General features: G+C 38.3%; 1 protein-coding gene across 1 annotated transcript; it reads right to left on the bottom strand.

The window, feature by feature from the left end:
• Positions 1-22,850: 22,850 nt before the first annotated feature.
• LOC101004555 (peroxiredoxin-like 2C) lies at positions 22,851-89,258 on the bottom strand. Its single transcript, XM_031660607.1, is given in 2 exon segments — positions 22,851-24,106; positions 89,106-89,258. Coding segments are annotated over 2 exon segments (894 nt in total). The 3' UTR covers positions 22,851-23,365.
• Between the last annotated feature and the right edge of the window lie 54,921 nt (positions 89,259-144,179).

Consider the following 144,179-nt stretch of genomic DNA (forward strand, 5'->3'; position numbering starts at 1 on the left):
CGCAGGCAAGGTGAACCTGTTGGGCAGTTACAAGCAGAGGAAGCTCTGCTTGATGTTGGACCTCTGTCTTCTTCAACCCTCAGTCATCGGAGTCCCTGCTTCTCAGGCATTGCAGACTCCAGGGTTTACAGCAGTGTCCCTCTATGTCCTCAGGCCTTTGGACTCAGACTGAATGACACCACTGGCTTTCCTGGATGTCCACCTTGCAAAGGGCAGATTAAGAAAATGTGCTGATTCCATGTTCCTAAGCTTAAGCAATCCTCCTGCCTTGGCCTCCCAAAATGCTGGGATAACAGGCGTGAGCCACCATGCCAGGTCAGCCACATGGCTTTTATCTCAACCAGTCAACTGCTGTTGTAGTGAGAATGCAGCCAAAGAAAGTGCATTAAAAAAGACTGTGGTTATGCATCAATAAAACTTTATTATCACAAACAATTGGCCAGCCCACAGCCCATAGTTTGACAGCTATAGTTCTAGATATCCACAGCCATTGTTATAGCATGTGCATGATACATCTTTGTAAGGAGAAAACTGAATGTTGGTGCTTAGAAGTTATGAGGTGGAAATTAAAGAAACAAAAATAAAATTAAAAAGAAAAAAAATGATTTCCTGTATTAGGCTGACTTATCCCAGAGGCAGCAACAGGCACAGCCCAGACCCAGGAAGAGCCTCAATAAACACTATCTGAGAAGCTAGGACACAAAGGAATGTGCTCTGGAGACTCTCCCAGTACTCCCTCAACATAGGGAGGAGAAAAACAAATTTTCCTTTCTCTTATGGTACGAGTTTATAGATTCCTGTTCTCTGTGACTAGTAATTTCAAGTATTCTGTTTTATCTCAGCTGTACAGTGAAGGTCATGAGCTATCTGAGCAGGCCTGAACTACAGCCACTTGGGTGCCATAGTGGAAGTTATGAGATAAGCCCATGCAAGGCAAGAGAGCAAGCCTAGATAACAGCCATCTGGGCCACATAGCAAGATGTCATATGTAATCCTGAGTTATGCACCTGTCACAATTTGACTAACTGCCTTTGTTTTGCCTCTGTATCCTTGCTTTTGCTTCACACCACCATAGGCTTGTTTCAGGCTAGCCAACTCCCTTTTTGAAGTGTGTAAAAACGTCAAGTGCTGTCTTTGTTCTGGGCCCAGTCTCTGAATGATAATCCACTGGTTCTGAGTGCACTGAATAAAATCCTTCTGCTTTACCCTGTGGCGTCTCTGATCCTCCTGATTCTCGCAACACTTAATTGTCAGGATTCTATCAACCAGACATTACTGTTTGCTCCAGGCAATGTTTACAAAGCATGAGAAGCTTGTAAACCAATGAGTAACTTCATGGCTAGATTTAGGAACTTCCTGAAAAAAATCTATGTATTATATATAACATCAGATGATTTAACTGGATAACCAGCCCATTTCTGAGGATAATTGATACTTTAGAGCAGCAAACACTCTTGTTTATTACATGAATTCTTCATTCTTCAAGACTCATTTCAAGACTGCCTTCCTGTGCTAATGTCTCACTTGTGCAGGTGGGGAAATTGTTTAGTATACTTTTTGTTTTTCTAATTTTTTCAGGTGCTCTCATTCTGGTAAACTTTTCATATCCATGAGAACTAAGCTCTGACTTTTTTATCTTGCCCAAATTCCTATCTAAGAGGTCCGGAGAGTCATGCCCTACAATCCATAAATTCTCATCAGATGAATTTCATTTAACCCTGTATATTGTGACTTACTTTCCAGTCTGACTCTGGCATAACAATACAAGACAAGGAAAAAATTAAAATATTTTACCCCAAAACATGTTTCTTTGCCATACCTTGAATTGGCTCTGCAAAGCTGTCTTTTTGTGGGAGAAAATTTGCATCTCTAAAGAATCTCTATTAACATAGCTACATCTTTTTCTTCCAGACCCTCCCAATCCTAAAAAGATTAACTAAGAGTCTAGTGTCTTTTAAAGATCTGAATAGGAAACATTTGTCATCTATTGTCTCTAAGGGCAGCCACTGTAAGACTTCAAAAGAACCTTGATCTCCCTAAAATGTATAAAACCAAGCTGCACCCAGACCACCTTGGGCACATGTTCTCAGGACATCCTGAGGGCTGGGTCACAATCCATGGTCACTCATATTTGGCTCAGAATAAATCTCTTCAAATATTTTACCGTTTGACTCTTTTCATCAGCATCCAGAAGGCGAATTCTGGATATTTAATTGGGAGTGTTAGGTTAGGTTGAAATTTCATTCAACTTCAAGATTAAGTGTGGGACGTGAATGGAGTTGGGATTTATTTGCTTAAATGTTCTGATTCCCCTTTTTCATTTTCTTTCCATATGAGGTTTTACATGATGGCTATTTTGGTCTAGGCACTTTGTACACAGGGTGGATGACAAAGAATTTGACCAAAACATTTTCTGTCACTGCAGAAAAGTGAAATTTCTTCAATGAGCAGCATCATATGTGTGTGTGGGTGGGGGGAAAAATGTATTTGGGAGTAGCCGTGTATCCTTGATTTTTTTCTTCCATGAAAGGTCCTGAATGTCGCTTCCTTTCCATATCTTTTCACCACACATCTCCAAAGACAGCATTTCATTCTTTTTTACAGCTGACTCCCCTAAATTTGTCAAGTTGTTTCTGGAAAGGGGTGCTGATACAGAACCTAAGAGAGGGTTCTTGGATCTTGCACAAGAAAGAATTTGAGGTGAGTCCATAAAGTGAAAGCAAGTTTATCAAGAAAGTAAAGGAATAGGCCAGGCTTGGTGGCTCACGCCTGTAATCCCAGCACTTTGGGAGGCCAAGGTGGGCAGAGCACAAGGTCAGGAGTTCGAGACCAATCTGGCCAACATAGTGAATACAAAATTCTACTAAAAATACAAAAAAATTTAGCCAGGTGTGGTGGTGTGTACCTGTAGTCCCAGCTACTCGGGAGGCTGAGGCAGGAGAATCAAGTGAACCTGGGAGGTGGAGCTTTCAGTGAGCCGAGATCGTGCCATTGCACTCCAGCCCAGGTGACAGTGCGAAATTCTCTCAAAAAAAAAAAAAAAAAAAAGAAAAGAAAAGAAAAGAAAGAAAGTAGAGGAGCTTTCAGTGAGCCGAGATCGTGCCATTGCACTCCAGCCCAGGTGACAGTGCGAAATTCTCTCAAAAGAAAGAAAGTAGAGGAATAAAAGAATGGTTACTCCATAAGCAGAGCAGACCTGAGGCCTGCTGGTTGCCCATTTTTATGGTTATGTCTTGATTGTATGCTAAAGAAGGGGTGGATTATTCATGCCTCCCCCTTTTAGATCATATAGGGTAGCTTCTTGAGGTTGTCATGGCGTTTGTAAACTGTCACAGTGCTGGTAGGAGTGTAGCAGCAAGGACAACCAGCAGTGACTTTTGTGGCCATCTTGGTTTTGGTAGGTTTTGGCTTCTTCACTGCAACCTGTTTTATCAGCAAGTTCTTTGTGACCTGTATCTTGTACTAACCTCCTATTTCATCCTGTGACTTAGAATGCCTAACCTCCTGGGAATGCAGCCCAGCAAGTCTCAGCCTTATTTTACCCAGCCCCTACTTAAGATGGAGTTGTTCTGGTTTGAACATCTCTGACAAAGTGAGCAGCACCCTGAAACCTTCCAGTTTCATCTTAGTAGTCAATGATCTGATATTCAACATACCTTTATGACTATTTTTGCAGTTCATGTAGATTTTCTATTTTTAGGAGTATATTGAGTCAAGCTTTAGACTGTTTTTCCCATCCTTGCCTTACTTTTTGCTTTGTTTTTGAGACAGGGTCTCTTTCTGTTGCCCAGGCTGTAGTGCAGTAGTGAAATCATAGCTCACTGCAGGTCAAACTCTTGGATTCAAGCAGTCCTCCAGCCTCAGCCTCCTGAGTGGCTGGAAGTACAGGCATGCGCCACAACATTAGGCTAATTATTGTTTTGGATGAGGGGAGAGATGTGGTTTCACTATGTTACCCAGGCTGGTCTCAAAATCCAGGGCTCAAATCCTCCCACCTTGGCTTCCCAAAGCACTAGGATTATAGGTGTGAGCCACCACATCTGGCCTTCATCCTCTTTGAATATTGTATAGAAACCCCTAGTCCTCTGCCAAAGATTTTTGCAGATACTATGTGCAAACTTAAGAGATGGCTCCTCCAGAATTTTTTTAAAAAATTTTTCTTCATTCAAATTATTTGAAGTTCATAGTGTTATTTATTTTCTTAAACATTATACTGAAGGAATAGGGTTTCCCTGGTTTTATTTTATTTATTGACCTGTAAAATTTGTTTTGAAGGTTATGTTAAAAGATATGGGTTTAGGTGGCAATCATTACATTGGCCTCCTGCAATTATATTTTAAAACCTAGTTCGATTTGAAGTCCTGTAAACCACAAATAACTTGGTGTTGCTTTGAGAATATATAGCTACCTCTAGTATTCCTTTTAGATCTTCAATGTTCTCAGAAATTATTCACTTATAATAAACTTACTTCTGAGAAATATGCATCCTTTAGATGTCATAATTTCTTTACCCTTCTAACAGCAAAAAATGGATCTTAACAAACAAAATAGTATGCACACGCTTTTCTTATAACGGAATGACTAAGTATCACTATGTAAATTTAATAGTCCTGAAACATAGACATATAAAGTGGTCATTTTCTTACCTTCTGTTTATTGACTAACATGTTACTGATGCAATTTTCTCTCTATCTTCTTTGAATCCTTACCACCAAGCAGAGTTTTTAATGCACATTGATCATGAATGTAGAGTGATTTCTGGGGTTGTCTTCAGCATCCACATATGTATGTTCTTTAAATATACTTTCTATTTCAGAAAGTAACACGCCAAATATGACACTGTAACACCTTGAAAACTCCAGCTCCCAGTTGGGTACGGTGGCTCATGCCTGTAAACCCAGCACTTTCGGAGGCCAAGGCAAGAGGATCACTCGAGGTCAGGAGTTGGAGACCAGCCTGGGCAACATGGTAAGACCCTGTCTCTACCAAAAATACAAAAAAAATTAGCCGAATATGGTAATGCATGCCTGTACTCCCAGCTACTCGAGAGGCTGAGGTGGGAGGATCGCTTGAGACTGGGAGGCACAGGCTGCGGTGATCCGAGATCACACCACTGCATTCCAGCCTAGGTGACAAAATGAGACCCTGTCTCAAGTTAAAACAAAACAGAAAAAAAACTCCAGCTCTCTGACAATGAGCTAGCATGTATGCCCTGCCAACATCCTTCATTGTTAAAGACGTTTAAATGGTTGTGAAAACTGAACGTATTGAAGAGGCAAATTCTGCATGCAATTTTAAAAAAACGTATTACATTGCTTGCATTCAGCTGTAAGGAGAGAGTTGCTGAGGTTGTGAAAAAGTTTACACTTTCAAGGCTCTTTTCATACAGTGTCAGTAATTTGCATGATTAAATGTAATGGGTTTCTGGTAATATTCCTATGGAGCAAATATGAATACAACTTTGCATTGCTAGTTAGGTTAACCTCTTCTGGATATCCCCCGTAGAGAGCCAGAGGCAAGTGTGTTAAAAGCTCTTTCTATGTAAGGAGGCAATCTGAATTCTGTGCATCTCCTAATGATCTTCCAAATGAAATTGTATTCTTAGCCTTTAAATGGGTTCTGTGTTTTTGTCAGTCCCGTGTATCATAGAGGTAAATTTGGCTCATGCTCTAAAAAAAATCAGTCATGGGATTTGAAAAAGAGACATGCTTTAATGCTCTTTGATATCCTAGTTTTAAAAATAGTATCTTATTCAGGAAAATAATCTGTTCTAGATAATTAACTTATACATGCTATTAACACTTGTTGACCCTAGTTTCTCAAAAAAAGGCATTAATCCTACACAATTGGAGATTCATTCTACTTGTTTGCATATTACTTTTTTTGAAGATGATCTTTCTGTTTCTGATTTATAATTTCCAATTTGTCCATGCATCAAGTTGAGCATTCAAATCTAGACAGTTTCCCACACCATTGATCTACCAAACATCCAAGAATTAATCATGCATGCAAATGTTATCTAGACTTCACTACTCTCTTTTCTTTCTCTGATGACTTTGTATGAGATATATAGGGGGAAATTCTTAGAAAAAAAAAGAAACCCAGAATTACACATATCAAATGACCAAAGAAGCTGCTTCTACAAGTGTGCATTTATTTTTTAATAACCAGAAATGGTATTTTAAAAATTCTTTTATGATTATTTTTCTAAAATGTTATGTTTCTATGGAAGACATTATGAAATACATATTGCAATATTAATTTTTCAACATGTACACATGTGAATAATACACAAATATAGGCATGTGTATATATATACTTGTATATGGACATATATACTATATATGCATGTGTGTTTGTATACATATATACTTATTGTGTGTGTCACAAACAAGGCATATTTGTGAAACAACAAAGCACACTCATAAACTTTGGAGAATGCTGCCAACAATTTCCCTTCTTTCCTCTTCTGAAATCTTCACTACCACCTCATCTAGGTCCAAGAAGAAGGCTGCCCTGTTTCTTTCTCTGACTTTTCCTCTACCATGTGAAGAGAATGGTTTTCTGTGTCTTAGTCACTTGCTCAGGTCAACAATCAAGAGACCCTATTCTGCCTTTACAGGGTGGCTCTCTCAGCATTGGAATCATGGAGGAGCAGGTGTTTAAGGTACCCATACAAGAGAAGGATGAGAAAAGAAGTCCTTGGAGTGAGATATTCCTGAGAAGAGGCTAGAAAAGCACCTCAAGAGTCAGAACAACACACTAATCACATGGCAACATAGTTTGAATCCAAGCAAAGGGCTCAAGGGGTGGGCTATTCTGCCCTATTAATGGCTAGAGAAAGGTAGGGTAAATGTTTGCATGCAGCATTGCAATCTTATGAATGAAAAATCCACATAATCTCATTATTGTCACGTTTGTATTAAAGCAGAGTCTCTCAAATGAGACCAATCTCCAGTATGACGTGTTCCTTCCGTACACCAGTATATTAGGATTTCTCTACCTTGTTACTGATAAGGACAGGAGACAGGGAAATACTGAGTAGAAGAAGGCACTTCCCCAGCAAAGGCCCCACCCTCAAGCCTAGATACCTGCAGCCCTAAATGAGAACAGGTATTCCTGTTTTTGTGCCCCAAAAGTTGCTTTTGACCTGCCATGCCCCCTATCCTGTACCCATATAAACCCTGAACCTCAGGATCCAGAGGCAGACGAGATGAGGCGACAAGCAGATGAATAGCAGAACGGCATGGCAGAGAAAGAGAAGGAAAGGAATGTCTGAGTGCTGAGGGGAGTTCAGCCGGGGCTGGTTAAAGATGAGTTCGGCAGCCAAACTCCAGGGGAAGATCATCTTCCCACTCCATCCCCCTTCCAGCTCCCCATCCATCCCACTGAGAGCCACTTCCACCATTCAATAAAACCCCTTCATTCATCCTTCAAGTTTGTGTGTGACCCAATTCTTCGGGGATGCTGGACAAGAGCTCAGGATACAAAAAGCTGTCACACTGGCCCTCCGCCATTGCAGAAAGGCAGAGGGGACATTGAGCTGGTTAACACTTAAGCCATCTGCAGACAGCAGATCTAAAAGATCATTGTAACACTGGGGCCACAAGCATCCACCTGTAGACACTACCATGGGGCCAGAGCCCAAAGCACTTGCCCCAGCTCCTGCACCTGCCTGTCTGTGTGCTCGCCCTCCCGTAGGTGTTTGAGCTCATAGCAGTCAAAGAGAGAGCTGCACCCCTGTTGCATGACCTGCAAGGAGGGCCAGTGAACTCTCCTGTCTCATTACTATTGACATTTGGGGCCAGATGATTATTTGATATGGTGTACTGTCCCGTGCAATGTAGGATGTTGAGCAGCATCCCTGGTCACCACCCACTAGATCCGAGGAGCAACTACCACCCACAGATTAGGACAACCCTAAAAGTCACCAGATATTGTCAAATGCCTGGGAGACAGGCAGAAATTGCCCCCATTTGAGAATGACTCACAAAGAGACAGACAGATACACAAACACACACACACACACACACACACACTCTTACCTTTTGTTATACACAACTAACATAAAAAAAGATAAAATTGTATAATGAACTCATTTTACCCTTCAGTTATCAATGCACGTTTTTCTACACATGTATCCACTAACACCCATCCATATTATTTATGTATTTACATATTTATTTATTTGGTCAGGGCTGGGGACACAGCGTCTCTCACTCTGTTGCCCAGGCTGGAGTGCAGTGGTGCAATCATGGCTCACTGCAGCCTCAACCTCTCTGGCTCAAGTCATCCTCCTGCCTCAGCCTCCTGAGTAGCTGGGAACACAGGTGCATACCATAACACCTGGCTAATTTTAAAATTTTTTGTAGAGATAGAGTCTTACTCTGTTACCCAGGCTGGTCTGAAAGACCCAAGGCTCAAATGATCCTCCCTCTTCATCCTTCTAAATCACTGGAATTACAGGTGTGAACCACTTCACTGGGCCCTACCCTATTTACTGAAGCAATTTCTACCTACCACATGATTTCACCTGTAAATATTTTGATATTAATCTCAAAAAAATGAGAACTCTTTTAATATATAACCACACTATCATTCTAAATATTAACAACGTGTAAATATTAATTATTAAAAATAATTCAATATTTCCATAATCTAGCAAGTATTTTGATTGCCCAGATAGTATCAAATATATGTATACTATTAATCTGTTTCAGTTGGAATCCAATTAAAGTCTACATATTACATTATTTGATATAGCTTTTAAGGTCTCTTCAAATATTTAGAATCTCTTTTTATTTTCCTTTCTGGCAATGTAGTTGTTTTTTAAAAGACCATTTATCCTGCAGATTTTATCCAGTATGAAATTTGTTCATTACATATGCAGGGAAATCTTACCTTTTTCTTTTGTTTTTAAATATTTTCTGTAGTTAGCAGTAGAGCCTTGAACATGTACAGGGTTTTTTTTTTTAATCAAAAACACTTTATAGGTATATACTATCACCGAGATTGCCTCTCTTTTTGTTGAACAACCATCAATGATCATTACTTAGAAATCCGTTATTATATTCTTTATTTGGGTTTCAAGGTGGTGAAAGTCCAGTTCTTTTCAGTCTATTAGCTGGATTATTTATATAAAGAGAAACAGATGGTATAGCTGGCTTATTCTTTACCTTTATATAGCAATCTTCAAAGATGATCAGTGTAATAGGTTATAAATGTAACAGGTCCATTTATGCACCAGTTCATGGCTGACAAAATATGTTGGTATTAGAAGGGTAGAACTGCCAGAACAAAATACCATGAACTGGGGGGCTTATGCAACAGACATGTACTTTCTCACAGTTCTGGAGCAGGTAAGTCCACGAGCAGGGTGTTTGCCCATTTGGTTCCCCATTGAGTGCTCCTTTCTTGGCTTGCAGATGGCTGCCTTATTGTCACAGAGAAAGCTCTGATGTCTCTTCCTCTTTTTATAAGGACACTAATTACATCATGGGGGCAAGAGCTTCATAATCTCATCTAAACATGATTATCTCTGAAAGGCCCTATCTCCAAAGGCCATTCCATTGGGAATGAGGGTGTATTAGTCTGTTCTCATGCTACTAATAAAGACATACTCAGAACTAGGTAATTTATAAAGAAAAAAATAGGTTTAATGAACTCACAGTTCCACATGGCTGGGGAGGCATCACAATAATGGTTGAAGGTGAATGAAGAGCAAAGTCATGTCTTACATGGCAGCAGGCAAGAGAGCATGTGCAGGGGAACTCTCATTTATAAAACCATCAGATCTCATGAGACTTATTCACTAGCATGAGAACAGCACAGCAAAGATCCACCCCCATTATTCAATTACTTGCCCCGGGTCCTCCCACAACACGTGGGAACTATGGTAGCCACATTTCAAGATGAGATGTGGATGGGGACACAGCCAAACCATATCAGAGGACTTCACTGTATGCATTTTAGGAGGGACACAAACATTGAGCCCATAGCAATGCTGTATAATAAGCCATCTCGACATCCAATGACTTCTAAAAAGATACTGATTCCCACTCATTTCCTGTGTTTCTACCAGAATTAGGCTGTGGAATTAGCTGTCCTAGACTTGGGCTTGATTTCAAGCAACAGATTACTTCCAGGGTGAACCCACCTGGTTCAAGTAGTAGCTCCTACCTACTTGAAACAGTGGACTATGTCTTCTTATTACAGCAATGGCAGAATTACAGGAGGGCAGGTTTTACTGTGAAAGTTCACTTCAAGCAACTTTATTTGTGTCACATTTAGTAATATCCTGTCTATGTTAAACAAGGTATAGAAAATATGATTAGGAATAGAGTTTATTAGAGCCCAAATCTCGGAATAGCCACCTAGCAAACAGACTCCAGAGAAACAGGGCCAGTGCTCTGAAGTTAAAAGTTAAGAGCTTGGGCTGGGAGCAGTGGCTCACACCTGTCATTCCAGCACTTTGGGAGGCTGAGGCGAGCAGATCATGAGGTCAGTTCAAAACCAGCCTGGCCAATATGGTGAAACCCTGTCTCTACTAGAAAAAATACAAAAATTAGCCAGGTGTAGTGGTGCACACCTGTAGTCCCAGCTAAACGGGAGGCTGAGGCAGGAAAATCACTTGAACCCAGGAGTCAGATGTTGCAGTGAGCTGAGATCATCACACCACTGCACTTCAGCCTGGGTGACAGTGAGTCTTCATCTTAAAAAAAAAAAAAAAAAAAAGTTAGGATCTTGTTTATATAGGCATGAAAACAAAATAAATTTAGTAGGATTATACCATATTCTAGACAAAGCTTGTTTATGAGTTACAATAATTTAACTAGTGACAGTTTGTTTTTTTCTCTGTACAGCTTATTTTCTTTTCTTTACAGCTTGTTTTCATTTCCTTTCCAAATTAAAAGAATATATTTAATTTTCCAGCTCACACAATGTGATAACCATGAAGCCTCTGTGTGAAGAATGTAAGAAGAAAGTTAATCTATAATGAAGATCTACAGTGAACAGGGAAGGAGGGTTCCCTGGAGCCCTTTAAATGTACAATAGCTTACAAAACATTTCAGTTAAGAAGATGCCTTAATCCATAATCAGAGATGCAAAAGTCACAGTTGCCTAAGTTACCCTGCCTGTCACATGATTTAGTTCCTCTACTCACATGCCTTTAAGTCTAAAAATAAAATAAAATTTCAGGCTGGGTGCAGCAGCTCATGCCTGTAATCTCAGCACTTTGGGAGGGCGAGGCAGGCAGATCACTTGAGGCCAGGAGTGCCAGACCAGTCTGGCCAATATAGTGAAACCCTGTGTCTACTAAAAATGCAAAAAATTTGCCAGGCGTTGGGGTGAGTGCCTATAATCCCAGCTACTCAGGAGGCTGAGGCAGGAGAATCGCTTGAACCCTCAAGGCAGAGGTTGCAGTGAGCCAAGATCATGTCACTGCACTCCAGCCTGTGCAATAGAGCAAGACTATCTCAAAATAATAAAAATTAAAAAAAATAAAATTCCAATGGTTTAGATCTTTGAATTACATATTTTCCAATTCCATTGGACAAAGCAAGTTTCATGGGCAAACTGACATCAGTGTAGATTTCGAAGAGAGAAGTTAGTATCTGCTTACATAACATTTCTAAACTCTAATAATTCCTAGAACCCAATAAAAGTGAAGTTTAAATTTTTTTTATATTTTTCTCTGGGGTTGGGGGAGGATAGGTATATCATTATTAACCCTTTTAAATCTGTTTTGATCCACTGCAGTCATTATCCTTGTTTTGAATTGTCTGGCTCTTGGTCATCTTTGCTGATGTTGAGAGTAACCTCGAAACTTGTTTTTCCCTGTAGGATGTAAGTGGACATGATGAAAATAAACTTGCTTGAAGTGTGGGTTCCTTCCTGTTTGAGAAGTCCTTTAGACTGACCCCAGTCACGTTTAAGAGCCTTCTTTCTTTGCGCTGTGATCCAAGGCTATAGGTTTCTCCTGCAGATTTCTTCATGCTATAACAATGGTTAACTGGAGTTTCTGCTTTCTTCAGCCAAGAAGAGAAAGAGAAAGCAGCAACGGGCACAGGTGGGTGGATCAACTGAAGAAATGAGTTTGAGACCAGCCTGGCCAGTATGACAAAATGCCATCTCTACCAAAACAATATTAAAAATTAGCTGAGCGTGGTGGTGCATGCCTGTAATCTCAGCTACTCAGGAGGCTGAGGCAGGAGAGTCCCTTGAACCCAGGAGGCAGAGGTCGCGGTGGGCTAAGATCCTGTGACTGCACTCCAGCCTGGGCAACAGAGCAAGACTCCATCTCAAAAATAAATAAATAAATATTAAAAAAAAAACAAAATAAAAAAGAGGAGAATGAGATAAGAGAATTAGAATAACATAGGATTATACAAGACAGGTAAAATCATGGCGGTGTTTGGTGCCTTCCTGGATGTTTTGTGTATGTTTGGAAATCTAGCTCTACTTGCAATTCTCAAAGAAATACTCCTTGCAAAAAAATTAAATAAGAACCACCACCAAATATTTTCAAGTGCCTTGAGTATGAATCCCCTTCGTAAATAATGCCTAAACAGAAATTTAGCAATTTCAGCAAAGAAAAACTGATTTAAACAATAAATGTAGTAGATTCATTTTAATATGGTTACACATTATTTTGCTTTAAAAAATGCTTGCTTCAAACAATACAAAAGCTTCCCTAGCATTTATATCACTCTCTGCTGCAGTTTGTATGTTTCTCCTCGCAAACCTCATATTGAAATGTGATTGCAATGTTGAAGATGGAGCATAATGAGAGGTATTCAGGTCATAAAGGTGGGTCCCTCATGAACAGATTAATGTCTTTCCTGGAGGACAGGGGAGTGAATTCTTCTCTATTCATTCCCACTAGAGCTGGTGGTTAAAAAGAGCCTGGCATTTCCCCCTCTTTCTCTCATTTCCACTGTTTTCCTGTGATCTCTGCACACATCAGCTCCCCTTTCCCTTCCACCACTACCTAAGGCCTCCCCCAAAGCAGATGCTGGTGAAATGACAGAAGTTCCCTCATCCCCCTAACAGGGCATGTGATGGTGTGCGGCTGGCTTCGGTGCCTGCAGCTCAAATCCCTAGGGGCAGCATGCAGATGAGCAGGTCGGCATGGACTCTGACCCCACAGCAGCCTGTACGGTTGAGTGTTTACAGCTGCAGAAGCCCCAGGGCCATGTGTTACAGTGTGCTCTTTCACTCTAGCTATCTGGCCTCAGCCTGGGCACACTGGCTCATGCCAGTAATCCCAGCACTTTGGGAGGCTAAGGTGGGCAGATCATCTGAGGTCAGGAGTTTGAGACCAGCCTGGCCAACATGGTGAAACCCCATCTCTACTGAAAATATAAAAAAGAGTCGGATGTGGTGGCACGCACCTTAGTCCCAGCTACTGGGGAGGCTGAGACAGGAGAATCACTAGAACCCGGGAGGTGGAGGTTGTAGTGTGCCGAGATGGTGCCACTCACTCCAGCCTGGGCGACAGAGAGATACTCCATCTGAAAAAAAGAAAAATCCTCCTCAATCTTTGACAAGATTCACATGATTCCCATTGGCCAACTGTATTAGTTTGTTCTCACGCTGCTAATAAAGACATACTTGAGACTGGATAATTTATAAAGGAAAGAGGTTTAATTGGCTCACAGTTCAGCATGGCCAGGGGCTTCAGGAAACTTACAATCGTGGTGGAAGGGGAAGCAAAGGAGAGCTGCTGAGCAAAAGGGGAAAAGCCCCTTATAAAACCAATGGATCGAGTAAGAACTCACTATTTTGAGAATGGCAGCATGGGGGAACCCCCCCATGATTCAATCACCTCCCCCAGGTCCCTCCCACGACACATGGGGATTATGGGAGCTACAATTCAAGATGAGATTTGGGTGGGGACACAGACAAAGCCTATCACCAACCAAGTTGCTATTTAACTTCCTATGGCTGTAATCCAAAATGTCTTCATGATCAGATCTCCATCTCATGAAACCATCTATCCAGATGGTCACGGGGCTTGCTCTCAGCTCTTTATTATACAGGATGGAAATTAATCAATGAAACCATACGAAGGCAGAGCACACCAGCAACAGGAACTGATTTCGCCATACAGCTCTCTCCAGCCATTGTCTTTGCTAAGATGTAAGCAAGTGCAGTTTTGTTGTGGTGTATATTGGACATGAGCTTTTATTCCACTTCTGTTTATCCTTCTTGAGATAATAGATATGTTAAGCCTAAGTATGGCTTACTATTAATAAAAATATGTGTTCCTGACCATCATTAAGAATAAGAATATATTTTTAGGATTTAGAACTTCAAAATACATTTTGGTTTTTTTAATTGCCAGTTAATACTTTATCAACAAATACACAAATCAAAGATACAAATCTAGTGAAGAGTTTAAGTAAAATTTAAAAAGCATATACAAAATTTCAGAGGAATTTAAGTATATTAAAAATCATTTAATTGTGAATATATAAGAAAGACATATATATTGAAGGGGTGGCCTGCCCCTCAACACCTGTGGGCGTTTCTCGTTAGGTGGAACGAGAGACTTGAGAAAAGAAATGAGACACAGAGACAAAGTATAGAGAAAGAAAAAGTGGGCCCAGGGGACCGGCGCTCAGCATGCAGAGGACCCACGCCCACACCAGTCTCTGAGTTCCCTCAGTATTTATTGATCATTATCTTTACCATCTTAGAAAAAGGGAAGTGGCAGGATAATAGGGTCATCGTAAGGTCAGCAGTGAGACATATGAATAAAGATCTCTGTGACACAAGTTTAAGGAAAAGTGCTGTGCCTTGATATGCATATGCAAACATCTTCATAAACCTTTTTAGTGCATAAAGAGCAGCATTGGGCTAGCAAGTTCCACCTTTCGCCCTAAGGCGGTTTTCTCCTTTCTCAGTAAACAGAACATACAATCCGGTTTTACACCGAGATGTTCCATTGCCCAGGGACGGGCAGGAGACAGATGCTTTTCTCTATCTCAACTGCCAAGAGGCCTTCTTTCCTCTTATACTAGTCCTCCTCAGCACAGACCCTTCACGGGTGTCAGGCTGGGGGACGAGCAGATCTTTCCCTTCCCACGAGGCCATATTTCAGACTATCACATGGGGAGAAACCTTGGACAATACCTAGCTTTCCTAGGCAGAGGTCCCTGCGACCTTTGGCAGTGTACCTGTCCCTGGGTACTTGAGATTAAGAGAATGGTGATGACTTTTCACAAGCATACTGCCTTCAGGTACTTGTTTAACAAAGCACACCCTGCACAGCCCAAAATCCGTTAAACCTTGAGTCACCAGAGCACATGTCTCTTGCAAGGACAAGGTTAGGGGTAGGGTCACAGATTAACAGCATCACAAATACAGAATAAAATGGAGTCTCTTATGTCTGCTTCTTTCTATATATACACAGTAACAGTCTGATCTCTCTTTTCCCTACATATATCTAAATCTAATTTCAAGTCAACAGGTTTTCCAGAAAAAAAAAGCCATTGAGAAAACATAATTTAGTGTACGTAGTCTCTGAATTCTGAATACTTTAATGTTGCCTCAAGGATTTTTCACCAATATCTAAAGTGATTATGTGTTCTCATTTTCACAGCAATTAATCTACATTTTTATTTAAATAATTTCAAAGAAATATGCCTCTCTTGAGAATCTTAAACTAATAATCGCCTGAATTGTTTTTGTTGGTTCTGATAACAGCAAGGTAAGAACAAGACTTTATAAGAAGTGGTCAAATTTTTGACTGAGGCTGGGTGCTGTGGCTCATGCCTATAATCCCAGCACTTTGGGAGACTGAGGCAGGTGGATCACCTGAGGTCAGGGGTTCAAGACCAGCCTGGCCAATATGGTGAAATCTCGTCTCTACTAAAAATACAAAAATTAGCCAGGTGCAGTGGTGTATGCCTGTAGTCCCAGCTACTCCGGAGGCTGAGGCATGAGAATCACTTGAACCTGGGAAGTGGAGGTTGCAGTGAGCCAAGATCGCACCACTGCACTCCAGCCTGAGAGACGGAGTGAGATTCCATCTTAAAAAAAAAAAAAAAAAAAAAATTATTGAGTGAATATGACAGAACTGTTATTTAGAAGGCTTCCCCTTCCCATTTACCACTTAAAAAAATTAACACAGAGAGTACAAGTTAAGAAGAAACAGGAGGAGGAGGAGGAAAAGTAAGACATGGAAAAGGAGGCCAATGATTTTCTTATTGAAAGTATTTTGAAATCTATTTACATTAGTTCATCCACTTTGCATCCATTGTTAGTCATAGGAAGCTGCAAATGCAGAGAATGTTTAAAACTGCCAGTTGAGCATGAAAAGCAGAAATAAATGAAACACATTGAGTTGTTTCACATGAAGTTTAAGCCCCATGTGCTTTTCATTATGTACCCCAACAGGAACACAAAGGAACCCCATCCAGGGGAGCTTCACTCTTCCTCTGAGGTGTTGCAACTTGGCAACCATTTCAGTGAATGCATGTATCCATTTGAAAATGCAAAGTAACACTGTTTTGTTACAAGCGCCTGCAAATGTGCTTTTTCTATCAAGAGAGTGGAAAACTTAATGGGCCTCCCAGAAGAGCAGTTTCCCCTTAAAGTGGAAAACATTCGTCTTTCACAAGCATTCAATCAATAATAATTTACTGAGTAAGTGATGCGCAATTCGGGCAGAGCCGTGGACTCTGCAGCTCTCACAAACACAAACACAAACTCTCTTCTCTAAAGCAGCTTCTACCCTCATAGGACAAACAGACATTGACAAATAAATTAACAAACAAATAATTAGGAAATTCAAACAGCTCTGCAGGGCTGCCATGGAGTTCTAGTTCGATAAAGTGCAAATAGCAAACCTGTGAATGGTGATAAACCGGAGACCTGAAGAACTGAAAGGATTTGATCTTTCAAACAGCAGCTGGAAAAGAATACTGGGTATACAAACAGCACATGAGGGCAGCTGAGAGTACCTACTTACATACACATGTAGTATATACATTTTATATACTACGTAAAACAATTATATATCTGAATTGTAACAGCTAATTATAGTGGGCTCCTTTTTAGTAAGGAATGTTTTTTTAAATGTGCAGATGAAGTCCATAATTCCACCATACAACTATACCATCTTACGTATTTTAAAATATGAGTGGAACTCTCTGAAATGTTAATGCCTTGTCTTGCATCCTGGCCATGAGAGCAAAAGAGAACCCTGTCTGGTCTTCAAATGGAATTCAAATATAGGACATAACACAAGGAAATTCTTATGAAGAGTTTCACACACCATTTCAGTTGCTCTTAAGTTAAAAAAATGGAATGAATATATTCACTAAGTTACTTTTTTTTCCCGACATTATGGCAGATTCTGATCTTGCTGTTTAACATAGTTTTTGTATATATTTGTATTGGTTCAGGTTACAGTTTTTAAAATTATATCCAGCCTCATTAAGTCTAATTATATTTACTTCCAACACACTGATTACTTTAACCTTATTACCTTTATTTATTTATTTATTTAAAAAATTTTTTTTTTAAGTCAGGGGAGGTGGGCGGGAGACAGAGTCTGACTCTGTTGCTCAGACTGGAATGCAGTGGTGTGATCTCAGCTCACTGCAAGCACCACTTCCTGAGTTTAAGCAATTTTTGTGCCTCAACCTCCCAAGTAGCTGGAACTACAGATGCACGCCACCACATCCAGGTAATTTTTGTATATTAGTAGTGATTGTGTTTCACCACGTTGCCCAGGCTGGTCTCGAACTCCTGAGTTCAGGCAATCTGCCTGCCTCAGCCTCCCAAAGTGCTAGGATTGTATCTCTGAGCCACCATGCCTGGCTTTAAAAATTTTTTTTAATGTTTTTTGCCCAGGCTGGAGTGTAGTGGCATAATCATAGCTCACTGCAGCCTTGGACTGCTGGCCTCAGGCAATCCTCCACCACAGCCTCCTGAGTAACTGGGACTATAGGCGCCTGCCACTGCATCCAGCTGATTTCTAATTTTTTTTTTTTTTTTTTTTGGAAAGATAAGGTTTCATTATGTTGCCCAGGCTGGTCTTAAACTCCTAGCCTCAAACAATCCTTTCGCCTCAGCCTCCCAAAGGATTATGGGCATGCACCACCACACCTGGCTAATTTTAATTTTTTTTTTTTTTTTTAGAGACAGGGTCTCGCTATGTTGCCCAGGCTGTTCTTACTACCTTTTGCAAATCTCACATCTCATTCCCCAGAAGGTCTCTTTTACTGATCCTTCAACAGCAAATACATTTTATCTCTTCTATTGATCTGGCTTTTAAATCACATGTCATGTGCAAGATATTGTTCTGTGTAAACGAAATTGTCTCACTTAGTTTCTTTACCTGCCCTGGATAACAGGTACCACGCTTTTCTCTGTTTTACAAACTGGGGTAGTACAGCCCTACAAGGCTATGTAATTTTCCCGGTTTCATAGGTTGTTAATGAACAGGACAGGTATTTGAACCCAGTAATTCCAATTCAATAGATCATCTGAAGTCACACTGTCTGGAATTGAAGCATGCCTCTACAACCTAAGGAAATACATCACCAGGAAAAGTAATTGTGCACAAATGAATAGGCAGATTTTAAGTAACCTTTTGGAGTTTTGTTTTGAGCAAATACAGTATAGCAAAGGCGTTTTTATTTGACATAATATTATACATATGTTAAAAGAAAAACCTTAGACAAATTAAATTTGAAGTGTTTAATTGAGCAAAGAAGAATTCATGGATGGGGCAGTTCTCAAACCAGAACAGATTCAGAGAGACTGAGCCTGCTAGAGGTCAAAGGTATGGACAAAAAAGGAAAGTGACACAGAAAATAAAAGCGAGGTAGACAAACACCTGGACTGATGAAAACTCAGCATTTTGCTTTATTTGAACATGGTTTGAAAGGTGGCAGCCTTTGACTGGCCAAAAGTCAGTGACTGGCACAAGAGTGAGTTCCAGTCTGTTTACAGACCTAGCCAGGCTGCACTTCACTGCGTACAGAGACACCTTCAGGATGAGCTTAAAATATATACAGAGGCACCTTTAGGTTATATTTAGTTTAACACTTAGAAGAATAAAATATTGATCTGTATGCATGAGATATTCACATAAAGTAGTTTAGTTCTTAAAACTGAATAATTTCTAAATAACATAATTTCACAATTCAAATAAAGATATGTCCCTAAATTTGGGAAATTGTTTTACAAGCATTGTAAGAATTGTATTTTAAGTAAATTCAGTGACAGTTTCAACAACTCTGTGAACAAAATAGTCCATTTTAGGGGTTTGCAAAAAACTACTGGGCTAAAGAAACTAAGGAGAAGGCATAACTATCTTTTCATATTCTGAATGTTTATAACTTCATTTTCCTCCTGAATTATTTTCTATTTTTTGAACATTTTTCCTCTAATACTTGGATTTTTTTTTTTCTGTTGCTTTTAGTCTTTTACATCAACGAATAAGTCCCTCTCCAGCTAAAGATTCTTGCATTATCTGCAGGGCTTAGTGGTGTCCTAAGTCTTGTCATAGGAATCTCAGGTATTTTCATATTCTGCTCCACAGATCTCTGCCCCCAAACCACAGGTTCAAGTAAATGATATTCTTTGACCTACTCATTATTCTGGTCAGGCATCAAAAGAAAATTGCAAATTTTCCGTAGGTTCCATGTTCACGTGCATATGAAATAAACATGACTCTAAAATTTATTGTGAGACTGTTCTCCCGCATTCATAAAATATGTATGCGACCCATCTCTCGAAGGGTATCAGTGCAATGTTGACATGCCATTTTCTGTGCTGAAAGTCTCCTGCGAGAGCCTTTGTTTCAGCGCTTTCTAAGAAGAGTTTCAATCTAAAGTTGTGCTGCTGATGTATCCATTAAGACACTGCACTTGTTTGATGTTGCATGGATTCTGCAGAAAATTCGACGCAAAATAAATAAGTTTAAGTAAATGGATACAGCGATACTTGCAGAAGAAAGAAAATAATTCTGAAATTGTGCGATAGCTCTTGGAAACATGCTTAGACCTGCACTGGGATTTCTCTATGTGATTGTAGCAAACAGAACCCAACTTCTGCTCACATTCCTTGTGAAGATTTCCCCTTTAGAGAAGACAAATAAGCATACTTTAGATTTATTTGTTTATCAATAGATATGTTTGTAGAAGTGCAATACACTTCTTTTCTAAAGTTTACAGAAATCTACAAATATGAAAAATGGATTTGGCTGCATCACCCACACCTACAGTCACTTATCTGTGCGCACAAAACTCCCCTCTGTTGGCTATTTAGTGTTGTCTGTGTCCATTCGTGGACATCAGGATGGAGGAACTGATGACAAAGACACTTCTTTTTGTCTCCTGAAGGAGACACCGCTACGGAGGAGGAAAACATGAATAGTCACCAGAAAACTGTTCTTCCCGCTTCCAGAAAGCTTGGCATGTTCCTTGTATGAAACACATGGAAAAAATGTTCTTGTATATTTGAAAGGAAAATAAAAAATAAAATCTCAGGGCCCCAAAGTCACCATGCCACAAGGAAAAGTTCAGCTTAGAAACTGAGTCATGCAAAACAAATGCCTCCCATTATTATTTTTTTTATTTTTACTTTATTTTTTATTTTTTTGAGACAGAGTCTGGCTCTGTCACCCAGGCTGGAGTGCAGTGGTGTGATCTTGGCTCACTGCCACCTCTGCCTCCCAGGTTCAAATGATTCTCCTGCCTCAGCCTCCTGAGTATCCAGGACTACAGGCATGTGCCACCCTGCCCAGGTTATTTCTGTAGTTTTATAGAGACGGGGTTGTGCCATGTTGGCCAGACTGGTCTGAAACTCCTGAACTCAGGTGATCCGCCCGCCTCTGCCTCTCAAAGTGTTGGGATTACAGGCGTGAGCCACTGCTCCCAGCCACATTTTGCTTTTAAACCCATCTTCAAAGGTAGAAGGTTGTATTCCTCTCCAGGGGGCCTTCCACACAATTTGCTCCATAAAAAATTCTTTGTGGGCCCCAAGAATTTGACCCAAAAGCAGATTTCTTTTGAATTTCACCCCAATAATGTAAATTAAGAGCTTATCTTCACAGATGTGGAACAAAGACAGGACTAGAAATCATCCCTCCACTCACTCCCAGACAAATGCATATTTGACTTCTTCTTTACTCTATGTTTATTTTTATCTTATGTAAAATGCAGATTTGCTGAGCATGAGATGAATGCATGATTGACTACTCCTGTATCACCTCAAAATGCAACATGTGGATTCAGTGAGCGCTAACCAAAGCCTCAAGAATGTGACCACTCATCTCAATGCCTCCCCTCCCTCTTTTTTCTCTTTCTTCCTTCTTCTCCTGCCTGCTTTTTTTCCTTTTAATACTGAAGCCCTTAAAACCTCTTTTGGCAGAAGTGCAGGACACACATCTTACTGTGGCTTCTGTCTCTTTTTTCTTGGGTGCATCCTCAAAGTTGGCAAAATAAACCTCTAAATCAATTGAGACCCAGCTCAGACCCTTCTTTGGTTTACATGGTAGCAAAATCCAGCTCAGTTGGCAGGTCATCCTACATCAAATCAACTCTGCCAGCCACACTCAGGGCAACAAAAGCCACGACATACTGTTGCTTCAGTATCCAACATTCTGGAGGCGAAGGGAAATGCAATAGTGAAAATTAAAAGTCCCACTGAAAAATCAAAGGGAGTAATATCATGTTGTATGAATAGACTACATACTGTTTCTCTACTTATCTGTTGAGGAACTTTTTTTTTTTTCAGACATAGTCTCACTCTGTTGCCCAGGCCGGAGGGCAGTGGTGCGATCTCGGCTCACTGCATGCAATGTCTACTTACTAGATTCAAGCGATTCTCCTGCCTCAGCCTCTCAGGAAGCTGAGATTACAGGCACCCACCATGCACAGCTAATATTCCTATTTTTAGTAGAGATGGGGTTTCACCATGTTGGCCAGTATGGGGTCCAGCCCCACCGGGCTTAGCGGGTGTTCTCCCCATGTGCGGAGATGAGAGACTGTGATAAAGACACAAGAGAAAGAGAAAACAGCCCAGGAGACCACTACCATCAAGACGCGGAGACCAGTAGTGGCCCCGAACGGCTGGGCTGGGCGCGCTGATACTTATTGCATACAAGATATGGGGGCAGGGTAAGGAGGGTGAATCGTCTAAGTGATTGACAAGGTGAAGCAAGTCACGTGATCACAGGAAGGGGGCCCTTCCCTTTTAAGTAGCTGAAGCAGAGAGAGAGAAGACAGCATGTGTCAGCGTTTTCTTCTATGCACTTACAAGAAAGATCAAAGACTTTAAGACTTTCACTATTCCTTCTACCTCTATCTTCTAAGAACTTCAAAGAGGAACCAGGAGTACGGGAGGAACATGAAAGGGGACAAGGAGCGTGACCGTTGAAGCAGAGCACCACAGGGAGGGGTTTAGGCCTCTGATGACTGTGGGCAGGCCTGGATCATATCCAGCCTTCCACAAGAAGCTGGTGGAGCAGAGTGTTCCCTGAGTCCTCCAAGGAAAGCAGACGACTCCCTTTCATGGTCTGCTAAGTAACGGTGCCTTCCCAGACACTGACGTTACTGCTTGACCAAGGAGCCCTCAAGCGGCCCTTATGTGAGCGTGACCGAAGGCTCACCTCTTGCCTTCCAGGTCACTTCTCACAATGTCCTTTCAGCACCTGACCCTAAACCCGCCGGTTATTCCTTGGTTATATGAGTAATGCAACAAAGAGTAATATTAAAAGCTAATGATTAGTAACGTTTATGCTAGTGATTGATAATGTCCAAGATCATCTCTATATCTAATTTGTATGATGACTATTCTTATTTTCTTTTTTCCTTTTTTGTTTTTTAACTGGTAACATTTTGGTGTTTATTGTCTTTTTCCTAAGCATACAAAAATACAAATCTACACATATAAAAATGGAGTTACATTGTTGACAGAATTGGATATTTTGCCTTTTTCACTGAATACAATGGTCTTCTGTTGCTCTCCTGTCCCTTTATATATTCTTCATCAGAATTTATATTGCCAAAAAAATCTTTCATTGACTGAATATACCATAATGTAAAATAATTTAAATAGTATTTATGATTTTATAGCTTTTAAAGGTATATTCTGTATATTCATTTTTGTTATTTTGTATAAAATGTTAAAAGCTATAAAATGGAAGTATAATATATCACATTTTTGACAACTGATGCCTCCCAGCATGCAATTCAACTGGTTCAAGCCCCCTTTATGCTTCCCTAACTCCTCAAAGGCTGCGAAGGGACAGCAGATTAGACACTGCACGAGGATATTACACCCTGGCACTGAAGGTCACATTCCAGAAGGTCCAGCTAAAAGTGACTGATTGCATTTTAAGTCACACATGGATAACTGAAGTTCTGTTTGTAAAGTTCACATGCTGAACTCCTACAAGCTGTAAAACAGAGCTGATAGGTTTGTGATCCAACCTATTCCTATCGCAGTGTATAAAACGGATGTTAACTGGACCTAAAATGAGGATCCCACCTTGCTGAGCTGGGTCTCCTTGAAAATCAAACTGAGAGCCAGTCACTGCCCGTCACAGGCTCTGAAGGCTTCCTGAGAGCAGATTTGATTTTACGTAGGGGCTGTGTCGTGAGGCGGCAATTTCTTCACCTCTTTTCATTCGCAATCTTTTATACATTTCTCTCTCAGGATCGACATAGATTTCATGAGAATATCCAGTCGGCTTGCAAAAAGGCTCAATATGATGGTAGGATGACTGTCCAATCACTATAAGGGTGACATTTGCTTCTTGTAAGAAACTCTCGGGGATTTTGGCCAGATCCTCTACGTATTCCTTGCAGATGTAACACAGGAAATGCCGCACGAACACCACCACGGCGCGGCGCTCCCGGAACAGCCCGCCGAACGGTACCCGCTGCCTGCGGGCGTCCAGCACCGGCAGCTCGGCCAAGGCGGTTGCCAGAGGCTGCCCGCGGTTTGGGCCACTCGGGGCCGGGACCGGAGCGGCGCCGCCGCTAACCTGCCGTGTGACCCGGGCAGGCGCGGCCCTGACGTGGGGCCGCCAAGGGCCTGGGTCCGCTCTGCCAGCGCGGGGCAGGGCGGGGCACACCGACTATTCTTATTCTATTTTCTTTAATATGCTGAAACAGTCTGTGGCTTCCGTCTCTTGCCTCGGCACCTAGGTACTCTTCGCCCACAGGCCAGGCTGGTCTCAAACTCCCCGCCTCAAATGGTCCACTACCTCGACCTCCCAAAGTGCTGAGATGACAGGTATGAGCTACTGTGCTGGCCTGAAGCCTTGTTTTCAATTATTTAAAATATATACCTAAGAGGAGAATTGCTGGGTCCTAAAGTAATTGTATATTTAAGTTTTGGAGGAACCGCCAAATTGTTTTCTACAACACGGTAGCCACAGAAAGGAGTGGAACACTGACACATACAACATCCACTGTCCCCAAACTTTTTGGCACCAGTGACAGGTGTTGTAGAAGACAATTTTTCCATGGATGGCAGTTGGGGTGGGGCGTGTTGATTCAAGCACATTACATTGATTGTGCACTTTATTTCTATTATTATTACATTGTACTGCAGAATGAAATGATTCTACAACTCACCATCATGTAATTGCTCACCTCCTGCTGTGCAGCCCAGTTCCTAACAGGCCACAGACTGGTATGGGGCTTGGGGACCCCTGTACTATAACAGAGGTGAATCTTACAAACATGATCAGTGAATGAAGCTACACACAAAAGTTACACACACAAGGATTGTACAATTCCACTGATACGAAATGTCAAGACTGGGCAAATCCATAGAAACAGGAAAAAAGTGAGTGGTTGCCCAGGGGTGTGGGGATAGATGGAATATACAATAATTGCTACTGGGCACAGGATGTCCTTTTGGGGTGATAAAAGTATTCTGGAGATCGATGGAGGTGATGGTTGTCCAATATTGTGAATGTACTACAGGCCGCTAATGATAAATTTTATGTTATGTGTATTTTATCACACTAAAATAATAATAGTGAAAATAAATAGGGCAATAAGAGTATGGAAAATAGCCAGATGCTACAAATGAATATTTTATCTTATCTCGAGCCAACTGTAAATAAGATACAACTGGTGGCAAACTTGCAAAACACCAATAAATATAAATTTCCTCTCAAGGGGAAGGTATCATTGGGAGAACTTTTCTTCTATTAGCATCTATTAAAGGCTGAGCACTGTGACTTAACATCTATTAAAGGCTGGGCATGGTGGCTCACACCTGTAATTCTAGTGCTTTGGGAAGCTGAGGCAGGAAGCTGGTTTGAGACTAGCCTGGACAACATAGCAAGACCCAATTTCTAAAGAGATAGAAAACTTAGCTGGGTTTGGTGGTGTGCACCTGTAGTCCCAGCTACTTGGGACGCTGAGGTGAGAGGATCACTGGACACCAGGATTTCAAGGCTGCAATGAGCCGTGATTGCACCACTGCAGTCCAGCCTGAGTGATAGAGTGAGGACCTGTCCCTAAAAATAAAAAATAATAATAAAAAAAAAAACACAGAAAACCATCCACTAACATCTGACATGCAGTTTCTCTGCACCAATGTCCTTATTTTGAGGTTATCAAAGAGACATATGTAGCATGGAAGTTGAGCAGTTATTAGAGAGAAGGCTAAACTTTCCAGAATAAATCAAGCTAAGGCATATATTTAACATCCTGAGAGATGGTGAAATAGAAAAGAAACAGACTATATTTCTGCCACAATCAACTTTATATTGCTGCGGTGGCCATGGCCATACTTCAAATAAATAAAATATATAATATATAGTGCAGATTTAAGTGCTAAGGAGAAAAATAAAGCAAAGGAGTAGAGGGCATGTTTTCAAGATAAACGTGTTTTTCAAAATTAAAATGTCTTTGAGGATGACATGCCCCCAAGTCACCCCATGATACACAAAGAACAATGTCCTAATATGTGTCCCTTTAAAACTGAGAGAATAAAAGCATATCATTAAATGTGTGTGTCTCCCAATTACCAAACTGATAGTTCTTCAAACAAACTACGTAATGCAGTGGACTCTGAAAATAATTGAGTGAGGGAAGCCAGAATCCGATACAATCACATAGCCTTTCAACTTACTTAGAATCCTCTGAGCAGAATGGCTGAAAGGTTTCTCAGTTTACAATTATAAATCAGGTCAGAATACCCCGAAAACACATCACCCAGATGCCTTTTTAACTCCTTCTCTCTGTCTGCCTCCCTCCTTCTTTCTGACACTTGATTTTAAAAATGTATTTATTTTCCCTTATGTCAAATGAAGTGGCATTTGGAAATTTCCTCTCTAAGACTGAAATACCCAGAATACAAGACAGCACAGTTCTGCAAGGCCAGAGTTTAATTGTGGAAAAAACATGATGCTTCCATCAATATTTTGACAAAGTATATAAAAATGATAATCTGGAAGAAGAAACATTAACTTACAGAGTGTTCTCTTTAATAACTGAATATTGATAAACATTTATTGAACAGAGCACACTGAACCAAAACGAAGTCTACCCATCTCTATCTATCTTTACCTGTGTATGCACGTATGTATATATGTATGTTAGTATGTGTGTATCTATCCATCTGTCTGTCCGTCTATCCATCCATCCATCCATTCATCTTCCATTTATTCATCCATCCATCCATTGATCCATCCATCCATCCATTCAACCTTCTACCCAATCTATCTATCCATCCATCTATTCATACATCTATCGATCTATCTATTCATCCATCCATCCATTAGCTATTCATCCATCCATCCACTCATCTATCTATCCATTGATCCATCCATCAGTCTATCCATCTATCAATCCATTTACTCAACCATCCATTTATCTGTCTATCCATTCATCCATTTATCCATCTATCCACTTATTCATCTAGCTATCCGTTATTCCATCCATCCATCCATTGATCTATATATCTATTTATCCATCCATCCATCCATTGATCTATATATCTATTTATCCATCCATCCATCCATTCAACCATCTATCCATCTATCTACCTGTCTGTCCATCCATCCATCCATCCATCTACCCATCTATCTACCCATCCACTCATCCCTCTACTCATCTATCCATCCATCCATCTACCCATCTATCTCTCTATCCATCCATTCACCCGTCTATCACTCCATCGATTCATCTATCCATCTATCCATCCATCTGTCATCTATCCATTCATCCATCTATCCATCGATCCATCTATTCATCTATATATCTATATATCTACCTATCTATCCATCCATCTACCCACCAATCTGTCATGTATCTATCTACCAGTCCATCTATCCATGTACTTACCTGTCTATACCATGTCTGTCTATCATCTATTTCATTTATCTATTACCTATCTATGTATCTATCTTCTGATATGTACATATGTATGTATTTGTATGCATGTGTGCATAATTGACTTTACAAAATCTTGGCACATAATTATTAAATGTAATTTTGTGATAAACACCTTTTATTTTAATAAAGCATTGATTTTCTTTGTACATTAGTGTTTACTGTAAATTAAATCATAAAACCTCACTCCATATGTAGTGATAATCATTCTAATTTTATGAAAGACTATTCTGAAGCCCAATGTGCTTAACTTGCTGAGGTTCACACAGATTTAGCAAATAGTGGCACCAGTATCTGTCTGGTGGCAAAGTCCAAGCCAATAACCTATAAACTCTTGAAGTGAACTTATTTATTTGTCATGGATATTTATTATGATATTTCTCACCTCATGTCTTTGATCCAAAATGATGGAGAAAGGATATTTTCTAATTTTACATATAGGAGTATTATTTCAATGCAGTGATGTAATATTTATTAACTACATTTAAAGTTAAAATATGATTAAAATATAAATTAAATATCAAAATATTTAAAATTACATTTTAAAATATTATTACATATTTACAGTAATTCCAAGCATGCAGAACCTGTGCAAATTTAGTGTGTACCTCTAGCCAAATCTCAAAGGCCAATATAGTTTATAAAAAGGTAATTATCAAATAATCTTTTAGTTATGCACTAAGAGTTTAATGAAGGGTTCGTAATGATTCTGTCTTCATGCTGCTTACCTTTGTCTTTATTCTATATAATCAATAAATAATCCTGCTTATGCAGCTTACTTCACCAGATAAAGTTGGGTTCAATTAATTACTGAGAACTAGACATCCAGTCCCTAAGGTTTACATGTGATCTAAATTGAATTAACCAATTGACTCTCCTGTCACTAATCTTTGGAAGGAGTCATTTGTGAGATCCTACTAACTTTACCATTGTATTTCTTTTATCTGAGTGGCTTTTCCAGTAAACATTCATTGCATATTGAAACACAGTTTCTTATGGGGAAATGAGCATGGATTAAAATAAATACATTTTAAAATAGTATTTCTGAAGAAAAAATAAATATATAAAAACAAAGAATGCATTCAAGTAATGTGAAGCGAATAATTTTTCATCTGTTACCTACTTATTTTAAGGAGCTAAGTTGGGTATTATGGCTTTGATGTATGCTGTTTTATTGTTTCAAAAATGAGTAAAATTTTTAAAAAATTCTATCTCGAGAATGTCAAAATCAGATTTTGGCTTCTCTATTAATAAGAATGTTTTTGACAGTGAAATAATAAATGAAGTTACATGATGTATTTATAAGAGAAGACTTGAATAAAGCATGGCATTCTAAATAGTTGACCGTAATAAAGAAATGGATAGTTAGGTTCTGTGTTATGCATTATCTATTGTTCATGTTTCTTTGGGACTCTAAAATTGCAAAAGATATAAACATGGGTTGTCACTGTGACATATTTGCCTTAAAATTTTATAAAACATTGATACCTGTGATAGTCTGCCTTCTTAACTGTCCTAAAATAATTACTTCAGGAATTTTATATAGTAAAGTCAGTACACATAAAAATACATTCAACTTTTAAAAACACTGATACGCAGCTATAGAAATGAGTAACTTTTTTTATTCATCAGTTGCTGACCCTCAGACAGAAGAGACGAGTCAAAGATGGAGCTGGTTTTGGAGAAGGATTCTTTTTTTCCTTTCCATTATGAGTATCTTTCTGTGAAAGATATGTGCTTGACCATGGAATGTTTAAAAAGTGAGAGAAATAGAATATGATCTGCTTCTGTCACACAATATATTAAAGGATGACCATAATTACCCATATTGCTAAAGACTGCTATTACTACATATGTGACTGGTAGTGTAAGTTTTGATTTCAGTAAACTCAGTGATTGCATGTGCGCGCGCGCACACACACACACACACACACACGAAGACAGACAGAAGAGAATTAGAAAAGGGGAGAAAGGATCTGAAAGCTAGAAAAAGAATATGAGAGTCTTGCTTTAATCAAGACAGGAAGCATTTCTGGAAGGCAGTTGGCAGTAAGCAAGTCCATATCCTGCATGAATTTGGTGATTGCTATTCATAACGAACATCACCAAGCTTCACCTGTGTATTCACTTGAAATCTACAGCCTTGTGAAAAGTTAGGAAGTGTCCAGGAAGATTTCCAGTTAAGAAGCTGATGAGGTTTGGAAAAAAAGGAGTAAAAATGCTTAAAAACCTGTTAATTGGTAAGCATGTATTCTGTATCAATGAATTTATGATATGAGCTATTTATCAAGCACATGCAATGAGCAGATATACATGTATAAAAATATATATGCTCATATTCAGAGATGTACATATAATTATAGCATCAGGAATCAGCAGAAGTAATTCTCCTTGCAGTCAGTAAAATAATGTTCTGGTTACAGGTTACTATTTTATTCTTTCTGTGAGAAATACAAATGAATAAGCAAATGGTCTTGTGAGAGTCATGGATACAATAAAATGAATATGAACCTGCTTAGAAAACATAATCATTTAAATATGGCAGACCATGGGATTCAACAGCATGGGACAGCATTTATAGCAAAACGGTTGTACTCAAGGTAGTTTACTAACCTCTAAAGATAAAATTAGACGTGTTACATCAAGGCACTCAGTGTAGTTGGGGGAAAAATATTATGTAACAGCACTCTTAATGTAATGTTGCCATTTGTTTAATGGGCATGTGTGGGATACTATGGATAGATACTATATGTAAGATACTATGGGGTAGAACAGAAAGGAGGTAGAAACATATACAAGCAAAGTCACCAAACAGTGAAGTCTGAGTTGAGAATTCAAAGATGGATAGGACCCCATCAGGCAGGGAAAACAAAACTGGAAAGAGGAACCTCAAGAGTACAAAAGTGGTTGGGTGCCATGGCCCATGTCTGTAGTCTCAACACGTTGGGAAGTAGAGGCAAGAAGATTGCTTGAGCCAAGGAATTTGAGACCAGCTTGGGTAACAGAGGAAGACCCTACTCTACAAAAAAATATTTAACAATGAGCCAGACATGATGGAATGCACCTGTAGTCCCAGTTACTCGGGAGGCTGAAGTGGGAGGATCGCTCCAGCCCAGGAATTCTGGCCTACAATGAAGATTGCATCACTGCCCTCCAGCCTGGGCAACACACCAAGACTCTGTCTCAAAAAAGAAAAGTAAAGAAAAAAAAGATGACGACTAAAGTTTAAAAAAATTTTAAAATAACACATTCTTAGTTAACAAAAAATATTAAATAAAAAATTTATTTTTGTGTGTTCTTAAGCAATTTCAAGCAATTTAGAAATTGTTAGCCAAGGACAAATTTCTAGAAATCACAGCAACAAAAAAACTAGCAATCATTGTAGAAATCTGAAGTAAGACTATTTCTTTTTTAAATATAGAGAAATTAAGAAATAGGACAAGTTGTACTTCTTTAATATAAAGGACATTTAGCAATATATTAATCAAAAATAGGTAAGTTATAGAAAATGTGAGGAAAATGATTAAAAAAGAAAAGGAAAGTAGGTCTAGGAAGTTAAATAACCATCTTACCAGAAAAAAAGTAGAAATAATAATGGAAATTAGGAAAACAAAGCAAAACAAAACAACAGCAGCAGCAGCATCTGCAGCAAAACAAGCTTTCTGGCCAGGCATGGTGGCTCCTGCCTGTAATCCCGGCATTTTGGGAAGCTGAGGTGGACAGATTGCTTGAGCTCGGGAGTTAGAGACCAGCCTGGGCAACATGGGGAGACCCCATCTCTACCAAAAATACCAAAAATCTAGCCAGGCATGGTGGCACTCACCTATAATCCCAGCTACTCAGGAGGCTGAGGTGGGAGGATTGCTTAAGCCCAGGAGATGGAGGTTGTACTCCAGCCTGGTTAAGAGTGAGATCCTGTCTCAAAAAAAAAAAAGAAAAGAAAAGAAAAAAGAAAAAAAACTTTCTATTTCCTAAAGAAATATTGAAAATTTTAGGTTGAATTTTTAGAGAGAGGAGAGAGATAAATGGGTGGAGAGAGCGAGCGAGCAAGCGAGAGAGAGAAAGAGAACAAGAAGGAGGTAGACAGGGAGAAAACCTTTACAAATACTAACAAATATTAATTATGCAGAGAACTTCCAAAACTGAAAGAACATGTAAAGATCTACAGACAAGTGTGAAACAAAGAGTAACTTCCCAAGAAAACGATTGATATATTTAGAGTAGGCAAGACGATAGACATGCAATACCTTCACAATTTCAGAATATATGTTTTAGCTTAGAATTTTATATACAGTCACTGAACTGAAGGACAGGTCAAACTAAAGACACAAGTCTAAAAGTTGACTGCCCACATCTGTTAAGGACACAATTTTTCTCAATTGTGTAACTATCGAAATTGTATTTTCTTCCTCGGAGTTCTAACCTATCAAGTGTTTATAGATCCATAAATCTAACCATAACATAGATGCATTTGACTTTGATTTTTAGAATTAACTTACAAAATGTAAAAGAGACTTACACACATATATACATAACTACATATAAAGGACAAAAATCTAAGAATCTTTGTAATAATGTATTTATTCCCACAAGAGATTTAAAAACCTAGATTCCTAATGTTCAGTTTTTTATGTTATGAAGAGCCAATGAATGAGGTTTAAAATGGTTGAATTAACAATTTGATTTTTAAATATATTACTTAACATTAGAAAGGTCTTCATAAGGAAAACTGAAATTAATAACTAGTGTTAGACTTTTAAGTATTTATTCATCTATTTATCATTATTATTATTATTATTTTTTGAGATGGAGTCTGGCTCTGTCACCCAGACTGGAGTGCAATGGTGCGATCTCGGCTCACTGCAACCTCCACCTCCCGGGTTCGAGCAATTCTCCTGCCTCAGCCTCCCGAGTAGCTGGGACGACAGGTGTGCACCACCACGCCCAGCTAATTTTTGTATTTTTAGTAGAGACAGGGTTTCACCATTTTGGCCAGGATGGTTTCCATCTCTTGACCTTGTGATCTGCCCGCTTTGGCCTCCCAAAGTGCTGGGATTATAGGCATGAGCCACTGTGCCTGGCCAAGGCTTTTAAGTGTTTAAAGTTTTAAAACTTTACACTTAAAATACTAACATAATTGTTAAAATCTGTTTTAAAATATTTTCCCCAGTTTATAACTGCCTTCGTTTCATGATATATTCTGCTTGAAAAGTTTTTAATTCTAACAGAATTAAATGTGTTCATGTTTCTCTTTATGATGAGTACTTTCAGTATTGTTTTAAATAATTCTGTCAAGGAAAGAGTTAAGAACAGTGTTCACTATTTTTGACAGCAAGCATTTCCTTTCCATTTAATTATAGTAGTCAAAACTGGGAAAAGTATAAAATTACATATTTCTTGTGTATTATATTAGTTATAATATTATATATATCATGCCCAAAAAGTATGAGAGAAAAAATGAGTATTTTGATTGTTTTAATTTTGTTAATTTTCTACAGTAAACATCGATTACTTCTATAATACAAAGTATGCTAAAATATAATTAGGGAAAATAAACACACAAAAAAAATGCAAACTATTTTCCATTGTGTTATTTCATTACAGATTCCAGAAAGCTACCACAGCCACTTGTTGTGATGGACTCTAAAGTCATGTATAACTTCATCCTTCCAACTTGCTCTGTGAACTCACCTAATAAACTTGTGATGATAAAGTTTACAGGAACATTTCAATACCAGACTGAAACTAAGGTCAACATACCTGGCCCAGAAGAATTTAGACAGAGGAAGGGAAAACTTACAATATAGCTGTTCTGAGAATAAAAAGGAAACCCCACAGTACATATTTTGTTAGAACTATTAAAGAAAAAAATCAAGAGGGAGAAAATCTCCCATCATTGGGTGTAAGTACCATATGCTATATTTTCAGAAAAATAACCATAAAATTTAATGGCAGTCAACAATTTAACTTTTATGAAGTCAATAAGAAGTTACATATTTTAATAATTTAAATTTTAATATTTGCTTAATTTAGAGCCATCCTCATTTATATGCATATTTTTGGATTCTAAATAATTCATTAAATATGTAATGATACTAACTTAACTAGTGAAGTATAACATAAATGAAGTACAAAGTAATGACTTTCTCTCATTTATATATTAAATGTGATAGTCTCCCTTGTGATAGAATACTAAAATTCCACCAAAAAAAATGTACTATCAATGTATTTTCTCCATTTTATGTTATTAATTGAAATATGCATTTGTTAGATCAATGTTCAGAAAACAGGAAAGTTGGTGGTGACTTAAAACAAAAGATAAGACTTTCCCCCCTGTGGAGGAAAAGTTAAATATTAAATTTGAACTCAGCTGAACGTGGACACAAACAATGGTCACCAAGTCCTGGAACAGGTTGCCTAAGCCCCCTGAGGCTTTCGTCCAGCGCTGTTTCAGAGAAATCTCTATTTCAATCTATTCCTGTATGTTACTTATTGAAAAACAACAGACAATCGCAGAACCAAGTTGACCTTTTTGTGTTCCTTGAGCCCAGTTATGAAGGGCCCTCGTGACTGGGCCTCATGCCAAATAATCTGTTACCAAAAGAGCTAGGGTCCCAGACCGCGCTGAAGCTCCAGGAGACCGCTCCTAGTCTGTGCACGGACAGGCAGCTGACTCTGAAGCCCAGGCTGTTGCTTCCCGGTCTGGTGATGCTTCCTCCATAGTCTGCTGAGTGTATGTATATATATTTTCCGTTCTCCCCTTGGCATTGCAATTTGCTTATTATATCTGTATTGCCATTTACACGGGATAAAGGTTGTTCACCGTTAAAAGTATTGTGCGGCTGTCTTTTCCCCTTGCGCATTTCCTGCACAGAACATTTTTTGGCGTCACAAACAGGATGGGAAGAGGGTGCCTTTGGGGTTTTGGACCCAGAAGCTGCTAGAGGCCGGCAAAACTTACACCCCTTTAGAAAAGCAACTGTTAGCTTACTATTGGGCCTCGCTGAAAACAGAGCACCTCTGCTTCAACCATGATGTTTTTATGAGGCCTGAGTTTCCTATTATGACTTGCGTCATAAGCTCCCCTAAAACCCATCGAATAGGGCACGCCGGAGAAAGTAGCATCTTAAAATAGAAAAGTTATAGACAAGATAGCGGTAAGCTGGGACCAAAGGCGGTATCACCTTTACCTGAGGATGTACAAAACTTGCTAACTCAGGAAACCACCTAACAAATCCTGCAGATGGGGAAGGAAATCTCCCCTGTCCAATGAGGCAAATCCTTTAAAGAACTAGGCCCAGAGGGTCGGAAACACAATTGGTTTACTGATGGATCTGCCAAATACATTGGTGGGACCCGATGCTGGAAGGCCGTGGCTTACAATCCTGTTAAAAACATAAGCATTTCTGGCCGGGCGCGGTTGCTCAACCCTGTAATCCCAGCACTTTGGGCGGCCGAGACGGGCGGATCACGAGGTCAGGAGATCGAGACCATCCTGGCTAACACGGTGAAACCCCGTCTCTACTAAAAAATACAAAAAACTAGCCGGGCGAGGTGGCGGGCGCCTGTAGTCCCAGCTACTCGGGAGGCTGAGGCCGGAGAATGGCGTGAACCCGGGAGGCGGAGCTTGCAGTGAGCTGAGATCCGGCCACTGCATTCCAGCCTGGGTGACAGAGCGAGACTCCGTCTCAAAAAAAAAAAAACAAAAAAACAAAAAAAAAACCCAAGCATTTCTGATGAAGGAAGGAGTGGGAGCAGCCAGTTGGCTGAACTAGTAGCCGTCCTCCCAGCTATTCAGGAGGAGGCCGGGGGATTTGTCACCTGTATGCCTACTCTTGGTCAGTAGCAAATGGTTTCACTACTTGAACGACCCAATGGCAACGAAACAAATGGTGACTCGGGAATAAAGAGGTTTGGGGAAAACGATACTGGGAAGATACCTGGATTCTGGCGCACACTACCACTGTCACTGTTTTCCATGTTGGTGGAAATGCTCATGCATCTCTGCTTTCTCTTGACAAACTATTTAATCAGCAGGCAGATCAACAAACTCAAATTTCCACATTACTGCAGACTCGGACCTGGGAGAACCGGACGGGGCTGCACTCACGCGATGTGTGCATCACAGGTGCGGGCATCTATGTGTCCAGGGAACCATGGCTTGAAGAGAGCAAAGAGGGATATCGTTGCCCCAGGATGTGGTTTGCACAATTTTATCCCAATGCACTGCATGCCAGCAGTTAAAAACCAAGCCAGTTCCTCAAAGGGTTATGGGGCACATTCATGGGGGGAAAATGCCCGGACAAATTTGGCAAATGGGTTACATTGGTCCATTGCCACACTCCAAAGAATGTCAGTACCTATGCGCCGCCGAGGATGCATATTCAGGACTTATAGTAGCATGTGCCTACGGCAATGCTAATCAAACCAATACCATCAAAACTTTAAATATTTTCATTTTATATTATGGTGTTCCCATACAAATTCAGACAGACAACCGTTCTCATTTTAATGGAAAGGCTGTACAAGCCTTTGCCACCCAACATGGCACTGAATGGATTTTCCCTATCCCTTACCACCCGCAGGTGGCTGGCTTAATTGAAAGAAAGAATGGGTTATTGAATAAACAGCCAAACGTGTTAGGACAAGGTAAGTTAGAAAAATGGAAGGATTACCTGTTTGATGCACTACACGTTTTAAATAATCAGCCATTAACAACATCTGAGACCCCGTTAAGCCGAATGCTTACTACACACCTACAAATTGCTAATTGTGCAGGTGTAGTCCAACCTCTCTCGCTAAAATGCTGGAAAATCCACCCAGAGGCTATATTACCTTGGAGAAATACAGTAGAAGCCGCCGGTTTGGACTTATATAGTTGAAAGCCTGGGATAATTCCTGCCCAAAGTACATACGTGGTAGCCACCGGCCTAGGAGTTATAATATGGTGCAAACATTATGGGTGGATTAATCTTGCAATGTGGGGTATTACAGTACATGGGGGCATAACTAAGTGATTACCGGGGAAATTTAAAGGTCATTTTATGTAATACCCCTCCAGATTTTTTTGCTATAAAACCGCAGATGCGGGTTGCTCAATTGTTAGTGGTACCTTGTTAGCAATTAACCTCTGAGGAAATCTCTGCCCCAACAAAGGCTGCACACAGAACTGGGGGATTCGGATTCACTGGTACAGGTAGCTTAAACCCTGGGGCCAAAATGTGGGTACAGCGTCTATCAGATCCCACCGCTAAGGCTGGTGACCTTGTAGCTATGGGAGCAGAAAATGAAGGCATAGTACAATGCCCTAAACATGAAAAACAATATCATGTCCCTCTTCACTTTTGTTACTACAGAGAGGAACTCTGCTGTTGATGGCCAGCACTTGCATTCTCCTTTCTGAGGCAGAAAACAAATTCATCAATTGGATGGCCACATCTGCAGGGGAAGCGAACCGTAGTCAGTGCTGGCTTTGCACTGAGTTGACAGAGGCCGCCGGAAGGGGACTACCATGGAAAATCATTCCCGCTAATGCTACAGAGTGGCTCTGCCACTGCCAATGGGGTTACAACAATAACACCTGCAATCCAACATGGACCTCTCTCACTCGCACTAAACAGGCACTCTTTGCCCAAGCCCGACACAGGGCAAACTCCACCCTTACCTTGCACCAAAAGTCTTTGTTTCCCACTCGATATGCATGGAATGGTATATATTGGGAACCAGCTTTGCTAGTTGCTGGATTTTATAAGGCTCCCCTTTGCCTAGAGGCATTAAATGGCTCCCTTAATGCCACCTTAGGATTTCTCCCATTAGATAATTGTAAACACATTCTCCAAATCAACAACACTGCCCTCAATGAAACACAAACCCTTTCCCACTTTAATGAAATACTATTACCACAATATAATTACAGCCAGGTCCTTATCATCCCCTGGGGGGCCCTATGGGTATGCGGGCTCTCCGGGTGGCGATAGCTACCCCCACACTGGACAGGAAGATGCACTTGGGGGTGGCCATTAATTCCATTTACCGTCCATGATGACATTTCTCTCCCTAGTAATTTAGAAGCTTATAAATATCGCTGGTTGCGACCGCATCGAACCCCATGGTGGTGGTATCCTGTCACAATACTCTATCCTCCTGCAGGCACTATCTTACTCCAGCAGCAAACCAAAGTCTTAAGCTTGCACATAGAAAAGGCTCTTAATGATAACAGTTCTGGTCTTATGTTATTATTAGATGAACTTGCTCAACTGCGCACAGTTGTCCTGCAGAACCGTATGGCACCTGACATGCTCACTGCCCCCCAAGGAGGCGTTCGTGCCTTAGTACACACGAAGTGCTGTGTATATATCCCAGACAATTCCCACCATGTCACCCTTCTTGCGAAAGTTTTATGGGCGCGGGTACAACGCCTAGAATCTAGCTGTCAGGACCCTATCGTGGACTGGCTTTCCAACTGGCATTGGCGTTGGCCATGGTGGGTGTGGTTCTTGTTACTTATGCTTCTGATTCTCCTCAGCTTACCCTGATTCTGTAACCTCTACCAATTATGTATTTCCCATTTATCTGCAAGGGTATTTTCCTAAAATTGAGTATCAAATTGAGGCCGAATATAGAGGAAAAGTTAAATATTAAATTTGAACTCAATTGAACGTGGACACAAACAATGGTCACCAAGTCCCAGAACAGGTTGTGTGAGCACCTTGAGGCATTCATCCAGTGCTGTTTCCAGGTAATCTCTATTTCAATCTATTCCTGTATGTTACTTATTGAAAAACAACAGACAATCACAGAAACGAGTTGACCTTTTCGTGTTCCTTGAGCCCAGTCACGAAGGAACCTCGTGACTGGGCCTCATGCCAAACAAGCTGTTACCAAAAGAGCTAGGGTCCCAGACCACGCTGAAGCTCCACGAGAATGCTCCTAGTCTGTGCACGGACAGGCAGCTGACTCTGAAGCCCAGGCTGCTGCTTCCCGGTCTGGTGATGCTTCCTCCATAGTCTGGTGAGTGTGTATGTATGTGTGTGTGTGTGCGCATGCGTGTGCATGCATGTATATATGTGTATACATATATATATTACAGTGTATATATATACACACACACGTATGTATATGTGTATATATATGTGTGTATATATATTTTTTTCTCTTCTTCCCTTCCCATTGCAATTTGCTTGTTATATCATTTGCTTATTGTATCTGTATTGCCATTTACATGGGATAAAGGTTGTTTACCCTTAAAGGTATTGTGTGAGTCTTTTCTTTTCCCCTTGCACGTTTGCGGCACAGAACACCCCCAAATTCTCCAAACCTGTCAGAAGTTCTTATTGTAATACTTCCAAATATTTAAAGGGAAGAGAACCCTACGTGGTGCAGTAATTTAGTGAGCATGTCTGCAGATGGCCCCTCATTGGTTAGAAATTCACAGAGAAATACATTTCTCATTACAAATTACTATAGGCTGTTTGCAGTGGCTCACACATGTAATTCCAGCAGTTTGGGAGGCCAAGACAGGAGGATCCCTTGAGCCCAGGAGTTTACGACCAGCCTGGGCAACATGTCAAAATCCCATCTGTACAAAAAAATACAAAAGCTGAGCCGGGCATGGGACTTGTAGTCCCAGCTACTGGGTGGGGGGAGGGGCTGAGATGAGAGAATCACTTGAGCCCAGGAGGTTGAGGCTGCAGTGAGCTGTGATTACACCACTGCACTCCAGCTTATGCAACAGAGTGAGATCCTATCTAAAAAAAAAAAAAAAAAAAAAAAAAATTACTGTAAGGTAACCATTACTGTAACAAGTACAAGAGTAATAGTGAACACACAAATGATTATTTAAAAAACAGTATTTTTTTTTCAATGAAATTCACTACCCAATTAAATCCTGCAGTGCACCTGCTTTTTGCAGTAAACATGATGCTGACTTTCCAGTTTGCCTCTGTGAGACTAAGAATTCATCATTTTTTGTCACTGTACAACCTTAAAATAAAAGCAGCAAAATCGATTTTAATTTATTTGGGACCTAGGATTTCCATTACAAGCTAGACATCTTACTGTGCCTTGGATGACAAGCATGATAGCATAGCTTTCTTTAATTAATAGACCTGGTATCAATGAGTAGCTCTCCTCACTCAGGTATAATTTATGTCATCGAGTGCATTTTTTTCTTACTTTAAGTTGTATTTCTTTCCAGGTCGTGTTGGATTTGTATTCTTGTTCTTCTTCAAAATCTTGTTATTCTGTTTGTATCTTTGTTCTGTTGGGGGATTCTACCAAATCCAACTTTTCCTTGAAGTGGTTTTTTTTTTTTTTGGTCAGAAGTTTTATTTTGAAAACTCTATTTTCCAACTGGGAAATATAAAGCTCAAATGAGGACATAAAAGTGGATGAATTTCTTCCATTGTTCATTTTTGCAAATGTTAATAAACTTAGCTTTTTTTGTTGTTTTAACAAATGAAACTTAATATTGTTTTGACAATGCACATTAAACATGAATATTGCACTACACTCCAATGAACAAAAATTATAAATATATCATGATTTCAGAATTAAAATGTTTTCATAGTTGTGTGTGTATTTTATTATGCCAGTCCCCGGACCTAAAATCTCAATGACAATTTTTAAAAACTTTGAGGCATTGAATAACTTGAAGTGCATTAAAGAATCTGTCACTCAACTGCATGTGAATATCAATATTTTAATGTTTATATAAAGGTGTCAAATCTCCTCCAATTTATCTATTAAATATGAATTCACCATAAACAAAATCAAAATTAAAGCTGGGCTTCTGTGAAAATCAGTGTCGATAATGAACTGTAATGGAACTAATGCTAAGATTTGGTGAGACAATCTTGAGAGATAAAAAGTTTGGAGAACATACACCAGTCACTAATCACTGCAACAATTAAGGCGATGTGCTTTGAACACGAAGAGAGACACTAAGATGAATTGGAAAAGAACAGAGTGTTGATCAGATGTATATTGTCACTTGATTCATGACAAAGGCAGCAGCATAGAGAGATACAAAGAATCTTTAGCTATAGGGTAAAAAAAAAAGAATATTGATGTCTACCTCACACTATGCACAAAAGTCAATTTCAATTATATTTCAGATCTCACTGTGAAGGGTAACACAAAGAAGCATCAATTTGACTTTGACAATTTTCAACTAATAATTGTAACAGGTGACCAGATACTGGCAGTCCACCCAAAACCTTCCTCAAGTTCCCTATATCTTCTTTGAGCAATTATTTTTATGTATTTTCATATTTTGCATTTTTACTTACTTTATTAATAAAAAACTTCACCTGATTTATACGAATGTATTGTAACAATGTGTTAAATATTGGTTAATATTTATGTTTGATATATTTTCAACTTTTTTCTACTTTATATGGCTAACTACTAATATATTAGTCCATTCTCACACAGCTATGAAGAAATACCTGAGACTGGGTAATTTATAAAGGAAAGAGGTTTCATTGACTTACAGTTCTGCATTGCTGGGGAGGCCTCAGGAAACTTACAATCATGGTGGAAGGCAAGGAGAAGCAGGTACCTTCTTCACAGGTCAGCAAGACAGAGTGAGTTCAAGCAGGGGAAATACTAGGTGCTTATAAAACCATCAGATCTCGTGAGATTCACTCATTATCGGGAGAACAGCATGGGGGAAATGATTCAATTGCGGCCTCCCAAAGTGCTGGGATTACAGGTGTGAGCTGCTGCACCCGGCCCATACCTGCCAGTTTCATATAAACCTAATGATTCAATTACCTCCACCTAGTTCCTCCCTCAACACCTGGGGACTATGGGGATTATTATTCAAGATGAGATTTGAGTGGGGACACAGGGCCTAACCATATCAACTAGGTTACAAAAGGAATCACAATCTTATTCGTTTAGTTTGGAGTAAAAAAAGAAAAAGTATTTCATCTAGAGCAATAACTGTTATTTAAAAAGCAAATTTATTAATAAACTCCATTTGATGTTCAATTTTAATGATTAATTTTTTCTTTTGTTTAAAAAAGCATTCTTTCCTATTTGATGAAGCAATGAGAAACAAACTGGGTATGATTTCCAGATAAACAACTACATGCACACTTGAACAAATGTTTTACTAATTTAGTTTCCTTGATGGTACAATGACTTTAACAAGTATTCATTAGTAATGCAGTTCGTTTAGGTGTAGTAACTCTCAATTGTGTATGGTTATATTATTACAAAAATATTAAAAAATAGAAGTTTATCATTTGAGCCCAGGAGTTCAAGACAGGCAAGACCCCATCTCTACAAAAAATAAAAGTTAAAAAACAACAGCCAGGAATGATGGTGTGCATCTGTCATCCCAGCTACTCGAAAGGCTGAGGTGGTAAGATTGCTTGAGCCCAGGAGATCAAAGCTACAGTGAGCCATGATCATGCCACTGCCCTCTAGCCTAGGAGACAGAATGAGACCCTATCTCAAAGATTAAAAAAAAAAAAAAAGAAATGAAAAAGAAAATTCAAAGGACGTATTACAATACAGAATAGACTCAGCTATGAAAAGTACTAGAATTCTGAGGTCCTGAGGATTTGACTAGGAAAAATACAAAATTCTGCATGAAGAGGTAGAGATCTGAAAGTACTATTAAAAATTATTGTACATAATTCTGATTAAAATTCAGGAGAAAAATAGAATTCTATTAAAAGCAGTATCTAACAGCATTTTCACTAGAAATGTCAAAAGTGCTATTATTTAGTTTCAGGAAGATAGGATTTAAGGATTCCCATCAAGGTTGTGAAAAATGTCATATATTTATTCAAAATATATAAAAAAGAAGAAATAAGAGAAGCAGAGAAAAAGTGCAACAAAGAAGAAAATTTGACCTAAATACAAACAGACAAAAATATCTTGCTATATACTTTGTACAAACAAGAGACATATCTAAAATTTAAGGATATAAAAAGCTTGTATAAAACTGGCAGGTATGGGTCGGGTGCAGTGGCTCACACCTGTAATCCCAGCACTTTGGGAGGCCGAGGCAGGCAGATCATCTGAGGTTGGGAGTTCGAGACCAGCCTGACCAACATGGAGAAACCTCATTTCTACTAAAAATACAAAATTAGCCTGGCGTGGTGGCACATGCATTTAATCCCAGGTACTCAAGAGGCTGAGGCAGGAGAATCGCTTGAACCCACAAGGTGAAGTTTGCAGTGAGCTGAAATCATGCCATTGCACTCCAGCCTGGACAACAAGAACGAAACTCCGTCTCAAAAAAAAAAGTTGGCCGAGATGGAGATCATCCTGGGTAACATGGTGAAACCCCATCTCTACTAAAAAAATACAAAAAATTAGCCGGACATGGTGGCGGGTGCCTGTAGTCCCAGCTACTTGGGAGGTTGAGGCAGGAGAATGGTGTGAACCCGGGAGGCAGAGCTTGCAGTGAGCTGAGATTGGGCCACTGCACTCCAGCCTGGGTGACAGAGTAAGACTCTGTCTCAAAAAAAAAAAAAAAAGAAAGAAAAGTAGGTGAACAATAAGTAACCAATGAAAAAGTAGTATAACTACATTAATATCAGATGAATAACTTTTAGAGAAAAAGTTTACTGTGTAATGATATAAAATGGTGTTGTATGTGGAATCCAAATTTACATGCAATTTTAATTTATTCTGGACCTAAGACTTCAATTTAAATCTAGACATCTCCCTGTCTCCAGTTTACATGCATATAGCTACAAAATACAGAGACAAAAGCAAAATCATTATGGTGTCTCATTTATGGAAAGAACAATTGGAAATTTTTTTTTTAATGAACAGCAAAGCTAACCTTGATCTAACTGATAAGTATAAACCTACAATCAGAATCCTTTACAAGCAGAGACAGAATTTTTTAAATTCACATACATTAGACCACAAATTAAGTCTCAACAAACACCTGGATACAGGTATATTACAGATTATAGTTTGAAAGATAGAATGTCATTGCATTAGAAATAAATATAAATTTAAATGAATGAATGAGATAATAACTAAATAAATATCTGTCTGGAATTTTAAACTATACTTTCAAACTAAAATGGGTCACATAAGAAATGAAAATGAAAGTTTAAAAATTAAAACTTGTTTCATGTACATGGAGAAAATAATTACAATATTCAGAATAAAATAGATAAGAAGGTCTAAAAAATCAATTATGTAAACGTACAACGTAAGAAGTTGATCTCTGAAAAAGAAGTTAAGAAAAGTAAAGAGAAGAAATGAAAGCAAAAAAAAGTGAGTAACAAACCTAAGAGCCTGATTTAATTAAAGTGAAATAAAAATACATGGAAAACGTCAACCATACCACACATAAGGAGATATACATGAAAAATGTCATTTGTTCAGAAGAATTAGATATAAGGGAAGAAAAATGGACTGATGATGCAAAAATGTATGCATTAGAAGATAAAACCAAGACATACTATGAAGTTTTAAAAAATGATATTGCAATAACTAATTTTATACTCATAAATATGAAAATAGATGAAATGGAAACTTGGAAAGTAGTGAAATTACTCAAAAAGAAATAGAAACCTTCCATAGACCTACAATCAGGAGGGAAGTAAAATCAGTGACTAAATCTCATTTACGCCTTATTGCTGAAATAAGTTTTAAAAGATGGACGTGCCTAAAGAGATAAGGGTGCAATCAATCTAACTCTCAACCCCTAAATGGCTTTCCTTCCTTAGAGTAGAAGTTAAGCACTTACCATAGCCTATAAAATGCCCATGAGGTCTCATCGCTATTTTTTCTCTGACACCTTTTATCAAGATTACTCCTGCCTACTCCCCTTGAACCACATTGAACTTCTATATAATCCTGCCTTAGAACGTTGTTTTTGTTTTCCTTAGTCTATGATGTATTTTCAAAATATTTGGTTTTTGGTTGACACATAAAAATGGTACATGTTTCTGCTGTGTACTGAGATGTTTTGATATATGTATCCAATGTCAAATGATTAAATCAAGTTGATTAACATATCCATCACCTCGTATACTTGTTTTCCTGTGGTTAGGATTTTGGTACTTGATGTTTTCTCTGCTTTGACTATGCCCTCTGCAGATATATTTGTCCTCTCTCTTCACTTTCTGTGCCCAAATATCCCTTGAATGAGTTACTTCCTTACATCCCAACACAGTACTCCATCTCTGGCATGTCATGTACTCTTCATCATGCTTTTTTTTTTTTATGTAAAATTGTAAGGTTTGTAGTACAACATCCAGTACAAGCTATGTATGTCTTTAGGTTAGGAAGAGATGTCCTAAGTCATTAAAAAATAAATAATCCACAAAGGAGAATATAGATTGATTTCAAAACATCAGGATTACACATCTTTTTGCTCTAAAAGAATTCTTAAACACAGAGAAGTGAAAAAAACTTTCTCAGATATTATGTTCAATGCATAACACTAAAAAACAATCTTATGTATCTAAATCCTAGGACGAAAAAAGTAAAAATCAATAAGAAAACTTAAAGGACCACATACAAAAATCGTTAAATAATATCGACAAATAAATTATAAAGACTCTATACAGGGGAACTGAATGAAGATTCTTTTACTGTAACAATATTTGACTAAAATTGCCAATCAGTCAATGGACAAAATTCTCACTCTACAAGCTAACAGCTTATTAATATGTGAAAATATTTTGCCATTTATTCTTGTGATTTACTATGCAAGACAACTTCTTCATAGAAAAATCCAACTGTGAGATTTTTCCAGCTTGTGTCCTACAATTAACTTTCTATCTTTATTCTGAAAAAGAAAGGAGAAAACAGTCATTCTTCACTATTAGTCACTTTGGTCCCAAGTGAAGGGGAAAACTATTTCTGCACACCAAATAATGAAGCATTTAAAAAAAAAAATACATATATATATATATGTTTATTATTGAGAAGGAGTCTTGCTCTGTTGCCCAGGCTGGAGTGCAATGGTACGATCTGGGCTCACTGTCACCTCCACTTCTGGGGTTCAAGCTCTAAGCCTCAGCCTCCGGAGTAGCTAAGATTACAGGCGCACACCACCGTGGCTGGCCAATTTTTGTATTTTTGGTAGAGACTGGGTTTTCCCATGTTGGCCAGGCTGGTCTCGAACTCCTGACCTCAAGTAATCTGCCGCCTGGGCCTCCCAAATTGCTGGGATTACAGGCATGCTCCTTTGCCCAGCCAGTGAAGGGCTTTTTAAATTCATCTTTAAAATATTTTAAGCAAGCATGTCTTGAGGGTTTCTCCTTTAAATAAACAGACTTTGTCTGAATTTAGGCTTATGGGATCTGTAGGAGGGAAATTCTAAGAAAATACCTGCTTAAGGAGGCTGTATACTGAATCCATGTTTTCTGTCCCTTTTCCCCCTATTGCTAGAGTGCTTAAATGTTATTTTTATATTCATTTTAAAGATTAGCCTCTCCAAAGTTTATTTCTAAGTGATGCGGAATTGGATTTTCAAATAAAATTTGTTTGTAACGATCATGCAAAGGATATGATCAGAATTTCATTAATAAACTATTTGGAGTAGCAGATAGCTCTTGGTGTTTAAGGTATCACTGTGTTCAATAGTTACTTATGACAAATTACATTTCTTTTGCTGTAGCAGTTTCAAAGTTAATAAACCTGAACAAACGCTCCTAGATTAAAATGGAAAATGAAGAAATAGTGATAAGTTAGGAGTGACTTTGTGCAGAGCTTCAATCTTTGTGCACTTAAACAATTTATCTAAGGCCGGGCGCGGTGGCTCAAGCCTGTAATCCCAGCACTTTGGGAGGCCGAGACGGGCGGATCACGAGGTCGGGAGATCAAGACCATCCTGGCTAACACGGTGAAACCCCGTCTCTACTAAAAAATACAAAAAACTAGCCGGGCGAGATGGCGGGCGCCTGTAGTCCCAGCTACTCGGGAGGCTGAGGCAGGAGAATGACGTAAACCCGGGAGGCGGAGCTTGCAGTGAGCTGAGATCCGGCCACTGCACTCCAGCCTGGGCGACAGAGCGAGACTCCGTCTCAAAAAAAAAAAAAAAAAAAAAACAATTTATCTGAAATTCAGTAGCTTACTATGGCAAAGAAAATCCTCAAATGTACTAAGATGTTGCATAAGGGACGTTAAAAAAAAAACACCTTTTTTACTTTTGCATAATCTTACTGAGAAACTGTGATAGGTTTTGTATTTATATATAAACATAACATTATTTTAATATAATAATATGTTAAGCATCTAAGATACTTATATATAAACAACATACATCTAGATATTATAAATTTGAACCATTACCTTATTAAACTCTCTATTATAGACATGATTGCTGGTAAATTACAAGTCAATTTGGCAAGGAAAATTTTCTATTTTTAGGTATAAAATATATAGGTATTCTATACATAAGATTCTATATAGAATCTTCACACATTTAGAAGAAAGTTCAATAAGTATTTGGAAAACTGTAGAATACTGATAAGACTCTAAGATTAATAAAAAACTGTATGTTGGGTAATAAATTCTATAAGATCATATATTCCTCAGTGGAAGGTCTTCCAATGGAGAGTCAATAGATTCCAATAGTTTTTAAGAAATATTTATATTTTTAAAAAATTTAAGACAGAGATATGTTATACAATCAGTACAAATGGAAAGAAATTAGAAAATTGTAAAGTCATTCACATGTAGAAGAAATCTTTAGATTTTTTTCAAAGACATTTGATAAGAGAGATTGGTTAGAGTTAGCATTTGGGAGCTGAGTCGTGCTTGGGTCATAATTGGATTAAGTTTTGAACCTTACATCTCTGGATGGCAAAATTCCTAAATTGATGTAATTCTTGTGGTATTTGGGGCGACCACTGATGGTGGCAATTTTAACACCCCGATGATTTTCATCTCAATGCCCATCACTAATTACATAAGTAAAGACAGAAGTGTAAGCATGAGTTGACAACCACAAAAATTAGGCTTCTACCCATAACTGTTAGATATTGCATGTTATCTATTAGGTAAGAAATACTATATAGCAGTTGACTAAATGGATGTTAGAGAAAATGGGAGAGTAGAAAAAAATAGACCTTTGCATAATTTTGAAAGGTTTAGCTTAACATGGTGGTGCCATTTTAAACACAAATAATGACATTAGAGAGATACACTAATTTAGGTAATTTTATTCAAATTATGTTAAGGTTCTTAAAACTGATGGAGCAACTACCTAAAAAGTAGGGGATTCTGTAATTACATATTTGTAATTACTGAATAACTTTCTTTGCCCTCTTAGAACACATAGAAGTCTCTCTCCTCCCCCTTTCTCTCCTTCTGCCTTTCTTTCTCTCTCTTTCTCTTTCTCTCTCTCCCCATCTTTTCTGTCCATTTCCCCATTCATCTTCCTCCCATTTCTCCCTTCTTCTCTCTCTCTCTCACTCAAATGATAGCTCAATTTCACAAGACCAATTAGCAAGATATTTTGTACATTTTTTCTCTTAGATCTTCTCTATATGACCCCTTCACAGCTTATAAAAATAGGAATGTCTGTCTTCTTCCAAATTGCAAAAAGAGAGAGAAGTAGATTTTGATCCATGCACGGAGCAATTGTCTCTGTGCCACATGAAGTCCACTGAACACTTGATCTGGATTGATTAATAGGGTATGACTTAGTTACCATTTCAGGAAGCACAAACACCAAATCTGCATGTCTAAATACTAAGACCTGAATATAATTTCTTCTGCATCAACCGAAGACTCTTCTCAAAATAGCTCGCCCCAATTCTAAGGACTCTCATGTTGCACCAGTCTCACCAAGCTAGGCCTATTTTCTTTCCATAAGGTATTATGTTTGGGATCCACTGTTCCCTTCCGCTAACTGCAGGACTTGATCGAAGACAACATCCTTCAAGTATTTTTGTCCTTGTTCTTCTAAAACTACGTAAGCTTTCTTGCAAAGGTATTTTTTCCACCCTTATCATCAGCTCAGGTTAAGGCAACCTTGACTACATCATAAGAAGAATAATTATTCCCTTTTTTCTCTCTCCTAGATAATAGATGTTCATCACCTTTACATTAGTATAACTTAGTGGAGTCATTCAACTGTAAATAAGGACAACTTTCCATGTTAGATGATTTCGTCTTCTCTCCCATAGCTAGGCGAGCAGTTGATTTAAAAAATGTAACCTTTCCTTAACATGCACCTACTTCATATTTGCGCCTGATTAAACGTGTGTAATAGTGCAAACACAATAGTGCTTTCTAGATCTCCATTCTGTTTATCAAGGTAAATATCAGAGGCATTTGTTCCACACAGTGGGAAGAACTGAGACACGATGATGGACAGTTGACTTTGAGGTTAGAGAGAAGGTTATAGGCATTGCTTACAAAATCAGAGTACCATGAGCCATTCAGAAAAGGAAGAATGATTCTCATAATGATAATGACCTCCAGTTTTATTATATCTTACATCCAAAAGGATCATAAATTGCCTAACAACTCCGCAACTACAAATGAATATGAGAATCATTTCGTATACAACTAAAATGTGTCAGCTGTCTCACAGAGCACAGCAAAATTACTCAACAGTTTAGCGCCGGAACTGAACAAAAGCAGTTGAAAGCAAAAATGACTGAGAAAGGCATGAGGCAATTATATAATCTGGAAGTGGTCCACACATCTAGGAGGGAGAGTGAAGTTTTCCCCCCAAGTGCTTAGGAAACTGAGAATTCAATCTCTCTCTCTCTCTCAATCTCTCTCTCTCTCTCTCTCCCTCTCACACACACACACACACACACACACACTTTATTCCTTCAGAACTGAGACTTGAAAATAAACTGAGAATATGAAAAAAAATGAAGTCATCTTAATTGTATTGGATGGTCCCATTTCGATCTGTAACTATATTTAATGTCATAACCTATCTACAGACATTCTGTGTCTATCAGAAGGAAAACCAGGCCGGGCACGGTGGCTCATGCCTATAATCCCAGCACTTTGGGAGGCCGAGGCAGGTGGATCACTTGAGGTCAGGAGTTCAAGACCAGCCTGGCCAACATGGCAAAACCCCTTCTGTACTAAAAATACAAAAAATTTAGCCAGGCATGGTGGCACATGCCTGTAATCCCAGCTACTCAGGAAACCGAGGCAGGAGAATCGCTTGAACCTGGGAGGCAGAGGTTGCAGTGAGCTGAGATTGCACCACTGCACTCCAGCCTGGGTGACAGAGGGAAACTGTGTCTCCCTCAAAAAAAAAAAAAAAAAGGAAGCCTTCACTGATTGGTAAATGGGAATAGAAATTGGAATCGAAAACAAAGACCCAGCAACCAGCCACCATTTCTGCAACAACCTGGACAGAGACAATTGGATATCATAATCCCACCTCGTAAACCGCTGCTCTTCTGGAGGAGGACAGATTAAATTATCTCAGTCCGATCTATTAAAACAATTTAGTTTACCTTCCCCACTCTTTGCTCACGAAAAAGCAAACAAACAAAAACCCCCAAATTATCATTTTGCTTGCCACGTAGGTCTACACATGGATAGAAAAATGCACTAGTTTTCTGTTTCTCTTAAAATTGTAGCTTCAGCGAGAGGTGCACATTGTAAATTAACAATCTGGCATGCTAGCATTGCCAGTCTTGGAATTTGGTTATCTTAGATCTTCTGCCTCTGAGCAACAGATCAACTTGCCATTCATTCATCCGCTCACGCTTCTGAGTCTTCATGGCTAAGATACAGCTCCTGGAAGGTCACAAAATCACCTCTTAGGACATGTCTAACAAACCAGGAAAATGTTGAAGAAGCACGTATTTGTTTGTGCAGTCAAAACACCCTGCATGATATGCTTAATAAGTATTATTCTAGTGCTAGGCTCTGCAAGACTGAAGTCCACCTGCCCAAAAACAGGTTGAAATTTGGCAAACTGTGTTTAGGCTGGAAAATTCCCTATACCTTTTGATACAAGCGTTACATTCCATATTTTATGCACACACATAAACTCAGAGAAAATGTGTAATTTTCAAGTGTACACAAGTGATTCAATGGGGGAGAAATACAATGCATTGATTCCTGTTGATGAGGACTTCTTACTAAATATTTTTCTCTGTAGATATATACTCAACACTGCCAATTGGGTAATAAGGACAATTGCTTCACATATCATGAGGTACTGGTATGCAATTCCTTGCCTTAATCATTGCAACCATTTGCACTAGCCATCAAATTCTCACATTTTCCCATACCAAATAGCAATCGTTAGACTTTAGTATCTCTCAAATATCTTTAACTACTGCCTTTTTCTATTTTCTATCCCGAAACCATTGATATTTCCTCATAAGTATAGCATTTTTTTTTTATCATTACTTGTTTAAAATCATTTGTTTTTCAATAGTGATGGCTTGGTGCCTTTGTGGAAAATAAATTGACCATACTTAGGCAGGTGGGTCAATATCTAAACTTTCTATGCAAATGCCATACTTTTATTGCTTGTACTAATTTATCATTGTTACTTTAGAGATGAGGTCTTGCTCTGTTGCCCAGGTTGGACTCCAATTCCTGGGCTCAAGTGTTCCTCCTGCCTCAGCCTCCTGAGAAGCTGGGACTACAGACACATGCCACCACACTCAGCTTATTTACTCTAATTTTAAATTAAGTCATAAAATTAGGTAAAGTTCTCTAACTTCGCTCTTTCAAAACTTGTCTTAGCTGTTCTAGATCCTCCCTGCCCCTAAAAATGCCTACTTTTAAAAGATAACCTGACTTTCATTTGATTCAGCTGAAAGTATATATCAATTTTAAGATATTGGAAATTATTACACTACTGAGTGTTCCAGTCTATAAACATGTGACTTATCTGTGTTTATTCAAGTTTTCTGACATCCTTCCATCAAGGTTATATAGTTTTTTAATATAGAGATTTGCACGTTTTCATTAGATTTATTCCCAAGAATTTTATGAATTTATAGTCTTGTAATCAATTATTTTTTATTTTTATTTTCTACTTGTGTATATGCATAAAGGTAATCCACCAGGAGATATGATTTTAAGTTCTTTTGTATTATACAGTCCCTTTATCATATATAGGAGGGTTCCTTATTGTGCTAATCTGCTGAGAGCTTTTACCATGAACGTGGGTAGACGTTTGTCAAATACTTTCTCTTTTACTTCTGCGATGAGTGTACATTTTCTTTTCAATTAATAAGGTATATGAGATGTAAATTTATTCAGTGAAAGATGTGAACGCTCAGTGATTTAACTAATTCACATTTTATTGATATCTATATAAAATATTTAACTGCTACCAAGAATTTTGTTTTCTAATTTAATTTTATTTAAAGAGAAATACTAGTTAACACCTGGGGGAATATCTATTATTTCTGTCAGTGTAACTTCGAAAACTAGATTAAAAACTTTAAATAGAAATGTTACTTTTGAAAGGATTACAATAGCTCAACTATAAAGATAATTAGCTGTATTCTATTCTAAAAGAAAAAATCAGGGCCGGACACAGTAGCTCATCACTGTAATCCCAGCACTTTGAGAGGCTGAGGCAAGTGGATTGCTTGAGCCCAGGAGTTCGAGACCAGCCTGGGCAACCAAGGGACACCCCATCTCTACCAAAACATAAACAAATTAGCTGGTGTGGTGGTACATGCCTGTAGTCTTACCTACTTCAGAGGCTGAGGTGGGAGGATTGGTTGGGCTCAGTAGTTCTAGGCTGCAGTGAACTCTGTTTGTGCCACTGTACTCCAGCCTGGGCGACCCTATCTCTGAAAAGAAAGAAAGAAAAGAAAGAAAGAAGAGAGAGAGAGAAACAAAGAAAGAGAAAGAGAGAAGATAGAAGATAGAAAGAAAGAGAGAGAGAAAGGAAGAAAGAAGAAAAGATAAAGAAAAAAGGAAAGAAGGGAGGAAGACATTTTTTCTTATTGGCATATAGTTAGGCAATAATTTGCATATACATATATATGATGGAGTTGATTCTCTCCGTTGCCCAGGCTGAAGTACAGTGGTGCAATCTCGGCTCACTGCAATTTCCGCCTCCTGGATTCCAGTGATTCTCCTGCCTCAGTCTCCCAAGTAGCTTGGACTACAGGGACATGCCACCATGCTGGGCTAATTTTTGTATTTTTAGTAGAGATGGGGTTTTGCCATGTTGGCCAGGCTGGTCTCGAACTCCTGACCTTGGATCCATCCACCTCCACCTCCCAAAGTGCTGGGATTACAGACGTGAGCCACCATGCCCGGCCCAGATATGTACATTTTTAAAATAAAATATGCCAAATGTCCTCCTGTGTCTGACTTGTTTTACTGAGCCCAGTGTTCTCCAGGTTCATGCATGTTGTTGAAGATGGCAGCATTTCTTTCTTTTTTATGGCTGCCTAATATCATTTTTCTTTCTCCATTCATCTGTAGACAGCCACTGAGGTTGTTTCTATATTGGTCATTGTGAATAATGCTGCAATGAACCCTAGGGTTCGTTCCATTTCTCTTCTCTCTTCCTGTAGAACGGAACTCCAGAAGCCTCATGCTTTTAGCAAAACAATAAGCACAGCTTTTTTGGATGATACTGCAATAGTGGCTATGTGGCATGACACATTTGTCCAAGCCCATAGCATGCACAGCACTGAGTGAACCCTAATGTAAACTATGGACATTGGTTTGTAACTGAACACAGGTCCAGATGCTCACTGCGTACAGAGTCCAGTAACAAGAGTGAGGTCTGGTAGAAAGAAAGTGACTTTATTAACCAAAACTAGTGAAGGGGAAATGGTTGTATGCCTATCCAAAGTAACCACTTCAACTTGGCAGGGGGAAGGAAGGAGTTTAAAAAGGGAAAACTTGTTAAGAGGGGCATGCAAGAATTGGGCTGAGTACGATGCCTTTGTGTCTTGTCCTGGTGGCTGTCTTGGGACCCAGTCCACCTGGACCTCGGGCTGAGCAAAATGTCTGTGTCTTGTGCTGGTGGCTGTCTTGGGTCCCAGTCCACCTGGCCTTTGGGCTGATGTCATCTCCACAATGGCTGGGTTGTTGGCTAGCCACCTTGCAGTAATCTCCGGAAATTTGCAGCTGGGTCTCTAGGCTTGGTGTGTCTGTCTCAAGATCAGCCCCTGGAACATCTACGAAGACACATACTCAGATACTAGCATACAGTTAGATAAAAAAGAAGGAAGTATCTGTGGTGAAAAAGAGTGGTACGTGGAGACTATTTTAAGGCTAAGGAAAAAAGGCTCTGCAGTTTGCCTCCAGTTTACATCTTGAAACCTAAGAGAAAGAAAAAAAAATGTTTCAGAATGCATTTTGAAGTTAGTTTGCCTGGTTACAGGTTGATAATGATATGTTGTGTAGGTGCGTCAATGGTAACAAATGTATCACTATGGTGGGTTGATGTCAAACATGAAAGAAGTTGTGCATGTGTGGAGATAGGGGGTATGTGGAAAATGTCTGTAGCTTCTGCTCAATTTTGCTGTGAACCTAAAGCTGCTCTAAAAAATAAGGTCTTATTTTTTAAAAGTCCATAATTCTAGGGAGCGATGAACAGATGCAAAAAAAATGAACAAATAAAGAAAAGAAGATGCTGGGAAGTCCATGGCCAAAGTCAATTCAGAGCAAGAAAAGCTAAAAATGACAGAAAAGTCATCAGTGAACTTCACTGAAACTTTACCCAAACATACAACACTTTCTGTTTCAGAATTGAGAAACAAAGCTGCCACTCAAGCTCATATCATCACTAAGGGTAGAACTGCAACTCAAACCCAGGCCTGTTCACTTTAGTCGTTCCTCTGTAGCAAATCACCAATGACATTAAAAAAAAAAAAATAGTAACCAGAAAAAATGTGGGATATAATTATCACAATGTGCAAATGAAGAAGGGTTTCTCATGCAGGAAGTTAACAAGATAATATATAGTTTTAATTAAAATGAGCTATTTTTGGATGGTGACAAACTGCAGAACATACATAACTTACTGTGGTAGGGCATGAAAATAAATCAATTTACAATATAACATCCAGCAGATAGCTATTTTTCTTTGGACAGGAAAGTTAAAAGTCTACTTACAAGGATATAAGGAACACAAATGTTTCACTGAGATGTTTAGTGAATTGAAGGAGGCATCACTTATGTTAACTTCATAATCACAACGCTGCTTTATTTTCTAAGATCGCTGAAGAGACGGCCTCACAGGCAACTTAATTCATTTGTTGCTAGTCAACTTCATAAAGCAAACACTTCATTTTGTGGTTGTGGTAGATTTTTTTTTTCCTTTGTATGTTTTCTAGGAATTTAGTGTAAATCTGCCACAGGGCACACTACTTTAGAAGACTTTCTCTCTTTAAAAATTATTTTGAGTTGTTAAAAATACGTCAAATCATATATCTATCATCTTATCTGTTTATCCATCTGTCAATCATCTTATCTATATATTTTCTACCTATATCTATGATCTATCTATATAAGCTATAATCTATATATAAATTATCTATTGATGTATCTCTCATCATATCTAGGTATCAACTCAATCTATCATCTATCTATATAATCAATCATCTATTCACCATCTATATCTCTATCATCCTATCTATCTATATATCTATCGTCAACCTATATCTATCAATTATCTATCATCTATCTGTCTACTTATCTATCATTATGTATCATCCTATATATTTATATATTATCTATCTATATCTATTCTGTAGTTATCATCTGCCTAAAATATCGTCTATTTCTCCATATATATATATAATTATTATTATACCAAAACTGAGAAGCCACTTCTCAGTTTGCAAAATGTTTCACCTATATTTTCATAACTGATCCAGTAACTCAAAATAAATTTGTAACTTTTTTTTGGAAATTATGCCTCTCTAGTAAGAAAAAAAATAGGTCCTTGCTTGAACTACTTTAAGGAACTCAACTTGCTCTCCGACTGCCCCAGTTCTTGTTGCCTTTTTTTCCATCTCCTCAAGGTTTCCTTTAATCACTTGTCTTTATCTCTAATCCTTTCCTGTGGGTTTTTCTGTTCTTTGAGCTTCTAAAATGCTCATTTGTATCTTAGCTTCTAGACTTCATCCTATTAACAACTTCTACATTCCTCAAATTAATTGTTTGGTTGGTTTTTTCATCTTCTTTCTTGCGCACAATGGTATTTCTTGGTAATGTCCCTCAGGATGCATAACTGAAATATTTTGGATTATGTATGAAGGATGCTATGAACATGTGTAGCATCATCTTGCTTCCAAAGGTATGCACAAATTGACAATTTTTTTATGTCTTTTTTCTTTCAATAAATAAGAGACCTCTTAATGAAACTCAAACAGCTCCATTTGATAGCAGCAGAATGTTCCAGAGACCAGTTCAAACCAATCAGGGATCCCTCTGTGTAGCTCAACCTTGTCAAGAGGTAGAGGAGTCTAACTATTTCTGAAAAAGGGAGCAAAAATCATTCTTGGAACAATGCTTAATAATACTTTCTTCAGATCATTGCAAAGAGTTCACAGGTATATTTAGACTGTCATTGTAAATGGAGAGTTCTAAACATGAGACTATATTAAAGCAATCAAAACTTTGCACAAAACAAAATACCAAGAAAAAAAGAAACATTGCCTAATCACAAAAGCACTTGAATTGTTGAAACTTTATAACAAAGTGATTATGATGAAAGAATTAAGGTTGAACAGATCACTACCTGGTAAGCATCACTCTCTTTGTCTGGAATATGCAGATAACACTCTTATTATCTACCTAGGGCTCTGTGAAGAATAAATGAGGAAATGCCCACATGGCGCTGAGTCTTGCCACCATATACCAAGCTCCACATTAGTGTCAAGTGTCGTCATTTTAGAACAGTTACATTGGCCCTGCACACTGAGTGCATGCATTCATATTTCAAATATTTTTTCTAAGTATATTATTTTTCTTTACTCCTCTTGTCCAGATTGACAATTAACTGTTACTATCTAGTATCTTACTTTTGCCTGCACTTTTCTACACTTTCATCTCTTGCAACCACTTTCTAGGAGATTTCCATAATCTGAAATTGTGACTCAGTAAAATGATTTTGTAGATTTTTCATGCTTGTCCAATTTATTGGTTCTGTATTCAATTGTGTGTGTGAGTGTGGATATGTGTGTGTATACAGATAATTGCATATATGTCCCGATATTTACATTTAATTATATAAATACATTTTCTTATTGTGTATATATTTACTATATATATACTGTAATTGTGTGTATGTATATATATTTATGTGTGTGTGTATATTTATTTTTTCCTATTATTTCCATGGGATGCCTTTTATTTTCCTTGCTTCATTTTATATATGTGAAACACACAGTCACATATGTAACTATTATATATGTATATCAGGAGATATGAAATGTATAGACACACGTATACATACATATATGTATATACATGTATGTATATATAATTGCACATATTTGTGTTGATATAAAATATAAATTTTCTTCTTGCGTGCATATTTATTAGATATAAAACTATATATAAAGTATATATGTTATATAATTGTGTGTGTATAAATATGTTTACATATATATATTTGTTTCCTAATATTTCCACAGTACCTTTTAATTCCTTTCATGGCTTCATTTTATATATGTGAACACAAACACACAAACTTATACATGTATGTCAGGAGATATGACATATATATAATTACATATTTATTTTCTGACATTTATATATAATTTTTGTGCACATATTTATTATATATAAACACATATAAATAAGGTATATATACTATATCCTTTATAACTTCATATCATTGTGTGTATATGTGTATATATGTGCTTAAATATGTTTATATATATAATTTCTGATATTTTCTCAGTATATCTTTCTCTTTCTTAATTTTATGCACACATACACATATATATCTAACTAGTATAAGTTTATGGCAGGAGATGTGAGATATATATCTTCACATGCATATATAAATATATATAAAGTTTCTTCTTGTTCATATAGTTATATATAGATATATATACTGTATATAATCGTGTGTATGTATGTGTTTATATAATTAGATATATAATTCCTAAGATTTCCATAAGATAACTTTTTTGGCTTTATTACATATACACACATGTATATATATATGTATATATATAAAAGTTCTATAAATATATGTCAGGAGATGTGAGAGATAGATACACACACATATACACACACTATATATACACATACATCTCTAATATTTCTTACTTCTTTTCTTTTTTCTTTAGACAGTCTCACTTTGTCGTCACCCAGGCTGGAGTGCAGTGGCACGATCTTGGCTCACTGCAACTTCTGCTGACTGGATTCAAGTGATTCTCCTCCCTCAGCCTCCCGAGTAGCTTGGATTACACGTATGCACCACCACCCCCGGCTAATTTTTATGTTTTTAGTAGAAACAGGGTTTTATCATGTTGGCCAGGCTGGTCTTGAACTCCTGACCTCAAGTGATCCACCTGCCTCAGCCTCCCAAAGTGCTGTGATTACAGGCATGAGCCACTGCCCCGGCCATATTTCGTTAAGCACTATGCTCACTTGTTCTGATAAATTAGCTTTAGGTGTGTCAGTCAGTCCAGTTAGGATACCAAAAATCTCACTACGTGCTTCAGCAGAGAAATTTCATACAGGAGATTGTTAGATTCTCAAGAGCTGAAAGCACCAAAAAGAATCACCGGGGTACCCAAGGTAATATTGAAAGGAAGACGCTGCCGTCACAGGGTTGGGAATGTCTGACAGGGTGAGGCTCCAGCAGAATTCAGGGCAGAGAGCTTTGCTGGGCTACCTGTTTGTGTAGCCAAGTGTGTGGAGTGAGCCCAGTTCTGGGAGTGCTGCAAGAAGCTGGAAGCTGCTGGCACTCATGGCTGTGGATAGAGTGGCCTGGAGAAAGAAGGTTGCTCTTTCTCTTGTGTTCTTTGATTCTCTTCAGTGCCTACTCTCTAGTAAAATAGCTAGAGAAGAGCTAAAGAGCAAGCCCTAGTCTAGCCCACCAGGGAAATGGAAAGATTAGGGACCAACTTCAGGTGGACCTGTTAGCCATTCTCACTTTATCCTGATCCATCAGCTCATTCCTTCAGTTAGTTTCATCTAATGTATCAGAAAATTTCAGCACTTCAAGACGCTATCTTCCTAGTTTGTAATTCACCAGCACCAGAAGTTTGCTTGGAGAGGAGGTTGAGGCAGAAACGAAGAAGGATGGCTAAGTGACTGGTGTGGAGTAATGTCCTTCCTATATCACCCTAGACATCTTGGTGCTGCTGGCTGGGATACTGCCCTGCCTAGGACAGGGGATAATTTCCTTAAGGGAACACGCAGAGCCCTTCCTAAAATCAGCGCTCAATTCCTATTTCTCTCTGCATCTGCCTAGACGTCTCATAGTTTTAGAAACCAAAGTTTGTGGGTGTCGCTGAAACCAAGACAACATTTTCACCATTGTTTGCTTTCATTTCTATTGATTTCTTACTTCTCTCTGTAGAAAACAAATACATCAAATTTAAAAGGTAAGACTTTGGTTTGGGGAAGCTGCCAGAAAATTGAATCTCTCTCTCTCTCTCTCTCACACACACACACACACACACGCACACGCACACATAATCAATCAAAAAAATTTTAAATTACAAAGCTGCTTTATTATTTTGGAGGGCTATGCGCAGAAATCCTGCTAAGAGTCATCGGACATATCTAAAATCATCATTTTAAAGATAGAAAAACAACACAAGGAAACCTGCAATATGGATTTAAATTATGGATTTAAATATGGATTTAAATTATCCTCCCATTAATGAATGAAATGCATGTGGAGATGAGATGGTAGACTTTTTGTTTATTTTGTTTATTTATTTTTTCGAAGAGAAAGAGTTTAATAAACATGAGGACAGCCACGCCACATGGGAGATGGAGTTCCTACTCAAATCGTCTCCTTAGAAGCTCCTAGGTTAGGGGTTTGTCAAAGGCAATTTGGAGGAAGGGTTGGGGGTAGCCAGGTAACAGGTGCTTGCTGCCGATTGGTTGGGGAGGAGATTAAACCATAGGGAATTGAAGCTGTCCTCCTTCCGGCTGAATCACTTCTGGGTGGGGCCACAGGAGAGGGGTTGGCGGTGGCGGTGAAGTCATGTGTGTTAGACATGCAAAAAACCTGGAAAGACATCTCAAAAGGCCAATCTTAGGTTCTACAAGAGTGACGTCATTCACAGGCATCAGTGCGGAAGTTGCATCTCGTATAACTCTGGAATACTGGCTGGCAATCAATCATTTATATCTGTCCCTTAGCAGGACTCCGGGGTGCCTCTCCTCACCCCAGCCTGATGGCCCCCCCATTAGCTTTACAGTTGCGTTTCGGGGCAAGGCTGTTATCGTTTAAACTATAGCCTAAATGTCTTTCAAAGTTAGCTCGGCCCAACAGCCCAGGAATAATTAAGGAAAAGGCAAGTTGGGGGGTGGGTTAGCTTAGTTTACTGTTATAATTCTATCTTCTGCTACAGTGTTTTGCATTTCGTATGTGTTAATAATATTCTGGCCCAGATACAGATGATAGATATAGATACAGATGTAGGTACTGATACTTGTGCAGAACGACCGCCAGTTTGGATAATGCATGTTGTCTCCCTGATAAACTTTGGTAGATACTTTTCATATTCTGATTTTAAATTCAGGGATGATTAGGTAGGTTTCTATCTGAAATCTGGCTTCTGAGAAAGGTAGCATGAAAGGAAAATAAATCTTGGGATCCCCAAATCACTAAGCTAAAGGGAAAAGTCAAGCAGGGAATTGGGTCTTGCAAACCTGCCTCCCCTTTTGGTTCCTAAATAAGATGGCGGCAAGATGAAAAGCTACATGCCTCCCCCATATTTTGCCCACAAGGAAATTCCTAGTGAGCTGCAAGATCTTTGCCCGAAGGTGTTTCTGTGAAGATTTCCCCATGGCAATGACAGCTTCTCTTTACGGGTGCAGTCACCCCGGCCCAGCAGACACAAGTGCATATCTGATTGTTCCCCCTCCCATGTTGTCTATGTTATCTTATGGAGAATGCAGATTCCCTGCCTTTTTTGCTCTGTTGCATTTGTCTATGTCATCTTATGTTAAAAAAAAAAAAAAAAAAAAAAATTGCAGATTCACAGGGCCAAAGGCATGAATGACTATTTTACCCTACTCCCATCTTACATAAAAGTTGTGTACTTCTCAATAACCTGCCCTTTCCCTTTTAAATATGGAGCCCTCAAAGTCATCTTTGGAGAAAGGCATAGACTTGTCTCCTGGGCACGCATCCTTAGTTCAGTTTACACACAATGATATTTTAAATCTATGAAGGTTTTGAGGTACCCACAAGTTGCTTTTTCTCATTTTCTGGTTCAACCCCTCATCAACCCTGGCATCACTCTTTACTATCAAAGCAGAATGCTTCTGTTTGTAAATAAACTACTTATCCATTAGAATAAGGAGAAATAAAATGAGTGTGATTGTTTCTTCTAGTTTCAGAAATCTATGATTGCTATCACTGTATCTTATTCATCATGTCCCTTTGAATCACCCTCTTTGCATTCAATTCTCTTTGAATTCCTGCATCTCACTCCAACAAAAAAAAAAAGTGATGAAATATACAGAATATAAGAATGTAAGAATTGCTTTTTGGAATTTAGGGAGGAATCGAATTTAATGTGTTAATGTGATTTGTCTTAGTCATATATTCCAAGATTAAAAAAAAAAAACTTTAAAATGTCTGTTCAAATTTTTAGCTTTTATATAGGTTGAGATTTTTCACAATTGCAGGTCATTTTTTTTTCCCTTAAAGGTAGAGGGCTATATTTGATGCAACCTTGTTAAAAAGAAAGTAAAAATGTGTTAAAGAAAATGAAAGAAGACATTTAAATATATGCCCTGCATGAAGAAGAAGAGAACTTGCAACATCACTAATGATCAGGGAAATGCAAACCAAAACCACAATGTGATACTACCTCACTCCTGCAAGAATGGCCATAATCAGAAAATCAAAAAATAATAGATGTTGGCGTGGATGTGGTGAAAAGGGAACACTTCTACAGTTGGTAGGTATGTAAACTACTACAATCACTGTGGAAAACAGAATGGAGTTTCCTTAAATCACTAGAAGTAGATCTACCATTTAATCCAGTAATCCCACTCCTGGGTATCTACCCAGAGGAAAAGAAGTCATTATATGGAGAAGATACTTGCACACACATGTTTATAGCAGCACAATTCATAATTGCAAATATATGGAACCAGCCCAAATGCCCATCAATCAACAAGTGGATAAAGAAAATGTGATGTGTATATACTATGGAATACTACACAGCCATAAAAAGGAATGAAATAATGGCATCTGCAGCAACCTGGATGGAACTGGAGACCATTATTCTTAGTGAAGTAACTCAGGAATGGAAAATCAAACATGTATGTTCTCACTCATAATTGGGAGCTATGCTATGAGAACGCAAAGGCATAAGAATAAAATAATGGACTTTGGGAACTTAGGGGAAAGGGTGGGATGGGGTAAGGGATAAAATAATAAACATTGGGTACAATGTACACTGCTCAGATGATGGGTACACCAAAATCTCAGAAATCACCACGGAAGTGCTTATTTATATGACCAAACACCACCTGCTCCCTAAAAATCTATAGAAATAAAAATAAAAAATAATAAAAAGAAGAGGACAGCTTGGATTGTAGTTGGTTATTTGCACTGGCAGAATAGAGAAAAAGATTCAGAAGCAGGAGTTTCTCCAGAGAATCAATTCATTTTTATATTTTTTTAAAAGGTGATTTTGTGATTCGTATATATAGATAAATATATGCATATATAAATGTACATGGATCTATGCATGAACATACATTTATAGATGTACATATGCATGTATGCATAAGTCTTTTTCCCCTAAGTTGCCCATAAAAATATTATTCCACATAGAGATTATGTTCTCTTTAATTCTGAATTAAATTTTTATGGTGCAAAAATAACATGGGATAATATGAACGCTGTTGTCACTTTGACCACAAAAGTAAAAAAACCGAAGATTGCTATGGGAGTGATTATCTGCAGAGAAGTAGAGTTACCAATGCCCAGAAGGTGAATTATGTTGAAATGGTGCTTTTTTTGATGTTACTGCTAACTGGGTCATTTTCTTCTTACAATTAAGGACTGTTCTAAACGTGATATGTTAGTTGAGAATAATTGCTAATAATGCTAATTCAAACAACAATGGAGTTCATATGACTGGAAAGAATCCTTGGCTTGTACTGAATTAAGACAAATGAGTAAACCAAGTTTCCTGCTTTGATTTTCACAGCCTGTGATTGTACTTAGATCTGTGCAAGGAAAAGTCACTAACTTCTGCAATAGAAACCTCAACTTAGCACAGATAACGAGAGTAAAAGGGAGCAATTACGGTTACTTAATAGGGAGAAGAGCTTCAAGGAAGAACAGAAATGAAGGGCCAGTATTTACACATGGTTTTAGATTGAGAAGGCAGGGATTTGTTTTCTGAGCCGATTGTATGGCTAAGTAATCATGCTTGATATGTTGCAGACTTAGAGAGATGTTGGAGATATTGAATAAGCTGTTTGAGGCTCAGCCATGGACAATTCTTTAAAGAGGCAATGAAGCAATTATTTCTGGAGTCTACGATTCCCTCTCTTCTCTCCCAATGTAGTCATGGCAGGAGTATTAGAGAGACACACGGACTTCTGAAACATGGGTATTATATGATTCACAGCCTTGTGGCATTGTCCCTGTTCAGTGGCACTAATTTTTTAATTATTATTATTTCAATGGTTTTAGGGAAACAGGTGGTGTTTGGTTACATGGATAAGTTCTTGAGTGGTGATTTCTGAGGTTTCAGTGCACCCATAAACCGAACAGTGTACACCGAACCCAATGTGTAGTTTTTTATCCCTCACCCACCCCCCACCCTTCCCCCGAGTCCCCAGAGTTCACTGTGCAATTCTTCTTTTTTTTTTTTTTTGAGATGGAGTCTCGCTCTGTCACCCAGGCTGGAGTGCAGTGGCACAATCTCAGCTCACTGCAAGCTCCGCCTCCCGGGTTCAAGCAATTCTCCTGCCTCAGTCTCCCGAGTAGCTGGGATTACAGGCACCCGCCACCATGCCTGGCTAATTTTTGTACTTTTTAGTAGAGACGGGGTTTCACTATGTTGGTCAGGCTGGTCTTGATCTCCTGACCTGAGGTGATTCACCCGCCGAGGCCTCCCAAAGTGCTGGAATTACAGGCGTGAGCCACTGCGCCTGGCCCATTGTGTCATTCTTATGTCTTTACATCCTTATAGCTTAGCTCCCACTTGTGAGAACATATGGTATTTGGTTTTCCATTCCTGAGTAACTGCACTTAGAATAATGGTCTCCAGTTTCATCCAGGTTGCTGCAAATGCCATTATTTCATTCCTTTTTATGAATGAGTAGTATTCCATGGTATATATATACACTACATTTTCTTTATCCATGGTATATATATATTGTGTGTGTGTGTGTATATATATATACACCAAATTTTCTTTGCATGATGGGCATTTGGGCTGATTTTATATTTTTGCTATTGTGAACTGTGCTGCTATAAACACGCATGTGCAAGTTTCTTTTTCATATAATACCTTCTTTTCCTCTGGATAGATACCCAGGAGTGGGATTGCTGAATCAAATGGTAGTTCTCCTTTTAGTTCCTTAAGGAATCTCCACACTGTTTTCTATAGTGGCTATACTAGTTTACATTCCCATCAGCAGTGTAAAGGTGCACTGATTTAATTATAGATTTATGGCCTGAAGGTATCAGACATCTGAGCTAATTCCCAGGTGATAAGCAGTTTAGAAGATTCCCCAACCTCCTCTATTAAATAGGCGTAGAAAACAGGAAAGGGTAAATCTCAATAGACATGCTATTTTAAAGGCATGACAGGTTAGCAGGGCAGAAATGGGGCCTCTAAGGAGTTGAATTTGCTCATCTGTCTTCACTCTTCACTCCACCACTCCACCAGCCCCATCCCTTCCTTAGTTATAGGGTCATACTCTCAAATTCCCATTTGCAAATGACAACTGGCTTCCTTGTGACCTTACTCTAACTCAGAGCCTTCAATTCCCTATTGCACAATATGTCACATAATAATGAGTGCATACCCTTTAATTATGCTTGTAAATATTTTAAGATTGGATACATTCCAGTAATGATGCTTTATTACGTTAGGATTTTTTTTAAAAATAAACTTCCATCTAACTCTCATTTGTATTCACTCTCCAACATTCACTTTATCCTGGTCAGAGTTAAGTTCCTAAACACTGGGCGCCTGTAATGCCATCCTCTAGGGAGGCTGAGGCAGGAGAATCGCTGGAACCTGGGAGGCGGAGGCTGCAGTGAGCCGAGATCACACCATTGCACTCCAGCCTGGGTGACAAAAGCAAAATTCTGTTTCAAAAAAAGAAAAGAAAGAAAAACAAATAATAATTAAAGAAAAAAAAGAAAAAAAAGAAACAACCGCTACTTAAATGTAACTCTTCTCAATGAAAAAGGAGTGGAACTAGGCTGACTTGTGTCATATCCCTACATGGGAAGGCTCTGTTCAGATGTCACTCCTTGGCACAGAATCATAACAGCACTGATCACATTGCCTCTGCTGCGTTAAGTCTAGAGACAGAGCAGAGCTGTGAGAAGCCAAGCTCTCAACGCAAACATTAACAAAGATATGATGAAACGAGGTGACCAGCGATCATAAATCAACACTCATAACAGCTGACAGCCCATATATGTCCCTACAAATGTTCACAAATCAAGTGGCCACTTACATTCTTCAACCCAATTTCCCCCACCATAAAATTGGCAATCTTTTTTCCTAAGCTGCTTCTGAACAAATAGAAATTCCTTTACAATCTTTGTTCTGCCTCTTCTATTTTGCACACTATTGCTATAGCTGTTGTTTCTGGATTTGTTTTGTTTTTATAATAGGTTGGTTATTCTCCTGTTTTAGAGATGATATGCTTATTGCAAAGTATACTACAATAAGTACACTTTTATACTTATATACTTTGATACTTATATGTTTTTATACTTTTTATTCTTATGCTGAATAAAATCAGACTTCAGTGAAAACACATGTTTTCAGTATCATATATTCAACCCTTTCATTTTTTTAATTAAAAAATTTAAATTAAAAATTAATTTTAATTTAAAAATTTACTTTACAAAGTATTTATTTTAGGGCTGACTTTCCATGACCTGTTATTGTGAAGGTATGTACTATAAATTTTTCCAAATGTGTATGATAAGAAAATACACACAACATACCATCATATTCATTTGTTGGTGTACAGTTCAGTGGTATTAAATACATTCTTCATGTTGCGGAAGCATCATGACCATTCCTCCTCAGAACAGTTTCTTCTACCCAAACTAAAGCTCTGCCCCCATTAAACACTCACTCACTATTTCTCCCTTCCCTGGCCCCTGGCAACCACCATTCTATGGCAGGCCAGGTCTCACAAACGCAGGCCTCCGTAACAACTGTTGCAGCACTGACTGAGTGGTGAAGTTAAATATTAAAAGCTGAAAGAGCCAGTGTCCTTATACAAAGGCTGGAATGTAACAAAAGCCCACCAAGAGTTCTGCCCAGGCCTCTCCTGGGGCTTGAAGCATGACGAGATAACGAGGGCATTCTTAACAGGACCCGTTTAGGATTAAACAAGTTTTACTGAGGGTCTGAAGGAACTCCCCAGACCTCCACAAACAAGCTTTACTTGGGACTTAAGGAACTCCCCAAACCTTCATGATTTAGCGGGAGACAAGATAAGGGTAATCACCCCAGCACCTGGACCCATCTAGATTAAGTCAGTTTACTGAGGCTCCAGGGGAAGGTCTCCAGGACTCAGACCTTAGCTATAGATGAGAAGTTAATCACTCATGCCTTTGCATGAATGTACACTTACATGTAGACATACAGATTAGAAGGTATACAAGCTCTGGAAGACTTGTAATTTTGAGTTGGTCTGGTGCAAATTTCCAGACCTTCTCCCTGTAACCGGTTGCAGAAATAAAAACTCTCTTCCTCCCCAGTTCATCTGCATCTCACTACTGGACCACAAGAATAAGCAGCCCGCCCCTCGGTTTGGTCCAGGAACAATTCTACTTTCTGTCTCCATGAATTTGACTACTCTTGCGACCTCACAAAAGTCGAATTAAACAGTATTTGTCATTTTGTGCCTGGCTTATTTTACTGAGGATAATGTCCTCAACGTTCCTCCATGTTATAGCTTGTGTTAGAATTTCCTTCCTTCTATGGCTGAATAACAACCCCGTACATGTATGTGTTATACTTTGTGTATCCATTCACCCACAATGGACTCTCAGTTTGCTTCCACCCTTTCACTGCTATGAGTAATGCTGCTATGAACATGGGAACAAATATCTCTTGGAGAACTTGCTTTCAATTCTTTTGGATATTTACCCAGAAGTGGCGTTGTAGAATCATAGGGTAGTTCTGTTTTTAATTTTTTTAGGGACCATCATATCGTTTTTCACAGCAGCTTTACCATTTCACAATCCCTCCAACAGTAGTGTACAAGACTTTCCATTTCCCCACATCCCGGCCAACACTTGTTATTTTCTATTTTTTAAAACTGTGCTTATCCCAATGAGTGTGTCAATCCCTGTATTTCTAAAGATATATTTGAGGCTGGGCATAGTGGCTCACGCCTGTAATTCCAGCACTTTGGGAGGCTAAAGCAGGCAGATCAATTGAGGTCAGCAGTTCGAGACCAGCCTGGCCAATAAGGTGAAATCCCATCTCTACTATGAATTTAAAAATTAGCCGGGCGTAGTGGTATCGCCTGTAATCCCAGCTGCTCCAGAAGCTGAGGCATGAGAATCACTTGAATCCGGGAGGTGGAGGTTGCGGTGAGCTGAGATTGTGCCACTGTACTCCAGCCTGGGCAACAGAGTGAGACTCTGTCTCTGAAAATAAAATAAAAAAGATAAGCTTTCATTTTGCTGTAACTACCGCTGCCTTCTTCCCTGAAGTATGGAGTCTGTGTGTGTGTGTGTGCACATGTGTGTGTCCATGTATTTGCAACTTGCTGTCATGAAGAAGACAAAAAACAAGTTTTCGTATATTTATCTTTTAATCCAAGACACGGCCCACTTTACCCTCTCCAACTGTAGATATAGAAAGTGCTAAGTGTAACAATTTTACACTCATTTTAATGTAGACTAAACCTATATTTCGGGAGCAAAGTCCAGAACATATTACAGATAACATATATTTTGTTGTTGGGGTTGCTACGTGTTCTTGCTGCCAAGTTGTTATAAAAGTTTCTTGCCTACAGTCTCCTTTGCTCCAGCAATTCAGAGCAGCTGGATAAAATTGTATCCCATAAGGACAGACGTCATTAGAAATGCACAGACTTTCATCTAAATTTGGCTTTCATTCATTCTTTCGTCAAGTATTTATTGAGTCTCTACTATATTCTAGTTGCTAGGCATAAGGGGAAAATCGTGAAGCTGTGCAGCAGAATGAGTGCAACCTTCCACTCACTCCCACAGAGGTGCGCATCCTGCCTTTCAGCCCTTCAAACCCAAGAGGCTTTGCGCCACACAGTGCGCGCTCCACCACGCAGTAGGCGATGTGGAGCTCTGGTATAAAGCTGACTGGAGGCAAGAGGCTTCTATGAGAGATCTAAGGGAGGATGTTTATTTCCTGTTTAATTGAAATACTGAGACCAAGCAACTCTGGCACACCTTGCAGAGGAAGACACAAAACAGGGACATGAAGATGCTATGGCCTGGGTGCAGTAGCTCAGGCCTGTCATCCCAGTGCTGTGGGAGGCTGAGGAGAGAGGATTGTTTGAACCCAAAAGTTTGACACCAGCTGGGCAGTATAGGGAGACTCTGCCTATACAAAAAAAAAAAAAAAAATCATTAGATGGGCATGGTGGTGCGTGCCTGTAATCCCAGTTACTTGAAAGACTGAGGCAGGAGGATTGCTTGAGCCCACAAGTTGGAGGCTGTGGTGAGCTATGATTCCACCACTGCACTCCAGCCTGGGTAGCAGAGCAAGACTCTGTCTCAAAAAAAGAAGCGTACGTATATACAATATATACATAATGTCAAAGAAGCTATGGGCAGCCCAAGAAGTTTCATTCCAAGGATCATCTGTAAGTAAATGTGACTAAAATAATTTCTCAGTTTCTCACCCATCTCCTTGGCAGCGGGTCCCTACAACAATTTAGGAAATAGATGAGCATGAGCAAAGGCCTCATGCCTTAGGTGTGGCAACAAAATTGAGCAATGACACATGACACCCTGCTCTCAAGAGTTTGGGCTCCCTTGGAGAGGAAACTCAGCATTTGGTATTTCAATTATCCACTCACCTTTCAGTCTTCCTACCAGGCATATAACCAACTTCTGGGAACTTTTGAAAATAGTTCACACAAGTGATATTTGCATTTTATTGTGGATTTAATTTGAATTCTTAGTAACTAGTGATTTTAAGCATCTTTTCTTTTTTTTTTTTTTGAGACGGTGTCTTGCTCTGTTGCCCAGGCTGGAGTGTAATGGCATGATCTTGGCATACTGCAACCTCTGCCTCCCGGGGTTCAAGCGCTTCTCCTGCCTCAGCCACCTGAGTAGTTGGGAGTATAGGCGCCCGCCACCATGCCCGCTCTACTGAAAATTTTTGTATTTTTAGTAGAGATGGGTTTTCTCCATGTTGGCCAGGCTGGTCTTGAACTCCTACCTCAAGTGATCTGCCTACCTAGTCCTCCCAAAGTGCTGGGATTACAGGGGTGAGCCACCGCACCTGGCCAATTTTAAACATCTTTTCATATCCATAGGCACAAGTGTATCTCACAGCTTACAGACCATCAGAGGAATATAAAGGTTTCACATATATATGCGACATTTTACTGTTTCATGGTTGCCCCTTTGGGTGGCTTTTTAAAAGTAAAACCATTCCTCATTGGATAGTTAAAAGATCTCTTTCTGCCATTGCTCTCCAAGAAGCAATCATTATATTCAATATGTACAACCCAGCATTCTTATAATTGTACTAAGTATGAGTATAGCCATAAAAATTTTAGTAGATTTTATGATATTAGAATCTATAAATAATGCATTCTCTTATGCATAGATTTTAACTTACAAATTTTTGAGAAATATTCACATCGATTCAGGTAGATATAGTTTATATTTTTTAAGCATCCATTAATTTTATTATTATGAGAATATATGATGTAGTGTAACCCTTTGACATTGATGGACATTTGGGTCCTGTGTGTGTGTGTGTGTGTGTGTGTGCTCGCACATGTCTGTGTGATATTTTTTGTTTTGTTTCCTTTTTTACATGCAATGCTACAATAAATATCCTAACCAACCCTTCCTTGAGGGCATATGCTAGACAGAATGAATAAATATATTAAAAGCAGAAATAGAGGATTGGCGGGGGGCGTTGTATCCATTTTCAACCTAATAGATAATGAGGTGCTTTGTTTTGTTTTGTTTTTGAGACAGGATCTCCCTCCGTCACCCACGCTGGAGTGCAGTGGTGCAAACATGGCTCATTGCAGCCTCGACTTCCAATACCCAAACCATCCTCCCACCTCAGGCTCCTGTGTAGCTGGGACTACAGGCATGTGCCATCACACCCGGCTACTTTTAAGAATTTTTTGTAGAGCTGAGGTCTCCCTTTGTTGCCCAGGCTGGTTGCAAACTCCTGGGCTCAAGCCATCCTCTCGCCTCAGCCTCCCTAAGTGATGGGATTAAAGGGTTGAGTCACTGTGCCTGGTCTTCTTTTTATTTTCATTTTTTGCTTTGACAGTATCTCTTCATGTTGCCAAGGCTGGTCTCGAACTCTGGGCTCAAGTGATCCTCTCAGCTCAACATCTTGAGTAGCTAACGTAACAGGCCCTTGCCACCATGCTTGACTCATTTTTTAAAATTTTTTGTAGAGATAGAGTCTCCCTGTGTTGCCCACGCTGGTCTCAAACTCCTTGGCCTCAAGCAATCCTCCTGCTTTGGCCTCCTAAAGTGCTGGGAATACAGTCATGAGCCCCGACACCCAGCCAAGATTATTATTATTATTGCTATTATTATAAAAATTCATACTCCATCAAAAGTAAATGAGGGGTGCCTACTTCCCATAAGTTTACCAACTTCCAAGGTTCTGTGACATTAATATTTGACAAGCTGACATGTATAATTAAAATTACTTTTAATTTGTAATTTTCTAATTGCAAATGGTATTTATTTCTGATTCTGTATTCTCTGAAAAAAATCATGTATTTCACCTAATTTTGTATGGAAATATGTATTTGCTGTAAAAACAACATGGATGTTTCTCTCTGTGTGTCTATTGTATCTGTCTCAACCATCTGTTACATATGGTGCAAGTAGATGGTTGAAAGGTGAAAATTGCCAGCTTGTTATATCTCTGTTGTTATGTTGAAAATAAGCTCCTAATAATTTATCAACTCTTTGCTTTATTGTATGTATACACTTACACACAATAAAAATCCCAGTGTGTAACTAGAGGAGTTGCAGAATGAAGCCACCGGCAGTACCATCAAGTAATAAATTATTCCCCAAGCACATATTGCCTGTTTCACAAATCATCACCCCTGCACTGTTTTTATTAATATTCCATCCATCCCTCATCACCACCATAAAATCTTTCCCATACTTTTGTTTTCATTTTAATTACTTTTTTGTCTTTGAAGAAAATGTTTCTGAATTTTTAAATTATTTTCTCACTGTTGAACAAAATGTTTCACTTTTTTGTGGGTTTTTACCCAAAATAACGTGTTGTGTTTTCTTTGGTTCTTCTCAGTGTCCTGGAGAATGCTTGAAATCAGACTCAGAGCTACAAGCTAGGGACTGACCACTAGGATACCGGTACCTCTTTATTTTTTCAGCATCCTGACAGGATGCTACACCAACAAGTGTTCAATTAAGAGTGTACCTCTTTTTTAATTCACTGTCTTTGTTCATTAGTACCTTTCAATTAAATACAGACTACCTATCTTTTCCATGTCTAACTGAATTTTTCCCCAGCTGTGTAGAATATTTTTAACACTTTCATACTTAAGTGTTCTCCTTCCAGGCTATTGCATTTTCCCTATTGCTGCTGTAAAAGGTCGCCACTAATTTAGTTGCTCGAAAGGTGATCCATCTAGAATCTGGCAGTTTTCTAGATCAGAAGTCCAACACAGGTTTCTCTGGGCAAAAATCAATGTCTTGGGAGGCTGTGTTCTTTTCCAGAAGCTCTTGCAAAGAATTTGTTTTCAAGTTAATTCAAGTTGTTGGCAGATTAACACCCAATTTTCTTGCCAGCTGTCAGTTAAGAGTTATCCCCAGATTCCAGAGCCTGCCAACCTTTCTGGGCAAGTGGTCCCCTCTTCCTCCTAAAAGCCATTAATGGTGCATTAATCCCTCTCAGGTCATATAACTAGGAGTCCTCCTTAACCGCGTATTTTCACCTTGAAAAACTCATGTAATGACATTTGGTCTATCTGGATGAAACACCCCATCTCAAAGTCCTTAATCACATTTACAAAGTCCTGTTTGCCAGTTAAAGTCAAATATTCACAGGTTTCAGGATAGCCAACTTTGGAGAGCCATTATTCTGCTGACCACAGACATTGTGTCTCTTAATTTGATGGAAATCCCTGGATTGTCATGCAAGACATTGTGAGGGATGATGATGGTGGTGATGGTAGCAATGATGATAGTGATGGTGATGGTTCTAATGATGGTGATGATGATAATGATGATGATGTAGGTGGGGAAGATGGTGATGGTGATGATGATGATCGTGATGGGGATGATGGGGATGATGCTAATAATTACTGGGATGATGATGATGATGGTGGTGGAATGATGACGATGATATGGGGACAATGATGGTGATAAGGTGATGATGATGGTGATGATAATAGTGATGGTTATGGTGGTGATGATTATGATAATGATGGTAAAGAGGATGCTGATGATAGTGGTGATGATGGTGATAATAATGATGATAACAGTGATGGGGATGGTGGTGATGATGATGCTGATGGCAAAGTTGATGCTGATGATAGTGGTGATGATGGTAGCGATGATGATTGTGTTGGTGATGGTGATGATAATAATAATGATGGTGGTCATGAGGATGATGGTGATAGATATTGGTGGTGTTGGATGATAGTGATGGTGGTGATGATGATGATGATGGTGATGATAATGATGGTGGTGATGGTGATGATGATGGTGATGATGATAATGGTGATGGTGATGATGGTGGTGATGATGATGAAGACAATGATAGTGATGATAGTCATAATATGATAGTGGCAGTGATTGTAATTATAAGATTATAAAATCTTCTCATTGCTGTAAGGATTTAATCAGATAGAATATGTTATTGAAAGGTGTGAGATAATAAAGAAATTGAGGTTTTTTTCCTTCCTACTTATGTAGAAATGTCAAGTCCAACTTACAAACACATCCAGGGCAAAATCAGATTTTGCGTTACATTTTTAAGGTCTTCCCTGTAGAATAAATTGAGCTGTTTATTACAAACTTTCCTTGTCTTTACTTAACTCCCTCGGCAGACTGCTCTTTTCAGATGTAGGTGATGTTAAGACCTGTTAAGGAGTTGAAATTGGCTGAGGTAACTACCCATGAGGATTTTCCTAAAGTTCATAACTACGAGATCTAAGAACCTTGTGGGCTTGGTGACCATACCTATTCTGCCTGTAGCTTTGTTGTTTAGAAAGCTATGAACAATTTTATTTAGTACTAGAGAATAAGTCATGGTGCCTTATGAAGGTAACATTTTGATAAAGAATGGAAGAAAACTACTCTAGCAAAGGAGCCCCCATCTCAGTTCAAATAGATCAACAATGTCATTTGTAATGTTTATATTTTTTTGAAATAAAAACCCATTTATTAAAAAATATATATTTAAAACATTTACATATATAGTGTGTGTGTATATATATATACACACACATATATTAAATACCCATTTATGAAAATACACACACACACTCACACACACACATACCTGGCTTTTATTTGAGCAGAGATGAATCCAGGTGATATGGTTTGTCTGTGTGCTCACCCAAATCTCACCTTAAATTGTAAATCCCCATGTGTCAAGAGCAGGGCCAGGTGGACATAATTAAATCATGGGGGTGGTTTCCCTAATACTGTTCTCATGGTAGTGAATGAGTCTCATGAGATATGATGGATTTATAAGTGGGAGTTCCCCTGAGCAAATTCTCTTGCCTGCCACCATGTAAGACATGTCTTCGCTCCTCCTTGCGTTCCACCATGATTGTGAGGCCTCCCCAGACACATGGAACTGTGAGTCCATTAAACCTCTTTCCTTTATAAATTACCCAGTCTCAGGTATATCTTTATTATCAGCATGAGAACAGACATAAATTACCCAGTCTCAGGTATATCTTTATTATCAGCATGAGAACAGACTAATAAGGAGTCTCACTCTGTTGCCCAGGCTGGAGTGCAGTGGTGTGATCTCAGTTCACTACAATCTCCGCCTCCCAGGTTCAAGTGATTATCGTGCCTCAGTCTCCCAAGTAGCTGGGACCACAGGTGTGCACCACTATGCCTGGCTAATTTTTGTATTTTTAGTAGAGATGGCGTTTTGCCATGTTGGCCGGGCTGGTCTCAAACTTCTGACCTCAAGTGATCCAACTGCCTCTGCCTCCCAAACTGCCAGGAATACAGACGTGAGCCACCATGCCTATCCATTCTCAGGGGCTTTCTAAGAGATATTAAGGATCCAGATGACTGACTGTAGTATAGCTCATAAAAGATACCTCAAGGGAAACCAGAATGGCTGGCTCTGTTCAGCTTAGGTGGCACTCTTGTTTGGCCAAGTTACTGATCTTCAATTAAATACACTCCTACTCTATCTGAAAGGGGTTCATGGATGGAGTGGTGTTGGTGTTCATTAATTAATGACAATTTGATTCATAAACCAACAAATGGTGAAGTAAGTGATTTGGTAAAGTTGGGGAATATTTTCTTTCAAGTTGTAACTTGGAAAACTACCCTGAATATCTGACCTCTGCTTTGAAAGGGAAGAAGAGGAACAGAGCTCCATGCCCCTCTAATGAGTTTGTGTCTTGAAAAAAATAGGCAGAAATGTACACTGGAGTCATTTTTTGGGTAGCCAAGAGGAGGGAGTATTGGCCTGTTCCCTAAAGGCATATCATAGGCATAGATTCCGGGAGCTGGACGCCATGTCATGGAGGCTTCTGAAAAGTGCCAGAAGAAATCTGTTTTTACCTTTCTTTAATACCAAGTATATTTATTGGAGAGTAAAACTTGAATATGTTGAATAGTTGCTTGGGATATGTCTTAAAATATAAGATAAAGGTAAGATGCGTGTCCTTAGTCTTTATGAGAGCTTTCTAACCCTATCTCGCTCCCTCAACACGCACGCTAATCAAAGGTCACAAAAAAGAAGGAAGATAGTGATTCTCAAGACAATTATCCACCCTTTGAAGGCTATAGAACCAAAACATTGGGTTCTTTGATCCAAACACTTGTCTTCAATCACCTCTACTCAGTCATTGCAAATCAATCACTAGACCAGAATCCTGTGCTAAATTCTGGACTCTAATACAACTTGATAAATATATTCAATATATTTATTTAATATATTTACATTCAATATATTTAATTATGTTAATAATATATATTAATTTTATAATATAAATAAATATATTATATTGAATATGTTTAATATTATAAATAAATATATTATATTGAATATATTTAATATAGTAAATAAATATATTGGATAAGTATAAACATATTAAATTTTTTTTTGAGACAGAGTCTTTCTCTGTTGCCCAGATTGGAATGTGGTGGTATGATCTCTGCTCACAATAACCTATGGCTCCCAGGTTCAAGTGATTCTCCTGCCTCAGCCTCCAGAGTAACTGGGATTACAGGGGTGTACTAACAATGCCTGACTAATTTTTGTATTTTTAGTGGAAACAGGTTTCACCATGTTGGTCAGGCTGGTCTCAAACCCCTGACCTCAAGTGATCCACCTGCCTCAGCCTCCCAAAGTGCTGGGATTGCAGGCATAAGCCACTATGCCAGGACAAGATATTAAAATGTCTTTGATAAATGTAACTGTAATCTCACACATATACATTTGGATATCACATAAATATCTTGAATATATTTATCCAAAATGAATCTAAGATTAGCTAAAGGATTCCAAAATTATAAGAGAAAGACTTATGATGTATCCAAATTCCATAATATTCTTCCTCCTATATTTCCTAAGGGATGATGATTTCCAACACATTAGTATCCCAAACAAAATATGAGGGCTCATGCACTATTCATTTAATTTTTCTCCCTAAGTATGTTTGGGCTCAACCTTTGTCCCTTCAAAATCTCCTACAGGCCAGGCATAGTGGCTCATGCCTCTAATACCAGCACTTTGGGAGGATAAAGTGGGAGGATCACTTAGGCCCAGAAGTTTGAGACCAGCTTGGGCAACATAGTGAGACCCCATCTCTACAAACTATATATATATAGAGATAGATTAGCCAGGTGTGGTGGCATGTGACTGTGGTCCCAGCTACTTAGGAGACTGAGGTAGGAGGATTGTTTGAGCCCAGGAGGTCAAGGCTGCAGTGAGCTGTGATCACTTCACTGCACTCAGTCCTGGACAACAGAGCAAGATCCCGTCTCAAAGGAAAAAAAAAAAAAAAAAAAGATTCCTATATGGCATTCAAAAGACACCAGGATGGCTAAATAGTCGATAAAAGAGCTTTATTGGTGATAATTGGTTTGCATACTGGAAAGAGATAGTTTCTGGGGTGGACTGAAGATGTTCTCTTTTTGAAGAGGGGAAGGGCAGGTTGGGTTTTAGGCTTCACAGGGTCCATATTACACAATAGAGTCACACATATTCAGCAGGCTTGGGAGGAAAGCTATCTATATTTATGAGAGGAGCCAAGCTCATGCAGATTGTGTAGACATATATGTAGCATATATCCCATGTTCACTTTGGTGTGAAGTTTTAGCATTAAAATGGTGGTGATGGTGATGATGATGATGATGACAATGACAATGGTGTTGTTGATAATGATGATGATGGTTATGATGGTGATGAGGTAGAATTAAGCTCTTTATGTCAAAAAGTGAACAATAGGACACAAAGACAATTTGTGTACAGCCTCTGTAAGCTGCTGAAACTGATGGTAAGATCTGCAGTTGCTTATCGGAAAAGAAGGTTTGTGGGGCCAGTCCTCTGTCCAGTCAGAGTTGTAGTGGTCTGGATTGAAAATCAGAGTTAGAAGGGGTTGGATAATTTGCCTGATAGCTCCTATCTTAGGGAATTGAGCCATGGGAATTTAGAAATTTGCCTTGCCAACTACAGCCTGAACCTTCACCCATAGGTAACTTTTGTTTCCTTAATTTTAGGATCCCTCTTTGTTGATAAAAGGGCATCTCTCTTTGGTCTCTCAGATGACATAGGACAGGTGGCTCAAATGACACATTATAAGCATTAATTGAAAGAATGGCCAGTGTTGGCAGTACTGGAACTTAAAAGACAATCAAGGTCAGGCATAACTCCAGCAGTTTGGGAGGCCGAGGGAGGTGGATCACTTGAGGTCAAGAGTTCAAGACCAGCCTGGCCAACATGGTGAAACCCTGTCTCTACGAAAAATACAAAAAAATTAGCTGGGCATGTAATCTGTAACCTGTAATCCCAGCTACTCAGGAGGCTGAGGCAGGAGAATCACTTGAACCCGGGAGGTGAAGGCATCAGTGAGCCGAGATAGCACCATTGAACTCCAGCCTGGGTGACAGAGTGCGACCTTGTACTGAAAAAAAAGAAAAAAGAAGACAACCAATATAATTTTTTTGCTGACTACATTTATCAATGAATTAATAATTTTATTAACTCTGAGCAATAGGATGAAGATATTTTGAGAAGATTTTTACTTCTGGCTATTAAGTGGATGGCTTATTTGATGGCAATGCAAGGTTATTTTTATTTTTGGCATCTTTTTTAATGACTTAGGGTGGCCACCAGTTGTTTTTGCTTAGGAAATCCATGGATTATGGTATGTGTGTCACATATTTATGACTTTCCCCTTCCACCCACAAACATGTCCCAGTGTGTTACATGGTCTGCCTATTTATAGATGGTCTGCCTAATAATATTTAGGTGGTCTGATTAATTATATTTCACAAGAAAAACCTTTATTTTGAATAATTTCACTGAATGATCAGCAACATGGCATGGACTGAAAAGACAGAGAATTAGGACTGTTCGCATAGAAACTCACTTGTAACCTTGAACTTTAAAAAATGCCATAAAAACAATTTGATACAGGTTATAAATTACACTTTTTTTTTTTTTACTAGAAATTGTCCTCTGTGCAACCTATACTTATTCTAATGTAGTCTTATTTTCCCTTCAGAGTATAATTTAAAGATTAATTTAACTCAATTTTATTGCATTTATCTTTGCAGTAAGTCAGTTGTTTTATTGTCTGAGCTGAGTTTTCAATAAACTATTTAGAATGGGAAGAACATTGCCACTTTGCCATGGGTATGTTTCTGAGAATTTCTGCATCTGGTATTTGGAATGTAGTTTTAAAAGGTAATTGTTTTGTCTTGGGAGTGAGTGTTTAATGTCACTCTATTCACTGCATTAGAGACTAAGTGAATAATAAAAACTGTAGTTCATTCTAAAATTCATTCCCTTCATCACCACCTAAGTTCCTAGGAGAATGTCATGTAAAGCCAGCGGCATTAGAGTTAACTATTCCTAAAAGCTTTTGATTTGTTTTTCAGAAGATATTCTGAAAATATGAACAGTTTACCAAAATGCTTTTGAGTAATTTTGGAAAATCAATAATAGTGATATTTATATTGGAGAGTGAAACATATTTAATAAGTTGGATTTTATTGAATGATTCTAAATCCTTATAAAAAGTTATAGCTTGATATCAGGGGAAACCAGCCCTCAATATATCAACATAGGTTCTTTTCTATTTTCCCTAAGTGTCGGCCAGTCTGAGAAATAGAGGGAAAGAGTAAAAAAGAGAGAAATTTTAAAGCTGGGTGTCTGGGGGAGACATCACAGGTTGGCAGGTTCCATGATGCCCCCTGAGCCACAAAACCAGCAAGTTTTTATCAGTGATTTTTTTAAGGGGAAGGAGTGTATGAATAGGGTGTGGGTCACAGAGATCACATGCTTCACAAGGTAGTAAAATATCACAAGGCAAGTGGGGGCAGAGCGAGATCACAGGACTGAGGTGAAATTAAAATTACTAATGAAATTTCATGTCCTACTGGGCACACATTGTCACTGATAACATCTTATCAGGAGACAGGGTTTGAGAGCAGACAACCGGCCTGACTAAAATTTACTAGGCAGGAATTTCCTCATCCTAATAGGCCTGGGAGCGCTACAGGAGACCAGGACTTGTTTCATCCCTTATCTGTAACTGTATAAGACAGACATTCCCAGAGCGGCCATTTTAGAGACCTACCCCTGGGAATGCATTCTCTTTCTCAGGGCTGTTCCTTGCTGAGGAAAAGAATTCAGCAATATTTCTCCTATTTTCTTTTGTAAGGAGAGAAATATGGCTCTGGTTCACCCAGCTCTCAGGCAGTCAGACCTAATGGTTATCTCCCTTGTTCCCTGAACATCGCTGTTATCCTGTTCTTTTTTCAAGGTGCCCAGATTTCATATTGTTTAAACACACATGCTTTACGAACAATTTGTGCAGTTAATGCAATCATCACAGGTTCCTGAGGCAACATACATCTTCAGCTTACGAAGATGATGGGATTAAGAGATTACAGTAAAGACAGGCATAGGAAATCACAAGAGTATTAATTGAGGAAGTGATAAATGTCCATGAAATCTTCACAATTTATGTTCAGAGACTGCAGTAAAGACAGGTGTAAGAAATTATAAAAGTATTAATTTGGGAAACTAATACATATCCATTAAATCTTCACAATTTATGTTCTTCTGCCATGGCTTCAGCAGGTCCCTCCATTCAGGGTCCCTGACTTCCTGCAACAGCTTGAAAACAATGATCTTATTTTGGTGTTTATATTTTATCTTCAAAGCAGCTGTATCATAAATGTTAAATCAACTTTCAATAGCATTGATGTTTTCTGGCTGTTTCTTAGACTTTTTATTTTTTTGTTTATTTGTTTTGTTTTGACAGAGTGTTGTTCTGTTGCCCAGGCTGGAGCACATTGGTGCAATCTCCGCTCACTGCAACCTCTGCCTCCCAGGTTCAAGTGATACTCCCGCCTCAGCATCCCGAGTAGCTGGGACTATAGGTGCCCGCCACCATACCCAACTAATTTTTTTTTTTTGTAGTTTTATTAGTGACAGGGTTTTGCCATGTTGGCCAGGCTGGTCTCGAACTCTTCCTGACTTCAAGTGATCCACCCACATAGGCCTCCCAAAGTATTGGGATTATAGGCGTGAGCCACTGTGCCTGGCCTTCTTGGACTTTTGAATTTCAATTATTGAGTCAGGAATCCAAGTATGCATATAACAAGTATTTATTTTGTGCCTACTTTGTGTGGTGAACCAGCAAAGTGCTGGGAATATAGTAACACACTCTTATGGAGCTGGAAATCATGTAGGGAGAGAGGCAATAAACAAACTCATATGATATGGTATCAAGTCCTCATAGTTGTAGGCACTATAACAAAACAATCGTAAGTATAGCATAGAGTGTCTGGAAACTACAGCCCATTGGCCAGGTGTTGCTCTCCACCCATTTTTGTAAATAAAGTTTTATTGGAATACTGCCACACTCATTCACTTATATATAGCATATGAATGCTTTCACACTAAAACAGCAGAGTTAAGCATATGTGACTAAAACCACTGACCCACAAAGCCTAAAATATCCATTATCTGACCATTTGTAGAAACAGCTGGAGACCCCTGATATAGAGATTTTACAGTGATTCCATTTTATTATAGGATGGACAGAGGGTGTCTATGAGAATGTGAATTTTAAGCAGCAGAGTCTGCAATTAAATATGAGAGAAACCCATGGATATATTAAGGAAAAAATATTTTCCTGTTGAGAAAATAACTGGTACATGATTTGTTTTGAAAGCCCCCCTCCAAAAAATAAATCAAAACCAAGTTGTAACTCAGAATATTGGATTTTTAAACGTGATGTGTGTTGAAGGTGGAGTGGCTATATTGTATTTCTTGGTTACAAGAATACTTATGAGTTTTTTCTTTTACTTTTTTTCATTTTAAAATGGTTTCAGAGGAAGTTGCAAAAATAGCACAGAATCCCATATGATGGCTCACCCCATCCACGGGCAATGGTGACATCTCACCCAGCTGTAGTATGTTATAAAAACCAGGAAATTGGCATTGGTACAATCCTGGTAAGGAGACTACAAACCTTGTTCAGTTTTTACTACTTTTTATAATCCCACAATAATGTTTGTCCCTGTGTGTGTAATTCTATGCCATTTTATCCCATGTGTAGGTTTGCATAATTACTAAACAATCAAGATTAAAAATTGTTCCATCATCACAAAAGATGCCCCTCCTGGTGCTTCTGTTAGCACCTGCTGCACCCACGCAATTTTCCTGACAACCACTCATCTCTTCTCTATTTCTGTCATTTTGTCATTTTGAGAATATTTTGTAAATGAGATCACACAGTATATGACTTTCTGATATGTACTTTCTTTTCACTTAGCATAATGCCTTTAGGTCTACTTAGGTTATTGTGTGCATCAATAGCTTTTTCTATCGTTCACTCATATTCCACGGTATGGCGATGCCACAGTTTATTCAACCATTCACTCATTCAATGACTTTTAGGTTCTTCCTAGGATTTTAATCTTTTTAATTAATTTATTTATTTTTAAAGACAGCGTCTCGCTCTGTTGACTAGGCTGGAATGCAGTTTGTGCAAGCACAGCTCACTGCAGCCTCAATCTCCCAGGCTCAAAGGATCCTCCCACCTCAGCCTCCTGAGTAGCTGGGACCACAGGCACAAGCCACCAAACCAGGCTAATTTTTTGTATTTTTTTGTAGAAACAGGGTTTTTTTGTAGAGACAGAATTTTGACATGTTGCCCAGGCTGGTCTCAAAGTCCTGGGCTCAGGCGATCCTTCTGTCTTGGCCTTCCAAAGTGCAGTGATTACAGGTGTGAGCCATTGTGCCTGTCTGGAGTATGCTCTTCTAAACAAAGTTTTCACGAACATTTGTGTACAGGTTTTTATTTGAATGTTGTTTTTATCTCTCTGGCGTAATTTCCAATGAGCACAATTATGAGTTGTACGTGTCCATGTATATTACAATGGCTTCTTTCTTGATATTATGCTTAGTCTATTTTTTATGTTTTACATGCATTGTTGGCAGTAAGATGGATGGTTTATTGAGCTAAAATTATTTAGGAAAACCTACACAAACCCACATACATGATTTTAATTCTTTTTTAAGAATTTTTTTCTTGCATACCAAATATAGATTTTCCAGACCTTTTTAAATACCTGATTTGGTAGAAATGATTGCTTCTTTTTTGTACCTAGTTTCAGAAATTGTAATCGAGTGACATATAATATTGTACTTTTTATTCAAATTTTAAAAAAATCCTTTTGGAAATTACAACATTATACGTTCTAATCACTCAATTTATCTCATTTAAAAGGTATCAGTTTTTGTGAGGCTATCACTATATAAATTTGCTTGGTGTATGATTCTTTCTCCATTGTCTTAACACATGGCTTGTCAACATAGGGTACTCATGAAACTCCACAAGCATAAAATGTTCTCAAAAGGCAACAGACATTTATGTTGTCTTCACTGCTCTCATATGCTGTACATCTTCCCAGAGGCATGTTCTACAGCTTATCACAATCACAGAAAGAACACTCCCATAAACAGATGTGTATGCCACTCGCAGACAGAATGCAGCAAATCTTAAACATAAAGTAAAACAAACCTTTAATAAATTGCCAACAATGGAAAAATATTGTGCTGTCAACAAGATCCCCTGAACTTATGTTCAGACAATGACAAAGTCAAGGAAACTCAGAGAAAATGGAACAACGTTTTAAATAAACTACACTGAATATCTTCAAAGACATTGTCTGCCATATGCTGGAGAATATCACATCAGAAGGAGAGGAAGGAAATTAATTTTTCATCATTGACATATAAAAATCAATGATGGAATGAATAGCAAGTTAGATATGGCTGAAGAACAAATATGAGAATAGGAATTTCAAGCCAAGAATGATCATGAAAAAAAGAAAGAAAAAAAAAGCCAAGCAGTATTAAGGCTTAATCCATTCATTATGAAATTAAGTTAGAATGAATTTCATGACAAGAGAATAAACAGAGTAGGCTGTATGCAAAATTCCTAATAGCAGAGGAAAATTTTGTGAAGCTGAAGAAATCAGTATATCCCACATTGGGAGACCATAATGGGCTAAAAAAGACTTGTGACCAAAAATTTGTAACTGGACATAATATGTGCACATTTAGAATATCAAGAACAGGGCTGGACATGGCGGCTTATGCTTATAATCCCAGCACTTTGGGAAGCTGAGGCAGGAGAATCACTTTAAGCCAGCTGTTTGAGACCAGCCTGGGTAACATAGGGAGACCCCATCTCTACAAATAACAATATTAAAAATTAGCCCGGCAGTGTGGCACATGCCTGTGATCCCAGCTACTCAAGAGACTGAGGTTGGAAGATTGCTTGAGCAAGGCTGCAGTGAGTTATGATTGCACCACTGCACTCCAACTTGGGCTACAGAGTGAGACCCTGTCTCTGAAAAACAACAAAAAAGATATTATTAAATATATGTCACCTTTTCTCAAAACACTGCTTGAAGCAGGGACCTCCCCCTTGTTAAGCACAACTGTCTTCGGTAACAAGATAAAGATACAATAAACAAAAAGATACTGTAAAGTACATTGTATTTTCGAGGAAAATGCCAGCATGAATGGAATGATATATCTGTTACATAGCAGCAGCTTTACCTTAAAAATTCAGCACATCTGAAACAGCCACATGCCTCAGCATCTCAGACCAACATCAGAGTCGGATTTTTATTTTGGGGGTGGGAATCTACATGGAAGTCAAACACAGAAAGAAGACACCAAGCCAATGCTAAAGATGCCTCAACCCAGATAGTCAAAGAAATGGGGTAAAATAAAGGAGAATTTTCACCATCAATGCCATGAGACACAGCATCTGAGTACATGCAAACCTCATAGTCAGACAGGAAGTCAAAGTGAAACATAACCTCCCACCTCTCGTTTTAATGATGGACAGCAAGAAACATAGTGAGACCTTCCGTCATCAATGTAGACACTGACGGTGACACCCACCAAATTTTGAGCAGGAGAAAAGCAACAAAAAGGACCCTGAAACTGCTACAAAATAAAAAGTTTTCACCATCTCACCTCAGAAGCTCATTGTAGACTTCCAGAATTAAATATATGGTACAAAATTAACTGCATAAGGCTCTGATGGAAGCTTAGCACATGAGTTGCCAGTGAAATCTATTTTTCCTCTACTTGGTACCTATTGTCTGACCTTAAGAAACATAGACAGATTAGAGAGAGCAAACCAATATCAATGACCAATTTCAGACAGACAGTGTATGATACGTAAGGACATACTACAGTATTGTTAACCTGTCAGATATGCAATGTCGGAAACCCACAGTGAGAAGAAAATATTTGTTAGATATCACTATGAACAGATCAGACAACGCATAGGCTGTAGTGTGGACCGCTTTCTGGATTAGAAACTGTTACCTTTGTGAAAAAGAGGAAAGGCAGAATTTGACTGATGACAGGAACTATATTCCAATAAACTTTGGAGGTATTAAGTAAAGAGGGAGGAAATAGAATCCTGGGGTAAAATAGAGTTTAAAGTCAATTTTTAATTTGCATAAAGACTCAGTTGTCATGGAAGCTTAAGGTAGATAATTATGTAGGATGATGTGAATGGCAATAAATCAATTTCATTGAGTGCAAGAGTGTGCATTTCTCAGTGTTAAGGATATTCTTCAAACAAATGTCCAAGAACTTGTATGTATGTGTGTTAGAGACAGTGTCTCACTATGCTGCCCAAGCTGGTCTCAAACTCCTGACCTCAAGTGATCCACCCACCTCTGCCTCCCAAGGTGTTGGGATTATAGGCAATCGCCATTGCATCTGGCCCAGAAACTCTTGAATAGTGATTTGACAGAGTGCATAAGAACCCAAAATCAGCTTGAAAGATGGATTTATTTTAGACATGCTTAGACTGCCACACAGTATTGGGTCCAGTAAATGCCAATGTTCAGCTATGACTCAATCTCAATCTAGCAGTGCTCATTTCCTTTAACTCGAAAACAGGAATGGACAGTCTTCCTCACTTAAAGATCATCTTAAAAATAATTAAATATTATATTTAATGGAAGATTATCTTAAAGATTAGGCACTGCCATCAAATCTTCTGTGTGTTACAGAAGTCATCCTATTACGTAATTTTAACCAAAAGAGATGAATATTTTAACTTTCTCCAGGCACAGATAGACAGAAATTAGACATTAGAACATACTCATATTGTGGGTAAAATGCATAATTCTTCCCTGGGAGCCTGATGTCCAATTGAACTGATGTTTAATTAAAATATATGCCTGAAACAAACCCATGTGACTGAAACAAGGTTATTACATTACCACAAGGTACACAATGCTGGTGTTAACAATAAAACTGAAATCATTAGAATTCAGAAAATAATTGACAAACACAAAATAATTACTTAAGAAAGACTTGTTGCAAAACTGACATGAATGTAACAATGTGAAAGTTATGCAAAAATTATTAACTTAAAATCATTCGTAAACTACCTTAAATACAAAAATTTAATAGAAAAATAACACATCCAAACATTCAAAAAAGTATTTGTGAATTTTGCACTTAACGTTCTATGGAAAATATCTGACACAAATAAGGATGCAATAAAAGGTTTTTATTAGTAGTTTTCTTTGCCTCCTACTACAAACTGCTTGTGATAAAAAAGAAAAAAAAAGAAAAAAAAAAGAAAAAAAAAAGTGGGGCCAGGCACGGTGACTCACGCCTGTAATCCCAGCACTTTGGGAGGCCGAGGCGGGCGGGTCACGAGGTCAGGAGGGCAGGAGATCGACACCATCCTGGCTAATATGGTGAAACCCTGTCTTTACTAAAAATACAAAAAAAAAAAAAAAAAAATAGCTGGGCGTGGTGGTGGGCACCTGTAGTCCCAGCTACTCGGGAGGCTGAGGCAGGAGAATGGCATGAACCCAGGAGGCAGAGCTTGCAGTGAGCTGAGATTGCACCACTGCACTCCAGCCTGGACAACTGAGTGAGACTCCATCTCAAAAAAAAAAAAAAGAAAAAGAAAAAAGTGGTAGAACATAGCAAGCTTTCTGTACAAAGTTACTAAAAATAAAGTTCCTTCATTTTCTTGAGATGTTTATACACAGCGTGTCTCTTGGGAGACGGTCAAAGAATAAGCACTTTCCTCTCTGGCAGAGTATGTTCAGTTCCAATTCATTCCAATTAAAACATTGACTTCTCTTTGTTGAGGTGATTTTTTTATACTGAATTTCTACTCAGAAAAGGGCATCGATAAGCTTTTTTACTTTCAAAGCAAGATACCATTTTCATTCCACAATGATGCCACTTTTTAAAAATGTGTATTGTAGTGATACCCATTCTTTGCAATTTTACTTAAAAAGTAACACCAATTCTATACAGAAAAAATTTCAAAGGGAGATGAAGAAAATGAAATAAATCAAATGAAAAACTCAATTCCACCTATCAGGTAGAGCAAACATTACACACACACATGCACACACATACACACACACACGCACGCACACACACATCTGCTACCCATTCTTATATTTTGTTTCAGGGTGGTTATGAATATCATTCTAGCTGTGGGATTCTAGCAGTGGGAAAAGTGCAGAAATAAGAAAAATGCTTCATTTCCTTTGTAACATATTTCCAAGTCATGGTGTATTCTTAAAATTCCAACCCTGAGAATGAGTTAGTCAAAAACATCTCAGTTGCCCTCCTGGGTGAATGTTAATGAGAAGAACTGATCTTGCTGTCATTTGTGTGTCTGTGTGCGTTTCATGCTTATTTGCTTTTATTTTTGGGTTTTTTGGTTTGCTTGGTTTTTGAGACAAGGTCTTGCTCTGTTGCCCAAGCTGTAGTGCAGTGGTGCAATCATGACTCATTGCAGCATCGATCTCCTGGGCTTAAGTGATCCTCCACCTCAGCCTCGAGAGTAGCTTGGGCTACAGGCACACACCACTACCTCTGGCTAATTCTTTTCATTTTTAATTTTTGTGGAGATGGGGTTTTGCTGTTTCCCAGGCTGGTCTTGAACTTCTGGGCTCAAGTGATCCACCTTCCTCAGCCTCCCAAAGTGCTCACGGATGTGAGCCACTGCACCCAGCCTCTTGGTTTCTTTTACCTTTTATTGACTAATTTTAAATGTCTTCTCTTTCATTGGTCAACTTTTCACTGTACGTCTCTATCAAAAATCATTTACTTATTTCTTGGCATATTTTGCATGTTTAATTATGTGTGGAATTTAAAAATTGTCTTTCCCATACTTTGATTTTTCTTAATATATATCTTTTTTTTTTCTTTTTTTAATTGTTTAGAATACTGGATAGCTTTTGGACACTTTTGTTAACTCATCTTAATATCTTATGTTTAGCTTCTTTTGAATAACTATCAGTTTTACTTTACTTTGAATATCTTATGTTTTACCAAACTGCCTTGTTAATTACTGATTAATCAATGTTAAGTAAAAATTTCAGTTTGCTTTTCTTTTTTAACTGGGCTCATAGTGTTGACAAAAAAGAGCCAAACTCTGTAAATTACTGAAGAGGTTTATTCTGAGCCCAGTATGAGTGACACAGCCTCAAGAGGTCCTGAGAATATGTGCCCAAGGTGCTTGGGTTGCAGGTTAGTTTTATTTTAGGAAGACAGAAGTTACAGGCAAAGGCATAAATTAATACATGTAATGTATACATTAGTTTGGCTGGGAAAGACAAGGCATCTCCAATCAGGGGCTTCCAGGTCATAGGTGGATTCAAAGATTTCCTGATTGACAATTGGTTGAAAGAGTTAAAGCTTTGCCTAAAGAGTTGAAATCAGCAGAGAGAAATGCTTGAGTTAAGGGGGTTGCAGAAGCCAAGGTTCTTGTTACATAGATGAAGTCTATGAGTAGCATGGTTCAGAGAGAATAGATGGTAAATGTCTGTCTTTCCAGGACTTAAATGTCAGATTGTTAGTTAAATCTTTCAGGATCAGGAAAAGAAAGGGAAGGAGATTTCCTAAAAAATGCACATTTGTCCCACGAGCAATGGCTTTGCAGGGCCATTTCAAAATATCTCAAAGAAAATCTATTTTGGAGTAAAGTACTTTGATTTCCTTCAGGGGCTGCAATCTGTCACGTGATGTTATACCAGAGTCAGGTTGGAATTTGGTATCTTATTGCCACAGAAGGGTCTGTTTTGTCAGTCTTACGAGCTCTGTTTCAGCCTTAGTTCTGTTGGATATAAGCTCCAAAGGGAACAGGTATGACAAGGCCTGTCTGACACTTCTCAGTCACAGCCTGAACTAGTTTTTCAGATTTTTTGGAGAGGAGAGATCCCCTTGGATAAGAGAAGACGGTCTCTTCAGTTGATTGGGGATTTAGAATTTCATTTTTGCTTTACAGTAGCAATAGAACCTTAATGAAGACTTCACAGTCTGCAAAGTTACAACTTTAATTTGGAAGTCTCTGGATTCATGCAAGTGGGTCCCAAGTGATAAAGGTCAGGAAGAGAATAGCAGAGGAATTGGAGGTTGAGTGAAGGGCAGAATGAGTGAGAGCATGAGAGCAGAAGAAAGGTAAAGGGGCAGGTGAGCAAGAAGCAAGATAAGAAGCAGAAAGTGAGCAGCCAAAACAAAAGTGAGATTAAAAAAAAAGTGAGTAAGAAGGTCCCAAAGACAGGCGAGATCTGGACCAAACCTTTCAGGGGAAGCTCTTCAGGGATGGACATGCTCATTAGAGAGAAAAAGTATCCTTAAAATGACCCCACATGGTAATCAGCTACTTAAGGTTTATACATATGGACTGCATATCATGCATGTAATTAAAATTGTGGGATGGAGGTGTTGCCAAGCGCACAAGTGCCAAAGTAACTAAGCAACCCACCTATCAATCAAAAGGCAAACACTTGCTAGAGATTAGGCAGCCTCAGGAGAAGAAGATAAAAAATCACACAAAAGAATCCGAACTGTTAGGTTGGTGCAAAAGTAATTGCGGCTTTTGCCATTAAAAGTAAAGGCAAAAACCACGATCCAATACAGCAAGCTGGGGCTGTTTTTATCTCGCAGAGGTCAGTCTGCTCTCCCTGTCCAACAGTGGAATACTGTGCTGAGTACACTTTTGCCGCTTTGCTTTCCTCTGTGTGTGTGTCAAGTCCAATTATTTGTTCGGGACACCAAGAGCCTGGAACTGCGCAGCACCATCTGGTAACATATGAACTGCTTGAATTTTCCCTCTCCCCTCTCTCTCTCTTTCTGTCTCTCTTTCTCTCCCTCTCTTCAACAGGCTCACATGGACATTCGCACATGCATAAGGTTGAAGGCAACACTGCGTGTCATAGGCATTCTTTACCTGGTGAAGTTTCAGAATAATTGGTGGGTGGTAGCACTGTAGCAATGTGGTGTGCCCGGTGCTGTGGATTTCGTGACCCTGGGAAGTGTCTGTGTTCCCATCAACACGCTTGGCGTGCTGTCTGTGCAGGAACGCTTTGTGAGTGATGACCATCTGCCGTACTTTCCATCCCACCTAAGTGAAAGTGATGCTTTCCCAACAGCAATTTATTCTTCAGAAACAGGCAATTAAACTCTCTAAGGCTCTCAGCTCCTTCAAAATGGCGTTTTAAACTAGATGTTAAGGACTGGTTTAATAATGACTTTTAGACAAAATTTGTTCATTAATCATCATTGATAACAAAGGATGCAGATAAAAATCAGGCAATCTTAGACTATCACAGAATGTGTCTGTTTTCTCAGTAGCTAACCCAATGTTTGGCACATACGATGCATGAAATAAAGATTTTTAAGTTGACATTTAGAAGGCTAATCAACTGCTTAACATATTATGCTTATTTTCACAAATCAGAGAAAAATCAAATTGTTATACAAATTAGAGCTACTAAACTATGTCAGAAATGTTCTGTTTTTAACTATTAGCATTTTTCTTTAGAGCAACAATATTTTTATGATAAAAGAGATTGCTCATTTGTTGATTAGAGAAATTACAGATTTTTCTTCCTCTGTATAGCTATTAATTAGATAAAAGTTATGGATGTCATAATTAGCCAAATATGTGTAACACTGCCACAAACTCTGGACTTATTTGAAGACTATTAGTAGGATTCTTATTAATGGTGGATAGATAGCATCTCTGAATTTATAGATTAGACCTTCAATGTGTGCATTTTCCAAGTTTATTCATCTATTTTATGTGTTCAAGGGATTCAATGTTAGTGATCATTGCCCTAATGAGTGCCTGTTTTTGAATATGTTAATGATTTGTAATAGAAAATGAAAGAAATTTGGAATTATTAACAAATGTAAGATAAACATGTCTCAATTACAAGATTTTGAGTATAGCTATGGATCTATATGACATTCACAGAATCTCTTTAAATCTTTGGTTCACTTGGGCACAGTGGATCACATCTATAATCCTAGCACTTTGGGAGACCAAGGCGGGCAAATTGCTTGAGCCCAGGAGTTCAAGACCAGCCTGGGCAACATAGTGAGACCCCATCTCTAAAAATCAATCAGTCAATCAATCAGTCTTTGGTTCAGCTCCACTTTGAAATAAGAAAATTGGATATGTAATTTCTATAAATCCTGATATTTTTGACTCAGTAAATATATTTTCTAAATAATGTGATTAAAGGCCAGGCTAAGTTTTTGTCAATTATTTTTAATGTTTTTCAAATATTTCTTTAAAGTATCAGTTAGAAACACAGCAATCTGAAATACTCCACTCACTAAAATGAATTTTGGCTTGTTTAGATATTTGTACAGTTCTTCAAGTTATCTCTGTGGATGCTTTTATGAACTATGATGGTCTCCATTTCTGAAAGAAAGAAATATTGAGAATGTGATACTGGATAATTTACATTCAAGCCAAAGAAGATAGAAATTTGAACAGCAGAAGTACCTAGCAATTTCTCATTCACCTTAACTGAGCAGCCAAAACAAAACTGAGATTAAAATTTAAAAAAAAAATGAGTAAGAAGCCCCAGTGGCCAGCTAGATCTGGACCAAAAAGTTGCCAAAAAGTATATCATTTCCAGTATTCTCTTCAAGCTCGCAAGTCTATATTTTCTTCCAATGACAGTTACAGACAGATGTAGAGATGTATAAAATGTAAAGAATCAAAAGTTACTACCTAAAACTATTTTTATAGATGACTGTTAACATTGCTGCTTGTGGACAGACATGGTGGCTCATGCCTGTAATCCCGCACTCTGGGAGAATGAGGGGGGGTAAATCACTTAAGGCCAGCAGTTTGAGACTAGCCTGCCCAACATGGTGAAATCTCATCTCTACTGAAAGTACAAAAATTATTTGAGGGTGGTAGCACCTGTAGTCCCAGCTACTTGGAGGCTGAAGTGAGAGGATGCCTTGAACCCAGGAGGTGGAGGTTGCAGTGAGCTGAGATCGCACTACTGCACTCCAGGCTGGGCAACAGAGTGAGACCCTGTCTCAAAAAAAAGAAAAAAAAGTGCTGCTTGCGAAAATACACTAATTAACACTGTTAGAAAAGTTTTATATTACAATGGTGTCATTTATATATGTAGACATTTTTTATTTGCAATTTATATATTTTTTATGTCACTTTCATAAACACAGACACAATCAGTCCCTTTTGTCTTGTGCCTCAAGCAGGAAGCCTCAGAGCATGTAGTAAGAATTAAGGATAAAGTCTGTACTAGAAAGCATCAATTTCAATCAGTTTAATTTAAATTTGGGGTTCATTGGTCACATTCCAGGAATAACTTATTTAACTGCTTGAAAACTTCCAGTGGAAGGAAGGAAAGACAAAAGGACATAAATTGCATTTATCCTACACATTCAATTAATGTGTGAACACATTTATTTAAAGAGCTCATGAAGCAGCATCTTTATTTTGTTGAGAACCATATCTTCAATAGCAACAACCATGGTTGGCATTTAGTAGCGAATATATATTTGTTGAGGTATTAAACTCGTAACTTGAGTCATTGGCATAGTCTTAGTGTGATGACATTTTTATCCACAGTTCGGTGATACCAGAAGAACATAGTGGCATTTATTTTCCTTACCCATGTTTTTAACTAATTAGATGAGTGAAAGCTCTCTTGCAGCAATGCATGCAACATTTAATTACTGTCATTAATCAAATTATAATGATTACAAGCATGTTTAATAAATCTCAGAAACTAGTTACTCTCACCTCCACCAACCATGTTACACAGAGCAGCTGTGTGGTTTATCTTAGAAAGGTTGAAGAACAAGGCTGGGTGCAGTGGCTCATGGCTGTAATCCCAACACTTTGGAAGGTGCAGATGACAAGACTGCTTGAGACAGGAGTTTGACACCAGCCTGGACAACATGGCAAAACTCCATCTTCACAAAAAAATTAAAAAATTATCTGGGTGTGGTGGAGCACACCTATAGTCCCAACTATATGGGAGGCCGAGGTGGGAGGATTGCTTGAGCCCAGGAGCTTGAGGCTAGAGTGAGCCATGATTGTGCCACTGCACTCCAGCCTGGGCAACAGAGTGAGACCCAGGAAGAAGGAAGGAAGGAAGGAAGGAAGGAAGGAAGGAAGGAAGGAAGGAAGGAAGGAAGGAAGGAAGGAAGGAAGGAAAGAGAGGGAGAGAGAGGGAGGGAGGGAGGGAGGGAGGAAGAGAAAGGAAAGAAAGAAAGAAAGAAAGAAAGAAAGAAAGAAAGAAAGAAAGAAAGAAAGAAAGAAAGAAAGAAAGCAGGCACAAAAAGAGAGAAGAACAGGAAAAGAAGTCAGGGAAGGAAGAAAGAAAAGAAAGAAAGAAAAAAAGTTTGAAGACTATGGAAGAAAAAACACAAACTACCAAATATTCTGCACATTTGTTCAGGGTGTCACAGAGCTGAAACGTAGAGAGAATTCATGGAATATACACTTTCAAGAATACCATTGCTTTCCCACAGAGATTTGTTCCTTTACCAAATGTGATGGATTCTGGTGCTAAACGTCAAAGCAGTGGTTGTTGTTGTGTTTAATGGCCCCAGCTGAGGTGTAATGTATTGAGGGAATTCTTTCCAACACAAAAATATACATAGCTGGTTGACTGTCAACTTCAAAATTCGTATTTTCAATCTTGCTCCATTGTAGGATTTGTTTAGATTCCATTTGTACCAGCTGGGGCAAGAAAAAAGAATATTTTTGCTTAAAACTGATTAGAAATTTCATTTTCTCCGAGGAATATGTGAAATTTCTGTCAAGCAGAGCTATTTCATTGAATCTGTTATCCCAGTGGATTTCTCAGAGAAAAGTGTGTGGTCTCTACAGTGTAGAAAAGCAAAATCAAAAAGATGCTGCAGAATTCACAGTAGCATTTTACATGAAAAGTGACATGTTTCATCAAAAAACCCCACTGAGACAGGAGAGTTCCCGTGACCCCCTCACGGGATGGACTTGGGACAGGGGTGTGGTTCATTTACTTCCCCTTGTGGGAGGGGAGCAGGCAGGTGAGCGGGTGCAGGAGCTGGGGTGAGTGATTTTGGGTTCTGGCCCCAAGGCAGCGTCTAGGAGTGTGTTACAGTTACTGTTCTTTTAGCAGTTGCCGTCCACAGCCAGCTAAGTGTTAACCAGATCAGTGGAAAGTCAGGGTGACAGCCTTTTACATTCTGCTCTCTTGGTACCCGGGTCCTTGTCCCACCTGCAGGAAGAATCAGGTCACATGGACTTGAAGGATGATGAATGCAGAGGTTTTTTTAAGCAGTGGAGGTGGCTCTCAGCAGAAGGGGAACTGGAAAGGGGAGGGTGTGGGAAGAAGGTGATCTTTCCCAGAAGCCTGGCCATCTCTGGGCAAGCTTCTCGCTGAAGTCGTGCCGTCTGTACTTAAGCTGCATCGATCCCATCTGTAGTCTCTGACGCTCAGTTGCTTTTTCTCCTCTTGACATGTGCCACTTGTCTCTCTGCCAGCTGAGGTCTGGAGTTTATATGGGCACAAGACAGGGAGGGAGAGTGGGCCAAAAAAGTAACATTTCAGCAGAAAAACAGGAATAACTGTTCTCATTTAGGGCCACAGTTTTCAGGGGTGGGACCTTTGCCAGGGATCCGCCCTCTTCTACACAGAATTTCCCTACTTCCTGTCTGTATCACCATGACTAGCATCACATAGGAATCATTTCCAGGAAGTTCCCATACAGAAGTAATAATCCATAATTTAAAAAGGTGTATGGGGCCGGGGGCAGGCACGGTGGCTCATGTCTGTAATCCCAGCACTTTGAGAAGCCGTGGTAGGTAGATCACTTGAGGCCAAGAGTTTGAGACCAGCCTGACCAACATGGTCGAACCCCATCTCTACTAAAAATACAAAACTTAGCTGGGTGTGGTGGCAGGTGCCTATAAACTCAGCTACTCAGGAGGCTAAGGCGGGAGAATAACTCGAACCCAGGAGGCGGAGATTGCAGTGAGCCAAGATCACACCACTGCACTCCAGCTTGGCAATAGAGCAAGACTCTGCCTCAAAAAAACCAAAAAAACAAAAACAAAAACAAAAACAAAAACTTATTGGTCTGGGCACCATGGGTCACACCTGTAATCCCAGCACTTTTGGACGTTGTGACAGGTGGATTGCTTGAGCACAGGAGTTCAAGACCAGCCTGGGCAACACAGTGAGACCTATTATTATTATTATTTATTTATTTTTTTTTTTTACAAATGAAGAGTACATAAGAATCTTTATTTGTAAATATGTAAGTAGGTTGTAATTACCATTACTATAAATTACTTTTTTAGACAAAATCAACACTTGGTCCTGAATTCTCTCTTCTGTAAGGAAAATTTTTAAAGGAAACAGTTGTTGTTGACAGTGTATTTTAAAAATTAAAGTATCATTATTTAGCCAGGGCAGAGAAAATAAGAATGCTATATTTTTGCTTTAGTTTTATATTTAGTGTACACTAAGAACATCTGTCTTTTTTTTTTTTTTTTACTTGTTGTTTATTCCCAATGATATTTTAAACCTGCTTGGATACCATGAGAAGAAAATCTAATTAAATAAAAATTGAAAATTATTTTTTAAATTCATAGTGTTGTTTTTAGTATCACTTGAGCAATAGGTTTCCTGTTTTTGCTTTTTGTTTTAATCTGTAAAGCATGTGAACTACCAAAAATCAGAGGTCATTTGGAAGAAATTAAGAAGAGCAGACTGGTGCAGTGGCTGATGCCTGTAATCCCAGTATTTTGAGAGGCTGAGATGGGAAGATTGCTTGAGCCCAGGAGTTCAAAACCAGACTGGAAAACTTACTTGGACCCTGTCTCTACAAACAAATTAGCCAGGCATGGTGGTGCACACCTGAAGTCCCAGCTACTTGGGATTCTGAAGTAGGAGGATCACTTGAGCCTGGGATGTCCAGGTTGCAGTGAGCAGAGATGGTGCCACTGCACTCCAGCCTGGGCGATAGAGTGAGACACTGTATCAAAAATATGTAAGAAAAAATGTTAATATTATTACTAAAAATATAACGTTCAAAAAAAGAGCAAATGGCTGTGGTTTTCAATTCCAGAGATTATAGACTACAAATGGGGAAACCCATGAAAGAACAAGGAAGTTTTAGTTGGCTCTGTATCCACACACAATTTGAATTTCTTTAATATATTTAGAGAGGAAAAATATCTACTAGAAAACAGTCATTCAAAATTTAATGACTTTTTTCTATTTTTATAAAGCCTATTTTATGTGTATTCATAGTCTTAAGCTATTATTTTTGTATAGTTTACAAACTATTGCTTGAGATTTGAAAAAAAAGATAAGTTTCTAAATTTTAGGTATAATTTTAACACAATTCATATACATTAAAGTCATTTTTTTTTTTTTTTTACATTTGACTCATTCACACCTTTCCCTCTCCTTGCTTCATACTATGCATCTAAAAGTTAACTGCTTATAGAGGCATCTTTGCTCTGCTATATCCTGAGTTATTTTTCCAAGACTGGTACTGTCCAACACAGCTATTTGAAATAATGCAAATGTTCTATTCTTGGCTGTCCAAAATGGTAGCCACTAGCCATGTATGGCTACAGAGCACTTGAAATTTAGCAATTATAACTCAGATACTGAATGGTTAATCATTATTCATTTTAATTAACTTAAAGTAGTCACATATGGTTAATGACCAATGTAAACCAAAAATAAAATTCTAAGGACCCCAAACCATCTAATGGGTTTCCTCCTCAGCTAAGGCACTCTTAACCTGAAAGATTTGTTCAGACATGATGGAAAGTGGGAGTTCAATATGCCTCATTATATCTCTCTGGCATTAACATCAACAGACCTTAAGTCTGGTAAGAAGCATTTGCAATCTATTCTTTCTGAAGCCTGCTACTTGGAGGCTTCATCTGCGTAATAAAACTTTGGACTCCATAACCTCTTATCGCCATGCAGACGATAAGACATTTCCTTTCTATTGATCCCAGGTCTTTGGATAAACTCAGCCAATTGTCAACCAGAAAAATTTAAATCTACCTATAACCTGGAAGCACCCCCCTGCCCGCCTTGCTTCAGGTTGTTCTGCCTTTCTGGACTGAACCATTGTCTTTCTTAAATGTATTTGATTGAGGTCTCATGTCTCCCTAAAATGTATAAAACCAAGCTGCACCCCGACCACCTTGGGCACACATTCTGAGGACCTCCTGAGGGCTGTATCACGGGCCATGGTCACTCATATTTGGCTCAGAATAAATCTCTTAAAATATTTTACAGAATTGGACATTTTTTGTCAACACCACCATACTGGACAGTCCAAGTCTTGCCAAGACCCTCCTCCATTTCTTTACTCAATGTTGTTTTTATCAGGAATGACACATTACAGTCTTGCCAGTGCACCACATTGTAGCAGTCTCTCACTGGGAGGTATCACCCAGAGTTCTTTGTCTCATGACTAAGAGAATTAAAGAGCATGGACACAAAGGATGAAGTTGGAGTGAAAGTTTAATAAGCAAAAGAAGAACACTCTCTGCTGCCGAGAGGGGACCTGGAAGAGGGTTGCCGATTTTACAATCCAATGCAAAGGCTTTTATAAGAAACCAGTGAGGTCTGGGTGTCTCATCTGCACAAGGCACACATTTCTGATAGCTCTACCCCATTCTCCTAATGCACACACAAACCCTTAACTTGAGTTACTCCATAATGTTTTGTTCTATTTGCTGGGCATGTGTCAGGAGATGGAAATTTCCGTTGCATGCATATCTGGGCAAGTCATCTGTGTAGCCTTTCTGTGTGGCTGCGGGCATGTCTTGGGCAAGCCCTGCTGTGCAACTTCCCTTATCTCTGCATGCAGGCTGTTCTTTTGTTTCAAAGGATTCAATAGGAAGACCCACCCTAACTACCTGCCTACTGTTTTTTTCCTTTCTCCTCTCTTACCACCTTTTTCACTACTTCACCTACCCAAATAGAACTTATCTTTAAAGATTCCTTAGTCGACATCACCTGCTCCCTGTTAATTTTTTCCTTTGTAGCCCCAAACATTGTTCCTTTCCATCATTTGACTCTCCTGGATACTCAATTTTTAATTACATTTCCTTTCTGCCTTACATATAACTTACATCCTCTTCTTCCTTCTGTACATTGGTTTAGAAAAGGAAGTTTTGAGTACAAATGATAATACTTGTGTCTTCGTAGTGAATTAGAAAAATATATAATTACTTTTTAACGATGAAGGCACGAGATCCTTGGTGAAACTGTTTGGATTGAGATATCAGAATAACCATTTACGAGTTACGTAACCATACAATGGGTTCACCTTGCCCCCTGTCTAGACACAGCCCATTTATCAAGACAAGGAAATTGCAGTGGAGAAGGAGTAATTCATGCAGAGCTGACTGTGCATGAGACCCGAGTTTTATTATTACTCAAATCAGTCTCCCTGAGCATTCAGGGGTCAGAGGGGTTTTTTTTTTTTGTTTGTGTTTCCTGTCCTTTTTTTTTTTCCGAGACAGAGTCTCACTTTGTCATCCCTGCCGGAGTGCGGTGGCACGATCTCGGCTCACTGCAACCTCTGTCTCCCAGGTTGAAGCAATTCTTGTGCCTCAGCATCCCAGATAACTGGGATTACAAGTGAGTACCACCAAGCCTAACTTTTTCTTTTCTTTTCTTTCTTTCTTTCTTTTTTTTTTTTTTTTTTTTTTTGTTTTGTTGTTGTTGTTGTATTTTTAGTAGAGACAGAGTTTCGCCATGTTGGCCAGGCTGGTCTTGAACTCCTGACCTCAAGTGATCAGCCCGCCTCAACCTCTCAAAGTGTTGAGATTACAGGCATGAGCCACTGCATCCAGCCAGGACCAGAGTTTTTAAGGATAATTTTGCAGGTAGGGGCTCCAGAAGTGGGGAGTGCTAATTGGTTGAGCTGGAGATGAAATCATAGGGGGTTGAAGTGAGGTTTTCTTGCTCTTTTCTGTTCCTGGGTGGGATGGCAGAACTGGTTGAGCCAGATGACCTGTCTGGGTGGTGTCAGCTGATCCATCCAGTGCAGGGTCTGCCAAATATCTCAGGCACTGATCTTAGGTTTCACAACAGTGATGGGATCCCCAGGAGCAATTTGAGGAAGTTCAGACTCTTGCAGCCAGAGGCTATATGATCTCCAAACTATAATTTCTAATCTCGTAGCTAATTTGTTAATCCTACAAAGGCAGACTGGTCCCAGGCACGAAGTGTTTTTTGTTCAGGAAAGGGCTATTATCAATTTTGTTTCAGAGTCAAACCATAAACTGAATTCCTTCCCAAGGCTAGATCGGCCTACACCCAGGAATGAAGAAGGACAGTTTAAAGATTAGAAGCAAGATGGAGTTAGTTAGGTCTGACCTCTTTCACTGTCATCACTTCTTCAGCTATCATTTTTGCAAAGGTGGTTTCAGTGAGATGAAAATTAAATGCTGTAAGACTCAATTTTCTCATCCACGAGTTGAAGTAATACCAGTGCCACAGTAGTTTATAGGTAGTTACTAAGTGAACGGGGTGAGAACCTAAGGACTGTTTCAGTTCATCACTATATAAAATGTAAACAAATAAGAGCCAAGCTGAACATTGATTGTGATACTTTTTCTAATGGAGCAAAATGTAATAGAAGCAGGATTTACTTGAATCCATTAAAATGCATAATTATAAAACATACCATAGTGATTTGTGCCATAATATTATGCCACAGGTCCCATTTAAAACGTTGTTATATTAGCTTAGGGACAACATCTGTCTTTGCATTTGGTATTAAGAACTAAGCCTCTTCATTTTTTGCATAACTGACAAAAAGTCCTGATGTTCTGAATGTCAGTGTGTAAACGTGGCAGTAGGAAAAGTAAACACATATTCAACCATGCAGTTCTGCCTCAAACTAGATAGATTTTGTAATAAACACATTACAAATGATGGGGAGAAATAAAAGGGCTCACTTAAACTGACATCAAAATTCACCCCTTCTCACAACAGTTTAATTTATTGAGTATCTAAAATACCCTGTGATGACCCTATAATTAAGCCTATTGTGCCCAAAATGGATAATATTGTTGCATTTCAAAGACTGTCATGGAACAGGGCTATCTATTCCCTTGTTAGCTAGAATAGCGGGTTTGATTGTAACTGTCAGGATACTGCTTACAGAATTGAGCAATCATTATAGACGCATTCATAAGTATTCCCCAAACTAAAAGCATTTAGCATTGTTATTGAGTTATATTGTGCAGGCAAAATAGCTTTTCAGAATCATATTTGTTGGTTATAGCTTTGAGCTACGATTTCATTATGCAGCTGGATAGGCTTTTGGTCATTATATTTCAGTTCTCTTTTGTCTTTGGAGTGAAAATATTAAGAAACTATAATAAAGAGGCAAATATGCAGTGGGAACTTCTAGATTACAATTATATAATTATATGTATTATATATGAAAGGATAAAATGTGCTTCTGTTATAATATGAAAGGATGCATGATTAAAAAATGGGAATTTTATCTTTCTTTTTAGATTATTCAAAGTCAATGTCTGAGTTTATCAGAAATAGAGATACATAATACTTTGTAGCTTACAGCCAATACATTTAATTTTAGCCAGGAATGAAGAGGTAGGAAGAACAAATCATAAATGAACCAGAGGAGAGAATTTATGTTGGCCAAGGCAATTACCTGAGTGCCTGTTTCTCTTTTGGTAGAATGGCACAATGTCTGAAGTATTTGTCAAAGAATAAAAAAAAAGTTAGCTTAGAAAACTTACTGAATAAAGATAATTTAATAAATAGAATTAGATATTTCCAAAACCAAATCCCAAGCCAAATATGTGTCTATCGAGAGAGGAATTCTAATCTGAATGCCTCACTTCTCAGGATCTACAAAAGCCCCAGTTCTCACACAATGTTAGAACTGAGAGGCACTTTGTGGTGTTTAAGCAAACTGAATATGGCCTGAGAAGGACTCCGTATTTCTATATCTGAGTCCTAGTGGATGAACTGCAACCTAACTTAATAGGTAGACAAGATTGAAAACCTAACATGGAAGTATGCACCTGTAACAATAGCTCAGTGTTGGCCAATCCCAGAGGCGGTACTTCAACCACTCATAGACTGCTGAGTATTCAAACTGTGTTAACACAAGGCAAACACCAACCAGTAACCAATCCAGTTGCTCTGTACCACACTTCTGATTCCTGTAGGTAACTTTACTTTTTTTGTTGATAAATTTGTTCTGACCACAAGGCACCCCTGGAGTCTCTCTGAATCTGCTGCGATACTGGGGACTGCCAGATTTGTGAATCCTTCATTGCTCAATTAAACTCCTTTAAATTTAATTTGGCTGAAGTTTTTATTTTAACAGTGAATTGACCGGCTGAGTGGTCCTTGTCTTTGTTTGAGCCAGACATAACATTGAGACTGAGCAAAGCTGTGATCATCTCCCTGAAAAAATTCATACATGCACTTCTGGATCATCAAAGGGTCCCTTTGAAGACAATTCATGGGGTGATATCCAACAATTAAGTCAATCTATCAACTTGTTTGAGAATTCAGGAATCCAAATGCCAGGAAGATGAGCTGTATACCAACTGACTATCACTCAGCGACAATGCCAGAGTCTGATCTCCTCTGTTTTTACTGTAATGAAGTCCATGATGCAGTACTGCCTCCTTTCATTATAATGTTTTCATTAATAATTTGGAAAATATTCTCATGGTAACCCATAGAAGCTGTAGAAGAGCTCTCTTATTTTTTTCTCTTCTCTCTTCCCCACATCTGGCCAGGTTATACATCATTGCCTCTCAGCACAGGAGATGGATCTCTGGAATTTGGAGGATTCTTTTATTTATTTTTTATACTGACAGTTATTTTGAAGAGCAGGCATACTCTGTCATAGACTTATGTTGGGAATGTGGGTGTCCTGCAGGTGCCTTTGTCCTTTTAGTTGTTCTGTGTTGTTTTCAGAGGAAATATTGGGAAATGTACTGAACCGTCTCTCTTTGGTAAATAGTGAATCAGTTGTTGTTGCTTCTTTGATGGTGGTATTAGGAAGTATGCATCTTAATTGCTAAGCTTTCAACTTTACATTTTATTTGGATGCCGTTTTATTTGTATTGACTAGTGGAGATAGACTTTGCCCTGAAAATTAACTAAGTATTGATTTTTATGCAAGTTTCACTGATATTTTAAAGAGTAGATCTGTTTATAGAGGGCTTATTGTTGGAAGTTCAACACTAGCTTTGTTTCGTTTATTGCTTTTTAAAAGTAATATTTGATTTATTCAAACATATCTGGCATTTATTAAGTCAGAAAACAAATATTTAAATTAACTCTTGGAGAATCTATCTGCTTATCCATCTCTAGCTATCAAGTATCTATCATCCATCTATCAATCAATCAATCAATCAATCATCTATCTTTCCAATCTATTGGCCTGTCTATCCATCTGTCTATCTCATCTCATCTATCTGTATCACCTGTCATCATCTCTAACATCTATTTATTTATCTATCCAAATAATCATTTTTTCTGAAGCATTTAAAAATAATTTATAAAAGTAATGCTTTTTATCCCTAAGAAGGTCAATAGATATCTTTCTCATTTTATACAAATGCGTGATAATTTATGATGTATATATGTGCTTTTTAATAAACACAATCTCTTAGAGTCAGTTATTTATACAACTTTCTATATTTTGCAGTTACAGACCATGTAGAAATATGCAACTTTGTAAATATGTATATTTGCATTTATGAGGGTATGTTTTTAGTGGTAATTTCCCAAAAGTGAGACTGTTGGTCAAAGGGTAAAAATATATGTAGCTCTGGTACAAGTTGTCAAATCCCCTTCCATAAACGCTGCCCCTTTTAAATTATTACTCTCTGTGTATGTGTGAGACATATTCCAGTAGCCTCATCACCAGAATGTGATGTCAAACCTTTATAATTCTGCTGATTTAATAATTGAGAAGTGGTATCTAATATGTATCCATAATCTATCTATCTATCTATCTATCTATCTATCTATCTATCTATCCATCCATCCATCCATCATCTAATTGCATTTGTACTTTGCATCACTTTTAAAGCATTCCTACATATCCAGGTTTTAGAAAAAGTATTCATTTTTATTGATAAAATTATACACTTTCAAATTTTTCCACATAGACCTGTAATTCATTTGGATTTTATTTTTGTGCATTATGTGGGGTAGGGAATCTATTTTATTTCAGTTTCCCAAAAGTGTATATGAAGAAGTCCCTATTGACTGGCAATATCATTGTTTTATTTGTCAAATTTCCATGTGTAGTTGGGTGTATTTCTGAACTTTTTATTCTGTTGAACTTGTCTGTCACTCCATATTTGGATACTATTAATATTTTACTTAAACGGGGCTGTCAATATGTTTCAATACACGGTAGGGCTTGTCTCCTTACATAGAACTGCTTGTCAAGTCTTCCATGGCTCTGTTTAGCACATCAGAACTCTACAGGTTCTGATAAGCATTCCCTTTTTCTTTATTGCCAAGGTTGGTTAAAACGTAATAATCTTGCTAGTGCAAATCTGAGGGTGCAAATTGCCCAAAGGTGTGAAGAAGTACAATCTTCTTTATAAATAGTCTTTTCATTAAACCTTCTCGTTTAAAACTTTTGAGTAGATCTGTCTGCAGCTTGGATCTTGCTACCCTGCCCCTCCCCAGGGACATGGTGGTTACCGTACCTTCTTTTCTGTTAGAAAATTATTTCCTAGGGCCAATACCTAGGCCAGTTACCCATTTGCTGCTGACTGAAGCCCTTGGTTAGAGCAGTGTGTTTTCTCAATATCATTTATGTGGCTCTTTGCTTCGCTTTTTTTTTCTGTTGGCATTAGGCAACTTCTTTGCAAAAGCCATAAAGTTCCAATGTTGATTACTTTAGCTGAATTGGCTCTACTTAATCCACAAAGTGGTTTTCTGTTGAGAAATACTGCATTATTTATATGTGTAAAAAGAGAGATCTGATGGGAAATTGACATCAATCAATGTGGCATAGCTTTTTCTATCACCTTTTTAATTGACAAAAAATTATATATATTTATGAGGTACAATATGATGTTTTTATAATAATGTATGCATTGTGGAATGATGAAATTGAGCTAGTTATCATATGCATTACTTCACATTCTTATCATACTTTTGTGTTGAGAACAGTTAAAGTCTACTGTCTTAACAATTTTCAAGTGTACAAAACATAGTTATTAATTCTAATTATCATGTTGTACAGTATACCTCTTGAATGTATTCCCTCAGTCTAGTTGAAACTTTCTGTCCTTTGGCCAACATTTCCTCAATCCTCTAATCCCCACCCCCTCACTCCTGGTAACCACCATTCTATGTTTTGGGGTTTTTTTTTTTCTTAATTTCAATTCTCTCTTTCCCTTTTTAGTTCCATCAAGAAGACAGTCATAGCAATATACCAAATTCAGCCTCCAGGGAATATACAAACTCACATATACTTGGCATCATCCTTATACTTTTATATTTGTGTATCCTTATGTAATTGGTAACCAACAGCCTGATTTAGAAATTTAAAGAAAAACAAAAACGTAAAACAGCTCTAATGTAAAGCATTTCCTGCTTTGGTGGAAAGATGGCAAAAATGTTGTCCGGGTTAAAAATAACAGATCACGTGGAAGCTGTGACTTAATAATAGCTTCTTAGAAAATGGCAGGTCTCTGTTTTGTTTTGCAGGCAGTCCTTTCTAAAGTCTGTGGTCAAATCACGAGCTGTCCGTTCAGCACAGCTGATCAGTTCTAGACTCATCTCCGATACTGACCTTCGCTAACCAAGCGTGGTGTCATTGCCTCTTTGCAACCATACTAGCTTCGGGCTAAGCTGAGGCACATAATTGACAGTTATTTTTTGAAAAGGAAAGCAATGGCCTGCCTTCTTTGTATTTTTTAGAAGACTATAATAAGATACTCAGGCAGTTTTTTAGGAAGGAAGGGCTCTGATAAAATGCCTTCATGTTTAATTTGGAAATGCTCTTTTTCTGAACACCTTCTATACCTAACTGAAAACAGCTGCGCTGAGACTTACTGGATTCCTTCAGTGTTCCTGTTACCAGAAACAGGTCCCGATCCAGACCCCAAGAGAGGGTTCTTGGATGTGGCACAAGAAAGAATTCAGGGTAAGTCCACAGAGTAAAGTGAAAGCAAGTTTATTGAGAAAGTAGAGGAATAAAAGAATGGCTACTCCATAGACAGAGCAGCCCCAAGGGCTGCTGGTTGCCCATTTTTATGGTTATTTCTGGATGATAAACAAGGGGTTGATTATTCGTGCCTCCCCTTTTTAGACCAAATAGGGTAACTTCCTGACCTTGCCATGGCATTCGTAAACTGTCATGGTGCTGGTGGTATAGCATCATGTGTAGCAGTGAGGACTACCAGAGGTCACTCTTGTCACCATCTTGGTTTTGGTGAATTTCGGCTGGCTTCTGTACTGCAAACTGCAAGCTCTTTATGACTTGTATCTTGTGCCAGCCTCCTATGTCATCCTGTGACTTAAAATGCCTTAACCATCTGGGAATGCAGCCCAGTAGGTCTCAGCCTTATTTTACCCAGCCCCTATTCAAAATGGAGTTGCTCTGGTTCACATGCCTCTGACATTCTCAAGAGTTGCTGGTTGAGGAACAAACAAACAAAAACCACTTCTCTATGTAGAACACTAAAGATTATTTTAATTTTCTTTAAAATTAAAGCAAGTATTAGCTCAGAGCGTCATGAGTATTTGTTCTATAACCTTATTAATAGTGCTAAAATTCCCATTATGGTCGTATTGTTTTAGTGTCATTATTGAAAATAGAGTGGAAGCTCATTGACTCTTATTATTCTATTCAGCCAAGTAAATTGCATGGGGTATCATATCTCCTGAAAATATTTGTTTAGAGTAAGAATTGACTAATTTTTCTGGAAACACTTTTTTTTTTTCTGGAAAGAGATAGATATTAAATCTTTTAGGCTTTGTGTACCTTGTCAATGATGCCCCAGAGACCAAAAGCAACCACAGACAATATGTCAATGAATGGATATGACTGTGTTTCAATAATTTCTTTTTCTTCTTTTTTTTCTCTGTAGAGACGGGGTCTTGTTATGTTGCCCAGGCTGGTCTCAAACTCCTGGCCTTAAGGGATCTTCCTGCCTCTGCCTCCCAAAGTGTTGGGATTACAGGTGTGAGCCACCATGCCAAGACCTAATAATGTTTTATTTATAGATACTGAAATTTGAATCTCATATAATTTTGCATGTCATGAAATACAGTACTTTTGAACTTTTTTCAACCATTTGAAAATGCAAAAGAAAGAGAACACTTTTACACTGTTGGTGGGAATGTAAACTAGTACAACCACTATGGAAAACAGTGTGAGATTCCTTAAAGAACTAAAAATTGATCTGTCATTTGATCCAGCAATCCCACTCCTAGGTATCTACCCAGAATAAAATAAGTCATTATATGAAAAAGATACGCTATGAGGATGCAAAGGCAGAAGAATGATGCAATGGACTTTGGGGACCTGGGGAAAGGGTGGAAGGCAGGTGAGAGATAAAAGACTACAACTTGGGTATAGTGTATACTGCTCGGGTAATGGGTGCACCAAAATCTCAGAAATCACCATTAAAGAACTTATTCGTTTAACCAAACACTACCTGTTCCCCCAAACTTCTTGAAATTTTAAAAAGTAAAAAAAAAAAAAAAGTAAAAGAAATTTTATCGGGGCTCAGAAACCAACACCCTTAAATATGGCACATTGGCATATGCTCCACTGAAGAAGCCTCAAGGTCTGATCTTCCTCCCACCCTGTACCATCTCTCCCAAAGAAGCTGAAGTTCCTGTATCTGCCTAAGATCCAGACCCCACAGGAGAACAAGTCTTTTTTCCCTTCCCTGTTACCTCATTGCCTGTTGCACAAAGGAAGATTAAGATGTAACCACAGCTGAGCACATCTTTTTACAACTAGAAAGAGTGTTTCCAAGGGTCATTTGCATTTCAACAAAAAACTATTTACCAGTTAATCTCTGTTCCCTGACCCAACCATTCTCCTTAGCAATCTTTTATTGTTCCTCAATGGAATCCCTCTTCTCCCACTTCCACTACCTGTTTCACAGGGTTCCAAGCCACTATCTTTCTTGTAAACTCAGGATGGTATATAAGCTTTGAACCTTATTGGGAGGTTGGGTCTTCATTCCGAAGGCTCCTGTGTCTACACATTAAACAAAGTATTATGCCTTTTCTTGTTCTTAAAAGAAAAACTTCAGCTGAATTAAATTTAAAGGAGTTTAATTGAGCAATGAGTGATTCATGAATCGGGCAGCCCCCAGAATCCCAGCAGATTCAGAGAGACTGCAGGGATACCTCGTGGTCAGAACAAATTTATAGACAACAAAAAAGGAAAGTGATGTACAGAAATCAGCAGTGAGGTACAGAAACAGCTGGATTAGTTACTGGCTGCCATTTGCCTTATTTGAACACAGTGTGAATACCTAGCAGTCTATAAGTGGTTGAAGTATGGCCACTGGGATTGGCCAAGACTTAGCTATTGTTACAGGCACATACTTCTGTGTTAAATATTCAATCTTGTCTGCCTATTAAGCTAGGTTACAGTTCATCCACAAGGACTCAAATATAGAAGTACAGAGTCCTTCTCAGGCCATATTTAGTTTGCTTTAACATGGAATCAGTATGTTTTATGTCAGTGATTTTCAGCAAATTTTTAGGGGGTGGAGAGCCTATAACTCCCATAGTCCATACACAAAAGGCAGTGGTGAGGAAAGAGAGAGACCCTCTCATATTCTTTTATATTGTTTTATACTCAGTACCTGTTTTAAGAAAAAAACAAGGAAGTAAAACCAAAGACAGGCAGCCCGGTGCCAGGCCCGGAACCAGGTTTGGGTCTGCCTGGCCTAAACCCAGTAGTTAAAAATCAACTCATGACTTAGAAACCGATGTTGCTGACATTGTATAGAAGAACATTGTGAAACTCCCTGCTCTGTTCTGTTTCTCTCTGACCACTGGTGCGTGCAGCCCCTGTCACGTACCCCCTGCTTGCTCAAATCAATCACGACCCTTTCATGTGAAATCTTTAGTGTTGTGAGCCCTTCAAAAGGACAGAGATTGTGCACTCGGGGAGCTCGGATTTTAAGGCAGTAGCTTGCCGATGCTCCCAGCTGAATAAAGCCCTTCCTTCTACAACCCGGTATCTGAGAGGTTTTGTCTGCGGCTGGTTCTGCTACAGTGGGAGAGATTTGGCTTGTTGGTTATTGTTTCTGTGCTCTCCTTACTTTAAATTAAGGAAAAATGAGTGAGACCTATGGTGAGAGTTGCTGCCTTCTGAGCCATGTCATTGATTGTGTCTCCTTAATTCCCTCATGGCTTCATAGAAAATGAGAGGGAAAAAAAAGCAGAAGATGAGATGTTAGGTGATCCGTTGAGTGATCCTGTTTACCCTTGAACTTTCCTCCTGCAGTCCTCTGAGCCTGCAAATCTCTGACCTGTCACTTCTAAGTCACAATTCCCAGTTAATATTTCCAAAAGACATGCTTTCCCTGCAGCTGAATGGCTTGTTCTATAAGACTAAGGACAAATGATTCTTTTTTTTCAAATTTTTTTGAGACAAGATTTTGCTCTGTTGCTTAAGCTGGAGGGCAGTGGCATGATCCTAGATCACTACAGCCTTGAACTCCTGGGTTCAAGCAATCCTCCAGTCTCAGCCTCCTGTGTAGCTCACTACTTGCCTAGCTTTTGAGAAAACTAAAACAGTAGATAAGAACATTTTTTAATGTTACAGAGTGTTAAAGGAGAAAGGTAGTGATCAGGTTTGGCTCTGTGTTCCCACCCAAATCTCACCCTGAACTGTAGTTTCCGTAATCCCCACGTATCATAGGAAGGACCTGGTTGGAGGTGATTGAATCATGGGGGAGTTTACCTCCATGCTGTTCTCGCGATAGTGAGTGAGTTTTCACGCCATCTGCTGGTTTTATAAGGGGCTTTTCCTTCGCTTCACTCTACATTTCTCCTTGCTGCTGCCATGTGAAGGATGTGTTTACTTCTCCTTCCGCCATGATTGTAAGTTTCCTCAGGCCTCCGCAGCCCTGCGTAACTGTGAGTCAATTAAACCTCTTTCCTTACAAATTACCCAGTCTCGGGTATGTCTTTATTAGCAGCATGAGAATGGACTAATACAGGTAACTACTCAATAAACTGATACTAAGCTTTATGAACTAAAATTTTAAGAAGAAAATATTACTTAGCAAGCTCCTTTATTATAAGTTTATGCTATGAATAAGAAGAAAGAAAAAAAGAAAGAAAAGAAAGAAGACAGAAAGACCAACGAAAGAAAGAAAGAAAGAAAGAAAAGTAGAAAAAAGAAAGAAAAGAGGAAGGAAGGAAGGCAGGATGGGAGAGAGGAAGGAAGGAAGAAAGAGTTAGAAACAAAGGAACGTTCATTCTGATATACATATATGTATTTAGATACGTGTGTATATGTATATACACATGTCTATATGGATATGGGTAAAGTGGAATGATAAGATACAAATATTGCACCATCTTTTTTTCCCTTTGTATGCACTTAATTTAGTCACATCACCTGCATTAGTAATTGTGAGCTTACAACTTTCAAAAGGAAATGAAGACTAAAATGATGCTCTATGCACTGAAGGAAAATAAAGCTACCTGTCATGTGAGTGCACTGAGATACACATCCTCCCTGGGTGGATGGCATCCAGATCTCTACTTGTTACTGTCCTTCAAATTAGCTTTAGAATGAGCCATACATTCTCCGAATCTATTTCCATTTGATCTATTAATGTTCCTTCAAAGGAGTTTCTGGTCATAGAGATAGCATATGTGCATCAGAGCAAGCATTGGCTGATGTGTGTGATGATTTAAGAAACGTTTGTTTTATATATTTAAGGTGTACAGTATGATACTTTGATATATTTACATATAGTGAAATGATTGCTACAGTCATGCACATTAACATATACATCTCTTTGTATACATACTTTTTATGTGGTAAGAGCACCTAAAATCTTCTGCCTTGGCAAACTTGCAGTATACAATACAATATTATTATCTATATCCTTCTCTTTTACATTGGTTCTCTAGACCTACTCATCCTATAGAACTCCACCTTGGTACTTTGACCATCATCTTCCCATCCTTCCCATCCAGGGTAACCACCGTTCTATTCTATTTCCATGTATTTGACTTTTCTAAACCCCACATAGAAGAAAGATCATGTGGTATTTGTCTTTCTGCAGTTGGCTTATTTCACTTAACATAGTAAACTCTAGGGTCCTTCATATTGTTGCCAATGACATGATGTCCTTTTAAAAGGATGAATTATTCACATATATAATTATATATCAATATTGTATATCTTAGACATATAAGTGTTAGCTCCTCAAATATTCAGTACTAAAACGCAGATCTCATATCCCCTATCTGTTCTTTGGCCTTAAAAGGTGGAATCCACTGGCCTGGTGGTTCATGCCTATAATCCTAGCATTTTGGGAGGCCAAGGAAGGAGGATTTCTTGAGGCCAGGAAATCAAGACTAGCCTGGGAAACATAGCAAAAACCCCTTCTCTACAAAAAAAAAATTTTAAAAATTAGCCAGGAGTATTGCTGTGTTGCCTGTAGACCCAGCTACTCAGGATGCTGAGGTGGGAGAATCACTTGAGCCCAGGAGGATGAGGCTGCAGTGAACTATGATCACACCACTGCACTCCAGCCTAAGCAACAGAGTGACACCCTGTCTCTAAAATATAGATAAATGAATGAATGTGGAATCCTTCAATGGATCCTCACATAACACTATTGTGAGTCCTTCGAACCTCAGGGAAACTTTTTTCTGGATTTGCCATAGGTTTTCAATGTGTGTCTTAAAATATGGCCATCAGAAATAAATGCATCACCCTGGGCATGATCTAATCAGAATCTGAGATGGTAATCTTTCTCTTGACAGCATGCATCTATCAAGTGGAGTTAATAAACTATTAAACTAGGAGTCCTCAATGTTGCCTTTAAAAAATGAAATTTCAAACTTTATGCTTTCCCTGTTCAGTTTCATCATATTTTGGCTAGTCATGTTCATTTTCTCTACAACGTAAAATATTACTCCAAGCCATGTAAGATGAACATGTCTTTATGTCTTCATCTAAGCTCTGGACAATCATGTCAAACAGGGAAAATCCAGAGAAGACGCATTTTCAGTGTAGCCCTAAGCAACTTCCAACGGCTTGAAAATAAGCCATAAAGAGTTTCTCCTCATCACTTCCTAAGGACTGTCACTCAAGCAGCTACAAAATAATGTGCTCATATTGTCATCCAGCTCAAAACTTCTCATATTCCCCAAAATAATTACCAGAAATGTTGCCAGACATCTTGTAGGAATTTCAATAGATAATGTTTTGAATATTTCTCTCATTATTTTTCAGTGAGTTCAAGTATAAATTTATAATATATGTTTATTTTTTGTTATTGGATTATAGAAGAAACAAGCTTCTTGTTTTATGATATCATAAAAACACTCTCTCTCTCTCTCTATATATATAAAATCTCCCTAAATATATAGATTTATATATATATAGATTTGTATATATAGATAGCTATATATATAGATTTCTATATATACAGATTTTATATATAGAGATTTCTCTATATAGATATAGATATCTATATATAGATTTGATATATATAAAATGATATATAAAAGATTTTATACAAACGTGTATATGAACAAATGTTTACATATGTGTGTCTGTGTGAGAGAAGGAACACCAAGAGGAAATCATAAAGTCACATTTTACTCAATATGAGAAAGTAAAATTAAGATAATATTTTTTTCTAGGAAGGCTACTACATCTTCCAAATCCTACCCCATAACAGCAAATCCTGAGGAAACTGTAATCACAGGAGACCAGACAATGTTAAAATCACTTTCTCAATGGATGGAGGTTTACCTCAAACCATAATGTAGAATGCTGTCCAGCTAAATTGATTCATGGGAAAGAATATACCACCTAAGCCAGAAATAAGGCAGATTTTGGAAAGGGATTTCCTTTGTTCTATGTTCCCAAAATCCATGTGTAACTCTCAGTTCTTTCTATATCAAAATTCAGATTTCAAGGATGGCATACTCCAGAAAAAAATCAGGCAACCAGGGTGTATTTGTCCATTTTCATGCTGTTGATAAAGACATATCTGAGACGGGGTAAGTTACAAAGAAAAAGAGGTTTAATGGACTCACAGTTCCACGTGGCTGGGGAGGCCTCACAATCATGGTGGAAGGTGAAAGTCACGTCTTACATGGAATCAGGCAAGAAACAAAGAGAGCCAAGTGAAAGGGGAAACCCATTATAAAACCATCAGATCACTAGGATAGAAACAGTATGGGGGAAACTGCCCCCATGATTCAATTATCTCCCACAGGTTCTTCCCACAACACATGGGAATTATGGGAGCTACAATTGAAGATGTGATTCGGGTGGGGACACAGCCAATCCACATCACAGAGGAAAATATAGAAAGAGCAATGCGTTCCTCTTAAGCTAGGCCAAGTGGCTCATATCATGCTAGTCCATCTAGGACTAGACATCGGTCCACCTACTAATGGATAGAATTGGTGCTGAAAACCAAGGAGGTCACCCCATTAGGCACAGGATTTCTACTCCACTGCATATCATGGGGATAACTAGTAGTCCATTGAGATGTATTTGACTAGGGCCTTGGCTCACTTTAAAGAGTGAAGTCATTTCGCAGGTGGAGCCCAATAGTACCTAGGTTCCTGAAAGAAGACCACAATCACTGGAACTGAACTTTCATTCTTTTAGAAGACTTGAAATACAACATAAAGAGTAGCCACTTTAGGTAGATTATCTGTAATCTTTCCAAAGTCATCAGTATTATTATTGCCAGGCTGGAAGATGAGAAAAGGAGGCTCAGAGGGTGTCAGTGGTTTTTCTTGGGTGAAACATCCAAAATACAAACATGAAAAGGAGAAGTTTTGAAATCAGCAAGAAAACAAAAATGACATGGTACATACAGGAAAACAATGGCATGAATAATAGCTGACTTCCTGTCAGAAACAATGAAGGACAGAAAACATTGGAATTGCTTATTAAAAGTTACAGTTTGTATAAAAGTGTACTCTATTTTGTGTTATAAGCCAGAATAGGGTTAGTCTACCTTAGTTAAGTTTCCCTGTGCACTTGAAAAAATAAAAATGCACATTCTGGAAATTTTTGGTGTCTATGCAATAAGTATAAATAACATTTGGTGGTGAATAATATTTTTCAGATATTCTATACTGACTGCCTTTTAGTCTACTTAGCTTATTTGTTCTATCAATTACTGTGACAGTTGTTTTAGAATATTCCCCTATTTTTTGTTATTGCTTTTGTCTATCTTTCTTATTCACTCAGTTTCTCATTCACAGACTTTGAAGCCATTGTATTGAACACATATACATTCGTAATTTCGATTTCTCCTGGATACACTGAGCTTTGTCATCAATGCAAAGTCTCGTATTACCTACAGCAGCACACCCTGTCTTAAAATCTACTTTTTCTGATATCAGTATAAGTTTTCTAGCTTTCCACCTTTACTGTTGTGTGATATCTGTTTTTTCCATTCTTTTAATCTCAACCAATGCATTTCTTCAAATTTAAAGTATGTCTCTTGTAGACAGCATAAATTTTAAAGAAACTTTTTTTTTTTTTTTTTAGGCAGGGTATTGTTCTGTCACCTAGGCTGGAATGCAATGGTGCAATAATGTTCTTTTACCCAATGCAAATTTTAAAAAGATGTTGTTTCTCATCATCAAGTTATAAGTTTTTATTTTAGATACCACATATAAAAGATCCATGCCTGTTACATGGGTTGCTAATGTTTTTTCCCCAGTCTGTTACATATATATAGTAACAGCATCTTTTGAAAATAAAAATATTTCAATTTTTATTAAGTCTGTATTTTAAAAAATATTTTTGTGGTATGTGGGGATTGTGTGTGTCTTTTTATAGCTTCTATTTTTAATTTTTAATTTTTTAATTTTTTATTTTTTTATTATACTTTAAGTCCTAGGGTACATGTGCACAACGTGCAGGTTTGTTACGTATGTATACATGTGCCATGTTGGTGTGCTGCACCCATCAACTCGTCAGCACCCATCAACTTGTCATTTACATCAGGTATAACTCCCAATGCCATCCCTCCCCCCTCCCCCCTCCTCACAATAGGCCCCAGTGTGTGATGTTCCCCTTCCCGTATCCAAGTGATCTCATTGTTCAATTCCCACCTATGCGTGAGAACATGCGGTGTTTGGTTTTCTGTTCTTGCGATAGTTTGCTGAGAATGATGGTTTCCAGCTGCATCCATGTCCCTACAAAGGACATGAACTCATCCTTTTTTATGGCTGCATAGTATTCCATGGTGTATATGTGCCACATTTTCTTAATCCAGTCTGTCACTGATGGACATTTGGGTTGATTCCAAGTCTTTGCTATTGTGAATAGTGCTGCAATAAACATACGTGTGCATGTGTCTTTATAGCAGCATGATTTATAATCTTTTGGGTATATACCCAGTAATGGGATGGCTGGGTCATTATAGCTTCTTAAGTTGAGAAACTGAGTTCCTTAATATATCACATTTCATCTTGATCTGATTTGACTGTGTCCCCACCCAAAACTCATCTTGAATTGTAGTTCCCATAATTTCTACATGCTGTGGGAGGGACCCAGTAGGAGTTAATTGAATCATGGGGGCGATTTCCCCCACACTGTTCTCACAGTAGTGAATAAGTTTCATGAGATTTGAAGATTTTAGAAGGGAAATCCCTTTCACTTGGCTCTCATTCTCTCTTGTCTGCCACCAGGTAAAACGTGTCTTTCGCCTGCTGCCTTGATTGTGAGGCCTCCCCAGTCACGCGGAACTGTGAGTCCATTAAACCTCTTTTTCTTTATAAATTACCCAGTCTCAGGTATGTCTCTATTAGCAGTGTGAAAACAGACCAATGCACTTATCTTTTAGGATGTGTATGCGATGTTATCCAAGTGTGTTTGTCATTGCTTTAGGTCCATCCCACAAACTGTCATATACTGTGTTTCATTTACCCCACATATAATGGAAAAAGTTATTCACCATGCATATATCAATAAAATGAAATTCATCTAGACTAATTAAGGGCTATATAAATATATATTATATAGGTATACATAAATATTCATTTAAATACATAAATGTTTAAATAAATCATTTGTGTAGCACAGATATAAAACATAAATGATTTATTCATATTAATATGTTTGTGTATAAATGCACAAATATTTGAATGTATACTTTTTACTAAATATTTTATAAGCACAAACACAGTAGAAAATATTCACCTGGCTTATACCTATGTATAATAACCCCCACGAGTCAAGGGTGGGACCAGGTGGAGATATACACACACACACACACACACACATATATATGCCACATATATATTTCCTATTGTATCTATATTTATTTGTAAACTATTTGCCTATCTTGACCACTTTCATGGGCATGTATACACATACAACAAATTACACACATATACACCCATGACCACATCATTCTACACGTAGGTGTTTACCCAAGAGAAATAAAAAATATACATCCCAGAGTGGACACACACATGAATTATCATTCCAACTTGTTTCGTACAGGCCCTAAGGTAAAAGCAGCCAAATGCCCTTTAATAGGAGAATAGACAGCTACACTGCAATGGTTTTCATATAATGAAATGCTGTTCAATAATTAAAATGTTTTTAAAAAGGTAGTAGGCACAACCAAGTGAATGAATCTCCTAAACCGTATGTGTAGTAAAACGGGCTGGAGAAAAAAAAAATGCCCACTATAAGATGCTGTTCACAAAAAATTTCAAGAGCAAAGAAGCTAACCTAGGATGTTAAATGACAGAATCATGTTTGCCTCTGGGCATAAAAGGGATTCACCAGAAAGTCACTTTTCTGATGTGATAGGAATACACTTTTCATGTTTTCTTCTGGTGTTGATAATGCATACCTACTTATACATATTTGAGAATATTCATTGAATTATGATATGGTTTGGCTCTGCATCCCCACCCAAATCTCACCCTGAATTGTAATAATCTGCACATGTCAAGGGCAGGACCAGGTGGAGATAATTGAGTTATGGGGGGGTTTCTGCCATACCGTTCCTGTGACAGTGAGTGAGTCTTCATGAGATCTGAGGGTTTTATAAGGGGCTTTTCCCCCTTCTGCTCGGCACTTCTTGCTGCCACCACGTGAAGAAGGCCATGTTTGCTTCCCCTTCCGCCATGATTGTAAGTTTCCTGAAGCCCTTAGCAATGCTGAACTGTGAGTCCATTAAGCCTTTTTCTCTTTAGAAATTACCCAGTCTCGGGTGTTCTTTCATAGCAGTATAAAAATGAACTAATACAAATTGCATAGTTAAAACCATGACTTTCACTTACATATGTTTATTTCAATAAAAATTGCACAGTTCTATTAATAGCTCCAAAAAGCATAGGCAAATGCATGCAAAAATTAGTTCAATAATACAGGAAACTGCCACCCAAGCAGAGTTTACACAAACAGAACTTATGAGAGTTTAATCGCTTATTCAGTAATAGGTTGTGTTTCTGGTTTCACTGTTGGCAATCATAGAAGCTGCTCTTAATTATTCCAGGACATCCACCTTTTAAATTCATCTTATTCTCTCCTAAATAACATAATGTATGGACTTGTTCTGAATTAGAAGGTTTTCTTGTATAGTAGTAGAATCTTTTCATTTGTGTTTCAATTAGGATTCTGAATGAATTTAGATCTATTTTCTTTTCTAGGAATAATCTTTTACTAGAAGGCTTCTGTACGTTTCCTTCCCTGGAAACTCCAACTGGGTATTTCCCACTGGACACAAGTGCTTCTCTCTCCTACACTGTAAACAGAAACAGAGATTATTTTTCTCAAGCTCAAACCATAGCTCTCATTTCCTTATTTCTCCAAATGTTACTGAATTACTCCTGAGAGTGCAGCATGATGGGTTCCCTCTGTTCCATTTCTGGTCCAATTTGATTGAAATACCTATTAAGTACTTACAAGACCTTCTTTCTGTATTCTGGCTTGGAACAAATATGGCAGTTATTTTTCTCGGTTCTTAATAGGCAGTGCCTGGCCTTTAGCGCAAGGGTACTGGGAATTTTACTATGATATCAGCATGTCTGTTATCCAGAGTAATGTTTTAAAGATTAAACTGGGCTTACGTCATTTTCCCAAAGTAAATAATACTGCCTTCCACTGCTTTTTAGGTTTATACTCAAACTTCGTCTATATCATAATGACATATATTCTTTAATCAGTGTTTCTTTTTTTTCTGAAGCCAGGTGTTACATTGTTTATCTGTTGTCTTCAATTTTTGCAATTATTTAAAAGTGGAAAGAATGGCACATTTAATACATATCATTTAATTTTAAGAAAAATCTAAGGCTGGCGCAGTGGCTCACACCTGTAATCATGGAAGGGACTCAGCTGTAGGAGGTAATTGAATCCCTGGAGCGGGTTTTTCCCATGCTGTTCTCATGATAGTAAATAAGTCTCACGAGATCTGATGGTTTTATGAAGGGGTGTTCCCCTGCACATGTTTTTTTGTGTGCTGCCATGTAAGATGTGCCTTTGTCCTTCCTTCATCTTCCGCCATGATTGTGAGGCCTCCCCAGCCACATGGAACTGTGAGTCCATTAAACCTCTTTCCTTTATAAATTACCCAGTCTTGGCTATGTTTTTATTAGCAGCATGAGAATGGACTAGTCAGACCCTTTCAAAATGTCTCCATACAATTTGCAATACTCATGGACTGTGAGTATTCCCCAGCCTTAGAAATACAGAATTTCAACACGTATTCATAGAGATATAGGCAGTTATTGGCATGTATTCTTAACCAATTCAATCCTAGCATTTCACCCTCCAAATACAAAAATATGCTTCTCTCCAAAGGTAAAAGAAAATTTTCCTGCATCACAGCAATGCTACTAACACATCAAATGAAAACAAAGTAAATTTTCCACTATCATAAAATGCCACTATTGCTATCCAAGTTTCATCAGAGGTATCCAATAAAATATCTCGCTTTACATTTGTTCTTTTTAGTTTCTTTTAACTGGAATAGCCACTCCATTCCCACTTTTGTCTAATTTTATAATTTTTGGCAGGGAGGAGGGGTGACCTGACATGGCTTATAAAATGACTCTCACTTATCCTGGATGCATCTGATCATGCCTGCTGCAGTTAACATGTACCCATGCACCCTTTAATTCCTGTTGAGGTGAAAATTAGATCTCATGCATGATTGGAGTGAAGTTAGCTATCTGAACAGTGATGCCGTGCTGGCTCATGTCAATATGCAAGAAACTGTGATTGATACATCACTGGTGGAACCAGCTCAGTCATTTCACTTTGCAGATAATGATATCTTCTATTGAAATGCAGTACTTCTTTTATCAATAAGAGCTCACATCCCACTTCTGACATGGTTCCAAAATAACTCACAGGAAAAGGATATGCACGTATCTTTGCACAGAAAATAATAGGGCAAACAGCATATCTATGCCATGTGTGAATAAACATTTAAAATCCTTCTACCCCGTAATTAGAATCTGCCCTGTGATTTCATCATAGGCATTCAATATGACTATATTTTAGTGTATAATTATCTAACTAGCTGGAGGACTTATTTTATATAGATAAAATAGTTCATAAGGCTTAGAAGCCACATTTGAATCCTCACTTATGAACTCCATAACTCAAAAGAAAAAATGACACTTTGTAGCTTTCAATTTAATGCAATTAATTTCAAATGACAACTCACAGTTTCTACTAATGTTTTTTCTTCTTTAGTTTTGTCCCATACAGTTTTAAACAGGTAGAGTCAGAAATGAATCAGAAGACGAGAGCTCTTAGATCAAGAGTTACAAATAAGAGGTCATTTCCCTTCTCATAGCATCTGATAATTCTCAAAACGACATCCAAAAATTGTCATGATCAGAAAACTGACTTCCTTGATGCTGAGTCCGTTTTTCTCTAAACAGAGACTTCTACGTGGTTGTCTGTTCTACCACAGACATTTGACCATTAAGAGTATGAAGCTCAGAGGTTCAAAGTGGCATATTTGATAAAAATTTCAAGAGATTGCTTTTGGTATAGTTATATACTGGATTCATTTTTTTACTACATTTAACACGATATCTTCAAAAATACCCAAAATATTAATAGCATGCACATCATTTTTGGCCTTGAAGTAAGTTCAAAGACTCTTTCAATTTCTAAAAAATTATTCTATTAACAAATCAATTATTTAATTAACAATTTCTATAATTACTAATACATTCACTAATTGCCTGAATAAGCATTGCAGAAAAATTCTCGGTTAGACTTTTACATGCATGAGATATTTTGTTTGATGAGACTGGCTTGATTTCTTCTGGCACTGGAGCAATGAATGCAAGATCTAGATAGAAAGTGTAAGGTCATAAATTTGGGTTAGCTATTACATTCTGTTCTAGCCAATATTGCTCTATTTCATAAAATAAACGTACATTTAGTTTTTCTCTCACAAATATCAAGCATTCCAGCATTTCAAAAAATATATGTGGTTTCAACATTTTTTAATTCATTTTCCATATAGCTAATGAGAAAAATGACTACTTTGAACCACTTTCCATACTAGCATTGAGGAACCCAACAATGAAAAAATCTTGATGTCTATTTAAAAACAAAAGCAAACAAAATAGGAAGGGGAATTAAAATGCACATGTCATGGAACCAACTCATGTGCCCTTCAAGAGTGGACTGAGTAAAGAAAGTGTGGTACATCTAAATTATGGAATACTATGCAACCATAAAAAAACAATGCAATCATATCCTTTGCAGCCAGATGGATGCATCTGGAGATCATTATCCTAAGCAAATTAAAGCAGGAACAGAAAGCCAAACCCTGCATGTTCTCACTTATAAGTAGGAGCTGAACATTGGGTGCTCACGGACACAAAGATAGAAACAACAAACAGTGGAGACCCCAAAAGTGGGGAAGGAGGGAGACCAGTGTTGAAAAACTTCCTGTATTAGTCCATTTTCATGCTGCTGATAAAGACCTACCCAAGACTGGGAAATTTACAAAAGAAAGAGGTTTATTGTACTCACAGTTCCACGTGGTTGGGGAGGCCTCACAGTCATGGTGGAAAGTGAAAGACACATCTCACATGGCAACAGACAAGAGAAGAGAGCTTGTACAGGGAGACTTCCATTTTTAAAACCATCTGAGAATCAAAAGTGTTGTAGAATTATAGTTTCGTATCATGAAATTAAATAAAAATGCTGCAGTGATGGGCATAGTTTTGCCAGTGGAACAAAAATGGCCTTCCTGTATACTAGTCCTTTTCTGGCATTAATTACAAGGAGGAGTTAAGCTATTATACATAGTGGAGTGTAGAAAGCTTGTTTTTTTGGCATTAGGGATGGCATGGGGGTTCAGGACCACAAGATTCTGTAACTGGAGAGAACAACTGCTCAAAGGGTTTTTTCTAGTGAATGGTTTTCCATCTGTGGTTTTATCTGTCTCTTTAAAAACTTCTTCCCCTTTTCCATTTCCTCTTCACTCTCACTGCCTGCTAAGGAGTTTCCACTTAAATTATACATTATCTGCATCTCCAATGAGAAGCGTCTGTGAATTACAACATCTTTGAATTAAAAGTCTCCATCTTTATCGAATCAGTAGCCTCTTACCTTGTGCCTGCAATGTCTAGCCTAAAGTCTGGCAGATGGACACATCTCTAACATACAAATACGTTTTTGCACTAATTTAAAAAAAAATTCATTGGCAAGACAAAAAGCACTTTAAAAAACCTCTCGATCCTATCTATAAATTGATTTTGGCAAAGTGCTGAAGGTCAATGCAGATCTTACGGCAAATGGCCAAGGATAGAGAACGGTTGTTCTCATTCTCTAATTTTGCATGTAATGAAGTAAAACCATTTGACTCTGAAGCACCAAGTCAGACTCCCATTAGCATATGTGGTATTAGCATGGTAGGGTAGTGCGACTGAAGATGTGGGGCACAATGGCCCTACTCGGAAGGCAAATTCTTGCAAGCCAAGTTGGTTCTAGCCAGCTAAAAACATCTGATAATTGAAAGGATGAAAAGTCCCTTCTGATTTAAAATAAAGTCCAATGGTGAAGGGACGAGGTAATAAAACTATATTATGATGTATATTTATGTTATATATTATAATATATATCATGTATATTTATTTATATAAATATATCACATATTTATATATAACATGCTTATAATTTATAATATATAGATATATGCTATATATAAATCTATGTAATATAAATTATATATAAATATATTACACATAATATATTTATGTTATAACTTATATTACATAATATATTTTTTATATATTTATATATAAATTATATATAACATAAATATATTTCATGTAATATATTTATATATAATTTAATTACACATAACATATTTATTATTTCCATATTATAGCATGTGTGATATATTTATATAAATATATTATGATATAGTGATCTAAATATACCATATTTATATAAACCATATGATATATAATATCAATATAGTATATATAATATGAATATATAAATATGTGATATTTATACATGATATATTTATATATCATGCATATTTTATATATATTATTTTATAAGGAATTCTATATCTTATGCATTTTTATATTTGATTTATATTTATATACTGATACATTTTATAAATTATATATTTATATATTATATTTTATATATATTCTCTATATATGAATTTATAGATTTTATATGAATATATATTGAATCTATATATAGAATACTTCTAAAATAACATATAAATATATACTATATAAATATATATTATAAATTATTTTATAAATATTATATATATTTATATGGAGAATCTATATACTTACATATAAACTAATATAGAGAATATATTCATATATACAGAGAACGTATATAAATATATGCACACACACACATACACATAAAATCATTCTGCTCACGGCTGGGTGTAGTGGCTTCCGCCTGTAATCCCAGCACTTTGGGAGACTGAGGCGGGTGGATCCAAGGTCAGGAGATCAAGACTATCCTGGCTAACAAGGTAAAACCCCGTCTCTACTAAAAATACAAAAAATTGGCCGGGCGTAGTGGTGGGCGCCTGTAGTCCCAGCTACTCGGGAGACTGAGACGGGAGAAAGGTGTGAACCCAGGAGGCCGAGCTTGCAGTGAGCCGAGATCGCGCCACTGCACTCCAGCCTGGGCGACAGAGCAAGACTCTGTCTCAAAACAAAAAAAGTACTATTTAATTTACAAATAAACTATTACTCATCACATTGGGAGAAATGTCAATTAAAATTTAAACGTTTCCTTCATAGATTCAAAAAAAAATCATTCTACTCACTTATTGGGTCATTTTTATAATGTTCAAGATATGTTTTCCTATCATGAAGTCACAAGTTTATCCAGATTGGTTTCTTTCAAAGACATAAAGATTTTCTTTGCGCTAGTAAATCTCTGATCCATTTAGACTTAATTTTCTTTTTCTGTTTCTCATGGTGAAGTAAATGAAAATATTTCACCCCAATATATGGCTCCCTTAGTATAATGAATGCTTTGAATTCAGAACTCCTGGAGACGAACTAGCGCTGGAAGATAATGTCCTCGTCTATGTAAGGACAGGACTGACCTACCAAGGAGAACAATTGTTCTTACTCGTCTCCTCTTATCTCATTATCTATTACCAAAAGTATAATCACACCAGAACAGATCCTTTTACAACATAATGACTGTCTCCAAGGATCATTTAAATTAAACAAACACACAAACAAACAAAGCTATTTACAAGTTAATCTCTGTCTCCAGAACCAGTCGTTCTCCCTACTAATCATTTATTGTCCCTCGATAGACTTCCTCCTCTCCTCCTCCCATCACCTGTATTCCCAAGACCCAAACCCCCATCCCTTCTGTAACCTCAGGATGGTATTTAAGTTTCTGGCCCTGATTGGGAAGTTGAATCTTCATTCTGAAGGCTCCTGCATATAAATAAATTTGTATGCCTTGTTTTCTGTTAATCAATCTGCCACATGCCAGTGATTTTCTGTGAATCTTTAGCTGGTTCTGTGAACCAGAGCTTTTTGCTCCTACAATGAATAGCTACATGTCCAGCTCTGCAGAAGCATTCCACTCTCTCCCCACTGAATTCTGATAACTCCTCTGTTAATGCCATACTTCTGCCTTTCAGTGGACTCATTGCAGGACTCTCACAGTTCCAAATTGAGTTAATGGTCTATCCCTGCATAAGCACCACATCATTTCAATTGATGTAACTCTTGGATACAATTTTACTTGTCCAAAATTGCTGTTTCTTCACATTTTCCGTGGTTCATGTTGCTCCTTACAATTTCAAATGCTTTTAAGAATCTTGTTTTTATTTTTTTTCAAAACCCTTCTTAGAACATGATTGATTTAAATTTACTTGGGAGACTATTTTGGAAATGATTTCCATCTTTATTGGATCTTTTCATCTATGAACATTGAATACATTCCCATTTACTCAAATGCACTTTTAAATAATTTTAAGTCTATAATTTTAATAATTTTTTGATAAGAGATTTGGCTATGTTAGATCTATCTCTAAGTACCCCATAAATTTTTGGTGCTATTTTAAATGTATTGCTGTCTTCTTTCATACTAAATCATCAATAAGTAATGAGAACACTTAAGTTTTTATTCTTATTGAATACATTTATGCCAAGATGCAGGCAGAAAAAGGAACAGTGTCAACTCCGGAGAAATAAGAAAGGCTTATGTGAGAAATCACACCTGAATGGATTTGCAGAGGATATTGGAGTTAGTCAGAATCCCGTGTGTGTGGACAGGACCAGGTACCTCAGGGAAAGGGAAAAGTCTTTCAGAAATAGGTATGTCTGGGGTGGGCACAGTGGCTCTCACCTGTAATCCCAGCACTTTGGGAGGCCGAGGCATGAGAATTGCTGGAAGCCAGAAGTTTGAGACCAGCCAGGGCTATATAACAAGATCCTGTCTCTACAAAAAAAAAAAAAAAAAAAAGTTGGGCATGTTGGTGCACACCTGTGGTCCCAGCTCTTTGTGAGACTGAGGCAGGAGGATTCCTTGAGCATGGGAGTTCAAGACTGCAATGAGCCGTGATTGTGCCACTGCACTCAACCTGGGTGACAGAGTGAAACACTATTTAAAAAAAAAAAAAGCATGAGAGAGTCATCACCCAATAGATTCTTCTTGTCTGCTGCACAGATAACACCAATTCACTGAGACAGCAGTATTGCAGTAGGGAAAGAGTTTAATTAATGCGGGCTTAGTCAACCAGAAGATGGAAGTTTATTATTCCAATCAGTCTCTCTGAAAGTTCGGAGGCTAGGGTTTTTAAAGGATAGTTTGGTGGGCAGGGTGCTAGGAAATAGGGAATGCTGATTGATTGGGTCACGGATGAAATCATAGATGGTAGAAGCCTGTCTTCTAGCCCTGAGTCAGTTCCTGGGTTGAGATCACAAGATTAGTTGAGCCAGTTTCTTGGCATAGGTTACCAGTGTAGGTGGTACAATAATCTTACATTTTTCAATAGTACTGTTATCTATAGGAGCAATTGGAGAGGTTATAAATCTTTTGACCTCTGGTTACATGATTCCTAAGCCATAATTCCATAATTCTTTTTTTTTCTTTTTTTTTTTTGAGACAGGGTCTCTCTCTGTTACCCAGGCTGCAATGCAATGCACAAACACGACTCAGTGCAGCATGGAGCTCTTGGAACAATCCTTGCACCTCAGCCTCCTGGGTAGCTGGGACCAGAGGCACAAGCCACCACACCTGGTTGGGTTTTTGGTGTTTTGTAGACATGAGATCTCACCATCTTGCCCAGGCTGGTCTCAACTCCTGGTTGAGCCATAATTCTGATCTTGTGCCCTTTCAGTGGTTTCACAAAGGTAGTTTCAGTCTCCAAAAAAGAAACAGATAGTTTTGGAGAGGGCTGTTATCATCCTTGCTTTAAGCTTAAACTATAAACTAAATTCCTTCCAAAGTTAGCTTGGCCTGTGTCCAAGAATGACCAAGGACAGCTTGGAGGTTAGAAGCAAGATGGAGTTACGTGTGTTAGATTTCTTTTACTGTCATAATTTTGCAAAGGTGGTTTCAACAGTTGGCAAGTTCCAACAATTCACAATAATAATAATTCCACTTTAAGCCAAAGCATATGGTGTGGATATGTAACCATATGAGATTGAAGAGGTAGATAGGGACTAGGTCATTAGGGGTCATCTGCACATTTTCAAGGACAGCAGGCTGTATTATCTGGGACCGCTCTATCCAGCATGGTAGCCACTAATCACATGGGGCTATTCAGCACATGCAATGCTGCAGGTCCAGTCTGTGATGTGCTCTAAGTGGAAAATACACCACGGATTTCAAAGACTTGGTATGAAAAAATAAACTATTTCATTAATAATGATTACATTAATTACACGTTAAATTTTGCATATGTTAGGTTAAATAATATGTATTTTAAAGTTAGTTTTTCCTGTCTCTTTTCACATAGTTTAATGTCACTGCCAGAAAATTTAAGTGACTGTGGGTGCCTCTTATTCTATTTCCAATTCACCACATTAATCTAGAAAAATACTTTTCCCATCAAAGGACTTACAGCACTATGGATGGGATAAGAAGGCTCTGAGATGATGAGAATTTGGAGTGGAAGTGATGAGAATACAGATCTTCCCCTCACCTGACCTTCCCCATAGTAGCCTCATATTATCTATTTCAGTCACTGGTATCTGAAGAAAGGAATGCCTCGATTTTAAAATGGCTGGAAACCGCTGCCTTTAAAAGGAGCGGAACATTGTGGGGTCAAAGGATCAAGCTGGTCTTGTCAACATCATCAGCCTCAATTTGGAGGCTGTTAGAAGAAAGGAAAAATCTACTTCCGGCAATAGACGGTGTCAAGCCCATGGGCATAGGTATATCAACAATGAAGGGGAGAGAGATATTTTGGTGGCAAAATGGACTTGAGGAAGATATTGCCATTGAAGGCAGCAAGATAGGGAAGGCAATCTCCAAACTCTGGCTCATTTCAATACGCAGGAGTCAAGAGGATCTTCATGAGATCCACAAGAAAATCTGTTCAGCAGGTGGAGGTATGCAAGAGAGAGCTGAATAACTGGAAAATACTTGATTGCTGTTTTCATAGGTGAACAGCTCTAAATGGAAGGAGGATAGGGTTGCTCTTTACAGGGGGAAAACTTGGTATCAACATGGGGAAGGAACTGTGAGTATTGAGGCTTTTCATCAACCAAAAATCTAAGTCACCAAACCGTGAGCTTCATAGGGTGGTAACCTCTTTGCTTCCAGATGCTGGGTCGTAATCTATCCAGAAAACTATGGGAGATGTATTTTATTTCTTTTTATTTTATTCTATTTATTATTTTATATTTGAGACAGGGTCTCACTTTGTTACCCAGGCTTGAGTGCAGTGGCATGATCACGGCTCACTGCAGCCTCAACCTCCCAGGCTTCAGTAATCGTCCTGCCTCAGCCTCCCAAGTAGCGGGGACCACAGGCACATACCACCACACCTATGCCACAACACAAGTTAACTATATATATATATATATATATATATATATATATATATATAGAGAGAGAGAGAGAGAGAGAGAGAGAGAGAGAGAGTGGAGGAATTGTGTTTTGGGCTCACTTGTATTTTATATGTATATACAGTGTAGAAACAGGGTCTTGCTATGTTGCCCAGGCTAGTCTCCCACGCTCAAGCAATCCTCCCACCTCAACCTCCCAACATGCTGAGATTATAGGCCTCATGCATTGCACCTGGCCATTTTTATTTCTTTTTAATATGCTGATTTAATAAATAAACTACAAAGCATTTACAATTCCATAACCATGATAGGCTAGAATTTCAGTGAACCTTACCATGGAGAAATCATTTGGGGGAAAAAATGTATACTAGGATCTGGTTTCTCTCCTGCCACAGGTAGAATTTAGGATAGAAAAATATTTATTAATAGGCATTATATAGATAGGATTTATGAACGGTCTTGGTGTTTTTTTCAAGGAAATTTTACTGGGGAATATTTGGATCTGGTAGACCTAGAAAAAAACATAAAACATCTGATGTCAGATAATAGCAGTTTTAAGGAAATAAAAAAGGCTTTTATTTCTGAATAATGATGTGTGCTGGTTTCCCTGAAGACTTCCTTCTGAGGACAGCGCTTCTTCTAAAACTGCATGGGTTGCTTTTTCACTTAAGCTGCAATTCTTTTTTTTTAAGCTCTTGAACATCCTACTTCATCTTTTCTCAGTAGGAAAGGTTTTGCTTCCTTTTAAAAAGAAGTGGATTTTTCTTTCATCTTTAAATGTTTATTCAACTGCAAATAGCTTAGAATAAATGTATTTAATTATTCCTATATTTTCAGTATTCCCAATTGCATTTTCAACCACTTTTTCTTTCATATATGAGGCTGATGTTAATGTTTAAATGAAGCTCTAAAATATAACACCAAGTGACTAGGAGATAGCTTAGTGTCTCCTAATTCTAAAATTAGGTCCTCATATTTCATTTACTGGCATCAAACCAACACAAGGATTATTCTTCTAGTCTTGTTTCTGTTTATCTATTTATCTCGGACCAGCCATAACTCAGATTAGATTTCTTGTAGCAGGAGGAGATGCGTTCATCAATCATGACATTACTCAATGCCTTCAGAAATTTCTTTGGTGGGGAAATTGTATTTTTGGCTCCCTGATTTGTTTTGTACTCACTTGCTACATCTTGCATATTTCTTGTTTTATGAGTCTCATCCACTCAAGGTAGAATTCAGAAAATTCAAATTTGCAGCTTCTTGGCACCCAAACCTGTGATTCAGGCTCCTCCAATCATAGGCATTTTTATGGGTATTGCCGGCAGCTGGAGTTTCCAGGTTTCCACGGTCAGGCTATGCTGGGAGCAGGTCACAGCCTTGACTTAAAGAGTTGCATCATGGTGTGGCTTTGTAGATGACAAAAACTCCTCAAGTGGCCTGTGGACCAGCTGCAGAATTGGCAACATCTCCGTCAGACCAGTTCATGAGCTTTATTTTAGGCATTGTTCCCGGAAGATTTCCCTATAGCCTGCTTGTCTAGCCCTTCCTAACAATTTCGGCATCTATGCAATATCTTTTCGTAAACCTCTTTCTGCTTAATCAATTGCAGTCAGCTTCAGATGGCTGCAATTCAGAACCCTGGCTAGCATAAATCTAGGCATACCCTTGGCCAGAGGCTCCCTCAGAGATGTGCCGTATTCAGCAAGGTCACCTCCAAAACAAATTGACAAACAGTTAATGGGAACCTATATGTCGTTCCTTCTCAGTTTTCTTCAACTCTGATGAAGAAGCCAATTTATTTCTTTTATTTTTTGAGACAGGGTCTCACTCTGTCACCCAGGCTGGAGTGCAGTGGCATGATCATAGCTCCATGCAGCCTCTGCCTCCCAGGCTCAAGTGATCCTCCTGCCTCAGCCTCCTGAGTAGCTGGGACCACAGGCGTGCACCACCATGTCCAGCTAATTTTTGCTCAAAGTTTCTTGCATTTGGGTTTTCTCCAGGCAGTTGTCATTCATATTGGCTCAGAATAAACCTCATTGTTTCCTTCCTTCCTTCCTTCCTTCCTTGCTTCCTTCCTTCCTTCCTTCCTTCCTCCCTCCCTCCCTTCCTCCCTCTCTCCCTCCCTTCCTTCCCTCTCTCCTTCCTTCCTTATATTCTTCCTTTCTTCAACGAAGATCCATTAATCAAGTTATTTCAGCTAACAAAGAACCTCATTCTTTTCCTCATTCTTTTCCTCCACTTGCACTCTATCCCTAACACTATATGTTTAGATTATATTCAATGCACTTCCAATACATTTATCTCTCCTCCTTTAAGTATAGACTATTCAGTATTCTACCAGTCACTAGCTCAACTTTGTAGCTGTGCTCATGGCCAGGCAACAGATTAGCCGGCAGGTCCTGGAGTGACTGTCTCAAAAGACAGGGTGAGGCTAGACTTGGTGGCTCACACCTGTAATCCCAGCAGTTTGGGAGGCCAAGGCAGGTGGATCACTTGAGCCCAGGAGTTTGAGACCAACCTGGCAACATGGCAAAACCCTGTCTCTATAAACAATACAAAAATGAACTAGGTGTGGTAACATGAGCCTGTGGTCTCAGCTACTTGGGAGGCTGAGGTGGGAGGATTGCTTAAGCCCGGGAGGTCGAGGCTACAGTGAGCCAAGATCGTGCCACTGCACTCCAGCCTGGGCAACAGAGCCAGATCCTGTCTCAAAAAAACAAAACAAAACAAAGACAGGATGAAGCTGGAGAGTATAGTCAATGAGAGTTGCCTGCATACACCTAAAAAGTAAAATCAAGGAATACACAAAATCTCAAAAGCTCAGTTTTGAATTTAAACAAGAAATGCAAGAGAAAGCATAAAGTAAAACAATTGGAAACAACAGAATATCAGAAAATTTTATTTTGTAAAAACTATTTTATTTTAAATATACTCGTAGGTAAAAAGTAAGAATAATGAAAGGTTGATCTGTGGCAGAATAACTTCATCTTTCTGTCTATGCTTATGTTTCTTATAAACCAGAGTGTAGGTTTTTATCAGGATAAAACATGCCCTATTGGATTTATACATTTTTCTCTGATAATTAAATATATCTATATTTCCAAAAGTGTTCCAGATTGTGCTTTGATGTTTGTGTTATTGTAAGATGCAATGTTTGGTATAAACAAGCTAAGAAAAATTGTATGGATTCGTTCAGGCAAATAATACTTTATATTTTGGATTTATCCTTTACACTGATGCAGAGTTTAGATATTTCGTCATTTTCTTTTCTTTTCTTTTCTTTTTTTGCTGAGACAGAGTCTCATTCTGTTGCTCAGGCTGGAGTGCAGTGGCACGATCCAAGATCTCAGCTTACTGCAACCTCTGCCTCCTGGGTTCAAACGAAACTCCTGCCTCAGCCTCCCAAGTAGCTGGGATTGTGGGTGTGCACCACCACACCCAGCTAATTTTTGTATTTTTAGTAGAGATGGGGTTTCACCATGTTGTCCAGCCTGGTCTTGAACTCCTGACCTCAGGTGATCTGCCCACCTCGGCCTCCCAAAGTGCTAGGATTACAGGCGTGAGCCACCGCACCCAACCTGGACATTTTCTAAAGGCTAAATTTAATATTATCTCTATACAATTCTTAAAGTAATTAATTATTTCCTGATATTTAAAATGGTATATGGGGCCTTGTGTGGTGGCTCAGGCCTGTAATCTTAGCACGTTGGTAGGCTGAGGCAAGAGGATTGCTTGAGCCCAAGATTTTGAGACCAGCCTGGGCAACATAGGGAGACCCTATTTCTACAAATAAAAAATAAAAAATAAATTAGCTAGGCATTGTGGCTCATGCCTGTATTCCCAGCTACTGAGGAGGCTGATGCAGGTGGATTGCTTGGGTCCAGGAGGTTGAGACTGCAGTAAGCCATGATTGTGCCACTGCTCTCCAGCCTGGGTGACACAGTAAGACCCACCCTGTCTCAAAAAATAAAAATAAAAAAATAAAAAATAAAATGGCATATGATTTGTACTGATGCAGTATTTATCAGGAGATAGAGCTTATTTTGAGGAAAAAAATAATGATAAAATCAAACACACCCTGATGAGTTTATTTATTGAATTCTTACTATGTTTATCTCAATAGTATTAGTAATTTTTTTTCCATTTTACAGCTAATGCAATGTTATGAAGCTAAGCCACAGTTATTATTATCATAGGCAATTTATTTCTTTCTTATTGTGGATATGTTGAGGTTTTCTAATGCTTTAACTGTAGCAGTGAAATGTTGTATATATTTATGATTGCATTTAATTTAAAAAGGAAATGTATTTCCTGAAAAAGAAAAGTATAACACTCCCCTTTCTTGATAAAATAGCACAGGCGCTGTGATTTTATCAGTTGTCTATTTTTCAAAAGTAAAATGAATTTGACTTTTCCCATTTCAGTCTAACAAGGTGTTAGAGCATCTACCCAATTATTTTAAAAAGCAAGTAAAACAGACATCAATGGCTTATTTTAAAAACATATAGCATTTTCTTGAACATAGAGCAGTTATTCACCTCCTTGAGCTGTTTAACTTTTTTTTCAATTGTATACCCTCACTCAGAAGCTTCTCGGGTTTTTTTTTTTTTTTTTTTAGACAGAGTCTCGCTCTGTCATCCAGGCTGGAGTGCAGTGGTGCCATCTCAGTTCACTGCAACCTCCGCTTCCTGGGTTTAAGTGATTCTCCTGCCTCAGCCTCCCGAGTGGCTGGGATTACAGGTGTGCACCACTGTGCCTGGCAAATTTTTGTATTTTTTATAGAGACGGGGTTTCACCATGTTGGCTAGGCTGGTCTCGAACTCAAGTTCTGCCTGCCTTGGCCCCCCAAAGTGCAAGGATTACAGGTGTGAGCCACTGTGCCCGGCTGCTTTTCCTTAATTTCTCACTTTATATTACTATCCATATAATAACTTAAAACATCATTTTACGTGTTCATTTATTTATATAACCCAATTGAACTAATTCATATAGAGACGATGCTCACCATTCACATGTTTGATTGGCATGTATTTCACTTTAGTTATAACTACAATTGGTAGAAAATACTGTCGGGGTCTAGCCAGGAAAACAAGTTAGACAATTTGCTCAAAATAAATTGGAAAATGTAGGGGAAGGCAAAAGGAGACCACTGAGTGGACTCAACAGTAGTGATGTTGAAAACCAGCCTCCAACCCCTACACCTAGGGCAGGAAAGAAAGAAGTTGATTTGATAAAATGTAGCAGCTACATTGTGTCACTTCCTATAGCATATTCCTATGGCAATAACATTGATCTGATTGGAGTATCATTATAGCATGTCCTGTATGTGGTAGCAGATGCCCTATATCATGTATTATTTCTCTAATTGATTTCCTAACTGTACTTGTATAGTACATCTTCCTATATGAACTGTGAGATCATTTTCTACAATGCAAAAGATTAAACAGCTTGTTATGATTGGAAATTGGATGACAATTGATTCATACATCAATTTTGGTGGAGCTGGCATTTTTGTGATGTATGATTTAAGCATTTGAGGATATAACATGTACTTCCATTTGTTTGGGTATTCTGTGTTTCAGTTTAATTCAGTGTATTTCTTTCCAGCACCTCTTTTATTATATGCACTCCTAAGTTTTTAAAATAATTATTGGATTTTCAATAGAATGCTCCCATATTGCTTTCTAGGTTCCTATTGCAGTATGTAAAAAACACTAATAATTTTTGTTTATTTACTTTGTATTCAGCAATTTTACCAAATTACCTTATTTTTCTAATAGGTTTTTAATAGATTTTCTCAGGTAAACATTCATGCTATCAGCAAAAGTGCTGTAATTTTATCTGTTCTTTTCCAATAGTAATCACAAATTTTCATTTATTCATTTCACTGCATTTGCCACAATCTTCCAGAAGTAATTGGATAATAATTTTAGAAATAAAAGGCATTCTTTCGTGCTCTCTGATTTTTCTTGAAATTACTTTAGTATTTTGCTTTTTAGGCTGCAATTGGTATTCATTTTAGAAGAGTGCTTTTTGTTTTGTTTTGTTTTGTTTTGTTTGAGACTGGTTCTTGCTCTGTTGCCCAGGCTGGAGAACAGTGGTGCAGTCCTAGCTCACGGCAGGCTCAACATCCTAGGCTCAAGCAATCCTCCCACCTCAGCCTCCCGAGTAGCTGGGACTACAGGCGTGTGTCACCACACCCAGCTAATTTTATTTTTTGGAAAGATGGGAATGTGCTATGTTGCCCAGGCTGCTCTCAAATGCTTGGCCTCAAGCAATCCTCCAAACTGGGTCTGCCAAAAAACTGGGATTACTGGCACAAGTCACGCACCTAGCTAGTGTGCTTTTGTTATTTACATATTTGTTAAGATGTCTTATCCTTTTCTTCTTACCATTTTAGATTCAGTTTCATAATTTTTCCATGACTACCAATGGAATTACACATTTGCCTTTCATTGGTTGAATTAGTGGATTACACTGACACTTTCTAACACAGTGCATTTTTCTAATGCATTGTCATCTTTGCAGCTACTCTTCTTAGCCATGTGGAGTATTATTCTTTGCTCTGCTACTGGATTTTAAACAAATTTTAAAGGTACTGATATCATTAGGAAGATTGAATTATGTTTGTCTATGCTATAATAATTATTTTAGCACCAAAAATGAATATATGCTTTATGTAGATAGTACCTTATTTCATGTGTTGACTCACTTAATCCAAAACAGAGTCATCTAGCCTAGGCAACGTAACAAAACCTTGTCTCTACAAATATATATAAAAATATATAAATTAGTCAGGCATGGTGGTACACACCTGTGGTCCCTGCTACTTGGGAGGCTGAGGTAGGAGGTTTGCTTGAGTTCAGAAGGTCAAGGCTACAGTCCATGGGCCAGGTGCAGTGGCTCACACCTATAATCCCAGCACTTTAGGAGACTGAGGCAGGCATATCTCTTGAGGCCAGGAGTTCGAGACTAGCTTGGCCAACATAGTGAAACCACGTATCTACTAAAAATACAAAAATTAGTCAGAAGTTGTGGTGGTTGACTATAATCCCAGTTACTCGGGAGGCTGAGGCAGGAGAATTGCTTGAACCCAGGAGTCAAAGCTTGCAGTGAGCTGAGATCGTGCCACTGCACTGTAGCCTGGGCAATGGAGCTAGACTCCATCTCAGGAAAAAAAAAAAAAAAAAAAGCTGCAGTCCCTGATTGAACCACTGCACTCCAGCCTGGGCAACAGAGTAAGACCCTGTCTCTAAAACAAACAACAAAGTAGTCATAGGATGGCAGGTTTACATCTCATTCTGTGGAGTGGTAATACTCCCTGGTGTCTAAGTGCTTCTGTGAGAAGCCCTAGCCTTCCTTCTGAGAATGTTTGCTTTCATTTCTCTTTGAAGCATCTCCTCATACTGTGAGAACTGGATAAGTAGCCATATGTCTAGTTAATTGCTCTTATTGGAAAGGGTAATAAAACTTCTTATCTCCCTAAAGCCAAATGCTTATAGCTCCGACTTGTTCTTAGGTTAAAGCCTCTAGACACTTACTAGATTGGAGCAAGTACCCAAGTAGGTATTTACATTTCAAGGAGGAATTCACCCAGATCTTGGCACCACCTCTAGGTGATAAAAGACACAGGGCCCTTCAGCTCCTAGAGAAGTTTTATTTTATATTCCAAAGGGCTGGAGAAAGGAGGTGATCCTTTCAGCAGTGAAGGAACATCTCCTTCCTTTTCTTTCATAAACAGATAACATTTGTATTGTTCTTGATCTCTCAATCTAAGAAATGTGTTAGGCTGCTTGCTTAAGACAATTGACCTGGTTCTCATTGTACTTCCCCAGGGTAAAAACTAGGGCAGAGGGTGAGAACACACTTCTTATTTGTCGTGTGGTTTTTAATAAAAAAAAAAATCTGTTTCTGAACCAGAACACCTTGTGTGCACATTCAGACTAAAATTCTTAAAGATGAATTTTAGTTTCTTGTTAACCAGTGAAGATGCTAAAATTCATGCTGATAGGTACAAAGCTAGTTGGGACCTACACCTTGTGTTCCTCATATTTCTATACTGTCCTTGTCAGAGGTATTTGAACCAGAGCAGCTCCATCTTGAATAGGGGCTGGGTTAAATGAGGCTGAGACCTGCTGGGCTGCATTCCCTGTAGGTTAGGCACTCTAAGTCATAGTATGAGAGAGGTTGGCAGAGCTGGTATCACAGGTCACAAAGACCTTGCTGATAAAACAGGATGTGATAAAAACGCTGGCCAAAACTGGACAAATCCAAGATGGCGACAAAAGTGACCTCTGGTCCTCCTCACTGCTTATATGCTAATTATAATGCAGTAGCTGCTAAAAGACACTCCCGCCAGTGCCATGACAGTTTTCAAGTGCCATGGCAACGTCCAGAAATTACCCTATATGATCTATAAAGGGGAGGAACCCTCAGTTTCAGGAATTGCCCACCCTTTTCCCAGAAAACTCATGAATAATCTACCCTTTGTTTAGCCTATAATCAAGAAATCACTAAAATTATACTCAGTCAGCAGCTCAAGCCACTGCTCTGCCTATGGAATAGCCATTCTTTATTCCTTTACTTTCTTAGTAAACTTGCGTTCAGTTTACTCTATGGACTCACCCTGAGTTCTTTCTTTTGCGAGGTCCAGAAACCCTCTCTTGGAGTCTGGTTCAGGACCTCTTTCTGGTAACATCCTCATCAAATAAATTAGTGGGCTCTGTATTATTTTCTGTGAAATGAAAGAGTTTAACATCAAGATTATGTGGTTTTTTAATTTCAATATGAGCTGTAATTCAGCTGTAAAACCTCCTATTCCTGTTGCATATTTCAATGGCAGATCTTTAATGGGCTTGACATTTACTTCCATGAAAACCAGCCAATTTAGGTTTCTCAATTTTCTTCCATCAAATGTGGTCACTTTTCTTCCCAAAAAATCATCTACTTCTATGTTTTCAAATTAAATGTCGTAGATTTTCATATAGTTTTTTATTGTTAATATCTATTTCTTTAAATTCCTCTGTGTTTGTTTTAAACCCCTTTTTTATAACGTACTCTTGCTATTTGTTTCTTTACAATCCATCGGACTCACAGAAGTTTATCTATTTTATTTCATTGTATAATTTTAAGAAATTATCTTGGGTGATAGGTACAATTTTTATTTCCCATTTCATTAATTTCAGCTTTAAGCTTTATTGGCATTTTTCTATTTAGTTTCATGTTGTTTTGTTCTTTAATTTATTCAAGCCAGTACTGAGTTCCTTTTCTTCTCTCATTTCTCTTAGATAATAAAGGCATTTGCGGCTGTGTTTTCTTTAAAGTGTTCCTAAAACTGCTTTGGCAAAAATTATTACAGTGAGAAAATTATGACAGTGAAAAGGGATCTACCCTAACCGACTCCATTTTGCTCTTAAACTCCAAGCTGTCTTTGTTCATTCCTGGGCATCTGAATTAACTTTGGGAGGAATTTTGTCCATAGTTCACAGTTGACAAAGATAATAGCCCTTTCCTGAAAAAAAACCACCTTCTTGCCTGGGGACCAGACTGTCTTTGTAGGATGAACAAATCAACCCAAAATTAGAAGTTATGTTTTAGGATTCATGAAGCCAGAGGCCACGATATTCTAAACATCCGCAGTTACTCCTAAGGATAACATCACTGTTGTAAAACCTAAGATGGATGCTTGAGATATTTTTCAGATGCTGCACTGGATGAATCAGCTGCCACCACCCAGTAAACTGGTTCAACTGGTCTTGTGGCCCCCACCCAGGAACTGACACAGTGCAAAGGCGCAGCTTCAACTCCCTATGACTTCATCTTCAACCCAGCCAGTCAGCACTCCCACTCTGTGGCCCTCTGCTTGCAAAATTATCCTTAAAAATTCCCAGTCTCCAAATCTTTAGGGAGCCTAGTTTGAGTAAAAACTCTGTCGCCCATGTGGCATGGCTGGCCTTGCACCAATTAAACTCTTTCTTTACCGCAATGCCATGGATTTACTTTGTGCAGAGGGCAGGAAGAACCCACAGAGCAGTTACACTCTTACTGCTGAAGACTAGGCTGTTGATGCAATGTCATTATAATTACTCTCAGATATTTTATAGGTTGAGATTTGATACCTTCTTTGAATACAGAGTTAGATTACATTCCTTAATTTGTAAATAATGTGAAAGTTTAGGGTCAATTATCTGTGCTTATTTCCATCTCATTTAGGTTATGATTTCAGCATACAGCACACACAATTTTCAATTTTCAGTTTTTCAGATTCGTTGAAGTTTCTTATACACAAATTATATTGATACTGTATATGTGTATGTTCTCAATAATGTATATGGCCATTATATGTACATAAAGTTATTATGACATATATATGCATGCATATATGCCTGTGTGTATATATGCATATATGAGAGGTATATTAAATTGAACCTATCATTTGAATTCTTACGTTTTTCTCTTTTCTTACTTATTTTTCACTGTTAGATTTACTAATTTCTCAAATTCTTGATCCTTGAAGTAGTAGAGGCATGCAAACTACGCCTCTATAAATATAATCTTAAAAATTTCCCCTTTCACTCCTAATGTTTTTTGTTTCACTCGTTTAGCTGTTGTTTTTACTTAATGTAAACATAATTACTCTCATTACATTTTTTTAACACTAGATCTCTTCTTGACAAATTCTTATTGCCTCTGCTACATAGCATTGTTTTCTGAAACTTTTTTTATCACTTTCTTTTTTAGTATGCTTGCATAAACAGGGTGCAGCTGAGTTTTTGTAATATGGATGAGGTAATTCAGTTCATTAATAATTAATGAGTCATTTTTCTATTCTTCTCACTAGATCTCATATTTAACATAATTAGCATGTGATGATATTGCTTCTCCTATTTCAAGTCACCACTGTTTCCCCATCTTGGAATCTCTGTCTCAGTAGATGGATGTTAAGGAGACAGTTGTGTTCCTTATCTCAGTCTCCTTAAGTCCTAGGTCCTGTTTTGTTATTCAAATTGACTTCAAGGTCTGATCATCTGTTTTCTGGACTTCTGCAGGCTCTGCTGCATTTCTTCCTCCAGCTGTTGGCCCCCTTGTATTTGGGGGATCCCTTATCCTAGACCCCTTCGTTGCTGGAGTACCCACACTGCTGCCCTCCACAGAGCAGAATGTGAAGTGGCGTCCATGCCTGTGAATCTACAGGGTACAAACAGCCAGGAAATCAGTGTCACAGGTATACCTGGTCAAGGTCTCTCTAGTCCCAAGTGTCTTCACACTTCCAGGTTGTTTTTTTGTTTTGTTTTTTGTTTTATTGAGATGGAGTCCGCTCTGTTACCCAGGCTGGAGTGCAGTGACGTGATCTCGGCTCACTGCAACCTCCGCCTCCTGGGTTCAAGTGATTCTCCTGCCTCAGCCTTCCAAGTAGCTGGGATTACAGGTGCATGACACTACACTCAGCTAATTTTTGTATTTTTAGTAGAGATGGGATTTTGCCTTGCTGATCACGCTGGTCCCAAACTCCTGACGTTAAGTGATCCGCCCACCTCGGCTTCCCAAAGTGCTGGAATTACAGGCATGAGCGCCTGTGCCCAGCCTAAGTGCTTCCAGGTTTAAAGCAAAGATAAATCAACCTACCTATCCACTTCCTTTTAGCTTTGATAATGGAAAAACCAAACTCTGTCAAATATTTAAAAAGTTTATTCTGAGCCAATATGAGTGACCATGGCCTGGGGAAACAGTCTTAAGAGTTCCCGAGAAAGTGTGCCCGAGGCAGTTACAGTTTGGTTTTATACATTTTAGGGTGACAGGAAATGTAGGTGACATCAGAAATCACTACATGCAAAGTGTACGTTGGTTCAGCCTAAAGAGGCAGGATCTCTTGAAGTGGGGCCTTACAGGTCATAGGTAGATTTAAAGATTTCTGATTGGCAATTGGTTGAAAGAGTTAAGTTTTGTCTAAAGAGTTGAGGTCAGTAGAAATAAATGCTAAGATAAAGGGTGAGGAGTTGTGGAAGCCAAGGTACTTATCATGTAGATGACACCTCTAGGTAGCAGGCTTCAGGGAGAACAGATGGTAAATGTCTCTTTTCAGACCTTTCAAGGTGTCAGACTTACAGTTAATCTTTCCTAGATACAGCAAAGTCCTGGCTGTATTAATGGAGATTCTCCACAGATGCCAATTTCTGCCAGGAAAGATGGTTTTGCAGGGCCATTTCAAAACATGACAAAGAAATCTATGTTGGGGTGAGATATTTTGATTTCCTTCCAGGTCTGCTATCTGTCATGCGATGCTATACCAGAGTCAGGTTGGAATTTGGTAATTTCCCATCCCAGGGGGCTGTTTTGTCAGTATTTTGATCCGTACTTTAATGAGAATGCTGGTCAGTTGTGCCTAGACTCCAAATGGCAGGAGGGAAGGATGTATCTCTGACCTCTCTTCCTGTCATGGCTGGGAATCCAGTTTTTCAGGTTTCTCTGGGGTTCCTTTGGCCCAGAGGGGGTTTTTTCAGTTAGTTGAGGAGCTTAGGATTTTATTTTTCATTTACAGTCTTTTAAGTACTAGGGAGCAATAGCACACTAACTCAGAGAGGAAAGGAAAAATTTTTTGAGAAGCTGCCTCTTTTGCAGTGAACTGGACTCCACTTTGTACTTCTGGGCTTCTCAAATTTTGTCTTGAGTCTCACTAAGGCAATTGGAGGAAAGCTTCGTTCAAGTACTCCTTGTCCTCAATGGCTTCAGGTCCAAGCAACCATTAGGACAGGCCTCTTCCTAGAGACGGAGGGGTTAGAGCAGCAGTCCCAAACCTTTTTGGTACCAGGGACCAGTTTCGTGGAAAACAATTTTTCCACGAACCAGAGGCAGGGGGATGGTTTCAAGATGATTCAAGAGCATTACATACATTGTGCACTTTATCTCCACCATTGTTACATTGCAATATATAACGAAATTATTCTACAGCTCATCATAATGTAAAATCAGTGGGATCCTTGAGCACGTTTTCCTGCAATCAGACGGTCCTATCTGGGGGTGACAGGAGACAGTGATAGATCATCAGGAATTAGATTCTCATAAGGAGCACACAACCTACATTCCTCGCATGCACAGTTCACAATAGAGTTCACACTCTTATGATAATCTATTGCCGCCACTGATCTGCCAGGAGGCGGAGCTCAGGTGGTAATGTGGGCCATGGGGAGCAGCTGTAAATACAGATGAAGTTTTGTTTGCTCACTCGCCATTCACCTTCGGCCATGTGGCCTGGTTCCTAACACACCACGGACTGGTACCTCTAACTTGGTAGAGGTAACTGGTACCTAATGTAATATTTACTTAATGTAATATATAATTACTCTCATTACATTTTTTTAACACTAGATCTCTTCTTGACAAATTCTTATTGCCTCTGCTATAGAAACTGGTACCGTGGCCTGGGGGTTGGGGAGCCCCAGGTTAGAGGATTCTCCCCCTTGGTTAAGAGCATGAGCAATGTCTGGTGACCTGGCATCTGTAGCCCACTGAGAGTAGATTTCAGGAGGGAGCAAATTGTTATTCTTTATTGTGTTGGAGATGCAATGCTATTTTTAACAGAAAAGTTGAACACATATATGTTTATCTATTGGTTCCATACACACATATCCTTCTGAAAATCTTCACTATTTTGCCACACAAACTATGCAAAAGTGCACGTTAATATAATGCCAAATGATGGCTTGAAAATGTGTTTTCTTAATAAATGTAAGAAAGCTACACATTCTGCCTAGCAGTATAATTTGTTTTTGTGTATTATGCCTGCTTGGTAAAGAATTGCTTAATATTGCATGTATAAATATTAGAAAAAGTCTCTACTTTCCATGAATACATGTTTCTTTTGGAGAAGCAAAATTTGCCAGCTTCCGATTCACTATTTTATTTTGTATATGTAAAAATGTTTGCCCCTTTATTTTTCTGCTCTTAAAAATATAGAAGCCACAGAGCATTTAAATTGTAACAAAAGTACCATCTTTGAGCTCACATATTTTGAAGAGCAACAATAATCTAGGTTTTTGTTAGCCTCCCAATTAAATTCTGACTAGGGTTATTAGTGTTCTAAACTGAATTTTATTGCAGGGCTTAATTGCATACAATAATTCATCAGCAATGAAGTCTCAAGTATTTTTATTTCATGTTTTGAAGGGTTTTTTTTTTATGTTGTCTACAAAAGGAGATATTTTAGAGCGCTTTAAACTGATGTTTCTTCTAAAACATTAAATGAAAATTTAATAAGTCTCTGTTTCCATTACATTTATGCCACTTCTAAGAGGTGCAAGAAAGCTAGATTCTGGCTGGGTGAGGTGGCTTATGCCTGTAATCCTGGCACTTTGGGAGGCTGAAGCGAGAGGATGGCTCAAGCCCAACAGTCTGAGACCAGCCCAGACAACATAGGGAGACTCAGTCTCTACAAAATATAAAAGAAAAAAAATTAGCCAGACGTGGTGGCACACATCTGTGGTTCCAGCTAGTCCAAAGGTTAAAGTGGGAAGATTGCTTGAGCCCAGTAGGTTAAGGCTGCAGTGTGCTGTGACTGCACTACTGCACTCAAGCCTGGGTGACAGAGTGAGACCCTGTCTCAAAAAAAGAAAAATAAAGCTCGATTCTCTGAATGTTTCTACTCTAAAGAAATCTGTTTCTTTTTGTTACATGTTGCTGTGATGAACATACAAAAGCTAAGATGATTGTGTATTTAGAATTTTCCTCTATTTTAATTTCTAGAATGCTGAGTCATACTGAGCTATTAAGTCAGGGAAACAACTAGAAAAAAAATAGTTTGGGCAAACGCAGTTATATAATATTTCTCTGTTATTGAAGGCAGAACAAACATAAAAGAAATGAAAAATTGCGTTAAATAGGAAGAATAAAAAGAAAGTTACCCTGAAGAACAGGAAACAAAATAGCAAATCAAAAGCTAATTGAACTGAGAGAGAAAGAAAATAAGAAGAGTGAGATCTTGAAAGTTTGCTTAGGCATTGCAGGTGATAATAAACAATACTGTTAATGCATTTGTGAGCTATTTCCAATCTGGAATTTTCTTTCTCAAGCAAGAGTAAACTGTGAATCATGGTGTCAAATTATTGTAAGCATTTAAAAATACCCAAAGGAGAAAGTAAGCAAATATGTGAAATATAGAACACTGAAATATTCACTTCTAAAGTAAGACAGCATACCATTAGGTTTAAACTATTCAGAAGAAGAATCAGAAGTGACATGAAAGCATACCGTTTAAGGTATTAAGTTTAATCTCTGTAAAGACAGGTTAAACCTGACATTCACTGATGTCGTATTTTTAAAACTAATTTTGGTATAATCAGAGATTCATAGGAATTTGTGAAGATAGTACAGAGATCCTGTATACCCTTCAACCAGGTTTTCCTAATGGCAGTACTTTATTTACCTGTACTACAATGTCAAAGAAATTAATATGGCTCCAAAGTACGTATAGTTTTATGATGTAATTTTTCTCATTTCTACTTTGGAGGAACCACCACTGAAAAGATACAGAACTATTTCATCACCATAAAAATCCCCTTTTCTAATGAAACTGGTTCACCTCTGACATGGTTTGGCTGTGTCCCCACCTCAATCTCATCTTGAATTATAGCTCCCATAATCTCCACGTGGTGTGGGAGGGACCTAGTGGGAGGTAATTGAATCATGGGAGTGGGTTTTTCCCGTGCTGTTCTGGTTATAGTAAATAAGTTTCATGAGATCTGCTGGTTTTATAAAGGGCAGTTTCCCTGCACATGGTCTCTTGCCTGCCACCCTGTAAGAGGTGGCTTTGCTCCTCTTTTTGCCTTCTGCCATGATTGTGAGGTCTTCCTAGCCATGTGGAACTGTGAGTCCATTAAACCTCTTTTGCTTTATAAATTACCCAGTCTTGGGTATGTCTTCATTAGCGGCGTGAGAACAGATTAATACAACCTCCTCTCCACTATCAATAACCCTTGGCAATGCTAATTATTACAATTATTGCTACAATTTTGTCACTATAAGTGGAGTAATACAGTATAAGATCTTTTGAATGGGCTTTTATTGACTTAGCACACATGGCATTCACCCAAGTTGTTGAGTATGTAAATCTTTTTCTTTGATTTAATGGCTGAATAAAATGTTGTGAAGATGCCATTTTGTTTAACCATTCCATTTCCTTCGAGTCAGATAAAATGTTTTTTCAAAAAATACACAAATGTACATATTCTACAAATTTTACTTCTTTCCTTTTTGCGAGACAGGGTCTCATTCAATCATTCAAGCTGGTGTATAGTGGCATGATCTTGGATCACTGCAGCCTCCATCTCCCAGGCTCAAGTGATCCTCTCACCTCAGACTCCCAAGGAGCTGGGACCACAGGCACAAGCCACCACACCTGGCTAATATTTTCATTTTTGTGGAGACCTGGTTTTTCCGTGTTCCCCAGGTTGGTCTCAAACTCCGGGACTCAAGTGATCTTCCCTCCTCAGCCTCCCAAAGTTCAGGGAATACAAATGTCAGCCGCCACGCCCACCCCAAAATTTGACTTTCAGTAAGATTTTTGTTACTCTTTTCTTGGTAAATATGTCTACAGGTTTAATAACATCTGTGATACCATTTTAATTTACTATTGCATTTCTGGTTCTCATATGCTATTTTAAAAATAACTGAAAAGTGACTTTTTATACACATCCCTTGTATCCAACCACGTTGGAAAACTTATGTATTAGCCACACTCACTTATTAATGTTCATTAGGTAAGAATAAACATATTTTTTCTTACTCTTCTAATTATTCCAATGCCTTCTCTTATTATACTAGTGGAACCTCCAAAAAGGTGCTTCCATCATTTTCTCCTCAAATTTCAATGCAATTTTGGTTGTATTAATTTGATATGTGGCTTTGTACACAAACATATATCATATACATTTGATATATGTGATATATAGGTAAATAAATACATATCTATATATGACATATAGATACATAAATATATATATCATATATGTGTATATATAATATAGATATATTTATGATTTATACCTTTTTCCCCAAAACACAATATAGCACTTAGGATGCTTTCAAGTTTAATAATTAAAAAGATAACTAAATAAAAGTAGCTTGAACAGTAAGGGCTTATATTTCTCAGGTAATAAGAAAGAGGTCAGAAAACATTTCCAAGATCTGTTAATTCAGCAGCTCAACAATTCCAGGGGTCTTAGTCAGTTTCTTTCTTTGCCTTTTTTTTATTTTTCAACTCTTCTTTTTCTTATTGCAATTGTTTTGTCCTCAAAGTGGCTGTAGTGGCTCTGGGTATCCCATAATATACACACAATGTTCAAAGCCAGAAAAGAGCAGAGGCTCTTTTATTGCATGCACCCATCAGTGTTTGTTCAAGGCTGGGGGTCCCAGCATGTATCCTCCCAATCTCAGTGAAGAACCTCAATTCTGCTCCAGCTGCTGCTAACACGACCAATCAATCCTTTCCTTAAAATTTACATTTCCATGTGGGTGTTATCTTGTGTCTTAGTTTATTGTTTTCCTTTTTAATTGTTTTACTGTGTATCATTTCAAAAGCATTGCAAATACATTTGATCTTTATTTACTTATTTATTTATTTTTGAGACAGGGTTTCACTCTGTCACCCAGGCTGGAGTGCAGTGGCACGATCATGGCTTATTGGAGCCTTGACCTCCTGGGTTTAGGCAATGCTATCACCTCAGCCTCCCAAGTAAGAGGGCTCACAAGTGTGTACCTCCATGCCTAGCTAATTGTTTTTTGTTTTTTGTTTTTTCTGGGAAAGATAGGGTCTCACCCTGTTGCTCAGGCTGGTCTCAAACTCCTGAACTCAAGTGATCTTTCCACCCTAGCTTCCCAAAGTGCTGGGATTACAGCCATGAGTCACTAAGCCCAACCTGATTTTATCTGCATAACCTTATCTGGCAGTCTTTAGTTTGATAGGAAAATTGATTTTCTCCATATTTATTAACAGACATTTAATACAGTACCTGAATGTTTTCATCTTTTATCTTACTCTGTGCACATTGTTTTTATGCTGGGCCATTGTTTCTTCTTTATTTACATTTACATTTACATTTTTTGTAGCTTGGCCAAATTTCAAATCACACTTTAATCTTGATCTAACTCCCACTCGAATTTGGAAATTGGACAGATATGTTATAAATGTATATAATATATAAATCAGTATAAACAGATCACATTGATATACACAAAATATAAACACATCA

This window comes from Papio anubis, chromosome X (genome assembly GCF_008728515.1).
Source record: "Papio anubis isolate 15944 chromosome X, Panubis1.0, whole genome shotgun sequence".
In the NCBI taxonomy this organism is placed as follows: Eukaryota; Metazoa; Chordata; class Mammalia; order Primates; family Cercopithecidae; genus Papio; species Papio anubis.